The sequence below is a fragment of the Chionomys nivalis genome, chromosome 17, assembly GCF_950005125.1.
Source record: "Chionomys nivalis chromosome 17, mChiNiv1.1, whole genome shotgun sequence".
NCBI classification, from domain to species: Eukaryota; Metazoa; Chordata; class Mammalia; order Rodentia; family Cricetidae; genus Chionomys; species Chionomys nivalis.
Window position 1 is genome coordinate 18,428,445 of NC_080102.1, and position 143,178 is coordinate 18,571,622.

At 44.8% G+C, this 143,178-nt stretch overlaps 4 protein-coding genes and 2 non-coding genes across 13 annotated transcripts in view; 2 read left to right on the plus strand and 4 right to left on the minus strand.

Annotated features, from left to right (window-relative positions):
- The first annotated feature begins 445 nt into the window (after nt 1–445).
- On the plus strand, nt 446–47,632 carry Tbc1d31 (TBC1 domain family member 31). Of its 3 annotated transcripts, none has more exons than XM_057791645.1 (22): nt 446–578; nt 5,638–5,784; nt 7,725–7,840; nt 11,715–11,893; nt 17,310–17,461; nt 18,038–18,197; nt 19,769–19,969; nt 23,489–23,665; nt 25,876–25,955; nt 26,040–26,186; nt 28,182–28,315; nt 29,997–30,130; nt 30,673–30,852; nt 31,741–31,973; nt 32,458–32,610; nt 34,426–34,561; nt 37,490–37,582; nt 39,842–39,979; nt 41,125–41,319; nt 43,035–43,173; nt 45,968–46,066; nt 47,318–47,632. In XM_057791645.1, the coding sequence occupies exons 1-22, from the start codon at nt 502–504 to the stop codon at nt 47,449–47,451; spliced, it is 3,204 nt and encodes a 1,067-aa protein (XP_057647628.1). In that variant the 5' UTR covers nt 446–501; the 3' UTR covers nt 47,452–47,632. The 3 variants fall into 3 exon arrangements, with proteins under 3 accessions (XP_057647628.1, XP_057647629.1, XP_057647630.1); XM_057791646.1 differs by having other exon boundaries at nt 45,971–46,066; XM_057791647.1 differs by lacking the exons at nt 5,638–5,784; nt 7,725–7,840 and having other exon boundaries at nt 497–578.
- A 3,445-nt stretch (nt 47,633–51,077) lies between these two features.
- Trnam-cau (transfer RNA methionine (anticodon CAU)) lies at nt 51,078–51,150 on the minus strand. The gene has a single exon. It is a non-coding gene; the product is annotated as a tRNA-Met (tRNA).
- A 13,552-nt stretch (nt 51,151–64,702) lies between these two features.
- Nucleotides 64,703–87,054, plus strand: Fam83a (family with sequence similarity 83 member A). Its single transcript, XM_057792751.1, has 4 exons — nt 64,703–65,182; nt 71,897–72,064; nt 73,965–74,089; nt 86,517–87,054. The coding sequence occupies exons 1-4, from the start codon at nt 64,703–64,705 to the stop codon at nt 87,052–87,054; spliced, it is 1,311 nt and encodes a 436-aa protein (XP_057648734.1).
- A 12,785-nt stretch (nt 87,055–99,839) lies between these two features.
- C17H8orf76 (chromosome 17 C8orf76 homolog) lies at nt 99,840–112,517 on the minus strand. 2 transcript variants are annotated; one of them, XM_057791517.1, is made up of 7 exons: nt 112,280–112,517; nt 110,421–110,516; nt 109,474–109,617; nt 106,894–107,080; nt 106,632–106,794; nt 104,027–104,159; nt 99,840–100,140 (listed from the first exon to the last, which is right to left on the minus strand). In XM_057791517.1, the coding sequence occupies exons 1-7, from the start codon at nt 112,394–112,396 to the stop codon at nt 99,943–99,945; spliced, it is 1,038 nt and encodes a 345-aa protein (XP_057647500.1). In that variant the 5' UTR covers nt 112,397–112,517; the 3' UTR covers nt 99,840–99,942. The 2 variants fall into 2 exon arrangements, with proteins under 2 accessions (XP_057647500.1, XP_057647499.1); XM_057791516.1 differs by having other exon boundaries at nt 106,632–107,080.
- Nucleotides 112,518–128,506: 15,989 nt separating this feature from the next.
- Zhx1 (zinc fingers and homeoboxes 1) overlaps nt 128,507–143,178 on the minus strand; it is a 22,845-nt gene continuing 8,173 nt past the window's right edge. For 3 of the 5 annotated variants that reach the window (XM_057791512.1, XM_057791511.1, XM_057791515.1), the window contains 3 exons: nt 140,480–140,518; nt 133,324–136,200; nt 128,507–130,010 (listed from right to left, as the gene is read on the minus strand). In XM_057791512.1, the coding sequence (XP_057647495.1) occupies nt 133,327–135,981 (2,655 nt within the window). In that variant the 5' untranslated portion in view covers nt 135,982–136,200; nt 140,480–140,518 and the 3' untranslated portion in view covers nt 128,507–130,010; nt 133,324–133,326. The remainder of the gene's footprint in view (nt 130,011–133,323; nt 136,201–140,479; nt 140,519–143,178) is intronic. The other 2 variants (XM_057791510.1, XM_057791514.1) reach the window with 1 other exon arrangement.
- LOC130889269 (small nucleolar RNA SNORA40) lies at nt 130,405–130,531 on the minus strand. Its single transcript, XR_009058536.1, has one exon. It is a non-coding gene; the product is annotated as a small nucleolar RNA SNORA40 (small nucleolar RNA).

The following is a 143,178-nucleotide window of genomic DNA, read 5'->3' on the forward strand; positions in this document are numbered from 1 at the left end:
GGAACTCTGTAAATTCTCAACATACTTGTCTTTTTGCTTCTGCATTAGTTGTTTCTATAAATCCCTTCTTCTCTAAACGCGATTTAGAACCGAATGAAGAAGGCAGGCGCTCTCACGAGAAAAACACTTCCGTCGTCTATTTGAGCCTAGAGACAGCCAGAGAGCAGGTTACAAGTTTCGTCTTCAGAAAACTACGACTCCCAGAAGCCTTTGGGTCGAAGGCTTGGAAGACGCCTCAGAAAAGGGGTGGAGTCCAGGGAAGAAGTCGTTGGCCCATCCCATTGTCCTGAGTGGAGGGACCACCGGGACGGATGTGGACGATGTGCATTCTGATTGGCTGTAACTAGGAAGGGTGTCCGCCGTGGGGTTGGTACTGTCCTCGTGGGGCGGAGACCTCACGGCGGCCGCTCGAATTTCCCGGGTTGGGCGCGCGGAGCCTGCCGGGAAGCTCTCGGGACGGTTACCCACCCGGCCAGCAGTGGTCCCGAGTGGGGTTTCGACATGCAGAGCACTGACCTGGGCAACAAGGAGAGCGGCAAGATATGGCACCGCAAGCCTTCTCCGGCCACTCACGATGGGTGAGGCCGCGGGGCTGTGGGGACCGTCGAGGGGGCGGGTCTGCGGGAGGCTGAGTGGGGAAGCGTGGCGGTGGGGTGCCGGCCACGGGGTTCTGACTCTGGCCCAGCGCTGCATCCCTGGGTTGGGACCTCAGGAGGAGCAAGTAGCTCGGGAAGCCGTTTAGGTTGCAGACGCGTCCCAGGTTCTGGTCCTGGGTCCCAGGGAGCGGGAGGCAGGAGGAGGCTCTTCGATTTATGCAAAAAGAGTTTGCAGTTCTACTAAGTGCCAGACTCCGCCTGCTTTGGCTCATTAATGACTGTTCCATCAGGGAAGAGACTCCAAGAGGTGATGGGAGCAAAGAAGGCAACGCACACCTATCGCTCCTAAAGCCGAAGCTCGCCATCTCCAGTCATTGCACATATCTGTAATGTTGAGAGCCGAGTGTGGGCTGAGCACTGTGGGACGGTGCTGGAACAAACCTAAGTTCTGCAGTTTGCACGGAGAAGTGTGTATTGCTGGGGCTGTCAACTATGCGGGGGCCTTCTACAGCGCCTGCGCTTGTTTTCATTCTGTTTAGAGCTGTCCGCCGCGTTTGAGACCCGGCCTCCTGTGTGACGTCAGAGGGAGTCTTTGCCCCAGTTATTTGTTTGGTTTCCCATGGTGCACGTCTTAGTGTTTCTGACTCCCTAGGCTTGTACGGACTTCGTGGTATCACTTTGGGTTCAAGTCTCGAGGTTTGTTACTCCAGAGACTTTTCTGTTTATCTTTTAGTTGCTCCCCCAGAAATCAAAATATGTGTCTTTGTAGACTGAAAACGCAATTAAAAGTGTTGGGTCAGCCACTTACTTAACCACCTAGCCACTTTGGTTTCTGGTGGTTGTCCACCCTTTCTTTATCAATGCGATTGACCCACCAACCTATTGAATAAAAAATATGGTCAATAATGGAGATTCTTCAGCGTTCTCATTTCCAAACATCGAGTTTATTTAGTGGCACATTCTACCTCTGGCTTCTCTAAAATGGCTGAGAATTGTAGCCAACCTACCATTTCTTGCTGTTACAATCTAGATACAGTCTTGCTGTTGCATATCTAGGTAGGTATGTAAGATTGAAAAACAAAGAACAGGTTATTTATTAATGAAAATACAGCTTTCTTTTGACTCATTTAAGTTAGTGGTTCTCAACCTGTGAGTCAAATGGACCTTTTATGAGGGTCACCTAAGATTGTTGGAAAACACAGTAGATATTTACATTATGATTCATAAAAGTAGCAAATTTAGTTATGTAGTAGCAATGAAATAAATTTTATGGTTGCGGGGTCCCCTCAACTTGAGGAACTGTATTAAAGGGTCACAGCATTAGGAAGGTTGAGAACCACTGTTTTAAACCCATTGCTGGGCCAGGGAGATGGTTAGGTAGGTAAAGATGCTTGCTGCACACATCTGGCTGCCTAAATTTCACGTATCCCAGCTTCCCGCCTGCTGCTGTGTTAAAACACACCGACCAAAAGCAACTTAGAACAGGAAAGAGTTCATTTGGCTTACGTTTACAGGTCACAGGTCATCACTGAATGAAGTCAGAGCGGGAACCTGGAACAAAAGCTACGAAGGAGCACTGCTTGCTGGCCGGCTCTCTGGGTTAGGCTCAGGTAGCTTATTTGAAATACAGCTGAGGACTCCCTGCCCAGGGAATGGTGCTACCCAATCAAGTCAGTCCCCCGCAGACATGCCACAGACCAGTCTAATCAAACCCATCCTCAGCCGAGGCTTTGCTCTCAGATGACCTAGGCTTGTGTCAGATGGACAAGTAAAACTGGCAGGGGTGCACACAACTCTGCAGCGTTGTCCTCAACCTCCACGTGTGCTGCATGGCGCACACACCCTGCACGTTGGCAATAATTACATTTGTCAAATAAAAAATATTGCTGTGGGTTGAGAGAGACAAAGATGAGTCAGAAGACTTGTGAAGTAGCTCCAGGTTTGCCAGCCGTATCCTCAGAGCAGGAAATCGGCCCTAGCCACACTTAGTCACGCTCTGGTAGCCTGAGCACTGCCCGTGGTGACCTAGTTGCATTTGCTCTACCGTTATTTTGCACTTGTTTGGTTGGTTCTTTGTATTGGTTTCGTTTGTTTCATTACATTTATTTGCTTGTTGTATTGCTTGCCACAGTATAGTGTGGCAGAGGACAGCCTTGGGGGAGATTCTCACCTCACACCATGAATGAGGGTCCGGCAGCAAGCACCTTTACTGGCTGGGCCATCACAACAGCTTGGCTTTAGTTTTTTGAAACAAGGTCTCACTTTTAAGCCCAGGCTTTGCAGGAACTTGTGATTCTTCTGCCTTGGGCCTTCAGAGTGCTGCGATTTAAGGTCCTTACCATCATTCGTTTTTTTTTTTTTCTTTTCTTTTTTCTCTCTTAATTTTTATCTTATTTTGTGGGGGAGGTTACGAGGACTGAGGGCAGATATGAAGGGACAGGAAAATGAATGGAATGGAAATGCATAATTTGAAAGACACAAAGAATAAATAAAAAAGAAAGTTAAAAAATGAGCATTGTGGGGCTGGAGAGATGGCTCAGCCTTTAAAAGCACTGCCTGCTCTTCCCAAGGTCCTGAGTTCAATTCCCAGCAAGGCATGGTGGATCACAACCATTTGTAATGAGATCTGGCGCCCTCTTCTGGCCTTCAAGTGTACATGCAGATAGAACACTATACAAAATCTTTTTTTTTTAAAAAAGGAGCATTGTAAGAATTTTTCTATGTCCCCAGTCAATCTAAAAAGCTATATATTTAGATAAACATGCAGAAAAATAACTTTTTTTCACTGCTGAGTATTGAGCCTAGGGCCTTGTACGTATTAGGTAAGTGCTTCACCAACGAGCTACATAATACTCAGTCCTTGATGAAAATATGTAATACATATATCAGTTTATCACACTTCCATAAGGTCTTTTTTTTTAAATGAGATTTAATTTGTATTAAAACTCTTCTACAAGAGGCTGGAGAGATTGCTCAGGGCTTAAGTGCATTGGCTGCTTTTACGGAGATCCAGGTTTAATTCCAGGAATCCACTTGGTAGCTCACAACCATCTGTAACTCCAGTCCCAGGGGAATATAGCACCCTCTTCTGGCATCTGCAGGCATGCATGAGCAGGATGCTCAGACATAGATTCAGTCCAAAGACCCATACACATAAAACAATTTTTGTTTTTTGTTTTGTTTTTCAAGACAGGGTTTCTCTGTAGCTTTGGAACCTGTCCTGGCACTCACTCTATAGACCAGGCTGGCCTCGAACTCACAGAGATCCACCTGCCTCTGCCTCCCAAGTGCTAGAATTAAAGGCGTGCACCACCAATGCCCAGCTTAGTAAAACAGTTTCTAAGAGATTCAAAAGATAAAGTCTTGGGCTGGAGAGATGGCATAGCGGTTAGGAGCATTGCCTGCTCTTCCAAAGGTCCTGAGTTCAATTCCCAGCAACCACATGGTGGCTCACAACCATCTGTAATGAGATCTGGTGTCCTCTTCTGGCCTGCAGGCATACACACAGACAGAATATTGTATACATAATAAATATTTTTTAAAAAAGATAAAGTCTTCATGATAAATACTATTGTTGAAATAAAGAAGGGAGTGCTGGCCAGAGAGCACAGAAGATGAGGGAGTTTGCCACCAAGCTTGACCTCTTGAGTTTACAGGAGAGCACTGATTCTTACAAGCTGTCCTGTGACCTCTACATGCCAGGCATGTGCACACTCGCGCATGCTCATGGGCATGCACACACACACATTGTTTTAAACAGGAAGGGATTGTACTGGTTCAAGACCAGAATGAGTTGGCAAGCTTTGTTCTAGAGATAAGATCTCACTGTGTGGCCCAAGGTGCATTCAAGGCCTCTGCTTTCACCCCCACCCCAGTCCTGGGATTATAGGTGTGCACCACTGTGCAACCCTATATAATGAAGAATCATTTTGTGCTGCAAGCTTTTTTCTTATATATTTGGTGTGTGCGTGGCATGGCATATATGTGGAGGTCGGAGGGCAACTTGTAGATGTCATTTCTCTCTCTGTCGTGTGGGCCTGGGGATCAAACTCAGGTCACCAGGCATGTTGGCAAGTGACTCTGCCCGCTGAGCCATCCCTCTGGCCCAGTGCTGTAGGTTTTATAAACTGTTTTTCGGCAACTATGACACAAGAATCCTCAAAAAATAGTAAATTTAAACAAATATTGCTATACATCCTTCACAGAGTTTGCCCATGAAAGTAGTGTGATTGTTAACACCTGTACCAGATAGAAAAGTAGAGTAGGAGAAAGTGACCCATGTTCCTGTTCTCTGCACACACCTAGCAGTGTTTATATGTGTTTATCTTTTTCCCCATGTGTACACCTTTTCTTTTGCACTTTTATTTTAATTGTATGTTTGTGCTTGAATTTATATGTGAGCAATTTAAAGCCATGGTTAATATGTTTGAATTTTCACATAACTTTAACACATGCTATGTGTTCCTATGCAACAATATTGAAGAATGAGCTTCATTTCTTACCATTTGAGAAGTGTGATTCATGGGGATTATGAAGAAGCAACTCAAAGCACTCCACAAGCGTGGTGAGGTCAGGTGCCGGAATGCAGTGAGGAGCAGGTCATCCTCACAGCACACCAGCTAGGGGATTGTGTAGTCTCTTAGAGGCGGAAATACAGCTCACTCACATTTAACTCATTTTGGAGCATTTTATATTAGAGAGACAAACTCTTAGACCCTGCTGCCTGTTCATCGTAACACATACTGTTTGTGTGTTTATCTGTGAATGACGGGAGGCCAGGAACCTTGTCTATCAGTTATTCCTAGTGTCTGGTTTCTTCAGTTCTGACAGTGAGTCTAGAATAATTAATGAATGAATGAATGCTAGCTTTCATAATGAATGGCTTTCTGAACTGTTTAGAAGTCGTTATAAGACGGACTCTAGGGAAGAGAAGGAAGAATAACGGGAAGCATAGGCAGGCAGGAAGCCCTCAGTAGAACCCTATGTGTAAAAGCTGGTATGTGATGTAGAATGTAACATTTAGATTGATGTGTTTTGGCAGAATTATAGTGAACATCGTTCACAGCACTTCTGAATACCATCCGAAAGTTTTGCGGTTTTTGAATGTGGCTTTTGATGGCTCGGGCGATTCCTTTATTGCTGGGGACCACCAGGGAAACATCTATGCTTTTGACTTGCATGGAAACAGGTGAGCAGGTGCTTTTGGTATGGACCTTTCCGTTTAGGAAGTTACTGGCCATTGACTAGTTCGTTACCTACCACTGATTTACAGAGCACTGCTGAGTTCCTGGGAAGCTACTGTCAGCCCTGATGAAGGATGGAGGAGAGGAGAAATAAAGATTTTACAAAGTCTCATTATATCCCGGGTTGGCCTTGATTTGCAGCAGTCCTGCCTCACCTCCCCATCGTTGGCAGCCACCAGCTTGTTTTTTCCTTTCATTAAAAAGAAATTATATTGCATTTTATTTATTTTATGTGTGTCTGTATGAGCTTGCATGCACAGGTCAAAGGATAACTAGCACAAGTTGATTCTTGCCTTCCACCGTGTGGGTCCCAGGGACTGAAATTGGCCCGTTAGTCATTATGGCAAGCACCTTTACCCACTGAGGTATCTTGCCAGCTCTGCTTGCTTCTTTCTTTTATTTAAATTTTTCATTGCTGCTAATTTATTGTACTTCACTGGGCAATTTAGAAACTTGATTTCCCTTGAACAGTTTTGTTGTAGTGTATAGATCTAAGAACCACAAAGAATTAACACCGTCCTCTTTGCTCTTCCATTTAGTGCAGAAGCGACTAAGTAGGCTCGGTCTCTAAATACCCATGCCACGAGGCAAGGTGGGAAGAGAATCGCTGCAACAGTCTTCTTATTGTCCAACACAATGGTCTCTGCAGCTTCCTGTATATAAAGACTAAATACTTCCCTCCCCTCCTCTCCTAGGCTTCAAATTAGAGCTCTGCTGTTTTACCCATTTCCCTGATCCTTTTATCCCCGTCTTCTGGACTCAGCCAGTGCCTACCCTGTACTTTGTGTTGCTCAGGCACCTGCCCTGGGATTGTCCTTCTGTGCTCTTTTTAATAATCTCATCCCCAGCAGAGCCTTGAGTGTTTACATGACCAGATATCATGTACATGCTATAGACTCAGATTATACTTCTAGAAATTACTCAGTGCTTCGCTTTCTGATAACCACTAGCTGCCTGCAGCTCTTGAGCCTTCGGAAAGTGACTAGAAAGATTCTGAGTGTAATGCTGGCATACACATTGGAATTTGAAGGCTTAGTGTAAAAAAGAAAATTTGATTATTCAGGTTTTGGATATTAAAATTAATTGTATCTTTTTCTTTGCTGTGACATAGCTCCTAGAAAATTTTGCATTACACATATGGCCCATGTACATTTTTTTTTTTTTTTTTTTTGGACAGCACGGCTCTAAATGTTGTCCAGGGCCCTGTATTCAGCATCTTTAAGATAAGATTTAAGATTCCCTATCCTCAGGCTCATGCCCTTTTCCCTTTGCTCAGAAGCTTAATATTTTATAAATGAAATTCTAATTGTGTGCCAAGCTCTTGTAAGAACTCACTGTGTATTATTTCATTTGATCACAACAAACTCTTAGGATTCCTATTCTTGTCTTTCTTTTACACTTGAGAAACTCTGATTCCTTCTCTTCCCCCATGGTTAATGCATCCCAGGTCGCTTTTGGCTTGACGTAGCCACTCTGTGTCCCTTCCACTGTGTGCTTGTGCCTCTGGCTGATGTCTTCTCTTGTAGCTCTCACAATGACCTTTCTTCTCAGTCCCTGTCTGTCAATTGCCATTGCTTCTGTAAACATCTTCTCAAAGACATGGCCGACCGTAATTCTGCTATGCTGAATTAACAGAAGCTTAACAATGGCTTCCCAATTTTGGCAGTAGACTCCAGTCTCCTTAGCATGATTCCTGAGAGGGAGTCCTAGCCCCGGCATTTTCACACGATAGGAATGCCTTCTTTGTTCACAGTGGGTCTCTTAGCCCTTCCTGGTTTTGGCCCACTATTTCCTAGGTCTCACTTTCTGCTCCAAAGACTCCACCATTGTAAAGTTTATGATCACCGGTGGAATTTCTGATTCTAATGCAGCTATTTCTTAATAGGTTTGCTCTTGTTCAGCGAACATCACAAGCCTGCACAGCTCTGGCCTTTGATCTCCGCAGGAAGTCTGAGTTCCTTGTGGCATTAGCTGACTATTCCATTAAATGTTTTGATACAGGTAAGAAGTTTGTCTTTTGAAGCGGAATAAAATGTAGGCTAACAGACTGCGAGACCCTTTCCCGTCTGTGTAGTCTCAGGAACAGTCTAATCAAGAACGCTCTCACTTCAGATAGCCACAGTCTGGGGTCCAAGGGCCATTCCTGCTTCAGGTTAGCTGTTTTCAGAGTCAGGGTTTCTAATAACCTTCTAGAAAACTCAGGGGAACTTAGGAAAGCGTTGTACATGTGGCTGACTGCAGTCTCATGTACATTAGAGCCAGCCAGTGGAAGAGATGCATAGGGTAGGATCTGGGAGGCTTCTAAAAGGATGTGTCTGTCGTCTTCAGTGATGAGTTCCTAGCATCAGCATGCCTTGACTTTGCCAGTTCTCACTGAGGCAGGCAGTTCTCTTGAGCTTTGTTGTCAAGAATTTTCATTGAGGCTCCGTCACACAGACTTAACTGACTGAATTAGTGCGCATGTGTGAATGTGAGGGCCGTCTGACGGTGACATCTCTCACCCCATTATTGCCTGTGTGGATGAATTCCTTTTCCAGTTCTCCTGCCTTCCTGATGCTCAGTCTGCTAATGTTGCTGGTCTTTGTGGTGAGATCAGCCCCAACTCTGAGTCCGGAAGCCATTTATTTGTAACTGAAGGACGACTGAGTAATGAAGATATTCCTATCAAGTGGGAAACCCCAAGAGTTCAAAGATTACTTCCCATGAATATGGACAAAAATGAGACCTCTCTTTTGAGGCCAAATTTCTTACTATACAGTTATCCCCAAAAACCATGAACAAACAAGTACACAAAAACAATCCCATAAATCTCATACCACATAACATTTATTTTTTAAGTTGACATTCTGGAGTATTGTAGACCAAACCCTTTATTCTTCAATCGTAAGTGAAAAGAAAACAGTTTTAATTGTATTTTTGTTACTAATAACTAAATAACTGATGGTATCTAATATTTAGAAGGATATTTATATGACTGTTAATAGTAGTGACAGTGAAGATTTTATTGTATTCTTTCCAAGGACTATTTTCTGAATTTACATGTTCTACTTTATTTTCATTCTAATAACTCGCTGAGATGGATATCGTTATCCCATTCTAATAACTCGCTGAGATGGATATCGTTATCACCATTTTCTTCTGTCTTAGCTCCATCTTTTTATAGCCTAGTCTCTCTCATTGAACCTGACGCCCCATTTAAGTTCCTTACTTCCTAGTCACCTTTTCTTTGTGCCAAATCCTGCTTCCTCACAGAATCCATTAACAGATGATGACTCTTGTGCCTCCTACCCCACGATAACCAGACTCTGGTCTCCAAGGTCCTCAAGCCCCCACCTGCTGTCCTACTTCTCAGTAGCATGTAGAACTTGGGGTTGAAGCTGGAGAGATGGCTCAGGTGGTGAAGTGCCTGTTTTGAGGCATGAGGACCTGAGTTGAGTTCCCATAATCCGTATTTTAAAAATCCCAGCATTCGGGAGACAGAGGCAGGCAGATCTATTCCAGGCCAGCCTGGTCTACAAAGTGAATTCCAGGACAGCCAGGGCACAGAGAACCCTGTCTCTAAAAACCAAACAACCAAACAAACCAACCTTGGGATTGACCAGGAAGTCTGCTGTGAGAGCAAGTGTCCTAGAAATGACAGGGAAGCTACTACACCCACGAAACCTCAGCAATATGGCTGCCTGGAGACCTGAGCAATGACAACAGGAGACGGCTGTCCTGAAAGGGATGTATCACGGGCTCCACCCTAGAGATAAAGAACTGAGCATAGTTGGCCAGCTTCTAGATTTCTACTCAACATCAGGAAAGAAGAATTGCACTTCATATACGAGGGGAAACTTCCCCACCGTAGGCAGAAAGGGGAGAGGGGAGATACTGAATCGGAAGCAGTGTTTAAGTGGACCTTATGGGAAGCTCCCAATGTGGTCGTCCCTTCTTCATTTCACTGCGGAGCCACAGGAAGGAGTGAGATCAACCTCAGTTGGCTGCTGTTTCCCTCAGGAGCTGTTGCTCTGTCTTCAGTTCTGACCTGCTTTGTTTCCTAGATTTATATCTCTGCCATGGACCGGCTCAGGGGAGCCACTCAGGCCGTGGGAGAAGCAGGGTCCTGGTAACAGGAAGGCACAAGTTCGGCGAATGACAGACAGACACAACACACAAGAGAGTGGTTGGAATCTGCTGCGATTTTACTGAATTCATGTTTTCATTATATAGTATTCAAACAAAGAACAAATCAAAAGGTCATGTGTCATTGGTTGGCACAGTATGAAAGCTTCTTTTAGTCACATCAGCGATATTTAAGAAAAGCATATTATTAGGAACAGGTGTTAGACATAAAGCATCCTTACAAGAGGAAATCTTGTCCTTGGGAATGTAAACCTCAGGCAAGTGGTTTCATCTAAAGAATAGAAAGTTTCTGTCTCATTATCACTATCATGGTCCTTCCTCTTCCTAACCCTTTATTTCATCTAGTGACCAAATATGCCTAATCAGTTCTCTGCACCTGTTGAAATATACTTTTTAGTACCTTCTTATGCAGCAGACACTATGGGAGTTGGGATCTAGCAAGCCTATCTATAAAGTTCAAAGTATAATATAACAGTCTTTGTCCACCAACGTTAACCCATCTATTCCCTTGCTTATCATACATCCCGTGTATGACAAGGGTTCTGCTGTAGTCTTATACATTCCCATACTGTGATTCCCTATCCCAGAGCTGTTCCTGAAGAGAATGATCCTTGTCTTGTAGATATAAAGACTATCATTATTATAAAAGAGATTGTGCAAAGCTCATATCCCATATAGCCAGCTACTCGAGAAACCTGTCTGTGCCCCAAGGGCAGCCAATACCAGGCTGTCTGCCATTGACCTCCAGGAAGCCTAGTCCCATAGGACACGTAGCTCCCGTCTGGCATAATGACATACGTCATGTCACACAGACGACACTGGAGTTGGTGTGGCATATCTCGCTTTCTTTCTCTCTTCACTTTCATTTTTCTAGGAGGAAGAATTTGGATCACAAAAATAATATGATATTGATGATTTAGAAACATTCAAACAAGTGTGAGAATAAAATAAAACTCATATTTAGTTACTCACTGGTAATTATCATGACAAGTTTTGCTGTTTTCTCTACCAGACTGTATTCTCTGTACACACACACACAAGACAACCTCAAAGACAAAGCTCTTTTTTATTTATTTGTTTGTTTATTTGTCTATAGTGCTGGAGTTTTGCTGTACAGCCCCCACTGACCTGGAAGTCACGGTGTAGCCCAGGCTTCAAGCTCAGAGCTCTTCTGCTTTAGCCTGCCATGTGCTGAGATTATGGCCACAACACGTGTGGCCCAAATTCATCTTAGTTTTTATTTTCTATGTGGCTTGACTCACTTATTTCTTTTGAAATAGGATCTCTCAGTGTGGTCAGAAATGGCTTCATAGTCACCATGTTGTCCAAGCTGACTTCAGGCTTACAGTCATCCCCCGACTCACTCTTCCAGGTGCTCCCAGGTGACAGATGTGTGTCACTGTGCCTAGCAAAATTAATGATTTAAATCAATTTTTAAAATCTAAGCATGTTCTTTGTGCCTCAGACTATTTGTAAACTGCAACATACGGTGTCACAGTACCCAAGCTCTAGTGTCCTGGCGAGTTTACTCTTAAGCCCTCAGTAGATATCATGAAATTTCCATGATTATACGTTGCTAACACTCCTGTGGTAAATGTTAGCCGCAGGCTGCCAACTTTGCCAGTGTTAAAGGAGATGCCTTTATGTCCCCTGTCCATTAGTTGAATCAGTCCTTGCATGGTGTTTATGTGTAGTGTTTTAGTAATCCATGAGTGACGCTTTACGAGTAACAATTTCACTGTCCCCACAGTCACCAAGGAGCTGGTTAGCTGGATGAGAGGGCATGAATCGTCAGTTAGTTCCATCTCTGTGCACGCAGCCGGGAGATACGCCATCACTACTTCCTCAGACACTGCTCAGCTCTGGGACTTGGACACTTTCCAGAGGAAAAGAAAGCTGAACATCCGCCAGTCTGTGGGGATACAGAAGGTCAGCAATGGTGGCTTGTGCCCTCCCACTGGATGTTGGTCACAGGATTCAGAGGGGACGGAGAGTAATGATTCATTGTATCTTCAGCCCAGGCAGAGGAGTCGGGTTTAACTGTTGCTTACGGTTATGATCAGAGCACTGAAATTTTTCTTCTAAATATTTCTTTATTATAGCCATGAAACTTCCACGTTTAAGTGGAAGATTTAAAGATGTTTTAGTTTAACCATTTTCCAGTTTTGCTATGAACAGCTCTAAACATGCAGCAGATTTATAAAATTTCCTAGTGAACATGGGTACCTGTCATCTAGAGTCCTTCATTAACATGCATTCTACTGTGCAGCTTGTTACACGTTAGTGTATGATTGATCATCTGGTCACTGATTGTTGTTTATGTGTTTTAAAGTAAATTTAAATTTAAATGTGAACATCATTGTACTTAAGTACTTAAGCCTACACATGTTTACATATGAAATGTCTACACACTTGGTGAGGGTGACAGATGCGAATGCGTGTGACCTGTGGGGTGATCCTTACTGTTGCCTGGGGAATTTTCATCATACCCTCTTTTTTCTTTATTTTCTTCCACAAAGAAGATGAAATGTTCTTTTTATTGAGGATTCTGTTTTTGTTCTTGTTTTTTGAGACAGGATTTCCCAGTAGCTATGGAGCCAGTCCTGGAACTCGCTCTGTAGATCAGACTGCTGGCCTTGAACTCACAGAGATCCACCTGCCTCTGCCACGAGTGTTGGTATTAAAGGTGTGCCACCACCACCCCTCTCTCTCTTTACATGTCAAACATATTAAATTGAGTCTATACCTAATTGAGTCTTCCATGATGGAAGCCCATACAATGGGAATGACCAAGCTGTCCATGCCACACTGTGTTCATTTAATTAATCTAGGTGATTTCCACTAATATTTGGGTTCAGAACTAGCTAATCTTAACCAAACAGTTAGTCTTAGCTGTCTTATGATTTTTGCTGGTAGCAATGGCCACTTGCTTCTTAAATTTATAGGAAAAAAATAACATGAGAATAAAATCCCTGCATAGTGGACCCAAATTTTTTAAGGAGTAAGCTGACCAAAAAATATAATTTACATTCTATTAGACATCCAAAGGGAAAACCAAAATAAAGCAGGGCAATCAGCCATCAAGGTCCATCAAGTCATTAGCATATTAATTCCCAGAGTGACTAGTAGCCCATGAACTGGGGGTTGGGTAGAGGAGGATGGCATGCTCAGAACAAGCCAGTATTGAGTATTGCATACACAGGCACTAACTTGAAAGTTCATTTGGATATGGCCAACAATCACATGTATTGAATTCTTTTTATGTTATTACACTTCTTTATGTTCTTTTCTCAGTTGATAATTATATAAACATGTAGTAGGCTACTTTGCAGGGTGCGTTGTCTCCTGCCCTCACTACTCAGTCGTCATATCTGCTCATGCATAGTTCCGATATCTTTTTACTGTGGTTTGCTTTGTCTATTATAAAACTCATATAAACTGAACTATTTGGTATTGACTTTTATAAGGCCTGTTTTATGTATTTTATTCCTTTTATTCACTAACTAGTGTCCCATGTATAAATATACTACCTTTAAAAAGATTCATTTATTTTGCTTTCCATGTTTAATATTTTTTCTCTGATTAGCTCAATTGTTTTTAGTAGTATCTGTGTCTCCTGTGAGATTAATTGCTTTATTTAGGCTATGTTGTAATGTGCTGCTGCCTTTATTCTCTTCGTTATTAACATGAGCAGCTAATAGTGCACATCAACCAAAAATTTGTCATGCGGTCTCCATGGAAATCCCAGAGTTCTTTAGTGTGCTTTTAATAATTAAAAAGAAGATAGAAGTTGTAGGCAGCGTGTTCATTAGGGACGGGAGCCAAATGTCTTAGTATGTCTTTCCCTCTTTAATTGCTTTAGCACTTAAATTGAATTTTAAATCCCAAAGCATAAAGAGGAGTGGGAGTTGAACCCTCAGTGGAGATGGCTGTGGAACATGACAGTAGCCTCCTGCTCTTAGCATGGGTGCCGACATGAACGGTGCTGGTCATCTAGGCATTTAGTTAAAATGTCTCTGGATTTTAGTAAGTATGAGAATTCAGTTAGAGAGGGAGAAAGAGAGAGACAGTGTGTGTTTGTGTGTGCTGTGATGCGTACGTGTAAGTATATAGTAAAATAATAGAGCACTGTGGTCTGTAAGTTACTAGCAAACTCCTTCCAAGAGAGATAGTTGGGCAAACAAGATGGCTCAGCAAGAAAGACCCTTATCACCAAGCTTGATGACCTGAGTTTGATCCCTAGGACCCACAGGATGGAAAAAGAGAACTGACTTCCGCAAAATGTCTTCTCACCACCAAGTGTGTTCTATCACATATATGCATATACAAACACATGTGCATGAAAATAAATATAATACAAAAGCGAAGTTATATAGCCCTTTAAATTGGAACATTCAAAAATATAAAATAACCAGGTATGCAGTCTATGCCTGTAATCTCAGCCTTCAGGAGTCCACAGGATTGCCGCAAGTTCAAGACCTTAGAGTGGTGGATCTCAATCTGTGGGTCGCAGCCCCTTTGGGAGTTGAATGACACTTTCATAGGGTTTGCATATTAGATATCCTGCCTGCAAGGTATTTACATTATAGTTCATAACTGTAGGAAAGTTACAGCTATGAAACAGCAATGAAAATAATGGTCAGGGGTCACCACAACGCAAGGAACTGTATTAGAGGGCCGCAGCGTTAGGAAGGTGAAATGGATTAAATATTCTTGAGAACTCTGAGAGAAAGAGGGAAAGCAGAAAGGAAGGGTGATGGAGTTAGAGAGAAAGCTAGGAAGCCGTGCCGCCGAGCCCTCTGGCTTCCTGCATATCTGCATGGTCACTCCCTCTGCAGGCCTGCCACCGTGGTGCTGCATGATGATGTAGCCAGAGACCCACCAGATCCCAGCAGGAGCAGGACTGTGCTCCGCCCTCCAGAACCGTGAGCTAAATACCTAGCCAACAGTACCTTGTCATGGCAATAGAAAATGACAAATACAGAAAGCTTAGAGTTTTCATACGCCACAAGGAAGCAAGTCTCACCCCCCCCGAGCTCAATTGTCCCCCTCCCGTGCATTTTGTTAATTTTTTTGAAGTTGTTTTTTTTTTCTAAGTACTTAATGTTGTCAGGAGATGACATTATCTAAATAATAATGACATGTTTCATTAGGAACAATTTTATAATCATTAAAATCTAGCAATTAAAATCACAAATCTGGTAATGAATAATCATGCAGGCAATAATCTTATCACAGCTATTCACCTAAAATAGAAGTTGATGCTCATTAACTTTTAAGCCTTTGCTTCTCCCAGTAGGAATAAACTTTATTACTTTTCTACAAAAAAATGACTGCTAATTAAAATAAGAATTTTCCGAAGTCACTTTTTGACACCAGTTTTGAAAGTGTCTTAATGTGTTCATTATGGATTATAATATATTCATTGCCAATTCTTGCTCTAAGATCACGTTATAAGTCTTCTCACATAGTAAGTCTGTATCAGAAGGTCCAGGGATGGCCTGTGGCAGTGTGCGCTCAGCACAAGTGAGGAGCAGGGCCCTTCCGATTGGGCTCTTTGGGCATCTTAAGTACTTTGGTTAGGCTTTTATGTGTCTTATTGACAATGACCTTGACTTTTATGTTTCATAGTGCTTTATATACATGTTTATGTGTGACATATATGTGTGTGTGTGTGTATGTGTGTGTTTGTGCGTTTTATGCAGATAAGTCCAGAGGGTTATATTGAGACTGTCAGTGATCAATTTCAGTATTTTGGGTTTTGTTTTGGGGTGCCAGGGATGGAATTCAGGTGCCTCTGGCATGCTAGACAATCACTCTATTGTTGAGCCACAACCACACCCCTAGCCCTAGCAAAAACCTTTATATCCAAAAAGAGACATTGGTTAAAGCTTATGTAACAGAAAACGTGAGAAATCGAATAAAAGGTGCCGTCTCCATCGAGTGGTGCACGCCTTTATCCCAGCAGAGGCGGGCGGTTATATAAGTTCAAGGCCAGCCTGGACTGTCACACAGAGAAACCCTGTCTTGAAAAAACAAATAAACAAATAATAAACATTTCCAGCTCTGCTTCCATCCTCAGTTCTCCATCAAATCAGTGACGTGTCTAATAAAGTGTGGTTGTGTATACACTTTGATTTCACGGGAACGCGTAGTATTTACATTGATCGCCACTTTTCCAGTGGCCCCCAGAGGACTTCCTCTTATAGAGTAGTTGACTGGTTCAGGAGGGATGCTATTAAGGCCTTTGAGGCATGTGGGACTCTTTTGTCCAGAGAGACCGTGACGGAGCCTTTCTAGGCTTCCACCAACATGCAGTATTCTTTAGCGTGGTTAATGTTTCTAATGTGTTTGTATGGATACAAAGTCGGAATCCCTGAACCATGTGGGTGTTCTGAGAAAGGCATTGTTGAGCAGTTTTGTTGTGTGAACATGGCCGCATGCTCACACAATCCAGATGGTACAGGTCAATGGCTCTGGATGTAGCCATGAAGCATGTGAGCAAGAGGTGTCTGAGGTTGCTGCCAGTGTGAAGCAGCATGCTCAGAAAAAGTGGGAGGATTATCCGAAGTGGTGATTAAAAGTGGAGTAGATGTGTGAACTGGAAACAGTATGCTTATTATTACCGTGTTAGGCCCTGTACACTATTGTGTATTTACACTGAATGCAACTGGCATTGCAGGTTTGTTTACACCAACATCATCATAGACTGTTTTTGTTTGTTTGTTTGTTTGTTTTTGAGACAGGGTTTCTGTAACTTTGGAGCCTGCCCTGGAACTAGCTCTTGTAGACCAGGCTGGCCTTGAACTCACAGAGGTCCACCTGCTTCTGCCTCCCGAGTGCTGGGATTAAAGGCGTGCGCCACTACCACCTGGCATCATAGACGTTTGAATCGTGAGCTGTGCTACAGCTTTATAACATGCTGCTAGGTTCTGTAGATTTTCATCTTCATTGCACGTATGGGACAATAGGCAGATGACTATAGTTCGTAAATACGTGTGTAATTATATATGTATATAAGTATGTTCATTAGTATAAAACATTTGATTCAGCGGTATCTAATTTTCATCAGATATCTAATTATTAAATATAAGCTGACAAATTTTAAATTGTTATTTAGAATTTTATGTATTTCATCATTGTAGTCAACTTTTTAGTTGAAAGGGTTTGCCATTTATTTTTATTTATTATAGCTTATAAAATACTGGTATTATTCTATCATATATTAAGATGTATTTTCTCAGTGTTAGAAGAGATCAACTTAAAAGAAGAAAATAACTGTGGAGTTTTAAATTTAAGAGGACTGTGTGGACCCAGGGTGAAAGGTGACCTTCTCTGTCTCTAGGTTTTCTTTCTCCCGTTCAGTAACACAATCCTCAGCTGCTTCAAAGACAACTCCATCTTCGCCTGGGAATGTGATACTCTGTTTTGCAAGTACCAATTGCCAGCTCCACCTGAAGGCTCTAGCATCGTATACAAAGTATTTGCTGTGACCAGGTAATGAGCATTTTTAAGAAATTTAGTTTCTATTTAAAAATTCTAAATTTCCATTCAGGATCTTGGGGAAAAATCCTTCAGCTTTAGATGTAATCTACAGACCTTTGACTATACTTTATCATGCAAACTTTGGTTTTTCAGGACAGGGTCTCTCTGTGTAGCCCTGGTTTTCCTAGAATTAGCTCTATAGACCACACTGCCTTGCCTCTGCTTCCCAAGTGCTAGGATTAAAGGTTTGCATCACTACTAGCTATTGTGCCGACTTTTGATTATATATAAAAATGGAGAAACTTGTGGACTCATCAGCTGGACAGTTGTCAGCCAGTTCTGGTCCTATTTCTGTCTCTGACCATTTCTCTATTGTCTTGTTTAGGAACAAAGCTTACATGAATCATTTTGTTGGTAAACATTTCAGTGTATATTTCTACTTTTGGGGAACATAACCATACTGTTGACTGAGGTTTCTGTCCTGCCCGGCATGACCAGTTGACCTCACAGCAGACTGCAGGCGAGCACTGCTGCACACGCTGCTCAGTTGCTCTTGGTCCCTCACCGAGTTTGTATTTTCAAATGTAGAGATGGCCGAATCTTGGCTGCTGGAGGCAAATCCAACCACCTGCACTTGTGGTGTTTAGAGACCACACAGCTCTTCAGAATCATCCAGATGCCTACTAAGGTCCGAGCTGTTCGCCATCTGGAATTCCTTCCTGACAGCTTTGATGCCGGTTCCAATCAGGTTAGTAACAGAAAGAGCCAGCTCCGCTTCCAGACCCATGCTGGCTCTGTTGTTCAGGTATTTCTCTTTTTAAATAATCCCTATTCTTTGAAAGTTTCCACATTTATACAAAGTATGCTAGCCGTGTCCACCCACACTACCTCCCTCCAGCTCCCCATAATGCCCCCACCCCACCCGCATCCCAGCTTCATCTTCATCAGCTCCTATGCCACCTATAGCATGATTGACACAATTCTAAAATTTTATGTATTTTTGTGTGTGTGTGTGAGTTGAAGGAAGAATTCAAAAACTTGTGTTCTTTAGTACTACTGATAAATAATTGCTTTAACTTTAAACTGAGAGTCACAGTCATGAATTTTAAAATTAAATTCATATGTGTTTCATGTAGTTATACACACACACACGTATATGTAAGCACATGGGTATCTTACTTGTTTTACTTAAGATTTCTAAATCGCTCATTCATGTGGTTTGAATTATAAGGCTTACAGGTAGGTATTGGAGGTAAGCCCCATCCTGTCTCCTGTTTGTGTAGTCATTCCCTCCTCCCCTGCAACTGCTGTTATATATAAACATGTTTTCTCTCTGCACAGCCTTATACCTTTTTTCTTCATTTGGGAATTATTCTATATTAGTACAAAATGTCTTTCATGGCTTCATAATACTTCATATTTTTCTTTATCTGTGTTTAAATAATTTCTCTGTTATTGGGCACCTAATATATTCTTAGGCCTTTTTGTTATAAATGTTGCCTCACCAGATAAATTTTCACAAGTCATTTTTCATATCCTATTTGTAGGATAAAAATCCAAGAGTTGAAGTCATTTCACGGAATTATCTGTGACTAGGACAGGGTCTTTCCAAATTGCTCTCAAGAGCAGCCTGCATCTGCTGCACACATGGAGCGCTGTGCCCTGCCAGCGAGCCAGTGGAAGAGCTTTTCCTGTTCTCACTGTGCAGCGACACGACACTGGAATGGCAGAGTCGTGTGGTTATAGCTTGTAGCCATGGCCACAGGCCACAGGTGCAAGAGGCTTTACACAGATAATGCTTTCAAATCATATGACTTAAATTTACATTATTTTCCCATTGAAGACTAGCTTCCTACTACTATACTAAAACCTATAATCTCAGTCTGTTCTCCAAATATCAGTTAGAGCGGCTGAAGATTGGCAGGGAGTGGGGAGCCTTCACCAAGAACACATGTGCTTCGTTCCTCCCTCTGACAGCCAGTGTGCAGATGAGGGTCAGTGTCTGATCCTGTGTCTCAGTGGAGGTGGCCTTCCTGGGGGAGCCAGAGCCTTCCATGGTTTCCAGCGGAGTACTCCATACCATGTCAGAGTCAGACACATCCACACGAGCCCTCATTAGTGGTTTCAGAATGCATAATGGCTCACTGAAGGTTGAACTGCCCTCTTAGAAATTATATAAAATGAATACATTACTTTTAAAATATGTTTGCATGACACACATATAAATGTACACACATGTAGCTAGTCTCTCTTTATGTATGTGAACTTCCAGGCATTGGGCTCTGAAATGTTACAGTTCCGTCATTTCTGTCTACTCAGGTTCTTGGTGTGCTGAGTCAAGATGGGATTATGAGATTTGTCAACATACAGACTTGTAAACTTCTCTTTGAAATTGGGAGCGTCGAAGAAGGAATTAGCTCATCAGTAATTAGCCCACATGGTCGGTACATAGCATCTATTATGGAAAATGGAAGTCTGAACATATATTCTGTTCAGGCTTTAACACAAGAAATAAATAAGGTATGTCCTCCAGTAACTGACTCTGCTCTCTGCACTTCAATATTGTATCACCAAGGAGGAAATATTTCCTCTGTGCTGTTTTCTAACTTCTTTAGGACACATCTGTCTTTCTGGACATATTCCCTGGCTCTGAAGAGCTGCATCTCCAGCTCTGATTTCTCACCAGGCTCCTTCTCAGCTTGTGCTCACCTCATCACTGTCACCCGTGATCTCTTTTCCAAAGGAGGCCTTTAATCCTGGCGTCTTTGTTTCCATCCCGCTCTTTCTTCTCACCTTGTAGGTTACAACCCTTGGAGCACTGTGGCCGTTTCTGCTTCTTTCCTAATCCAGTCTCTGCTAAGTCATAAGATTTCTTAAGTTTGAGCTATGTCTCTAGCCACCATCTATCATCTAATCTATCACCTGGCTGTCAATTACCTATCGTGCATCTATCCATCGACTCTGTTGTGCTCTATCATCTTACCTGTCGAGCATCTTACTATCTGTCTGTCATCTTTCTGTTAATCTGTCGAGCATCTTGTCATCTGTCTGTCATCTGTCTGTTAATCTGTCGAGCATCTTGTCATCTCTCTGTTAATCTGTCGAGCATCTTGTCATCTGTCTGTCATCTGTCTGTTAATCTGCCAGTTGTCTGTCTTTGCTACCTGCTCTCTATCTTGGTCTTTAGTAACTAATTCTGAGTTACAGTAATTTAAACAAATTTCCTAAAATCAGTCTTCAGTGGCTATTCCGCCTATCAATCCATCTTCTACATGATGTTTTTATAAAACAATGTTTTCTTCATCATTTTTTATAATAAATGTAATTTTTTTTATTTTGTGCATATTGGTATTTTGCCTGTGCTTATATGTCTGTGTCATGGTGTCCAATCCCTTGCAACTGGAGTTACAGGCTGTTGTGAGCTGTCATAAATGCTGGAAATTGAACCCAGGTCCTCTGGAAGAGCACTCGGTGCTCTCATCCGCTGAGCTGTCTCTCCAGTCCCTCGTCTTTTGTGATTTAAAGTGTCTAGTGTGTGTGTAGGCACATGTGTGCCATGGCGCATGTATGAAGGTCAGAGGACAACTCTCAGGCGGTGTTCTCTCTAGCCGCTACATGATGGGATCCAGGGCTAGAACTCAGGCCACCAGACCTGTGTACAGTTGTCTCTCTCCTCTGAGCCACTCTTCTGTCTTATGATTTCTTAATATGATCTTGATGCATTCATTCCACGCTCGTTTAATACCCTTGGCCCCACTACAGTTGAGTAGGACAAGGCCTTTACTGCTTTATCTCTCATGCTACAATCAAAGTGTCTTTCTGAGTCTGCACAGAATCATGAGTTTTGCATTTTACATTTTGGGTCTTTTTGTTGTGATTTTACTGTTTTACTGACCCTCAAGAATAGTGCTCAAGCTCAGTCTGGTTTTTCTTTTTTTTTTTTTTTTAATATTTATTTATTATGTATACAATATCCTGTCTGTGTGTATGCCTACAGGCCAGAAGAGGGCACCAGACCCCATTACAGATGGTTGTGAGCCGCCATGCCGTTGCTGGGAATTGAACTCAGGACCTTTGGAAGAGCAGGCAGTGCTCTTAACCTCTGAGCCATCTCTCCAGCCCCAGTCTGGTTTTTCTTAAGCACAAGAAAGCTGTGTTGTGCCTTAAGGGAAAATATATATCCAAAACTCGTTTGGGCATGAGTTCTAGTGCTATTAGCTGAGAAGTCAGTAAGGTATTTCTTTTTTTTCCTTTTTTTCTTTTTCTTTTTCTTTTTTTTCTTTTTTGGTTTTTGGAGACAGGGTTTCCCTGAAGCTTTGGAGCCTGTCCTGGAACTAGCTCTTATAGACCAGGCTGGCCTCGAACTCCCAGAGATCCGCCTGCCTCTGCCTCCTGAGTGCTGGGATTAAAGGCGTGCGCCACCACTGCCTGGCCAGTAATGTATTTCAAATAAGGTATCTTTAAGCAGAAACACATATCAAAGCAAGGTTATGTGTTACAAGTCAGTTGATGATATGTAAATGAGGCTCCCTAACTTTTTCCTGGAATCAGTGGTTCTGTTTCTACTAATTCAGTACTTGGGATAATTCTATATAATTATGTACTTGAAATGACAAGACTCATCTAATAGATGTATTCATGCATGTGTGTATTTGTGAGTATGTATTTTCTATCATATGGAATTATAATCTGTTTCTTATATATAATCTATATTACATAAAATATGCAATTTTAGATGCCATAGCTCTGCTTTTTTTGTTGGAACATTTAATGTATGTTATTTTTTTTAAATCACCAGTATATTAAGTGCTCTCACTGAGCGTCTTTAGCCTGTTCATTTGATTTTCCACTACCAACTAAAGGAGGTGGAAAGAGACTGAGTCACCTCCTGTTGCTGCTGTGTGCCCAGCCCACTGAGAGCACAGCGAAGGAAAGCTTGCTCCAAAGTGGAATTGTCTTTTACTTTTTGGGCACATTGCCCAGAGTCTCTGTGGCTGTTGCAGCTGCATGAATGTCTAGCCACTTTTCCTGTTCAAACCTTGACTTATCTGTGCCTCTTTCTCCCAAGTTTTGCTTCATTTTACCGTCATTAGAGAATTTCTAATGTGATTCTAATGAAGTCAGTGAATTCTTATGTATTTATTACAGAGAGGAGTCGAATTCAGTCCCATGTCCAGCTCTAGCCTTGGGGAGATTGTGCTTAGAGCCAAGGAAGAGGCCCCAGCAGGGGACATAATTTCAGAATAGAGGCTTAATAAAAACTTAGAATGAACTGAAACTAAAGAAAGAACAGTTCAGCAATATTAAAGATGACCATAATTTGGTCAATCATTTTGATGCCACCCCGAGATGAAGAATTACATCATGGAAGGGGCACTTTAGAATTTGGCCTGTGTGACCTTTTTGCTCATTTCCTTTGAATTTAAAAGGAGTGTCTGATTTTAAAAGGAGTGCCATTTATGAAGAAAATGTTCTAGTGAGTCATTTCAGTTTGAGTAAGTTGATTGTAAGATTTTCCCACTTGAGAGCCCCCGAAAAAATGAGCCCTTGGGTTCTGAGTGGTCTTGCCTAGCTGCCCTCTTAAGCAGTTGATGCATTAAGGGACTGACAGCCATCGCTCTGCAGACCACAGTCTTTGACCTCATGCAGTGCAGGGGACCCAGTGCTCCCTCAGGATTTGCACATGAGCCCCGAGCCTGTTAGGATGCTCCCCTCTGCATCCTCCCAGGTCATGTGTCTAACCCTGCCTTCTCTGTGTCATCGTCATGTGCCGGTTCTATCGTGCAAGTAGAAAGTGGTTTGGCATCATGCTGTTTCAAGACACCTTTTTAAAATAAATTCTACTTATTGGTGTTAATCATGTATATTTATTTATTCTTTAAAGGAATTTGACAGACATATGCCATATACAAATTAAAGCATGCTATTCAAGTAAAGTTGATGAACTATATATTAATAGGCCTGCTTTCCAAGGATACCCACTGTGGCAGATACGTATAAGTGCATAAATACATGAAGCCTTTTTTTCCTCCTCTTCAGCCACCTCCTCCCTTAGTCAAAGTGATTGAAGATTTGCCTAATAATACACTGAGTTCCAGTAATCTTAAGATGAAAATGGTGTCAGGAAGAGTACAGCGGCCAGCAAGATCTAAAGAGAGCAGAATTCAATCGAGAATACTCAAGCAAGACCTGGAGGGTAACGTAGAAAACAAAGAGGTAAGAATTCATTATAATTCGACTCCAGCTTACTGTGACCCTGCTGTGGGCTCAGCTCGTGATTTCAGGGCTGGTGTGTGGCTGGTGATATTGGAGGTGTGGTAATCTGAGTGAAGATGTGCTATAGCAGCCTACCACGGTGCACACACCTGCAATTCCAGCACTTACAAGGTAGAGGCAGGTCCTGAGTTACATAGTGAGATGCTATCTCAAAACAAAACACAACAAACCCTAACTAACAACTGGGTTCCATCTTTGGAACCCGCACAGTAGAAAGAGAAAACCACTCTGGCAATCGGCCTTTGATCTACACCTGTGTTGTGGAGTGCACTCACATATTCACATATGATCTTCACCTGTGTTGTGGAGTGCACTCACATATTCACCTGTGTTGTGGAGTGCACTCACATATTCACCTGTGTTGTGGAGTGCACTCACATATTCACCTGTGTTGTGGAGTGCACTCACATATTCACCTGTGTTGTGGAGTACACTCACATATTCACCTGTGTTGTGGAGTGCACTCACATATTCACATATGCATGTGCTAAGTAAATACATGGTTCTAAAAGATGCTTTAGGTGTAAAACACATGCAGTAAGAAAGTAGGAAAGCCTAGAATGTAAAATATCTTGTGAATTGACTTTATATTGATTATGTGTTAAAGTGGGTTATGTTGGGTTAAATAAGTTACATTATGAAATTGATTTTTTCCTGTTTCTCTCTACTTTTATTAATGCTCTTGTTAGAAAATTTTAGATGCTATTTGTGACTCGTGTTGTGTTCCTGTTAGTGCTGCTATAGAAGGTTCTAACAGGAAAAACAGGAAGCATGCTTTTTACAGGCCCTCTAGAGTCTGTCACTGCACAGCCAGTAGTAGGATCACTCTGGGAGAAAGTTCAAAACGTTTTGTTTTTAAAATTAAGTGTATGTATGTGCGCATGAATGTGAGCATGTGCATGAGTGCATGCATGCGTGTGCGTGCGCATGAATGTGAACCCGTTGAGATCAGGACAACTTTCAAGTCAGTTCTTCCCTTCCACTGTGAGTTTCAAGGGTCAGACTCAGGTCACCAAGCTCGTGCAGCAAGCACTTTTGCCAAAACACTAAGCCATCTTATTGCCCCATGTTCTTTTCTCAAATGGTTTTTCTGTTCTTTTTTAAATGTTTTTTTTTTCTGCAAAGCATATATATTATTTTGAAATAGAAAATATAAATCTTCATAGAAATGTTTAACATTATCTTCAAGGAACTTTTTTATTGACAGTAAAATGCACATGCAAAGTACACAGTAAATTTTCAGCAACTGAATACACCCTGGCTACCAGTACCCACATTAAAGTATGGAATGGAATGTTACCACTCCCTTCTAGACTTTGTCCTTTGCCTCAGTAATAATACTCTCCTTGCAGGAGAGAGTGAGTATTGGAGAGATCTTTGTATTACACATATGTACTAAGTATGTGTTCTGCCTCATGCCTTAGCTTCTTGATATACCATAAGTTTGTTTAGTAAATACTGCCAGTTTTCCTAAGCCGTTGAAGTAATTCATTTTCCTAACACAGTAGAGAGAGAGTTCTAGTTATCCCATCTCTTCAGCAACACTTGGTATTTTTCACATTAATTTAAATAATTTTTATAAGCATTTCAATTATAAAACTTAGATGTATGAAAGAATGTATAAAGCAGATTCTAGGTGTGTTGGTTGGTGTCTTCCTTCTTGGTGCTTTGTTAGAGGGGCAATATGAGTAACTGTCATATGCTATGTTTGGCTATACTTGGGAGGTAGGAGAGAGGAAGCGTGGATGGAAGGTCTAGGGACATGAATATTTCTGTATATTTCATAATACTGTATATTATGTTTAATTCTGTTGGGTTGTTTGAAAGAGGAGCTTCCCTGTAGCTCAGGCTGGCTTCAAACTCATGACCCTGCAGCCCACTCTTGAGTGCTAAGTTGCCAGCATTGCCCCCTGCCTGTCCTGTGCCTGTGTTCTGAAGCCTGGCGGTCACTGTGGACTAGACCGCCATGTTGTGTTCTGAAGCTGGCGCTGGCGGTCACTGTGGACTAGACCGCCATGTTGTGTTCTGAAGCTGGCGGTCACTGTGGACTAGACCGCCATGTTGTGTTCTGCAGCCTGGCGGTCACTGTGGACTAGACCGCCGTGTTGTCAGTTTCACAGCTGTAACTTACCGATGCAATCTTTTTGTAGAATGAATTGTCCGAAGGATTAAATAAAAAACGTTTGCAAATCTTATTGAAAGGCTATGGGGAATATCCAACAAAATACAGGTAAAACTCAGATTCTTTCATTCTAAGTCAATTTTATTCAAAGCAGGGTTTTTTTATTCATTTAAAATTAAATTTTTGTTTCAGAATGTTTATTTGGCGTTCTTTACTACAACTGCCTGAAAATCATACTGCATTTAGTAGCTTGGTGAATAAGGGGACTCATGTGGCTTATCTCAACCTTCAGAAGAAATACCCCATCAAAAGTAGAAAGCTCCTGAGAGTATTGCAGAGGTACGCTCGGCACACTGCAGCCATGCATGGGGATGGGTCCCAGGAACTGCACGTTTTCCAAATTCCCTTCTTATAAAGTATCGCTTGACCCTTGTCTGGTATGTAGGACTGTTTTAAAAACAAAACATACACACATCATGTATGGATGTTAGTTTGTGCTATGTACCAGAAAATCATATTCTTTCCGGTAATCTAAAGGAACAGTGCAAAGTAGTGGAAAGAGCTTGAGACAGAAGACCTAGAGTGGAGTCTTTATTCCATCATTTAATAACTGATAAAGGATATGTCTTTCCTCCCATATCCTTACATTTTTGGCAGGAAATGGAATGGGAGCTAATCACTCCAACACTGAGATTATTGAGGTGTTTGAAGAGCGTGTCACTTGGGATGTTTACAGCAGCGTCTGATTCGTAGTAGACACGTGGTAAATGCTAGTTGTAAGCCCTTACGTCCAGCTGCAGCCCACCCCTGCATGGGGCGGAGCACAAAGCTGTGAGCTTACGTTTGCCCTATTTCTCTTTATCCATGATGTACTCGCCACTGATCATGCATGAAAGGTCCTGACAAGAGGTAGGACATTGCCAGGCTGTGGTGGTGCACGCCTTTAATCCCAGCACTCTTCAGTTCCAGGACAGGCTCCAAAGCTACAGAGAAACCCTGTCTTGAAGGGGGGAGGGGAGAGAAAATTGGGGTATTAATTTTCTCCAGTTGGGTTTACTGGGAGACATCACAGGTGGTTTGTGTGCTTCTGGCAGGAGACTTACAGTCCCCGGCCGTCTCTCTTGAAGGTGGCACTGGGCATTGGTGAGGTTAGCAAAACACTCACTATCTAGCTCTGTCATTCCTTCTCTTTTATTTTGTGGGAAATTTCTATAAAGAAAAATTTCCAGGGGTTGGGGAAATGGCTCAGTTCATAAAGCACTTACCCAAGGATCTGAGTTCAGTCACCAGAACCCCCACGAGGCTGGATTCTTAGCTGATCTTCAGTATGCGCCAGAGTCTTCAAGGCTGCAATGCCTGTGAAAGAACGGGTTTGCCAGCGAGAGTGAAGGCAAGCAGACAAAGAGAACGCACTTCCTTCTTCCTTGTCCTTTATATACACTGCTGCCAAAGGTGCGGCCCAGGTCAAAGGTGGGTCTGCCCACCTCAGAGATTAAAAGAGTGGGTTGTCCCACTTCAGATCAATTAAGAAAAATTCCTCACAGGTGCGCCCAGCCTCTCCCGTTCTAGTTATTTCCAGATATAGCCAAGTTGACAACCAAGAATATTCATCACACAATGTTGCCAAGACTGTGAGGAGCCTTGAAAAAACAGAGATCCCTTCACGGTGTCAGCGGCAGAGTACACAGACATGCCCTGGAGGGTTGTGTGGCGATGGCTACTGAAATTACAGCTGTGCATATCTTCTGTGCTTACCCGCCTGTTTTCCCTCTTGAAGAAGGAGGCATCTGTAATGGTACTCAGTGCAGCATTGTTTAGAAAAGCAGAAAGACCCTAAGGCCCAATGACAGGAACCTTATTTAAATAAATGAGATTCCTCAGCACAAAGCTCTCATAGGCACCAAGAAAACATCATGAAGATATTTATGCTACACATACTGATGTAAATGTTTCAAGTATTAACTGAAAACTTCAGGCACAGAACACATATTTGTGTAATACCACCATTTGTATGGGGTTACGTTCTTTTGTTGGTGATAAGGGCAGATTGGGTTCTGGGTTTTGGTTTGGTTTTGATGCGGTTTCAGCTTGTATCCCTGGCTGGCCTGGACTTGACAGTGTAGACCAGGCTGGCTTTGAATTCCCAGAGATCTGCCTGCTTCTGCCTCTCAATTGCTGGAATCAAGGTGTGTGCCGCCACCACCCAGTGCTTCTGAAGAGGGGAACTGTCTAATGGGGATAAGAGAGAAAGTCTCCACCAAATCCAATCAGTTACTCGGACATTTTTAATAATGCTATCCCCTTCTAGTTTTTATTTCCTTTTCTCATTTCCAGAACCCTCTCTGCATTAGCTCACTGGTCTGCGATCTTCAGTGACACACCGTATCTTCCACTCTTGGCTTTTCCATTTGTAAAATTATTCCAGAACAATCAGCTCATCTGTTTTGAAGTCGTTGCTACTCTCATAAGTAAGTACTTCATGACTGCAGAACCAAACCTTCCTGGTGTCTTGGCACCTTTGCCACCTTTAGGGAACCTAGAACTCTTTATTTTTGAGTCAAGAAGTAAGAAATAGTCAAGTTTAGAGCAGAAGTACACACATCAGTCACTTATACGTGGAGAGTTAGAGTTTTTAGACACTTTTGTTGTGGGCTGGACTCGGTTAGAAAGAAACAGGTCTGGCACTAGGTGGGGATTGGTTGTTTTCAGAGAATCGCTGTTCGCTGGAGCCCTTTGCACCCAGGGCCTGCTGGTTAGTGTCCAGGTGCTGGCTGCTGCCCTCGCCCCACATCTGAGGCTCCTATCGTCGATCAGTTTGTATGACGCGTTGCTCTCGGTGTTGGACTTTTGTTTGCTCATTTTCCCCTCGTAGCCACCCTGTGCAGTGGCTAGGTATCCCCTTTCTAGAGATGAGACCGAGGCACAGAGGACCCACGTTCTCAGGCTGGTCGGGGCAGTCTGCTCCAGTAATTCACTGCGTGTGTCATTCCCACAGCAGCAGTTAAAGAGGTGGAAACCTTGGCAAGATCTTGTTTCTGGCTCAATTATTAGCTCAGATTTCAATGTATGGCAATAAATGAAGTAATAGAATTCTAGAATTAGAAAGTCCTCATAGACAGTATAGTGCTCTGCTATTGAAACCTCTGCTGTTGGTTTGAGATGGGTGGTCATAATATCAAGGAACACAGCTTAAATTCCTGATGGCTCATGGTCCATCGTGGGAGGGGAGTCACGGCAGCAGAGTCCACAGGCTGCAGCAGGAAGTACCCACTGGTGCCAGTGCATCACACGCTCTCCCCTGTGCCTCCTGGGGCCCCATCATGGAGCAGAGCCACGGCACTGATGGTGGCTCTCCTCGTCTCATCGAGACCTCTCTGGAGATGTCCTCACAGACATGCCCAGAAGTTTGTCTCGTGAGTGATTTTAAGTCCTGTCAAGTTGACAATAAGGGTAAACCAAAACACATAGCCCTTTGTTAATCAAAGACAGAAAATACAAGAGTCAGCAGGAAACAGAAGGCCCAACATGTTGGATTAGGAATGGTTTGGAAGTGTGTGTGTGTGTGTGTGTGTGTGTGTGTCTACACGTGTTTTTATTGACACATTTTCAATGACTGCTCTGAAGAAATTGGCAAATTCTCTTTATGCCTAAGTTACTATATTAACACCATGGAGTTTCATGTTCTAGAAACTAAAAGGATATTATCTCTTCTTTATTCATGAGCATATTGAAGAGCAAAATTTTAAAAAATTATTTCATTGGGGCTGGTGGAACAGGGCTGCGATCCAGAGGCTGGGGCAGGTGGACCACAAGTGCAAGGCCTGCCTTAGAACCTATAACTAACTAACTAACTGAATGAGTGAATAGCCTGGGGTACGGCTTATGGTAGCTTTGCCTAGCATGTATAAGGCCCCTGTATCCAACCCACAGAACTAGAGATAGAAAGTTCCAGTGCCGATGCCTGTAATCCCAACATTAGGTTGGCTGAGACAGGAGCATCAGAAGTTTGAGACTAACCTGGGAATATGAATGCATACACGCATACATATATAGATACACACACACACACACAGACTGTCTCAAAAAATTCTTTTATAATATATAACAGTATTTAAAGACAAAATTTCTGATTATTTTTTTCCTTTGTAGTCAATTGGTGTCAACATTGGTTTGAGTACTTTCCTAACCCTCCCATCAATATTCTTAGCATGATAGAAAATGTTTTGGCATTTCATGACAAGGAACTGCTGCAGCACTTTGTAGAGCGAGATGTAACTTCCCAGGTAAGAAACAGAAGGACTTTAGAATGACATCTTTATTGCGAGAGCCAGAATTGACTTTGCTATGGATAAAGCAGTATTTCCCCCAATGAATAATGAAAGATATATTCTACTTTGTAATTTTAATTTTAGATTAATTAACTAACTAATTAATTTATGTGTGTGTGCACATCTGTGAGCGTGTGCGCAGGACTTACATTCGGGTCGTCTAACTTGATGGCAACAACTGTGCCTGCTGAGCTGTCCGGCCGCAGTCCGTATTTCTAACAATTCGCCATTCTTCTTTATTAAGTCGCCTTCCTGAAAGCCTATGAAGAGAGTCCAGATAGCTGCTGAGGGTGCAGTTCAGTGGTTGAGCACTTGCCTTGTGTGCACAAGGCCCTGGGTTGATCTCTGGCCTGGGGTAAAGCAGACCTGTTGCTCAGATTCACAAAGTTCTTAAGTTCTTTTCATAATTAAACACTGAATATATTTACTGCATAGTTTAAATTTCCATTGGCTCTTAGATTATCAGTGTAATATCCACCGTTTCTTGTTTGCTTTAGCTGTACGCCTGGCCTCTCCTTGAAACTGTGTTCTCAGAAGTGCTGACAAGAGAGGAGTGGCTCCGCTTGTTCGATAATGTCTTCTCCAATCACCCTTCCTTCCTCCTGATGGCTGTGGTGGCCTACAATACCTGCTCTAGAGCACCTTTGCTCAACTCTACTCTTAAGGATGATATTGAGGTAAATACCCGTCCATGGAGAAGGTTCTCTAGGCTGGAAATATGGTCAATGGTGGAGTGCTTGCCTAGCACACCCAAGGCCCTGGGTTCCGTCCCATCACCCACCGAGTCAACAACAAACCCCAAACAAGAAGTTCTCAAATCTCCTTTGTTTATGCTAAGAAGTACATTTCTTTAGTGAGAGCCTACAGGGTGAAGCATTGATGTTAGGTGGTGGAAATATAGTAGATAAAATGCTGGACCACATCCCTGACCTCATGATTATTGACAAGCAGGTTATAACTGTGCTGTTTTCTCCTTTGTAAAGAGCATTTAACACTTGATTGTGGCTTGTTCTTTGAATGATCTCATGTGTGGCTCCTTTGGTCTGTATTTGTCTGGAAATGTGTATAGGTAGAACTTGAGAGTTTTACTGTGCACAGCCAGTTTCGGATTATTGAGACAATGGCTTGTTATGTAGCCCAGGCTGGCTCAAACTCAGTCTGTAGCACAGGCTAGCCTGGGACTCACAGCAGTCCTCAGCCTTTGCCTCCTAGTGCTGGAATTATAGGCCTGAGACCTGTGACAGCCACACTAAGAGGCTGAGGCAGGAGGGTCACAAGTTTGAGGCTAGCTTGGACTTTGTAACAAATTCTGCACTAGCCTAAACTGTTACACAGTGACAGAGAGCCTCCCTTTCCCCCTCTCTGTGCTCCCAGAACTCTGGCTTCAAAGCTCAGGCCTTACCCAGCTAGTGTTTCCCCCAGTCTTCTTAAGGTCAATTGCTCTGTTTCTCTTGCCCCTTAGAATGTGTGTCTCTTCATCTCATGGTGTCCTCATTTTTACTACTTCTGAGTGGTAGTTAGCTTTACTGCGTAAACTCTGATTCAAGCATCAAGTTTTCTTACAGTATTTTTTTCACCATCGGAATAACCTGGACATAAATGTTGTAATCAGAGAAGTTTATCGTCTCATGGAGACTACACCTGCTGATATTCATCCAAGAAGCATGCTGGATGCTTTTGTTGCATTGACCAAAGGGCAATATCCCATATTTAATCAATATCCAAAGTTTATTGTGGACTATCAGACACAGGAACGAGAAAGGATCAGGAATGATGAATTGGATTTCTTGAGAGAGAGGTAATCATGTCATTATTCTTGATATAAACCAAACATTGTAAATAAGAAAGGCGTTTTTCTTCAGGTTATTTTTATTTATGTGTATGTATGTGTCCCTGCATGGGTTTGTGGGCACTGTGTGTGGGGGGGTGCCCATTGAGACCAGAGGATGGCAGGTCCCCTGGAGTTACAGGTGGTTGTGGGTGCTAGAAATCAAACCTGGTTCTCTGCAAGAGCAGCACACAATCTCAACCTCTGAGCCTTTTCTCCAACCCCAAGTAAAAGCTTTTAATGAGAAGTCAGTTTGAATTCTAAAGTATGTGCATAAAATCCAAATTCAAAGGCTAGAGGCGTCTTCAAAGATGCCCAATTCCTCCTGTATCTGAAAATAAAACCACATAGTGGACTTTCAGCAAGTCCTACATTTTATATCTTGGTTGTTTTGAATTAAATTACTTCACTTTCTTGTTTGTGTTTTTATAATAATAAATATTGTCTACTTCAGGCAGACAGTTGAAAATATGCAAGCTGAAGTCGATGAACAGAGAGCTGAGGATGAGGCTTGGTACCAGAAGCAGGAGCTGCTTCGTAGAGCTGAGGAGACGAGAAGAGAGATGCTTCTGCAGGAGGAAGAAAAAATGGTCCAGCAGAGACACAGGTGCAGTCCTCGTGACCCAGGATACAGATGCAGTCCTCGTGACCCTGCAGGGACACAGGTGCAGTCCTCGTGACCCAGCAGGGACACAGGTGCAGTCCTCATGACCCATCAGGGACACAGGTGCAGTCCTCGTGACCCAGGACACAGGTGCAGTCCTCATGACCCAGGACACGGGTGCATCCACATGATCCAGGACATGGGTATAATCCACTGCTATGGGAAACTGAGGACAGGAGTCAGATAAGTTCTGTTACCTTGCCTTTCTTGCATAGAACAGTGTTTGTAAAGTTACCCAGTGTAATTTCCATTAAGCAAATATGTAAGGTAATAAAAAGTGCACATGCCACCTAAACTTTATGTAGTAAAATTAATTCTAAAGCAGTGTTGAATCTGGCCCTGCATGAATTTTTAGATGTAATATAAGCTCTAATGTATTTTGAAAATCTTACTTAGCAGTGTTCACTCTAAGCCAGGCATGATTCTTCCTGTTATCCCAACACCCGGGAGGCTGAGGCAGGAGGATCGCCAGTTTAAGGTTAGTCTGGACTTCATAGTGAAGTTCTAGACCCGCTGGGCTACAGAGTGAGACTTTTCTCTGTTTTGTTCTTTTTTTAAAAAAGAAAAAATCATTCTATGTTAGGCAGAAATGCTTTGTAATAGAGTATTAGAAAATCACTTTTGGTGCAACCTAATTTTTGGAGTTTTGTTGTTTGTTTTTTGAGACAGGGTAGACCAGGCTGACCTCGAAGTCACAGAGATCCGCCTGCATCTGCCTCACAAGTGCTTGGATTAAAGGTTTGTGTCACTACCACACAGCACAATGTAATTTTTAAAATTATGTTTAACCATAACTATATGATCCAAACAAATTGAAACATAAATCGCTTCTCTCCTTATGCATTTAGAACCTTGGCAATGCCAAGTGTGGTGGTGCATATTTTTAATACCACCATTTATGAGGCAGAGGCACGTGGATCTCTTGAGTTCAAGGATAGCCGGGACAACCAAGGTTGCGCAGTGAGACCCTGTCTCAAAGCCAGCAAACAAATGAGATCTTTGACAAGAAGCTGGAGAGATGACTCAGTGGTTAAGAGTATTTGCTGCTCTTATAGAGAACCTGGGTTTGGTTCCCAGCACCCATAAGGCATTCACAACCACCTGTAACTTCAGCTCCTAAGAGTCCAGTGCTTCTTATGACTTCTGCAGGCTCCAGGCGTGCATGTGGTGCACATACATGATGCAGGCAAACACTCGTATACATAAAATAAGGTTTGAAACTTTTACACTTTGGCAAAGGTGGAAATCTCTTGCCCAGGTTTCCCTAGTACTGGGGAAACAGGTGTGTACCTCACACACACTTCTCCCCGTGTTTGTTGAGTCTTATTTCTCCGGGTGATTTAGAGCAATTGCAGAACTGATGACCCCCACTAAAACTACAAAGGATGTGGGTACCCTGCTTGACGCCATTGTAGTGGTTTTGCAGTCATCCTCTAGTTGAAGAGAATCACTTGTACTGAAATGATGTGATAACATTTGGCTGCAGCTTGCTGTTAGAACACTGGCCTTGCATGTAAGAGGGCCCTGGATTCCATCAGGGCACTGGGAAAGTAGCTCACAGGTAGACTGTTGGAAGGTAAAGTTGAAAGGATGGCCAGTTGCCCTCACCATGACCCTCTTGAGTACTGGCTTTATTTCTTGTAAGCACAGTTGTGTTATAGTGGACAAAATGTATCCAAATAGCACAAGCAACTCAGTGGTTAAAAAAAAAAAATCAAAGGTGTGTTGGAGAGTGCTTTGATACAGTTTGTCTTTCAGGCTGGCTGCTGCGAAAAGAGAGCTGAAGATAAAGGAAATGCGCTTACAGGATGCTGCTAGGAGACGCTTTCTCAAGCTTCAACAGGATCAGCGTGAGATGGAGCTGCGCCGGCTGGAGGACGAAATTGAGAGAAAGGTTCATCAGCTTTAATCTTACTCAAGATCTCCCTGTAGCCTCGTGGAACGAGCACCTTCAAATTACGTAATGGTGCTCAAGTCCATGACAGTACTAAAACAGTCCCTCCAGTTCTATTTCCTTTTACGTGCAGCTATCCTTTGGGGGTGGTCCTCAAGACAAGGCTTCTCTGTGTAACGGTCCTGGCTGTCCTGCAACTCTGGAAGTCGCTTTGTAGACCAGGCTGGCCTCGAACTCACAGAGATCCACCTGCCTCTGCTTCCCAGGTGCTGGAATTAAAGATACACACCACCACTGCCTGGCTAAGCTATCATTATACCAAGAAATTAGTCAATTTAATGACTGTTTGTTTAGAAGTAAAAGCCTGGTTGCTGGAGAGATGGCTCAGTGGTTAAGAGCAGTAACTGCTCTTCCAGAGAACCCGGGTTCAATTCCCAGCATCCATATGATGGCTCACAGGGATCTGACACCTTCACACCAATGCACGTTAAATAAACCATAAAAAATTTAAAAAAAAAAGAAGAAGAAGAAGTAAAAGCCTGCCAGGTGTTGATTGTGACCTGGGGGTGATATTCTTCTCTATTATAAAAATTCACATGTGATCAATACAGAAAGAATTCCAGTCCAGAACATCTGGAGCTAGAGAGCTGACTTCCTGTGCTTCCTCATCTCTACAGCTGAGCTGTCTGGGGTGTGGGTGTGTTACGTGTGTGAAAGTGATTCACCATGGCGAACTCACCAGTGAATACAGCCACAGTGAAGAGAGCTGATACGTAAAGACAACATGGAAAGACGTTAAACAGTCTTTAAAAACATGGCACAAAAATAGAAGGCAAATGAAATTTATATAAACATAAGAAAATATAACTACTCCTCCACCTTTAGAAACACAGGAAAAGACTGTAATTAACCATTTTCTAAAAACAAACCCAGATTAGTCTCTGCAGATGAAATGTCTCCCGATTAACCGTGACATTTCTAACCACATAGGCGGCAGCCTGCGTTCAGCTTGTGTTTTGCACAACAGTCTCACATAGCTGTGTATGCCCTGCAGTGTATGGCTGGGCTATAGCCCTTCTCTGTTGTAAGTATCTTCAGCTGGCTTTTACCCTTGCCTCTTAAAAATGTTAATAGTGTCATTTGTTTTTAATAGTATCTTAATTTTAAAATTATTCGCAAAGTGGGTAGTTGTATCAAAAACCTTGTGACACTCAAAGCCTAAAATATTTACCCTCTGTTACTTTGTAGAAAAAAGGCTTGCAGGTGTATCTGAACATTGACTGTCAGGAGTGAGTTAGGGACCTAGACAGCACTGTGCCATGCTGCGTGCTGGGTAACATTGTTACTCATAGGCTTGCCTGTCTCCTCAGTCTTCACTTGCTTTGTGTCTGTCCAGCAGCACACTGAGTGACAGCAGCTGTGACTCTTTAGCCTGGCCTTGTCCTCACTCCTTATTCTTCTGAAATACTTACATTCCAAACGGAGAATCCCATCTTTCTGAGTCCTTTCTCCCTTTGACTGAAATTCTTCTCATTAGGATTGTATTCAATTTATGCATTAATCTTGGAAACTTAAAACCTAGTTTCAATAAAATATGTCTTGTAAAACATTTAATTTAATACTTCTTGTTTTGTTTAGGGCTAATTAATTTTAGTTGGCTTTTACACTCTGCAGTTCTTTTAAATTACTTCATCCAGTGAATCAAATTAATAGCTTTGTATTCTTAATAAAAAGCATATATTCTTTCCCAAAAGTGGTCCATGTTCAGAACTCTAATGTCTTTATCCCAAATACTCTTGACATACAGTGAGGTGTCCTGATTCTTCTAAGCAGCAGTGGGGAGACCCTGCATGCCCTTTCCTGTGCTCTGACTCTGCCCCAGCTCCAGCAGGGGCTGTGGGCGTGGCTGTGGACATCTACACACAGGCTCGTGTGATCTTCTTGTAGAGCTGTTTGTATCTCTGAAAATTCATAATCGATGACTGGGAGTGGTGCTCTCCTTCCACACACTTCTTCCCCTCGGCTGCCAGGACCCGGCTTCATGCTCAGACCTCCCCTTAGCTAGTGCTTTTCCCGTAACTTCCTCGAGGTCAGTTGCACACTTGTTTATTTTACTCCTTGAGTGTGTGTCTCTGCATCCCACGATGTCCTTATTTTTACTGCTTCTTCTCTTGAGTATTTAGTAGCATGCGCTTTAGTCAGCAGGCACTTGGTAGTGACCAAGACCGCAGCCATACAGTTCTTACATGTTTGCTGAATGAATGGATGGGGATTGCAGTTAGATAGCTGATTGGTTGTGGTTTTGTTGTTCTGTTTTCCAAATACACATCGCTTATTCTCTTCTCTCCCTTAAAAATAACTGGGTCTGTAGGCAGCCAAATACTTAGGAAGATGCTGTAGAGAGTCCCTTACCCAACTCCTGTCTTACACAACTGAGAGCCCCAAGTAATCAGACTTGGGGACAGTGAGCTCCAGTAAGCACAGGCCATGCAGAGTACAGAGCAGTCAGACAAGTCACAAGAAATCTGGACTTACCAGTTGTCAAGTCAATTAAAGTTTTTTACAATTGAATACACTATTTTTATAAGAGTAAGCATTGTTTCTCTCTACCCTAACTTGCAGTTGCTGATTTTCCATAACTGGGAGCTAGTTGCTGTAATGGGGAAGAGCTGCCACCTGCTAGTCAGTCTGTCTACGTGGGCATACGGCAGCTGTGCGTGCTTCTTAAAAACACAAGCTTAACCCAGATTAGCCCTCGATTCCGAGAGTGCGACTGTGTTACCAGCTACTCTGTTTTAAACCCAGTTCCTGGTGGTTGCTGTTTTTGGAGTGCTGTTAATGGAGTACCCGAATTACAATATTATTAAATCTATGAAAAATTGTGCTGTGAGTTCGTAGGGACCTTGACAATTTGTGATTTGTCCATAGGTACAAATGAGAGATGAAGAAATTGCTGCCACGGCCAAAGACCTGGAAATGAGACAGCTGGAGCTTGAATCACAGAAGCGACATTATGAGAAGGTAGAGGCCAGCAGGCTGTGGGAGGAGCGCTGTCCTTCAGCCTCTGCAGACTGCTCGTCTGTGGTTTATATTGTGCATTTTATTTACTCTTGAAGCAGAATATCATGTCACCCAGGATTGTGAATTAGCGGATGTCGGAATGCGCATGTGCAGTCTTAGATTCGCAGCTCTCCGGCAGTGCAGTCGCACGCAGGTCTGCGGCACCAGCTGGAGCCCACCTTTGGCCTCACGACGGCTTCCCGCTTGCTAAGCTCCCCAACAGGCCTTTATGTAGCAGGGACTGAAATCCCTTATCTGAGGACCCGAGTGAACTTTTCCACCCTGCGCGGTGCACAGTGATCAGAACCCAGGACCCTCCCAAATCTGAGCGGCTGCATGTTGAGCATTTAGATAAGGGAGAGTCTCTCTGAACCTTCAGTAGGAACATGAAGCAAGAAATATAAATCTGAATATCTGAATTGCATGTGGTTAGGGTATATATTTCAGTTTTTATCATTGAAAAGAATTGTTAATGCAAGTTTTTATTTGAGAAAAACATTTTGTTACTCATTCAGTATTAATTAGGACGATATGATGCAAGCCTCTTTCTGAGTGGCTATAGAGCTTCATAGTTATCCTCTGTAGCGGCTGCTGTTGAGACATACATTATTTAAACTTAAATGTTTGGGCCAGAGAGACAGCTCGGTGGGCAAGAGCCCTGACTGTTCTTCCCGAGGACCCAGGTTCAATTACCCGTACGTACACAGCAGCCAAAAACCATCTGTAACTCCAGTTCCAGGGTACAGTGGCGTGATCCACTGCCCTCTATGGCACTCTGTGCACATGGTGCACTTAAATGCATGCAGGCACAACACCCATACACATAAAATAAAAATAATAAATCTTAAACTTAAATGCTTAAATTGCCTACAATTTTTAGTAATAAACATCTTTATACATGTACCTTTTCTGTATGTAATTGAAAAATATTTTTATCTTTAGGTAATTGTGAAGGTAATCAAGCTGCTTGTAGATCATTAGAAAAATAAAAGAAAAATCTCTGAATGAAGAAATAACTCCTAGGTCTTGAGCAGTGGCACACTAGTAACTCCAGCACCAGGGGCTCCAACTTGTGGCCTCTGTGAACATTGCACACGCACGGTACACATAGATTCGTGCAAGCAGAACATCCATGCACATTGAATAATTTTTTTCCTTTAAGAAAGAATCCCTGGGGACTGGAATTTCATCTTATAGTTTTAACACTGAGTAAGCTCAGTGATTAAGAGCATGTACTGCTCTTGAGAGGACCAGAGTTTAGTTCCCAGCACCCATATCAAGTGCTCACAACCACCAGTAACTTCAATTCCAGGACCTCTGAGGACACCTGTACCAAACACACAGACACAATTAATTAATTAAAAATAAATCTTAAGATAGAACACACAGGCCCTGTGTTTAATCCTAATACTGTGAGAAGAAAACTCATGTCCTTAGCAGTGGTTAGTGAGGCCACTGGCACGTGCAGTTTGTGCTCTGCCTTTCTAACTTAGACCGTCACAGAGGTTGTTGGCGTCCCTCGTGCCCCAGCCACCGTTAGCGCCACCTTTCATGTCCCCAACTAGTCATCTAGTTCCATCTCTACAGATTTATCTAGCCTGGTATTCCATTTCCAGCAACATATAGACCACGCCTTCTGTGACTGGCTTCTTTCATTTAGCGTAGTGTTTTCAAGGTTTATCTATGAAGTAAAATTTGGTGCCTTATTCCTTTCCATAGCTGTGTGCAACAAAGGCTTCTGTCTCTGTTGAGGAGCCCAGGGGAGCTATTGTGCACACCCTCAGCACTCAGCCATGCAGCTTGCAATCCCAGCTTTGCTTTACTCTCTGATGTGTGAAACTACAGTGGTACCCAGAGTGAGAGCACGGGACCCTCCCAGGTCTGTGCACACAGCCCTTGACTTGTGATTCACATGTGGTCTCCAGGAACAGCCACCCATGGCTGCTGTGTTTCAAAGGCTGATGCAGAGCCAGGGGTGGGCTGGGCATGGATCCCTTCTTCCTGAGCCATGTTCCCCAGCATGTCACACACCTGTTAGCTGCTAGAATTCAGAAGTTGGTTCTGAGCATGCTTGCCAGTCTCAGTGCGTTTATGGAGAAGTTTTTCCGGGTCCCTGCAATTGTCAGTGAAGTCACCACTGTTTCCATTTTACTCTGATAATGAGACAGTTACAGATATCCTTGGGGCCTGAACAAAGCAAAGTCCCTTTGTGCTCAGCAGGATCTTACTAGAAGTCAAGATGCTGTTGCAAAGGAAATTCGAGATGGTGTGGATGCCCATCGGCGGAAAGTGGCTCTTGAAGAACACATGTTCCGGAATCTACTAGAAACCACCCAGCTGGGGAACAGGACTCAGAGGGTGAGAGCCTACTCAACTTGGGGTTCACAGCGGGAGCTGAGAGCTGGCCTTCTGAGAGCTCGCATTTGGAAGTTTTTGAAGTTGCATAATCCATTTGTTTGTTTTGTTTGCCTCGGTCCTAAGAAGCCCCAGGGCTTTGTATTTATGGGTTGTTGACTGCATCAGTCGCATGCGGCTGACATGCCCTTTGAAAGAACGTTAAGGCACATGAGGACGCACAGGAGAACTAATAACTTGCACATTGTTCTGTCCTGCTGTGTTCCTCTCAGGAATTGCCCCCAAGAGCACAAGGTCGCAGAGCCTCAGGCCTCTGCATGGTATACAAGCCAGGCTTTCCACAGCGTCCTCTGGAAAATGCGCATCCAGTAACATGGGATGGCCAAGTCGGGATTGGAAACACTGGTTTCCAATGAAATGAAATGAGGGCTTGAGCCAGGTTTGATTCACAATATCTTGGTGAAGCCTTAAAGAAAAATTTCCAATTATTTTATAACATTTCTTACGAAGTGCCCTTTCAGAAATGCTAGTTTAAGTGGACTGAGATTCTACGGGAGATGTTCAGAAAGAACTTTCTCTGAGGTTGATTTAACATAATGCTGTGTGTGTGTGTGTGTGTGTGTGTGTGTGTGTCCCAGGCTGGCCCTGTTCTGAAAATCAGGGATGGTAGAGGCTAAGAGGAACCTTCGGCACCAGTCTCTTAGGGGATTCATCTGAAGTACTGTACTGTTTTGTTTCTCTTACAGGTTTTTTGTTTTTGTGCATCTGAAAAGGGACTTTTTCTAACTGCTTTTCAGGGTGTTAAAAGCAGAAGTTGTTGAATCTTACCTTTTGTCTAACCTGGGAGTTCCCAGTTTTGGCAGGAATCAGAGTCACTTAAGGAATTAGGGTTGTTTTGAGAGAGGGTCTTACTACCTCACCTTGAGCTGGCCTTGAACTCACAATCCCATCCCACTCCCTATCCATGGCCTCTCTAGAAGCTGTTAAACTACCTCAGCTGACCTGGTGATGAATTTAATTGGTTTATGGTGGGGCCTTGAAGTCAGTTTGGTTAAACACATCGCGCAGCCTAGCAGACTGGGAGACAGCGAGTGGACGTCCATGTCTTACATGTTCTCACCTTGTTTCTGACATTTTCTTTTTCCTAGGTAGTTGAGGACAATTTGGCTAAAGCTGAGCAAGCCTGCCTCAATGCTGACTGGCAGATTCAGGCTTTACACAAACAGAAGTGTGATGACCAGCAGCGCAGCGAGGGCTACCAGGAAGTCGCCACTCTCCTGAGGAAGAACAGGAGGAGGGAGATAGAAGTCTTAAATGCCATGATGAAGGAGGAAGCGAAGAAGGTAAGGGAAACTTACAAGTGTCTTATTAGTATGCTAAGCTAATCTCTTCCCTGGTCTTTACTAATACAAGGCAGGCACTCTACCACTGATTACTCCCCCTCTCCTGTTAAATAATCACGATATAATGGGCTATACAGCAGTACCACTGTTGGGTATGTACCCAAAGGGTGCTCAATCATACCACACGGACATGTGCTCAACTATGTTCATAGCAGCATTGTGTGTCATAGCCAGAACCTGGAAACAATCTATATGCCCCTCGACCAAAGAATGGCTAAGGAAAATGTGGTTCATTTACACAATGGAGTACTACACAGCAGAAAAAAAAATGACAACTTGAAATTTGAGGGCAAATGGATGGATCTAGAAAACATCATATTGAGTGAGGTTACTCAGACCCAGAAAGACAATTATCACATGTACTCACTCATAAGTGGCTTTTAGACATAAAGCAAAGAAAAAACAGCCTACAGTTCACAACCCTAGAGAACAAAGAGGACCCTAAGAGACATACATGGATCAAATCTACATGGGACATATTTAAATGATAGGCACTGTAGCCAGTAGTAGCAGTACCCAAGGCAGCAGAACTGTAAGGAGGACGGAAGTAATTTTCTTTTTCAGGGCAGACTGAAATCAGTACCATGACTACTGTCCTCAGGCCCTCATCTTCCTACCTGCAGATGTGGGAGGCTCGGGCTTTGGGTGGCCATTTGAGTAGCTAGTATCTGTCTTCCTGTCTGCTGATACACTGTAATAGCCTCTTCCCTGCCCTGTCCCACAGTCTCTTCCCTCCTACCTCACCCTAGTGAGGGGAGAGCCTGCCTTATAGCCCTGTCACTCAAGGACAGAAAGAAGGTTGAGATATGGGGCGGTGACCAGAACACTGCAATCATTGGCTATAGGCACATGGTGGTGGGAGCCCTCTCTGTCCGAGGCAAGGATTGCTGGCACCGTCTCAGCAGACAGTGCAGTTTGAGGTAAAACAATGCATTTGAGAGTAGACCATGAGTCCTTGTGCAGGCATCTGCTGCACAGTCCTTGCATCCAGCATCCTGGCCTTAAAGTCACCTCTACTGTAGTGTGGTCTTCGGAAAGCTGGCTGACTTTGCTCTGACCAGTAAGGGGAAGTGATCTCCGCTACCTTTCTGGGCTCAGAGTTTGAGAGTCTTTAAGTTTGTATTTAATGAATTGGTATTTTAATCACAAAATTTGTATGTGTGCTTCCATGTAAAGGCTGTAGCATTTTGGGGTGTTTTAAATTCACTATTTAGTTCTCCTCTGAACTCATTTTAAGATGAATTTTCTCATTTTATAGGGGAAAGAGCTGGGATGGTAGAAATCACTAGACTTCTATGATCAATGTGTGTTCCAGAGCCAAGCAGATAATTAATTCTCTGAATTTTGTAGTCTCTGTAGCGTGGGCATAGCATTTATGTTAAAGGAGACCAATTCCCATTGTCAGGAAGCTAGCTTCGTCTGCTAAGGCCTGGAACCCGCACAAAAGAGTTGCTGCTTCACTGCTAGCAAGACCTGCCTCTTCTCTCGCGGGTTCTTACATAGCCGCGGGCCACCACAGACACCCCAATTCCCACAGTACCACACAGGTCCTGTGTTTCTCAAGTACGAGAAGAGTAGTAGAGGAAACGGGGCTCACTCCGCGCACGTGGTCTGTTTGCACTGTCTGATGGTCTTTTTGCCCCACTCGTGTGCAGTGGAAGGAAGCCGAAGAAAAGGAATTGCACTTGGAATCAGAAAAGAGAGCCTCTGCCCTGTCGGATGCCTCTAGAAAGTGGTTCTTAAAGCAGGAGACAAGTGCAGCTCTGGAACATGGTGGAGATCTGCTGTGCGAAGGTGAGTGTCCGTGGGTCTGCTACCAGGAATGCATCTACAGGCCATCTTTGTTTCTTTCATTCAAATTGTGCTTGACTAAAAGGGACTAGTAACCTTTTTGAGAAGAGGAGAGTAGGCTGGGGTAGAACAGCATGCCTCTCGAGAAAACAGCCTGAGCAGGGGTTAGAGGCTGGCAGTGGAGGGCTTGCCCTCAGCTCAGTCCCAGCACAGAACTTGTCACACAGAAGACAAGGGAAAGTCTCCATGCCCTGTAGAGCTGCTTTACTCCAGACAGCTGTGCTCTCTGGAATCCTCTTAGTCTTCTGGAATCTGGTGTGTCCCCAGAGAACTATTTCTAAGTTTAGTAAGGAACAATTAGCTCCAGGGCAACAGGGTGTCAAAGTACCACAGGGATCTTCTAGGGCCTAACTGTTAGTTTTTAGGATAAGGCTTGCAACCCCATCAACTGAGAAATCAAAATCCTATTGGGCTACTGAGATGAATGAGTGACGCAGACCCTGGGTGCCGCCCCTGACAGCCTGAGCTGGATTCCCAGCATCCTTATGATGGAAGAAGAGAACGCATTCCTCTGTTGTCCTCTGACCTCCACCGTGCACTGTGGCACAAATGTATACACATGTGCACAAAATAAATAAATGAGCAAATAAGTGTAATTTTAGATGAAAATTATAATGTCACATTCTAAGTAGAGTCCAGATAGGAGTTTTCTTTTACTGCATTTTCTACTGTCATTTCTTTTGTATATGACTTTTACCTTTTAAAGCAACAGCTTCAGGCTAAAGAGATGACTCAGAACTTAAGGGCACTGACTGTTCTTCCAGAGGCCCTGAGTTCAATTCCTAGCAACCACATGGTGGCTCACAACCATCTATGATGAGATCTGGTGCCCCCTGCAGGCCTACAAGGATATATGCAGACAACAGTATATATAATAATAAATCTGAGGGAAAAAAAAGAAAGAAAACAACATTGCCTTAAAAAAAAAAACAACAACTTCACTTGAAGGTTTATATATACTGTATAAATATACAGTTTGCCTGTTTACAGTATATAGTCGAGCATGTGTTCAAACTTGCTGCTGTGATGTCCAAGCGCCCAGGAAGATGAAGCTGTCGTGAGTTTCAGGTCTGTCTGAGCGACACAGTGAGATTTGAGGAGAGAGAGAACAAATTTATTCATACAGTGAAATATGTATGAATAATAGATTCTACTAGAAAAAGGAATGTTCCATGCTTCAGAATAGTTGACCCTGAAGACCGTGTCTAGTTAAAGAAGCCAGACATGAAAGGCTGCCGCACACTGAGAGCACATCCATATGATGTCGTCAGGAAGGGGCAGCTCCACAGAGGGGAGCAGGCTGGTGCCGGGCCGTGGTGGGGAGAGGACTGGAAAGATCTGGGGGTTCTCTGATTAATGATGAGGATTACAATCATTTTGAATGTATTAATTATACCAAACTATTCAAAAAGATGAACTGCCCAAGTGTGGTTGCACATTATGATGCTCCCAGCATTTGGGAGGTAGAGGCAGAAGGATCAGAAGTTCAAGGCCAACCTGCACTACTTATGTCTGTCTCAAATAAATGGAAGCATATGATATATAAATTATATACATAAAAAGAAAAGGCATTGGGAGTCAACAAGACATTGTTTTTCCGTACAAGCCCGATGTGCAGGCAGTGGAAGGAGAGGAGCCGTGTGTGCTGCCCCACACTCGGCATGTGTGCGCACTCTCCACCACAGTCACAGTGAATGATCAGATAGCATGGGGCGTGCTGTGCCAGATAGGACCTCTGGACCAGGTTTCAAAATACAAGATGTTGAAGGTAGAACAGGAAGGGCTTAGAAGAAAGGAGGTGACACGTGGGACAGGTGAGCCTGCAGGGGATTAAGTGCAGGACAGGTGCCCTGGGACCCTGGCCTGAGATCGTGGGGCTGAGTATAACCACTGAGCGCCATGCCTTCGGTTTTCTAGTCTCCAGTCTCCTGTTTGTAAAGGGGAAGATGGTGTCTGGGAGTCTTGGATTTTGCTACAGTTCTAACATTATTTTATACCGTCCTCCAACCACCTGTTTCTGGAACTGCTGGATAAATGTGCACACAAACATATTCTGACATTTTCTCTAAGAATTTTTGTGCTGGGTACGTAGTATTTTGTGCTGGGTACCTGTGTATGGCTGTGAGGGTTCTCTCCTTCCACTGTGTTGTTTGGGATGGACTCTGGTTTTGGGTTTGGCAGCAATGCCTTGACCTGCCCAGTCTGCCAGCCCTGTCAGAGGAGAGCAGTCACTGCACAGCCGTGCTCCCGGGGCTTTGCCGCTGCTCTCGCTACTCTGGTCAGGCTTGCTGCTTCTGATTTGCTGTCTGGACTACAGTAGCCTACCGGGCTAGCCACCCCGCTGCCACCGATGCTCACAGTGGTTCTCAGGGACCATTTGCTAACACATTCCGTAATCTCTATTAATATTTGGGATCACCACCCTGGCATCTTTTACAAGGAAGGGAATCTGGAGCCTTGTGTGTGTTGATCAGGTGCTCTACCACCAAGCCGTGCTTTTAGCCCCTGGTGCCCACTTCTTAGCTCTCTGTTGGCCTTTTAGTTGATGTTCGTAAAAGCCATTAGCAGAGCTTCAGTGCAGCTGCGCCCTCCTGACGCTGCACTTGCGCTGTGTGCCGAATGCAGCAATGTTCTTCCCAGAGCAAGAAAGGAGGGAAGCGAGTTTACCACACGTGGTCTGTCCTCAATAAATGGCTTCTGCTTGCTCTCACACCTTTCTTCTCTCTGCCGTTTCTAGCAGAAGTGCCCTGGTTGCAGAGGGAACACATGGCCTCAAACTATTTGTCCCAAACCTCACAATTAAATGGCGTTTCTGAAATGGATTCCTCCACACAGAGTAAGTTGGTAAATAAGGAAGACTGTGGTTTTACTTTTCACGGTATTTAAGCAGCGTGCATGCTAAAGGAGCCGGGAGAGCACAATGGTTGCTTTCCTGGGGCACTGGTAGGAAGCAGCCCAGAACGGGGACAGACAGGAGGGGAAGCAGCCCTAGACAGAGGTCACGTCACTCCGTTTCTTAAGCCCGCCACTGCTGCCCCAAAACAGCCAGGCCAGCACTGACCAGACTGTAACATGGACCCAGCACCCCCACCCTGAGTCTATCAGACTTTTACCTGGCTCTCCAACAAAGCTGTTGTATAGATCAAGGCAAAATTTGATTTTTTTTAAGGTCCTTGAGCTCTCTTAAAAGACAAGTTTTATCAGAACTGTTACTAATGCCAAGTCTTGAAGTTCTCTTAGCATGTGAAGTATTTTTGCTGAGTCCTGTTGTGTAGATCTGTAAATTCTATGTCAGAGTAAGAATTAAGCCAAGGATCTCTGACTTCAGTGTTTTGTTTGGGGAAAATGAGGTTCAAGGTCTTCCCCAAGCAGCTGGAGCAGCCCCAGCACTCCAGCTGCAGAGTGTGTGTGTGTGTGTGTGTGTGTGTGTGTGTGTCACACACTGGAGTGGATGCATAGGCCGGATAGTCTCTCTGCACTTCAGAACAACCAGGAGGAGCCAACTGAGCTTGGTTATTTGGATGCAAAATGAAAGCACTAAAGCTGCCTTCCTTTGGGGTTTGAAAATCATTTTCAGAAGCTGAAGCTATTTAAATATGTAAAGGGTGCTCCCGCAATTCTGGTTCCAGTGTTCCCAGCCCCGCGATGGGGATGAAGCTCTATAAACTTGAGCAGGGTGTTACTCTAGTCTTGATCTCCCCTGCCGTTAGCTACTGCCAGAACATCCCATCCCGTATTGGGGAGGTTGCTGTGGTGCGCCTTGCAGCTCCTTCCCATTGAGCATCATGGTGGGATGTGTGCTGTCCTGAAGAGCTCAGCCCCCCAGCCCAGCTGTGTATCTAATTCATCCGTGACTGTGAGTTCTCTGCTGTCATTCAGTCAGTTCAACAACAGCAACAAAAAAGCCGCTTGGGTGGGAAATGAAGCCACATCGAGCAGGGTGATATGGCTGGCTGTTAGTTCAAGAAATGTTTTTAGGATATTGGTTTTTGTTATTGATTTTTATAACATAATTCCACTGAAGGGAAGTACTATATTAGTACATCAGGAAACTCAGCTGTTAATAACTGTAAATTTCGTATTCAAGCTTTTTCAAGTAGGAAGACAACAGAATGGAACCACACGGAACGTGATCTTCTCCAGAAAGTACGGGATCTTCGCCAGAGACTCACAGCCCAGGCTCGGGACAGGTGTCAGCCCCCTCATCTTTTGGTGACATAGAAGGCGTTTCACCATGAAACAACTCAAGAGATATCTTTTAAATCAATGGCACTGATTTTTCAATTATTTATTCTAAATTTTTAGAAAGGTCAGACTTTTGTATAGAGAAATATGTCTATAAAATTATGTTTTCTATTGAATTCTAATGCTTTGGGCTTGTAAAGGGCGTCTGCAGTATTTCGCAATAAATACATTTGGAAACTTTTAAGCCAGCTTGTCTTCTTTCTTAGAAAGAGCAGCACAGACTTGAGAGTGTTTAGCTGATGAGATGGGGTGTGTTTTAAAGATAAAGAATAAATAAAGAGCAAGACTTCGTGGTCAGGGAGGCTGCGGAGTGAGTGCAGGCGCATGCCCCAAATCTGATGGCCTGAGTTCAAACCCTTGGCCTCACAAGGTTTCAGAAGGAGAAAACCCCAGTTGTCCTCTGACTGCCACACACTTGGGTGCCCGTCATGAGTAACAACAAAACTGGGTTTGCTCCAGCAACAAGCAGGATGGGGTTAGAACCCTGCAGTTGTGGGGTTGGCTGGATGGCAGCCTCCTGCACTGCACTTCTGGACTGTGAGGTCTCTTTGTGTGACCCCACCCATCACAGCACCATCTGTGCCTCAGCTTCTCCTGCCCTCTGCTGACAGCAGGCAGGACTGCACGGCTCCACTGCAGCGAGCCTCCCTTTCATCCCTGTAGGACCTGTGAGAATCAGTCAGCAGGTGTCTGCCGTGGAGCACACCGGCCGTGAAGCTGCTGTTATGAAACCACAGCTGCTACCGCTGAATCAGTTAAGACCTCTTAAACTGCCGCATGCCGCCAGCACACAGCAAGAAACGGTGTTAAACCCTGTATTTTTGTTTCTAGAATTCCTTTTTAAGCTTTCTCGGGTTTTATGTGGACTTAGATAGCCACGTTGGCGCCAATTTGTCAGGCCCTCCTCCTACACTTAACTTTTTTGGACTTTTTAAAATAGTGTAGATTCACAGCAGCAACGCTCAGGCTGGAAGACGCTCTACAACTTTCTTGGTTGGTTGACAAAGTTGACTCAATATTGGCCTCTGTTTGGTGAGTCTGAGATGCCAACATTTGTCTGGCTTGGTACAGAGCCTAGGTCCGTAAGCTGTAGGTCACGGCGCCATATGGAATCCTGTCACTGAATGGGGGTCAGGAACCTTCGATGCCAGCAGCCAAAGACGAGTCCGGCGTCAAGCGCACCGTGGTTCTGGGGCTTCTCCGCGTTGCATTGCGTAGCATCACTGCTGCCTCCGCTCTGAACACACGCGTGCACCTTACACTGTGCATTACGTCACGCCATGAAATACCAAAGACCACCGCTTAAGACATCTGGGCTCTGATTCAAGATTTTCACTGTATGCTATAGATTCCAAGGCTTTTACTGTGCATGCTGAGTTTTTTTGTTCTTCTGGAAAAATAATGGCTTAATTCCGGAAACAGACCTTTAATATATTCCTACTGCCATTCCTCAGAACGCAAGCATCAAATTAGTGTATTTTAAGATTGTATCACAGTTAAAATAATTGGTTTAAAATACTGCTGCAGCTATGGCTCAATGGTAGAGTGTTTGGAATCTTCCCAGGAATGTCAAAATTACTGTTTGAGTTAAAAAAAAAATCACTAAGCAAATTTTGGCTAGGGATTAAGTCAGAATTTCCAACAGTTTCTGAAATGGCCCACAACATACTTTGGCCACTGTGTTCTACATATTTATGCAAAGCCAGGTTCTCAACATTAGCAATTATAAAATAGAAATATCATCAACTTTGTGAGGTGGACGGTTCGTGCTCCTGCTTTCTTGAGGCAGAACTTGATAGCCCAGGCTTGCCTCACACTTGCTGGGTAGCTGAGAATGACTTTGAGTTAATCTTCGTGCCCCCACCTGCCAAGCAATGCGGCGACAGGCTCGCACTACCATACCCAACAAAACCCCAGTCAGCTCTGAAGAAGGCTGCACGTTACAGTATCACGTTCTCAGCCAAGACTTCATTCGCTGTATAAAATTCAGTGCTTCCATCTTACTTGCATGCCAGTTTGCTTTTATCTTTAATAAATAGTTTAGTTATATGTATACTCAGAATTGCTGTTAAAAACTAGTAAAATGAAAATTGCTCCCTAGGACTGCCGGGAAGATGGCGGACAATCAGAGCATTCTTACCATGATCTTTCAACAAACCCCCCATGCCCAAAACACAATCAAGTTATTTTTCAACTAAAAAAAAAAAAACTAAAATAAAATTGTGCCTTCTTCTGAGTAGTTATTCATGAATTTATTTATATACTTATAAACCTGGGTCATGTAAAATTTTCTCAGGCCAAAAGGGGAAATGAGTGGAAAATCTTAGAAACCCCCGGTGTAGACAATGCTCTTCAAAGCTTAGGAAGCTAGGAACGGAATCGTGGGTTTATGACATGACCCCACACACCTCCCAACTCCAGGCTCTGAGCCGAAAAGAAGGCCTTCAGTCAGGCATCCAATGTGAAATCATCTGCCAACCTGAGAAACTCCGTGGTGGCTCTGCTGGCCAAAAGCGATGGTAAGAAACACCACCACCCGTAATTGTAGTCTGTGGTAGCAGGGACCCAGTGGGCTTTGCAATTCCCCAAGTCAGCAATGAGCAGCAAGGTGCAGCAAGACAGTAACAGTCGGGGTTCTTTGGCTGTTGTGTTGTCTCTAAGAACGAAGGAGACAGATTGCTAAAATGTAGCTTGGTGTATGCAGTAAAAAGACTCCAGACCCAACGGCCCAGATCCCAACCTGAGTCACACGGTCGACCTGAGACTCGGTTTCCACTTAACGTAATTCCCGTATCCCAGCCCCGCATCCTCTTGGCTGAAGGGGAGGGAGGCTTAAGAAAGGACCTGCTGTAGGCCCGCGTCGTTAGCCTTCCCCAAGGACTCTTTATTGAATGAAAAGAAGGAAAAGAAAACCCCAGACCTGGCAGGGATTTCTAGGCGACGATCCGACTAACTGCGGACACTACAGTTGGGGCTCGGGGCGATCCAGGGAGTCTTCGGGGGAAGTTTGAATCCCAGGGAGTGGAGGGAGTCAGGAAACTAACCCGTGCCTATCCTCCCAGTACCCGAATCGGCCACTGAGTTAAACACACCCCAGAAAATGACAGACTCCCCACGCTACCCCCCCCCCCCCCCCCGCAGACCCACTGAAGAAGGGCTGTCACTCTGGGAAGAATCCTCTCTGCCGCAGTTATCCCGGGCAGGGGTGCAGCGGGTTATAGTTGAAATACCCCCCACGTAACTTGCTATTTGATCCGTGGTGGCCCGGTAGCCGCCTGCAGGAGTGGCGAGGCCCCTGCAGTCCTCGAGCCTAGGCGGGTCCCCACCGCTCTCCGCCCAGTTCCGGGCCCCTCGCACCGCACGGCTCGCAGCACCCAGCAAAACTGTACACCTTCCCAGCCCGGGGCTGTCCTCGTCCCCAGCGATCAAAATTATTGCCAGCTCAAGAGCAGGGTAAGGATCAACAGGGCCAGGGTCACCTAGGACGTGCCAGGCAAGGAAAGACAATCTCCGCGCGGGGGCTGCTTCGTGTAACTTTCAAACCCGGACAAGAATACATTTCTGCCAAAAGTATTTTAGGTCTGAAAAGATCAAAATTATTGTGCCCCGTGTGAGGATCGAACTCACGACCTTCAGATTATGAGACTGACGCGCTACCTACTGCGCTAACGAGGCACCTAGTGGCTGCTTTCGGCCTGATTATGAAGACTCTGCTGGAAAAGCGCAGTGCGCATGCTCAGATCTTTGAGTTTCCTTTAGTTCTGTTCCCATTTCAGAATCCCAGACGTCCCTGCCCATTTCAGACCTGCAGACCTTTGCTCGTGTCGTCTTTATTCTCGCCTGTCCCTCAGTCCATTAACAAACACAGTGGGTTGCTAGCTAACGTTGTCCTGGTAAGGGGGAGCATGGAAGAGAGAGGCCGTTATGAGCTCAGTTTTGTACAGAGTTTACACACTCGTCATCTTACGAAACATTTATTAGGCACCTACTGCGTTCCCGGCCTCATTCCAGCTGCTGGGTTCTCAGGGACACTCATCCTGCAGCAACCGAGCGGGAGGAGCCTGCGGTAATAATTAGCAAGCGTGCGCGTGCAAGTGCACACTGTTCTGCGCCCCACTCCTATCCCCAGCCCCCAACCTCCGGTGCAACTTCCACGTGTCTTTCTCCCGAGATCGCCAGGAGCTCTGGGTGACCCAGCTCCGGAAAAGCTGGCACCTGTCACTCTCCAACTCCCCCTCCCCCTCCACCCCACCTAAGCCCTCCCCCGGCTCTTTCCAGACGCCCTTTTAAATTCTCAATTCTTTGAAAAGAAACTTCACGTTACTGGGAAACGGTTGGGATTCTTGTTCACACTGCCGTTATCACCAACACACAACTACAAAAGGAAAAAGAAAACCAGCCAGACGAAGGCCAGGGATTTGCAAATTTCGCCATTATTTTGTTGGTGTTTGGTGGGTGAGTGGACTGGCTGCTTGAGTGTGTGCGGTTATTTGAGACAGGGTTTCCTATATCCCAGGTTGGCCCGGAACAGGCTATGTGGCTGTGGACGGCCTTGAATTCTGGGTTTCTGCCTCCACCTTCCAAGTATTGGGAGGTGTGTCGGGAGTAGGAAGTGATCCTTCGTCCTGGACGCGAGAGCTGAATAAGTTCAAAGAATGACAGACAGGACTAAGGTGGAGGGATGGATCCCAGCCCCAGTGAGTGGCAGAGGCCTTCATGGGACCTCTGAGGAGCTTGAGGACGGGTCACTGCCCAGTTCTGTTATGGGCACCCAGACTAGGAGAGTGCAGGCCGGGATGTGGAGGGGACACCAGACTATAAAAAGGCGCAGGCTTTCCATGGGACTGCAGACACTAGAGCTGGTGGGAAGCGGAATCTCACAAATTTAGGGGCGGAGCCCCCACGATGCGTGGGGGGTATGGATGGTCAGGTACTTACTACAACCGAGGGAGTGAGCCAGGAACAGCACGGAAAAGAGTTAGTTGTCCAGACTTAACCACTAACGCCCCAGGCCTAGGAAACCTCACGCCCACAGATCATGGTGGGAAGCCCTCACACTAGACCAACCTCGAGAATCCCGTGGGGATTCTGCTCAGGTTAGGTCTCTGTTGTAAACCTGGCTGTGGACTCCAGATCCCAGGCAAGAGGAAGTGTGCGTTGCATGCCAGCAAACTGACCTGCTCACGGGCCTGGAAGAACAGGGACAGAAAACCATCGCTGGTTCTGCTTGCAGCCCCAGTGTCCTCCAAAGGGTAAAGACATCAGCCGGCAACAGGAACAAGTATTCATCAGTCTAGGCTGTGAGGGACAGCCAGGGAAGATGGTAAATACAGAGCTGAGTATGGGCCGCCTCCTTTGTAAAAAGAAAAAAAGAAAAACGGGGAATAAAAGGAGGGGGGTGGCTATTTACATGTGTTAATGTTTGCTCACTAAATTTCAAAACCAAACCTAAAATGCTAAACTGAGTGACGGATCGTGGAGGGGTGGAAATACATAATTCAGGGTAGTTTGAATGAGAACGCCCCCATAGGCTCACATTTTGAATGTCTGTTCCCCATTGAACTGTTTAGGAAAAACTGGAAGGCATGGGATTGTTGGAGGAGGTATCCATACCTGGCCCAATCTTGAAATCTCCATCTTGCAGGTAAGATGTAAGCTCTCAGCTCCAGCAACCATGCCTGCCTGCTCCCCACCATGATGGTCATGGATTAATCTTCTGAAACTGTAACCCCCAGCGTTCACACCTGGCTGAATCTGAGACGCATTCCCCACCAGGCAACCACACCCACCACAGTCTCCTAAGAACCAGAGAGAGCGACAGAAACCAGTGAACAGAAAACCCATCCAACAAAGATGGGACCTGATATCAGCACCTAGAATTACAATAATCTGAAACCCAGATGCCCAGATGCTCAGATGCCAGTGTAAAGACACAATCAGTAACAGCCAGGACAATATGTCTCCACTAGAATCCAATACAACACCACAGCAGGCCCTGAGAAATGCAAAATAGCAGAAGCACAAGACAAGGACTTTATTAATATATTAGAAATCCTTAAAGAAAAATAGTGTTCTGTCTGCATGTTTGCCTTCAGGCCAGAAGAGGGCACCAGATCTCATTATATGATGGCTGTGAGCCACAATGTGGTTGTTGGAAATTGGACTCCGGACCTTTAGAAAAACAACCAATGCTCTTACCACTGAGCCATCTCTCCAGTCCTTAAAAAGGCCCTTAAAGAGGAACTTCATACATCCGTTAAGAAATCTACGAAAAAAATCTAACACCCCCTTCATATAAGTCCTGGAGAGAGTATGAACACAAGGAACACACATAAACATAATATAGGCGATTTACATCAAGGCCATAGCCAACAATAACTTAAATGGAGAGAAACTCAAAAGGATTTCCTCCAAAATTGGGAACAAGACAAGGCTGCCCACTCACTCCATAACCATTTAAGACAATTCTTGAAGTCTTAGCAATAAGACAGCTGAAGGAGATCAAGAGAACACAATTGGGAAGGAGGAAATATCTTTATTTGCAGATGATGTGATAGTATACATAAGTGACCCTAAAAAGTCCAGTGGACAATCTTTGCAGCTGATAAACACTTCAGCAAAGTAGCTGGATACAAAATCAGCTCACAAAAATCAGTAGTCCTCCTACATACAAATGATAAATGGACTGTGAAAGGAACCAGGGAAACACCACCTTCACAACATCCTCAAAAAATATAAAATATCTTGGAGTAGCTGTAACTAAGCAAGTGAAAAGGCTTATATGATAAGAACTAAAGAAGATATCAGAAGATGGAAAGGTCTCCCACGGCCATGGATTGGTAGGATAATATAGTAAAAATTATCATCCTTCCAAAAGTAATATATAGATTCAGTGCAATCCCTACCAAAATTCCAATACAATTGCTCACAGATTTGAAAGAACGACCTTCAGGTTCATATGGAAACACACACAATCAAAAACAAAGAAGAAAACAAAACAAACAAAAACAAAACCGGCTAGGGGCTGGAGAGATGACTCAGCACAAGAGTACTGACTGCTCTTCCAGAGGACCAGGGTTCAATTCCCAGCACCCACATGGCAGCTCACAACTGTCCCTAACTCTAGTTCCAGAGGATCCGACATCAGCTCACATAGACATACACAAAGGCAAAACACCATATATAAAATAAAAATAAATAAAGTTAAGAAAAACCAGGCTAGCTAAGATAATACCAAAGAATAAAAAACTGCTGGAGGTACCATCATCACTGGCCTCAAATTGTACTACAGAGCTATAGTAATAAAAACTACATGGTATTGGCACAAAACCCATAAATGTTGATAAATGGAGTCAAATTGAAGACCCAGACATAAATCCACACACCTATGGATACCTGATTTTTTATAAATAAGCCAGAAATACACACTGGGGAAAAGGCAGCATCTTTAACCAATGGTGCTGGTCAAACTGGACAGCTGCGTGAAGAAGAATTCAAATAGATCTATGCTTACCACCCTGCACAAACTCAACTTCAGTGGATCAAAGATCTCAACATATGCTGGACAGATACACTGAATCTGAAGAGAGAGGAAGTGGGGAATAGTCTTGAACCCATTGGCACCAATGAGACTTTCTAAACAGAGCATCAATAGCCCAGACGCCAAAAACAATAAGTGGACCTCATGTAACTGAAAAGCAAAGAACACAATTGATTGTTCAGACAAAGCAGCAGGTCACAGGCTACACACAGAAAAAGATTTTTACCAACTGCATATCAATAGAGGGCTAATATACAAAATATGTATTAAAAAAGCTCAGAGTGGGCCTTGTTTTAGGAGTAGTTGGTCAACATATAAAGGACTTCATATTTTTATATGCTTTTATTTGGCTACAGTTTGGTGGATTTTTATTTCTTTTTGGGTGGTGTTTTATTTTGTTTTCTTGGTTTTGTTAGGTTTTGCTCTTCTATTGGGTTTTGTCTGCTCTTTGAGAAAGAACTTAAAGTCGTGTAGGTAAAAAAGGGGGAGAGATCGTGAAAGGACTTGAGGACGGAGGAATATAATCAAAGAATATTTACATTTAAAAATTGTTCTAAATAATTAAAATGTAATAGTAAAAGAGAACACATTCTCAAAGAGTAGGAGGAGCCCAAGAGATCATAGCACGCTAGGTAATCTCACAGAAAACCTGTGCTCTTAGCTTGTACAGTAAAATTCCAACGGTCTAGTGGGGCCTGGTGAAACAGGCATCTAAGTCTCAGTTACCAGCTGACTGAAGAAGGAAGGTCACAAGTTCAATGCCTTTCTGGGCTACAAAGTGAATTCAAGGTCATCTTGGGCAACTTAGTGAGTCCTGTCTCAAAAATAAAAGGTATAAGGAACTGAGAACTGAAGAACAATGGCAATGGGTTCTTGATCCTATTGCACATAAAGGCTTTGTGGGAGCCTAGGTAGTTTGGATGCTCACCTTAATAGACCTGGATGGAGGTGGGTGGTCCTTCGACTTCCCACAGGGCAGGGAATCCTGCTTGCTCTTTGGGCTGAGGAGGGAGGAAGACTTGATTGGGGGAGGGGGGGAATGGGAGGTGGTGGCGGGGAAGAGGCAGAAATCTTTAATAATTAAATAAATTAATTAATTAATTAAAAAATGGTATAAGGAGTGCTGGGTAGCCGGGCGGTGGTGGCGCACGCCTTTAATCCCAGCACTCGGGAGGCAGAGGCAGGCGGATCTCTGGGAGTTCGAGGCCAGCCTGGTCTACAAGAGCTAGTTCCGGGACGGGCACCAAAGCTACAGAGAAACCCTGTCTCGAAAAACCAAAAAAAAAAAAGAGTGCTGGGTAAATAGCTCAGTTTTAGAGCACCTGTCTACTTAACACAAATGAGGTCCTGGGTTCAAGCAAATCATATGACCAAGTTCGAAGTCACTGAACCCGAGAGAGAGAATTACATTCAACGAGAGAGAAAGAGAGAGAGAGAGGCAGAGAGTGGAGGCTCCATCCTCCCATGCCCTTTATATAGGCTGTCAGAAGCCAAAGGTATGGCCCACATGAAAAGTCTATTTCCCCACCTTGAAAGATCTGGATTAAAGGTGTGTCTCCTATTTCAAATGGTTTGCTTAAGAAAACGATACCACAGGTGCGCCCAGCTGCTCGGGTTTTAGTTAACTCCAGATATAGTCAAGTTGACTACCAAGACTAGCCATAACACCTGGTGACCCATTCAGCTCTCGCTTGGTCTTTGTAGCTGCCTGGAGTGTCTAAGAGAGATCAGCAGGACCTGGGAACACACAGAGAAAGGGCCCTATGAGGGTGCAGGAGGAAGATGGCCATCTATCCACATCCAGTAAGAGGGACCCAGGAGGGAAGAAACAAGTCCTGGAGTCTCTTCAATCTGTTCTGGGTCATTCAGCCATCAACACAGCGACAGAATCAGCTTCCTTTGTTCATGCTACCCACTCTGGGGACAGGAAAGTCTCCTAATTCCAGACATTCTAATTTTCATTAGCAACAAACACAGCAGAAATATGAATGGTCTCACGCAAATGTGTTTGCTGTGTGGGATCGTGGAAGACAGAAGAACTTGTGGGCGGATTGAAATAAAGACAAGTTCATTCCTGTCCTCTCACCCCTAGGTGAACTTTTCCTCTATCCAAAGGCCAAGCCCAGGAGCTCAGATGGTCTGAGCCATCAAGGTGTTTAGCCCCTCACCTCTCTCTGCACTTTTGTCCAACCCACAGGTCACTGTCGCCGTCTATTTGGCAGGGATTGTGAGTGGCTTAAGAGCCACTCTAGCCTGGTCTTATTTTCCTCCTACAGTTTGACTGCTGGGTTAGAGCAAGGACAGAAGAGCTGGCTCCAAACATCTGTGCATCAGGACCTCCACCTCTTTCCAGCAGCCTCTGCTTCAACTAAGACTGAGCGGAGCAGGGCTGAGAATGGAGGAAGTGGGGGGAGGGGGGACATTATCGAGAAGGCCCTCGGGGCTGGAATTGTGCTGCCGTCCTCTGGGATACATAAAAGTCTCCAGGTCTCCTACAACTCGGGTTTACAACCTGCCAGGCTGGCCTTGGGTAGACGCCTAGGAACCTCATCTTATTGTTTTGGCTATAACAAAACTGAGGGAAGGGAGGAGGGCAGCTATGTATGCAAGTAGAAGGAGCAGAGGTGTGGATACAAGGTGTGAGAAAGCTCAGAAACAGGCAGCAGTTCCTCTACCAGGTGTCCAGGGCTTCAGAAGGTCACAGTCCTCCCAGGCTGGGTTCAACTTGATGAATGAACAGCCAGGCAGGAGGCAGCAAGCTATTATTGGCAGTGTCTAACAGTCATCACCCTGACAGCAGAAGAGGAGGCAGCCTCACCCCTGCTGTTGGCCAGATGTCCCCAAGGAGCTCCATGGCACCACGTGACTAGACTAGCCATCACTAATGTTATATTGACATTGACTTGTGTCCTCCCGGACACCTCAAGGCTTCACCGCCCATGGGAGGAACCGTATCCTCACGTACCTTCAGGTCTGACCTGTATGGTTCATTTCACCTCACCCTCGCCCCACAGCCAGACATCCTTCCTTGTCCCCACTGGCCACTCCTGAGGCTTCTGCCCTGGAGCTAGGTGGAGTTCCTCTGCGCTGTGCTCTCAGAATTCCTGAGTCATTCACCGTAGTTCAGGGACATGGTTGCTTTGTTTCCAAGAACCATGTTTGGTTTCATGGTTTCTTTTCTTTCCTTTCTTTTATATTTATTGTGTGTGTGTGGTATATGTGCATGTGTATACACAGTACAGTTTTGGGGAGTCATATCTCTCTTTCCACCTTGAGAATCCAGGGGATGAACTAAGGTCCAGCTTTTACTATCTGGCTCGTCCATCTTGCTGCCTGACTTCATGATTTCTTTTGTTTGTTTGGTTGGTTTTGTTATTTGTTTTCCTCAAGACAGGATTTCTCTGTGTGGCCCTGGCTGTCCTGGAACTTGTTTTATAGACCAGGCTGGCTTTAAACTCACAGAGCTCCACCTGCCTCTGCCTCCACAGTGCTGGGATTAAAGGCATGCGCCACCACTGCTGGGCACTTCACAGTTTCTAAACTGCTGCCTTTGCTGGCGGCGGGGCGTATTGTGCCTCTGTGGGGACTGGGAGACCTTGAGCGTTTGAGGGTTGATTACAAGAGATGTTTCCCTGCTTCAGATGGATCTTCCCTTGAAGAGAAGACAGGTTCACTTCTGTGCCTCCAGTCTCGCGTGACTGAAGATACACGGGGTTGCACAGTGGGACTCTTTTCTCCAAATGGACTTTCCCACTATTTAACTGTGTAGTCTCCATGTACAGATGGGCAGAACAGCAAGAACCCCTAGCTGGAGAAGAAAGGGTTACATGCTCACCCGACAGCACCCTCCCACTCCACACCTACTGCCAGGTGGGACAGGTGGCCGTGGGTGTGGGCTGTGGGTGCAGCAGCCCTGGGGCCCAAAGTTGAGCCTGCTCCTTCCAAATTCAGACCCAGAACAGGGCAGGTGTTCTATTCCAGTTCCAACCCGTACAGCAGCAGTTGCAGGGGGCAGTGTCTCCGGTTACCACAGGCAATGCTGGATGCACAGAGCCATGGGGCCCCCGGTTCACAGAGGGGGTGTGGCTTTGACATGCCAGCTCACAGGGCCGGACTGCCCAAGCACCGTTCCTTTCCATTTCTATCAGTGGAATCGGCTCCCAGACCTTCCCTCAAACATGATACTGTGCTGAGTTGCACAACTCCCCTTGACAGAGTTGCCTCATCTGCCTTAGTGGCCTTCCATTAACTCACTCAACAGTCAGAGAGAAAGTCTAATTACGAAGTGCCTCTTCTTAGAAGGTCAGGGGCCCAGTAGGCATTCATTCTTGCTCAGCTTTCCCAGAACCACAGCACGCCAGCCTCTCCATGTCTACGGCAGGCGTTCGTGGAGTGGCTGAGATAACGCTTGCAACCCTGTAAGTCCTACTTCCCTACTCCGTGTCTAGATCTTCATCTCTACTCAGCACACACAGGTAAACACACCACACAACACAGCGAAACATCAAAGAGCACGTTTAAGAAGCAAAATAAACAACCCATGAGAAAAGTCAAGAGAAAGTCCCCAGAAGAATGACAAAGGCCTCTAGCTCGATACCGTCTATGGGGTTTCTTTCCTTCTGTTTTGCACAAGGGAATCCATGTTTGTATTTTGTTGTTGTGTATGCAAATTGTGTAACCGTGGCCACCAGCAACACATGGATTTGTTCCTTAAAATTTACACACTGGGACAGAGGAGGTGATTCACCGGGTAAAATGCTTCCTGTGCAAGCACGAGGACCCGAGTTCAGACCCCCAGAAGTCACATAAAGTCAAGCGTGGTGGCTTGCATCTATAGCCCCTGCCCTGGAGGTGGGGAGGAGGGCAGATCCCAGGGGCTCCATGGCCAGCCAGGATGGCTGAATCGGAGCTGAATCGGGGAGGGCAGATCCCAGGGGCTCCATGGCCAACCAGGATAGCTGAATCGGAGCTGAATCGGGGAGGGCAGATCCCAGGGGCTCCATGGCCAGCCAGGATGGCTGAATCGGGGAGGGCAGATCCCAGGGGCTCCATGGCCAGCCAGGATGGCTGAATCGGGGAGGGCAGATCCCAGGGGCTCCATGGCCAGCCAGGATGGCTGAATCGGGGAGGGCAGATCCCAGGGGCTCCATGGCCAGCCAGGATGGCTGAATCGGAGAATCCAAGCTCAAAGAGACCTTGAAGAAAAGATGGAGAAGAAACTGAGGAAAATATCCTGCCATTAACTTCTGGCCTCCACACACTCAGCGGGTGTGCACAGACTAGAATATCTAGATATATATACACGCGCACATGAATGCACGCACACGCACGCGCGCACACACATACACACGTTTATGCATGAGCAATGTGGAGCAACCAAAGTTTCATTCGTTGCTGATGGGCATACAGATTAGTTCAGACTTTACAAGACAGAGCAGCAGTTTCTTACAAAGCTGTAAGAACATCTACCATGATACTTAGAAGTATTGTCCTAGACAATTTTCTGATTTATATAAAACTTTGTTTACATTAAATTCTGCATATGATTATTTATAGCGGTTTTATTTATAAACACTTCGTGTGAGAAATAACCCAATGTCCTTTTTCTGGGAAGTGGATAAACAAACAATTAAATACTATACAACAATAAAAATTAGCTGGCTACCGATGCCCAGGATGGGTGAATCACAGTGCATAGCTAATCAAAAGAAGACAGAAGCCAGATTCAGAAGTCTAACCCTGTGTGCCTCTATTAATGAGACATTCAAGAAGAAGCATAATGTTTTAGGGACAGATACCTGAGGGAGGAGAAGCTACGATGTTAGAAGGACACAGAGGTTTTAGCGGTGATGGGAGTGTTGTTTGGTTATGGTGGTGGCGACACAGCTGTGGGTCTTAGAGCTCAGAGTAGCACATTCAGAAGGATGAATTTTAGCACAAGTAAGTAGTAACAATTTTTTAAAAGCCCCTTGGTGTTTACTAAGGGAAACTAGGAACTTTTGTGGTCTTTGTCCATGTCAGAAATCTCAAGGAACTGATCTGGAGTCAAAGGTGGGAAACAAAAGACCCACTGAGTCACAGTGGGGGATTCTGGGACTGGCTCTGGGATTTTGTCAGGTGCTAAAGATGGGTCCAGTGAGGCCAACTTGGAAGGTGGCCTCCCTGAAAATCAAATAGAGAAGGTTCTGTGGATAAGTGGGGCTTGGAGCACCTGGCTGTACCCCCGCCCCAACACTTCTCTTCCCCACCCATTGCCTTGGCCTCCAGCAGATATGACTTGGAGAACACCTCACCCTGCCCTGCCTTCGCTGGTCTGATTTTATGCAGAAGGAATTAAAATTGATTGGTGTTGACAGGGAATGATCTGCCTGTCTAATTAATATGCCATCTAATTTTCAATTTAATTGCTCATCTCGGATCACCGGGTAACAAGACTCTCTCACTGCTACAGGCCTTGATGGGAAGTGGCAGGGGTGGCGCCGTTCTCCCAGGGCTCAGTCACAGCCTCTAGATCTTCTCAAGTAGTAAACAACCAAACCCTGGACCCTGTGAGACCCTATCCACACCAGCCACCTTCTCAGTCGGGGCCTCTTAACCATCTACTGTTTGGATAGACATTGACTCAATAGCTGCTTTGTGCCGATCCCTAGCTAGGGTAGACATTTGGGATGCCAAGAAGCCAAGACATACCTTGCCTGCCCCTACTGCCACCACAAATTTCTCAGTCTCCCAGAGAGGATTCTTGCATTGGTAATTACAAAACAGGTGTGGTTAAGACTGTGCCTGTAATCTCAGCACTCGGCCAGCTGGCGCAGGAGGGTCACTGTGGGTTTAAACCAGCATGAACTAGATTCTGAGTTCCAGGCCATCCTAGACTAGAGTGAGACCCCGTCTCAAACACACATACAAAGTCTAGCAATTACTGAATCTGGTTGCAGGGAGGGACAAGAGCTTTATAGAGAAATGCAGTCCAGACTCTACTATGGAGTGCTTGAGGAATTTAATTAATCTCCCCGTGCCTCAGTTTCTCAGCTTCTTTCTCTAAAAGACATCTCTGCTACTGTCCTGTTGGCCCAGTTGTCATGTAGATTATCTCATATTCTGGGCATCTGTCTTGATGTCTGCAGATGAATTCTCTGGTCCCCTATAAGCTATACTGGGAAATTAGTTCCCTGCTCAATTAGAGCTCTGTGATCAACTAGTAATGTCTGTCAAGGGTAAGGAATTGGGGGCGGGTAGCAATATTCATGTTTGCTGACTCTTCTAAAGGATTTCACTGGAAGATCAGGAGCTGGAGACAAGAGAAGGGCTCTGAAGAGGTTAAGTCACACTCAACAAGGCTTCTCATCATTTTTTAAAGGAGCTGCTTTGTGGGGAAACAGGGAAAAAATGGTGCCTATAGGCCACAAAAATCTACTGCTCTCTCAAGGGAGGCATTCAACCATTTATCAAGCTAACACAGAGTTGAGTCCAGGGGAGAGGACACACACATATTTCTTTCTTTCTGCCCATCTCAACCTCTGGGACTGAGAATCTGCGGAGCTTGAAGAGTAGAAAGGGAAACAGAAAGAAAGGGACCTGCAGAGGAAGAATGGGAGCCTTTGGATCCCAGTGCCTGGGCTTTGTCACCTCATAGCTGCATGATCTAGGGCCAACTACTCAGTCTTTCTGGTCATTAGTTTCCTCTTCTGTGTTTTGAGGGCCAGCAACTCATCTTGCCCTCAATATTAGAGAGTCAGATTGCCTAAGTGTCCCATGATTGCCAAGTATGGGAGAGATCACAGGGGTCGTTTTAGACAGTCTTGAGTTGAAGGGGTGCACATACTACCCCTAGGCATGAATAGCAAATCCCATGGGTGTACACCCTCTATCCTGGGTCTGTCTTACTTGAAGGGGGACTGGACTTAGGTAATGCAGGAAATCGGATAACCTCGGGAGGGGACATGAGTGGGACCCAGGAGTCAGAAAGAGGGAGAAGGCTATGGGAAAGAGAAACAAGTCCACTTCCAGGAGCAAGAAGGGAGAGGGCGGAAAGCCAAGGAGGGATTAGTGGGTTTGTCTTCAGGGGACAGGGACAGAGGGAAGAGAGAAGCCGAAACAAAGGGAGGCGTGTCTGAACTGTGAATTGGACTCTTTCGTTGTCTGTCCTAAGAGGAAAAAAATTCCTTTTAAAATTGCTTTTCTTGTCTCTGAATTGAACTTTGATTTAAACGTGTGGCTGTCCTGCTGGACCAAGCCACCTGGGCCACTATTCTACAGTCCTAGAAGCCTAGGTCTGTCTTCCTCCAAAGAGAAGCAATGCCCCTGGGGCACCGGCTCTTCCTATGTTCCAACTCCTCAACACACATACACACACACACACACACACACACACACGATTGGAGTTCCCTGGCACAGGTCCTTAGCGGGTATTGCCGGAGCCTGGCACTGTCCTCCAGTGTCACCACTCCCACAGTTACATCTTCCTGTCACAATATGCCACTTCGTCACCACAGGGTTGCACTTAGTGGACTCTCAGGCAGACCAGGTGCCGGGGTAAACCCGGGCGTGAGAGACCCTCCATCACTGATAGACGACAGGCTGGCCAGTAAAACACTTCAGACCCCTCAGCCTCTAGGTAGGAAAGCTGAGATGTGACCCTATCTTAGCACACAGAGAACCGAGCCCTAGGTGTGTTCTATCATGTCCAGGAACCCCAGATGGCCACTACAGTGACCTACAAGTCAACCTGCCCAAGACAAGTGTCCTTCCCTTCTGTTAAATTCCCATCCCTCTCAACATCGGCCCTCTGGAGTTCCCTTCCAAGCAAGACACCTGTGCCCAAGCCTTCCTCTTAGCCCTGTAGAACCCAATCCAAGAAAGGCAGGCTTCCAGCTGTTCCTTCCATCCCTCCACTGGCCTGGATCTGGTCTGGAGAGAAAACACAGGTTACTTCTGCAGAGGTCACAGAGTTCATTCACAAATGAATCCCTGCCTCCAGTCACAGGTTCCCAGGCCAGGAAGTAGTAGCTTGAGCAGCAACCATACTTCCCAAAGGTCAGCTTGAGCCCCGGACTGGGAAACTCTTTGCAGCCTGAGAAAACAGGATAATGGCAAATACTAGACAAAGAGACATCGAGGAGGGAATACACACGGGAAGGAGGGGGTTTTGTTGACCTTATATGAACCCATCAGAGTTTGAGCCGAGGAGCCCACGGGGAACCAGAGCACAGTGGTCCTCGCTCCTGTCTATCCCTTTGGCTGGTGGCGCTGGGGGTCTGGGGTGAGCGAGGAGCAGCTCCTCGCTGTAACAAGGGCCCGAGGGACTCCAGGCTCTCAGAGTTGTGCAACTAAGTGGGAAAGCCTGCTCAGCCTGCGGCTGAAGCAGAGGAAATATCCCGTGGTTGACTGTGCCAAGGCGGCGACTGATCCAGCCCCTAGCCTGCGGGCAGGGCGGTGACCCTCCCAGATAAACCAATCCCTGGGCTGCAGGTGAGGAGCCTTGCGAAGCCTTATTGGGGCAGTGGGAATCAGTTCTCCAAATAGGCGAGAGGTGAGCAAGGGATTCCGCAGGCCAGTATGGGAAGGAAGCCCGGAGCTGCCTAGAAATACCTAGAGTCCGGTCCCTCCCTGGTATTGTCTGCATTCTCCCTACATCTGGAAGAGCTCCAGGGCTGGCCTCCCCCCACGACTGAGGGGCACAGCAGCATGAGCCGATCAAGGCATGTGGGCAAGATCCGGAAACGTCTGGAAGATGTCAAGAACCAGTGGATCCGGCCAGCCAGAGCTGACTTCAGCGACAACGAGAGTGCCCGGCTGGCCACAGACGCCCTTTTGGATGGGGGTCCTGAGGCTTACTGGCACACTCTCAACCAGGAAGGAGAGGTAGACTTCCTGTCCTCGGCGGAGGCCCAGTACATCCAGGCCCAGGCCAAGGAGCCCCCCAGTGGCCCAGATCCAGCAGGAGGGGCTGAGGCGGGTTCCAAGGGACTCGACTCCTGCTCTGTACAGTCAGGAACCTACTTCCCCGTGGCTTCGGAAGGCAGCGAACCGGCTCTACTGCACAACTGGACCTTGGCTGAGAAGCCCTACCTGAAGGAAAAGTCGAGCGCCACCGTGTACTTCCAAACGGACAAGCACAACAACATCAGAGATTTGGTCCGCCGCTGCATCTCCCGGGCCAGCCAGGTACCCACGCTGAGCTGGTGTCTGCTTGGCCATGGGCGGGGAACAGGGCTGGTAGAACAGGGCGGAGGGGCTGCATCCGGTTCTCACAGGTTTGCCCTGGAGCCCCTGATCCCTGTTACAGCCTGGATCCTACCTAGGCCATTGACGCCCATCCCTGCCACTACAATCTCCTGTGTGGGAAGAGTAAGCTTCTTTGCCTGCTCTCTAGCTCTGGTCTCACCGCCTGTCGCTCAACCCTGAGTCCAGTCCGCTGCAGATTCTGCTGTCTCGGGGCTCTATACACTCTACCTGGCCCCTTGCCCTCCCTGCTTTTCATTTGGTTCATGCTACTCTTAGTTCTGGGCTTCCAAATGAAGGGTAGAGGTACTTCATCAGGTATACCCTCGTCCTTTAGTGTGTCGTGTCCGTGCCCCCCCACCTCTGTTTAGACCTGGCTGCCCACAAGTGATGTGCAGCCCTTGTTTTTGTTTGTTTTGCTTTGCTTTGTTTTTTTCAAGACAGGATTTCTCTATGGCCCCGTGGCCCCTGTACCAGGCAGCTCTAAGGAAAAAAAAAAGGAAAAGAAAAGATGTGTGGAGAGGGTCAGAGAAACTTTCCCTTTTGCCAGAGGGTCATTGTTTTAATAAGACAGTGAGGTAGACTCAGAAAATTCCTTCAGAACAAGGATCCAGCTGATAGGACCTCAGGCATCAGTGGCAGATGGGGCAGGAGGTACACGCCTCCAGTGGCCGCCCCTGCCGGCTGGGGGCTGGGTAGAGGAGCTCACTTTCTGTATCTTTTCTTTCCCACCGGGTTGTGGGTGCCCACCCCCCTCCTTCCTGAAACTGCAGGGCAGAAAAATCTGTCATCCAGGGTTGGGGGTGTGGCTCTGAGTTAGAGTGCTTGTTTAGCATATACGAGGTCCTGAGTTCAATGGATCCCATGTCACTGGTGGGGGAGGGAGTCATCAGATTGTTTTGTTGTTCTGTTTTGTTTTCCAAAGTTTCTCAGTGTAGCCTTGGTTGCCTGAAACTTGTTCTGTAGACCTCTCTCTCCTCTCTCTCTCTCTCTCTCTCTCTCTCTCTCTCTCTCTCTCTCTCCCTCTCCCTCTCCCTCTCCCTCTCTCCCTTCCTACTCTTGCCCCCACTGTATTAGTCTCTGTCTCATAAAGCACACACTGATATTTGTGCTCACTTGTGGCTGTGGTCCTGGGCTCATGCCAGGATCCCCTCCCAGGCTCAACACTGTGAAATCTTAAAGTCCTGGGGAGAGTCACCAAGGCTGAGGCCTGGAGGGTTGTGAGGGAACAGAGTTCTGGAAAATTAATTGTCAGTGGGTGGAGTCACTGTGTGGCAGAGCTGCTTGGAGACTGTATTTCATGACATGGTGGCATAGGCAGTTGACAGATGGGTGCTGGAAGCCTGGGAAGCCTAGGGCAGCCCTGTGATACCTCAGACAAGTGCCTCGACCTCTTGGGGCTCAGCTGCCATGCTGAACTGAGATCGCTTTGGCCTGTCGCTGAGTGTGCTGCCTCTAGTCTCTTGGGTGACTGCTGGCGCTCTCCTAAGGGAGGGACTTGTGTGCAGGGAATCCTCAGCCTCAGCACCGGCTTCAGGGCCAGTGCAGCACCCTGGAAAGAAACCACAGCTCGCTGGGAAACCCAGCTCTCTATCTCGCTACTGCCTTCCTTCCTTCTCCCCATCCAGCAGAATCTCTCTGCTTCTGAGACCCAAGCCCCACTAATGTTCTTTGTATGACACAGTGTGTTATGGATCTTAGGAAACTTGATTATCATCCAAAAGTGTGAACTTCCAGGTCCACTTAACTGGTCGAAGGGCCTGGATCCTCTGGAGTGAGTGACGGTGACCTCTTTGGCTGGGTTCTCCTAAATGTCCCTGTTGGCCTGCGCCTCCCTGGGCTTTGCTCACACTTATTGCCTTCCTGTGGCTGATTTTGTGATATCCTTCACACATGCAAAGCTCACGTGAGCACACAAGCACACATTCCAACACACACACACACAGACACACACACACACACGGAGGCTCAGGAGTAGCCTGTTCCCTCAGAGATGATGGCAGAGATGGCTAGATCTCTCTCTCTCACACAGAGAGAGAGAGAGAGAGAGAGAGAGAGGAGGAGGAGGAGGAGGAGGAGGAGGAGGAGGAGGAGGAGGAGGAGGAGGAGAAGAAGGCAGTTGCTCAGGGATGGCCTGTTCCCACAGAGGTGATGGCGAACTTGGATAGATGATGGACAGACTATCATAGAAGCAGAATAAGAACAGGGAAGAAAACTGGGCTTGGGCTCTGCCATCTCCTGTAACTGCAGCCCCTGAGAGGAAAAGGAGACAGGCTGAGGCACATCCCACTCTAGAGCATTCTCCATCCTAAGAAGCAGGACCTGCCCTCCTTCCTTCCCTTTCTGCTGAATTCCTTCACTCTACCCAGCCCCGTGCAGCAAAGCAAAGCTGAGAGCTCCTCACCTTGAGGAAGTCCCCATCAGCTGCCTCCCGCTGTGGGAGTGAACTGGAGTAAGCCAGGGGTCAAGCAGCAGGTGGGGCTCAGCATCTGGGAGACAGTGACTAAGGCAGGGTGCTGAGAAGAGGTGGCCTCTGAGCGTCAAAGGCTGAGTAACAGTTTTCCAGGAGAGAAGGAAGGGAGAATTCCAGGCAGAGAGAAGTTAGGTGCAAAGATCAGGAGGGTCAGAGGGGGTGTGTGTGTGTCCTGGAGGTGGGGAGATACCACCATCCACCCTGTGGGACCTCAAGGAGTTGGAAAGGGACAAGGATGGGGGCTGCAAGGCCAGCAACTGTGTTGTGCCTTGTTGGGTGGAAGAGTGAGAATAGCAATTCCCAGGCTCGGTCACAAGTCCCTGAGGGTCCCTGGGGACGTTGCAGTGGTTCTGTGATGCTCTGTCCTAAGTACTTACCTGTGTGAAAAAACAGGATTTATTTTATTCCCTGCTGTAGAATCTCTCGTAGCTTCTGATGGTCCTGTTTCTACCCTGCAAGCACCAGGATGACAGGCGGGTACCAGCACACCCAGTTCATGCACTGCTAGGAATCGAACACGGATTATATATATATATATATATGTGTGTGTGTGTGTGTGTGTGTGTGTGTGTGTGTATATGCTAAGCAATCACTCTATCAATGGAGTTACACCTTAATCCCACCCCTGAAAGATTATTTTCCATGCTTCCACTCACAGGGCTGTGCAGCAGGCTGAGGCAGGGGATTGGAGAAGCTACGGAGCTCTGGGGAGGCATTCATAGATTAGCAAAAAAATGTAGAGCATCAGGGCTGGGGGCTGCTTAGCGCATGTGAGGTCCTCATGTTGGCCCCCAGCAATGCACACAAACATACAGTATGTGAGGAGCAAGATCATACTGCCCTCCAAAGCGCTTGAAAATAGTTATTTCCTGAAACCTATTGTTTAATTTTTATTTTATTTATTTATTTATTTTGGTTTTTCGAGACAGGGTTTCTCTGTAGCTTTGGAGCCTCTCCTGGAACTAGCTCTTGTAGACCAGGCTGGTCTCGAACTCACAGATATCTGCCTGCCTCTGCCTCCCGAGTGCTGGGGTTAAAGGCGTGCGCCACCGCCGCCCAGCGACAAAAGTTCTTGACAATTACAGATAGTTGGTAACATGCAAGAAGACACTCTGTGTAAGTTCAGGACCAGCAGGTAAACTGAGGCAGAGATAAAATAGGGTTGTGTTCCTGACAGGAAAACAGAACTGGAATGTTTCTTTTCTTTTTCTTTCTTTTTTTTTTTTTTTTTTTTTTTTTTTTTTTTTTTTTTGGTTTTTCGAGACAGGGTTTCTCTGTGGTTTTGGAGCCTGTCCTGGAACTAGCTCTTGTAGACCAGGCTGGTCTCGAACTCACAGAGATCCGCCTGCCTCTGCCTCCCAAGTGCTGGGATTAAATGTTTCTTTTAATTCTAGAATATTCCCTCCTTATCCCTCCGTCCCTCAGGTTATCACTGATGTACACAGACAGACAGTTGGACAAAAGGAGAATCATGGAGCAGGATGAGGACACGGGTTTCCAGGATGGGGTGTGGGTAGTTCTGATCACATCCCAGCCCTGTGGCTGTGAAAAGCTGTCTGCACCCCTGGCTCCTCCCCAGGAAGCTGGGGAACTGGTCAAGTTGAGGAAGTCACATGAGACAAGCCTGTGGCTAATAGTAGAGGCTCAGCAAACCTTTGCTGTTGTTAATGGTCTGCCAAAGGCAAGCTCCCCAAAAGAGCCCAGGAAAGTCAGAGCACAGAGTGATGCTGAGGGTCCCCGGTGCCTATCTGCAACCAGCTCTGACCCCACCAGCATCACCTCCCACCCCCACCCTTCCACAGGTGAAGGATTTCCAGCCTGAGAACTTCCCAGAGCCAGGAACTGGGGTCCACACTGGTTGGAGCAGGCACTGCCCCATCTGACTTGTATACATACCTTCCATGTCTTCAACGATGCAGGTTTCTGGAGCCAACCTGCAAGGCTTTGCTTGCAACACATCCTCCTCCTTTAGCACGGGGCTGCACAAGGGGGCTTCCTTCTCTTTTCTGCTAACCTCATGGAGCCATAATAATCCATCTCCGTTGCCCCGTCCCTGGCACAGATACCCACATCAGCTAAGTAGTCATCCCCACACACGGCCCAGTCACCTTCTTGGCTCACTAATGAGACGACGTGTTCTCTTTCTCTGCTACCTCCCAGTTGTAGATGCTTTCAAAACAAGCAACAGAAAACCCATCGTCACAGGGCATTCTGACACAGGCTTGTAATCCCAGCCCTTGGAGGCTGACGTGGAAAGACTGCAGGTCAGTGCTTGCTTTGGCTGCACAATGGGGCTCAAAGCAAGATAAAATAAAGAACACACACACACTCATACAATGTATATGCGTATTGTGGGTAAGACGATGGAACAACATTGTTATGTCTATGTTAGTTACTTGTCTCAACGCTCTGACAAAATACCTAATAGAAACAAGTCCTAAACATTCTACGACTTCCCCAAACTCACCTCAACCTGGCATGTGAGCCTGTGGGGGCAATTCCCTGGCAAACAGCAACACCTAATGTTGAAGAAGAAGCTCTCCATACCCCTGTTGTCATGACTACCAGTTTGGATTAATCTGTCTGTGACGTTCATCTGACAGTCACAGTGGACGATGAGGATTAGGTTACTTTGCTTTTGCTCTTCTTTTTTACTTTGTTCATTGCTAACACATTTGTTGACCACTTATTATTCAGCCGGCCTTACTTCAGACCACACAGGTGCCACTGTGCCTTGCAGTTTTAACACCATCATCAGGATTATCTTTTTAAATGGCTTCCTAATAATTGAATTGCCACTACACCGCAACTTAGGTATTAAGAAGGGAATGAAGAAGTCCAACAAAGGAGAAGATCTGTTGACATCCTTTGTGTAACCCCAACCTCAAAGGGCTGAGACAGGAGGACGGATTTGGCTTCAGGTATGGCTGGAAGCAGGTGTTTGGGTGCTACCGAGGATCCATGCCCACTGCCTGGGCTTGCTTTCTCCTGGCTGGCTTCATTTTCATGCATGCTTCCCACAAGAGGCCGTACACTGGATACCAGAGTCTGTAGTGTACCAGCTCTGAGTTAAAGCAAGTAAGCGGGGGAGGAAACAAACAAATAAATCCCTCCTTTTCTCAAGGGCTCCAACAAATGACCTAGACCAGCGTTCATTAAAACAGTGGATGGGGTGACCATCTCTGGACTGCCCTCTGTGGTCAGGAAGGGATGTGGTCCTCTCATTGCTCTGGCCTTGGTCTCAGGTTCTGCCCATGACCAGTGATTACCAGTAGCTCCGTTCAAATTGCATTGGTAGAGAGGGAAGGTGATCCCTTCATGTCTAATTGGGGTGCTGTTGACAGAAGGAGGAGGAACAGGAATTTGGCAGGCAGGAACCCTTCCATCATGTCCTTTGTGGGATGTTTCAGCAAAGTTCTAAAGAGACTGATGATGCAGAGACTTCTGGGAGACCAGGATTCCTCCATCCCATTGGGGCATCTCTCTCTGATCTAGTTTAAATATGGTTCTTCCACACGGGATTTTGTTGTATATGAAGTGAGAACTCTGGGGGAGAGGAACACTTAGGGGACAGTGAGATTGTTCAGCAGGTAAAAGGGGTTGCTGCCAAGCCAAGGAATTGGGAACCACATAATAGATGGAGAGAATCAACTTAACAAGTTGTCTACATATACAAAGTGGCACACTTGCGTACACACACAGCAAGTGAGAGAGCAAGCGAGAGAGCAATCGAGAGAGAGAGAGAAGGAAGGAGAAACAGAAATAATGGAAATCATAAAGAGATTAAGAACATTTGAAAAGCAGTGGTCATATGTGCCGTCTACCTCCAAATGGTTGAGACTACCCAATGTTCTTCTTTCTCTCCTCTAAGCCTGTTAAGTTGCTGGTTTGTTTTTCTTTCACCTCTCTCCTCCCCCCCCCCCCCCAGCTTTTCCCCTCAGCACTTCTCGCTCCGACATAAGCACAGAGACATGTGCCTGGGTCAGTATGGTGGAGCCAAGATGGGGCGGGACCTCCACTTAGGCTCGCCCTTCCCGTTCCTCTGATCCTGCCAATCAGACCCTCCCCTATTCTATCCTGCCCCTCCAGCTCCCTGAGACCCACCGGGATTTAGGAGGTTTGACTGAGCCCTGATAGTGCTGGCCTGACTTCTCTAGTAATGGAGTCCTCTCTCCCTGGCCCAGGTCCTGGCCATCCTGATGGATGTGTTCACAGACGTGGAGATTTTCTGTGACATCCTAGAGGCAGCCAACAAGCGAGGGGTTTTCGTCTGTGTGCTGCTGGACCAGGGAGGAGTGAGGCTCTTCCAGGAGATGTGTGACAAAGTCCAGATCTCTGATACTCATCTCAAGGTAGGGGCCCAGTGACAGTTCTAATGGATGCCCTGTGTTCATCAGATAGGACGGTGGCAGCTCATGCCCCATCTCCATATCTCAAGAAGGCTTACTTCTTGCTCAAGTTTCTGTATAGGCCGTCTAGTCCTCTTCGGTCTTATACTCTACTCTAAGGTGTATGGGGTTGAGAAAGAGGACCGGAGAATTCTGAAGGATATTATTAGGCCTTGACCTGGATGAGGTGTTCATCATTTCTGTCTATAATCCTTTGACCTGGAAGGAATGGATGTATAGGGCCTGAGGTGTTTCAGGGCACCATGACTAGCCAGTAAAGAGGCTACATTTCTCTCTCTTCCTCTCAAGCTTCAGAAACAAAGTTTATATGCCTCATAGCACAGGGCAACCCCGAGGACCAGGAGGATGTGTCTTGAACTCTCTGAACCCACCAGAAAGTTGATGCTCTTAGTTTAACTAGATCATCCCTTAGATACGCACATACGTACTTCTCTCTCCTGGCAGGAGAAACAGAGAGATAAGAATTTAATTAGCCATGCAAATTTGGGAGTATTGAATCAAAGTCAAAAGGAAAACCAGCCACAACTTTCATGAGTAGGTCTGGCTGAACAGCTGAAGGATGATCCTCTGGGTTTCTTTTATATCCACCTCTCAACTCAGACACATCAGCCTCCAAAATACCGCCCCCACCATACACACACTGCCTAGGAGGCAACTTAGTTCAGGGATTCCTCCTGATACCACTCTCTACATCCAGGGTTTGCCTGACCTTCCCGGGGTCTCTACTCCTTAACAAAAGGCCATTATAATAGATTGAGAGTTCATGCAGGCCTTGCCTTCATGGATCACACCTGCAGGGCCGTGGCTATGTCCTCTTGCCACTAAGATGCTGGGAGGAGCTTCTAGAGGCACCAGAGTGCCCTTCCTGGAGATTGGAGGCCAAGGACAGGCATTGATGGGGTCCTGGCAGTATTCCACAACCCTTGGCCATAACCCTAAAGGAAATCCCCACGCTTTCCCTGCTTTGACGTTTATAAAGTCTTCCATGGGATCCAGCTGAGGCATGGACACTAGATGCTGCCAGAGAGACAAGATACAGAGTTAAGATGTGGTCATGAACACGCCTTTTCTCCAAATGGTCCAGGGTCCACGGTGGCCTTCACAGCACTGTCTCCTCTTGCTTTACTGGGCCAGCTCTCTGGCCAGCTTAGTAAGGAACTCATGCCACTAAAGCCACCTATGGACTTGTTCCTTGATAATTCAAACCCTTTGTGGTCCGTGAAGGCCTAGACTAGGGCTCCTTGGTCATCAAACCTCATCTTTCTTTTATTTGCTTTCTTCTTTTTTGTTGGAATTCCACCATTTTTCCCCCATTTACCATCTATTGTCAGAGCAATGGGGAGGGGACTTAGAAAACTAGGCCAACAAAAAATGTAAATAATACAAAATCTCTCCAAGCTTAGATAAAATCTTGGTGAACATCCTTCCAGTTTCCTATGCAAATTGTCTCGGCGTGTTTGGGTTGTTATAGCAGACTGTCGTAGACTGGGTGGCCTAGAAACAACTGAGATTTATTTCTCACCGTTCTGGAGGCAGAGAAATCTAAGATCAAGATGTCTACAAATTCAGTGTTTGGTGAGGCTCTCTGCCTTGTTTGTAAATGCCTGTCTTGTTGTGTCTTCTTCATATGGTGTACAGAATGGGGAACTCTCCAGTCTGTTACAGCGGGCACTAGTCCCTTCACGAGGCTCCATCTTTGGAGCCAATTACCTCCCAAAGGCCATGGAACCACTGCATTGGAGATTAGGTTTCAACATAGATGGAGGACATGTTCCGTCATAGCCCACATGTTTATCAATAAACACACAGCTAATAAATGTCACCTTCGCTTTGCCTCCCACAGAACATTTCCATCCGGAGTGTGGAAGGGGAGGTGTATTGTGCCAAGTCAGGCAGGAAATTTGCCGGCCAAATCCAAGAGAAATTCATCATTTCAGACTGGAGAATTGTCTTATCTGGATCATACAGGTGAGTACTGGTTTCAGCGGCTATCACGGCTTCCTGGCAGTGAAGGGCTGAGTGGTATCAGCTGAACCCCATCTGCTCCCAGGGTATATATCTTCTCCCTGTCCCAGAGTTCATCAAATAAATGAAGTGAGAGGCCAGAAATGGGGCCCCTTCCTGGTCCTGAAACCAGACACAGAATTATCTTTTTATCTCTCAAGTCTCTTAGGAATTGTTATAAAGCCATGGATTTGTTGTGTGTTGTACGACATGATCCGTTTTGCTTTTATTTTTATTTTATGTTGTATATGCGAGTGCACACGCATGTGTATCGTGTGGGGGACTATTTATAGAGTTCAGAGGTTGCTTTGTCTTCTTCCTGGCTCTCCCCCTGATCTTCTGAGACAGGGTTTCTCACCACGGTTACACTGACCTGGCCCACCAGGGAGTTCCAGGGAGCTTCCTGACTTTGCCTTCCCTGAGTTGGTTTACTGACATGTGGGACCATACCTGGCTTTTCCACATGGTGCTAAGGACCCTAAATGAGGCTCTCATTGTTTACACAGTAGGCTGTTCACTAACTGAACTATCTCCCTATCCTCTAACCTTTTATGATTTCAGGGCAACCAATGTATTGAGATTTATTGATTCACACACAGTTCACCTACTTAAATGTGCAGTTTGGTTCTCCTTAGCTTATTTATAGTGTTGCTTAACCATTGTCACCACAGTCAGTTACCGTCACAAGATGCCCATTCCTATTGGCAGTCGCTGCCTTGTTCCTTCAGCACTGTTAGTAGCTGGTTCTCTAGGCAACCACAGATCTACTTCCTGTTTCAGCGACTTGGTCTCACCTAGACTTTTTGTAATAAAAAAATATATGTGGCCTCCTGTGACGGGTTTCTTTCACTCAGCACAGTGGTTTTTTGTTTGTTTGTTTGTTCATTTGTTTTCTTTTTTTTTTTCGAGACAGGGTTTCTCTGTAGCTTTGGTGCCTGTCCTGGAACTAACTCTTATAGACAAGGCTGGCCTCGAACTCACAGAGATCTGCCTGCTTCTGCCTCCTGAGTGCTGGGATTAAAGGCGTGCACCACCACTGCCAGGCTCAAATTGTACTTTTTTATGGCATTGATGTCATCAATATTTGCATAGCATCTCAATCTACTTGTGTAGTTATAACAAAAATGCCATAGGCTGGGTAGCATATGAATACTATAAACTTAGTCCTGAAGGCTGGGAAGTCCAGGGTAAAACTGGTAACCAATGTAGTACCCAGCAAAGGCCTATTTCCTGGCTCTTAGACATTGTCTTCTTATAAGTAGTCCTTGATACTTGTCATCTAGAGAAAACCTCAAAAGATCAGAAACTAATTCTTTACTGAGAAGACCTTGGATTATCACCCCAAAGATCTGTCTTCCATCTCATCTTCAGCCAGCCGATTGTAGACCAAATCCGTCACTCACAGTCTTGCCCATCTGTCAGAGGGTCTGCCCCTCTGCTCAAGTGGTCCACCTTGTCTCTGAGATTCTGCCTCTTCTCACCAGGATCTCTCTATAGAGTGGGAGGGAAGGCTCCCAGATATCAAGGCCACTGAGACTTTTATTCCGCTTGGGCCTGGTGTTTAGTACTTAGATTGAAGGTTAACTCAAGAACAAAATATTAGCAGAGTATGAGTGCTAAGCTACAGGTAGATTCCTTCCTACACAGCAAAGTATAAATGTGCTTTTATAATACATACTAGGAAATGCCCATAGCAATTTTACTAAGAAAAACTGTTCACACACACCCCGCCACACACACACACAGCAAAAGGGATGAGGGAGCTCTCTGGAGTCTTTTTGTAAAGGCTCACCTCTATTGGTTACTGAGCGAGCTCCCTGTAGTCATTTTTGTAGGGACACACCTCTGTTGCTTACTGAGCGAGCTCCCTGTAGTCATTTTTGTAGGGACACACCTCTGTTGGTTACTGAGCAAGCTCTATGTAGTTTGTGTTTGTTTTCTTCTTTGTTTACTTTGCTTTGGTAAGGGCACACCTCTATTGGTTACTGAGTAAGCTCTCTGTAGTCATTGCTGTAAGGACATTCCGCCATTGGTTACTTTCCTTGTCTGTATGCGTAACAGCTGGTGGGTAGGTTCACCAACTCTCTTGCTGCTGGGACCCAAACCGAAGAAGTTTAAGTTCTGGCTCATAGTCAAGGGAAGCCACAGCTGCAGGGGCTTGAGGCACCTGGTCACAGTGCATGCACAACCCAGAAGCAGGGAGTTATGAATGCTGACAGCTGGCCTTCTCCTTTTTCTGTAGCCCAGGAACATAAAGGCACCACCACAGTTAAGGTGGACCATCCCGCCTTCATTAACCTCGTTCAGCTAACACCTCACAGGCTTGACCACGGTCTTGCGTCTTGTGGGATTCACCGTCCTGTCAAGCTAACATTAGCCTTCATGGGATCGGGAAGGAGATAGATGCTCACGTTAAATGCAGGGCAGGGATGCAATCCCTTAATGGCTGAGCCCTCCCCCCAGCAACTGCCTTTCTATCTTGGCCCCAATTTCTAAAGGCTCCACAACCTCCCAAAATAATGCCATCATCTGGGGACCAGAATTCCAATGGAGGAGGCCCTGGAAGGCATTTCAGATTCAAACCATGACAGGCACTTAATCTCTTGAACTGACACACACTCCCCCAGTCTCATTAAGGGTTGGGGTTTTTAACTTGTGAATTTGGGAGAGATGTCAACACCGAGTTCTAACGCAAACCTCCCTTTTCCCAGAGGCTTTGTATTAGCCAGCATTCTTACAGTGAACTATCAGAGGCTACTGTAAAACCAGTCAGGAGCCACGTTGTGTTGTTAAGGGGCCACACTGTTAGATGCTGTTATTAAATCGATATCTCTTATAAGAATAAGTTTCTGTTTCCTAAGCCTAATGTATCCTGCAAACAATGTGACCCCATGACGTATGGCCACCCCTTGTGAAAAACTCCTGCACCTGTGAGATATGATTGCCCTTTCGCCTAACGAAAATGTGTCTACCCAGAAACCTTCCTGAGGCCCCTCCCATGTCATGTGGTCTTGCTCCTAGCTACTCCATGGGCAGTCGCCCCGGAGTCCTGCATTCCCCGCTCCCACCCCCACCCTCCAGCACTATTCTGTCCAGGTGCTAACAGCCACTTCTTCCCCGCAGCTGTTCTCTATCAACGCTAACCCTTCCCCGTGAAAGGGACTTCAAAACCCAGCAAGGGGCTGCCCTCTGAAAGCCTGGCTTTGGGAGAGGCGGCTGGCTGGCCAGTTCTAAATACAGCTTGCTTGCTTTCCTCAGACAATCAAGGAATTGGTTTTGTTTTGTTTTTTGTTTTTTCCAGGTCTAACCCAACTAACTTTATACAGAGAAAAGTTGTATTTGGTTCACAGTTTGGGTAGATTAGCGTGGCCTCTGGTGGAAGGAGGTACAGGGTAACGAGTATGAGGGGAAGCCAGCACTCACGTCAGAAACCTGGGCGAGAACCAGAGGAAAGGCAGAGTCATGCTGCTTGTTGGTCACTATTTTATTCGTGTAGAAGGTTGTTTTGCTTGTGTGCATGTCTGTGTACCACGTGGTGTCTGGAGCCTCGAGAGGCCAGAAAGGGCATCAGATCCCCTGAACTGGAGTTAAAGTTGGCTGTGAGCCACCATGTGGTCCTCTGGGAAAGCGTCCAGCTTGCCCACAATAGCTCCCAGTTACCTAAGGTTCTCTCCTTAAGCCCCACCTCCTGTAATTTGTTCCCTGCTATACTATCAGTCTGAGGAGCAAGCAGTCCTTAACACATGCATCTTTGGCAGACATATCCAAACTATAGCACCATTATGTTCAAACTTTCTGTTATATTTAGACAGTTGCCCTTGATACAAAAATATGCCTAAAGTGAGGAAGGCATCTGTAGTTGGGCTCGTTATTCCTATTATTATTATTATTATTACATTAAAATTCACATAACGTGAAATTAATCATTCCAAAATGTTTAATTCAATGGCATTTATTAGAGTCACAACCCTGCACAATCATCACCATTTAGTTATGAAATTTTTTCATCACCCCCCAACAAAACTCCATTACCCGTTAAGAAGTCACTCTCATTTCCCTTCCTCCCCACCCCTAGCAGCCACTAGGCTGTGCTTTGTATGAATTTACTTTTCTAGGCATTATATAGATGAGCCAGGCACTCCATGGTATTTTGTGACTGGTTCTTTTTATTTAGCACAGTGTTTGGGGATTCTACCAGTTCTGACATGCCTCGGTGTGTTACCCCTCTTAGAGCTGAGCAGCGTTCCACCGTGTGGATGTACAACAGCTTGCTTGACCATTCGCCCTCTCACAGGGATGTCCCTGTCCCCAGCATCTAATGGCAGAAGGTCTGGAAGTCTCACCCAGGTCCTTTCCTTTTTCAGCCGGGGCTCTGCTTCCGTGGAAACAGAAGTGATTTAGCTAATGGCTGAAGAGTTGACAGTTACTCTAACCTGAAATAGAAATAAAATGTGCCTCTTAGAACCCATCAGCGGCTATCTTTCCGCATGACCAGTTATTGCAGGGATGATGAAGAAGATGGTCCCAAAAGCATTGTGTCCCACCAGGGGTCTCTCACTGGGGAAAAGGCAAGATGAAGCTATGGTACCAGAGAAGGGTCTCACCTCCCAGAAAGTTCTGATTATTTATCTTACTATTGAATCATCTGTGTAAGCAAGGGCACAGGGAAACCCCTGAAGTAGACCACTCTGTGGGTAGAAAGAACAGTTTATTGGGTCAAACTGTCAAGACTGTCTCTCCTTGCGTGTGTGTGTGTGTGTGTGTGTGTGTGTGTGTGTTCGCAGGTATTAGGGGAGTGGGGTACAGTCCAGCATAGCCTGGGAGGTGGCATGGGGACTTGGATCTGTTGCAGGCTGGCTTGAGTTCATTGCTGGAGGTCATTGTCGGTAGGGCACAGACAAGGGAAGTAATGACTTTTCCCAACAGACACCAGCTTCCCACGGTTTCTGAGGAATGCTGACTTTCGATTTTGTTGATCTGCTAGCGGTCCTCTGTTTACCCAGACAAAGTCCAGCCTAAGCTGAACTCAGACCATCAGGGGTTGCCCTTGTCACCAGCACTGTTCGGGGGCCCTCTTTGGACCTAACAATCTGCATACTTCCTGCATCTTTTCTATAAAATGTCACCACGACTAACAAAAAAGGTGAGAAGAAACTTAGAATTTTTTCTCACCCCAGTTCTAGCCAGAACTATAAGTAAATTCACCTCCCTGTTCTAATTCCTGTCTGCTGGTTTTCTTTCACTATTACTGCAAGGCACAGATCTCAGGTTCCAGACTCTGCTAGCCGGTTTGGGAGAACCGGTCAGGAGTGTGTATTCCTTGCTGGCCCGTCAACCCTGTTGGAGTCCTCGGGAATTCCAGCAGCTGCCGGGATCCTGGAATGTTCCCCTACTCAGTGTGATACTAGCCGTGTATACATGTGCCTCGTTGATAAACTGGTTAAGGGAAAGGCTCTTCTTTCTCTGACTTGCTCTTCATTTGGAAAAATTCTTTGGTTTTGTGGTTTGTAAACTCTCATGGTCTGTCCTTTCTCTGTGCGGTGGGCACTCATTTGTAAAGAGGTTCGAGAGGACCCAGGGACACCTGGAATGCTTATCATTTAGGGGCCTCTTCTGTTTCGTTTGAAAACTGTGGAGTAAAAATTGCACCCCTGGACCCTTGTAGCCATTTGGGTCTACGTGTGATCTATCTGTTGTTGTGGAATAAAGATTCCACATCTGGGGCTTAAGTAGCAGTGTGGACAATCTCCCTTGGATTGTAGGGTATTCATTTGAGCTATTTTCCATTTTGATTCTATAAACTTTGTATTAGTACCTGGCTGGGGCCGGATCTGAGCAGACAATGAGTTCTGGGTTGATTAAAAGATAGCCACTGACAAAAACTTGACCTGCCCTTCAGATTCCTGAGAGTCACTTAGTAACCTAAGGATACTTTCTTTTTTTATCAATTATTTTTTTTCATTTATTTTACATCCCAACCATAGTTTCCTCTCCCTCCTCTCCTCCTATTCCCTCCCCCTGCCTCCCCTCTGCTTCCCCATCCACTCCTCCTCTGTTCAGAAAGGGGCAGGCCTCCCATGGGTGTCAACAAAGCCTGGCATATCAAGTTGAGGTAGGACTAAACTCCTCCCTTTGTATTAAGGCTGAGGGAGGTGACCCAGTCTGAGGCATAGGTTCCTGAAAGCCAGCCAAAGCGTTAGGGGCAGCCCCGTCCCCACTGTTAGGAGTCCCACAAGCAGACCAAGCTGCAGAACTCTCACACACACGTAAGAGGGCCTAGGTCTGTCCCATGCAGGCTCCCCAGCTATTGGCCCAGAGTCTCTGAGCTTCTGTGAGTCCGGGTTGGTTGTTTCTGTGGGTTCCCTTGGGGGACCCTTTCTTTTTACGTGTCTTCTTTTGAGCTCATCCTTGGCATGCTGAATTTATGTGATTTGATGTGTTGGTCTGATATGCTTTTCTCTATGATGATTGAGAAATGCAAAGTTCTGGCGCCTTGGAAGCAGACCTGTTAGGAGGCAGAATTGGAAATGCTCTCTGCCTGCTCCGGGTGACTCCAGGTGACTGGAGCTGTGGCAGAGCCGTTGAATGTCTGGCCCCAGACAGAGTAGCCTCATGAGGAATCTCATCGGGCGAGCCTGTCTCAGTCCGGGATGGAAGGGGCTTCCATATCTTGTTGCACACAAGGGCCTGGTCACCCCAAGCTTTCAGCTACTCTACACCCTTGGGTGTAAGGATTTCGGGAGACACATAAAGGGGGCATTTAGCGTGTCGATGGCACTCTGGGAAGAAGTCCCCACCAAACAGCATAACTTATTGACCCAAAACACTTTCCTACCACTGACTTCTTCAGCCATCCTGAGACCCTAACCAAACGGAGCTCAAGACAGTGAAATTTAATCTAATGCCATATTTGCAGAAAATATTAAATAGCCTCCTGCAGATGCTGTGTTTCTTTAGTCTTAATCTTACTAAGTTGCTATTCTTTTTTATTTATTTGAATTTTTTCTAAACAATCTTTTTTATTTAACATACTAATCCCAGTTCCCCCTCCCTCCCCTTCTCCTACCCCTACTACCTCACACTTCATCCACTCCTCAGAGAGGGTAAGGCTTCCCACGGGGAGACAAATCCTGTCACATCATGTTGAAGCAAGACCAAGGCCTTCCCCTGTATCTAGGCTAAGCAAGGTATCCCTTCATAGGAAATGGGTTCCAAAAAGCCAGTTCAGGCACCAGGGATAAATCCTGGACCCATTGCCACTGGCCCCTCAAACTGCCCAAGTCACACATAAAGTTGCTATTCCTGGTATATCCTAATTAAAATGTTTTTGCATCTATGTGTAGGCATATTTGCATAATTTTTAGACTGTCGTTGGGATGTTCAATAATTTTACAAGCTTCTCCCTCAGAATGTCTGTCTTCCTGTTTCCGTTTCTTCTGCCATCTCTTCTAAACGCCAGTTATTCAGGGCCTCTTAGATCTACCACAAGCTTGAGAGAGGATCTAGGAACATTTGTCCTTAGGAAATGTGGGTGACGAGATCAAAAATAAAACCAAACAAAAATAGATGCTGCTGCTAAAGGGGCTGAGAGACTCTTAACCAAAGGAGATCAGACTGGGCCTGTGCCGTCCTGTGCCGTGCTGGGCCACCGCCTTTAGTGTCAAGGGAAACACAATCTCCACTGATCTTTAGCTTCTCAAATTGTGGACCGTTTCATCCTCTAATCCCCAAACTGGCACCGTGTTTCTTCTGAACTAAGTAGGCTTAATCTCCCGTGTCGTATCTTCCCTCAGAAGAATGAGCACTTACGCTTGCTGGCTCATGTTCCCGCTCCCCTCTCGACTGCTTCCTCAGCCACGCAAAACGGAACAAAGCTCCATTAGGTTGTTGGGAAGATCAAGCAAATGCCTGACAGGGGCTGCACAGAAAGATTTGTTGAAGACGTTGGTATTAGGGCAGTCATGCTGGCTCAGCAGGTAAAGACACGTTTCACATAAGCCTGAGGACCTCAGTTCCATTCCTGGAACTCTGAGAGTTGTCCCCTGACCTCTATACAGTGCTGTAACATGCAGAGGCACACACATACATCTCAGCATACACACACACACACACATGCACACACACACACACACTTTTTTATTTAAATGACTCTGATGTTAGATACAGTGGCTCATGCATGCTGTAATCCCAGCACCCAGAGTGCTGAGGCAGGAGAACTGCTATGAGTTCTGGGCAATGTGGGCTACAGAGTGAGACCCTGTCTCAAAACAAAAACAAACTGGCATGTGCATTCTCATGTTCTGTGCTGGCCTTAGCTCCAGGCAGGGTCTGTTGCAAAGTGAGCTTGTCTCCTCAGCCCAGCACACCTAGATCTACCATACGGAGTGATCTGACCTCTCTAATGGGTTCTGGTGAGTAAGAAAGAGGCTGCGATTATTATGTGCACACTAACTGAATGACTTGTACAGCATTATTCCTGGAGGCAAGGTCCCTTCTTGTGCCTCATCCCTTCTGTGGGGCTTACTGGAACAAAGTACCAGAGAGCACAGCCAGGTAACACCAGACATATGTCCACTGGACCTAACACTAAGAGCTCTTTCCTAGTGACAGTCTGGGGAAGGGCGAGTCAGGCTGTTTACTCTGAACCTGTTTGGGCTGTAGAGCAAAGGGCGGGATGAGAAGCAGGGCGAATGTGGAGGTCCCAGGGAGTCTCTGGGAACCAGGCTTACTGCTCTGCATTGGTTGGAGCTGTGGGCTTGATGGTGTGAGCAGGGTCAGATGAGAATCCAGGTAAGGTTGTTTCAGTTTGGGGCACTCGGGACTGAACCCAGGATGTCGTGTGTGCTAACCAAACGCTCTACTACTGAGCTATATCTGCAGCGCGCTTTTTACCTTTTATTTATTTTTTTATGTTTTTGGTTTTTCGAGACAGGGCTTCTCTGTAGCTTTGGAGCCTGTCCTGGAGCTAGCTCTTGTAGACCCAGCTGGCCTCAAATTCACAGAGATCCACCAGCCTTTGCCCCTCAAGTGCAGGAATTAAAGGCGTGCGCCACCGCCGCCCGGCTTTACTTTTTATTTTGATACGAGGTCAAAATTAACTGCCCAGTCTGACCTTGAACAGTCTTCCTTCCTTCCTCGGCCTCCCAAGGAACTGAGATGATAGGCCGTGAAACCAGGTAGGGTTTTAACAAACGCTGAAAACCGTGAACTACTTTTGATTTAGAGAATGGCTTTGGACAGTGTTTGGGATTTTCTTCTCAAGACGAACTTTGGCCACTTATCGCCCAACAGCCGTTCTCCTGGGTATATAGCAAGAGAAACTTGTTCCTATATATGTGGGAGACACACATGGGAAGGCTGACATAGTATTGTGGATGACAGGGCAACCCAGTGCCTACCTAATCGGCGAACCAGTCAAGGGGACAGTACGCAACAGTCAAAAAGGCCCAGCAAGACGCAACAGTGTGGACACGTCCTAGCAATGTAATTTTAAAAGAAAAATCCTAGAAGATTGCATATATGTTTAAAAAACAACGAAAACTAAAATATTTACTTTTAAGAATAAATAGATGTATATAGCATTATTCTAACTATGGACTAGGAAAGCAGGGTTTGGTGGTGTGGTTAGAATATAAAACAGGCTTCTGTTTCAACATTGATTCCCTACGGTATTGGCGCTGTTTGGGAGGGTTGTGGAAGCCGTAGGGGGTGGGGCCTAGGTGGTAGAACTGGGCTAACTGGGGTTCGCCTTTGAAGGCTCTGGCCTGGCCCTGGCCCCAGCTGGCTCTCTCTGCCTCCTAGTCCACCATTATATGAGCATCTCCGTCTCGAGTTCCAGCCTCCATGAACACTGCCGTGCCTTCCCTGTGACACACTAACATCCTTGACACCGTGAGCAAAACGAAAGCTTTATCCCTGGAGCTGTTTCTGACGGTTTTGGTCACAGCGATGAAACAGAAACTAACACGGATGCTGTACACAGGACACGTTCCACTGACCTTTTCCTAGCTCAGGACCCTATGACGAGGCTGCTGGGAGGAAAGGCCACTAAGTGTGGGTCATGAGCCAGAGCCTAGGCTGGTGAGATGGCTCAGTGGGTAAAGCCCTAATGACCCGAGTTCTGTCCCCAAAAACCAACCAGTGGAAAGACAGAACCAGCTCCCGAAAGTTGTCCTGTGATCGTCACATGTGTGCTGTGGCAGGTCCCCGCCTGCACTCAAACATGCATGCACAATAATAATAAATAAACAAGATTGTAAAGGCAGCGAGTGTTCGTTTCCACAGTGCTAATAACATTATGTAAAACAGGAGAAGAAATAGATGCATGGGGCTGGAGAGATGGCTCAGTGGTTAAGAGCATTGCCTGCTCTTCCAAAGGTCCTGAGTTCAATTCCCAGCAACCACATGGTGGCTCACAACCACCTGTAAAGAGGTCTGATGCACTCTTCTGGCCTTCAGGCATACACACAGACAGAACATTGTATACATAATAAATAAATAAATATTTTAAAAAAAGAGAAATAGATGCATGAATTAGATGGGCCCTTAATAGGCCAGGAAGGAGAATGGACTACCAGATAAAGATTAGGAAGCTTTGCCTTCAGGGCCGAGACTCAGCAAACAGTAAAGGCCATTCCTTCCCCTGGGCTTAGTGAGAGAAGTGTCTGACCCAGTGAACATGGAACAGTGTGTGCGGGGAAATACGGGGGATGGAAGGGCACGATGGGCCTAAGAGGGCGGTTCTCAACCTCTGGGTTGCGACCCTTTTGGGAGTTGGACCATCCTGCCACAGGGTCACATATCAGGCACTCTATATATCAGATATTTACATTCTGATTCACAACAGCAGCAAAATTATAGTTACAAAGTAGCAATGGAAATAATTTTATGGGGGGACAGGTGTCACCGCAGCGTGAGGAACTGTATTAAAGGGTCGCTGCATTAGGAAGGTTGAGAACCGCTGGCCTAAGAAATTCCTAGGGCGTCACTGGACTTGTTTTATGGAACGAGGTACACACCTATGTGTCTTGATCTTGTCTGATTCCAAACAACCCTGCAAGATTGGTTTCCCAGTCTAAGCCAAGCGTGATTGATCACCTCCTCCCCTGCCTCCTGGCTGGCCTGCCTGGGCTCACCCTCAGAAGCTTATATCTCCCGCTGTGGGTGCTTCTGGGTGGGAGGAGAGGTTTAAGCAAAGCATCCCGATTGTTCCAAAGATTATCCTGGCTTGTGTGAGCCTGTTCACAGTACAGGGAAACGCAGCTGGGGTCTGGGGCCAAGGCTGGGCAGCAAGGCAGGCACATTTTTCTCTGCTCCCCTTCCCTTCTTCTCCCCTCCCCTCCAACCCTCTCCCATGGCCCCACGCTCCCAATTTACTCAGGAGATCTTGTCTTTTTCTAGTTCCCATGTAGATTAGATTCATGTATGTCTCTCTTAGGGTCCTCACTGTTGTCTAGGTTCTCTGGGATTGTGATTTCTAGGCTGGTTTTCTTTGCTTTATGTTTAAAAACTACTTATGAGTGAGTACATACGATAATTGTCTTTCTAGGTCTGGGTTACCTTACTCAATATGATGTTTTCTAGCTCCATCCATTTGCCTGCAAATTTCAAGATGTCATTATTTTTTTCTGCTGTGTAGTACTCCATTGTGTAAATGTACCACATTTTCCTTATCCATTCTTCAGTCAAGGGGCATTTAAGTTGTTTCCAGGTTCTGGCTATGACAAACAAGGTTGCTATGAACATAGTTAAGCACATGTCCTTGTGGCACGATTGAGCATCCTTTGGATTTATACCCAAAAGTGGTATTGCTGGGTCTTTGAGGAAGGTTGTTTCCTGATTTTCTGAGAAATCGCCATACAGATATTCAAAGGGGCTGCACCAGCTTGCACTTTCACAGGCAATGGAGGAGTGTTCCCTTTACCCCACAACCTCTCCGGCATAAGTTGTCATCAGTGTTTTTGATCTTGGCCATTCTTACAGGTGTAAGATGGAATCTCAGAGTTGTTTTGATTTGCATTTCTCATTAAGTCATTTTCTAACCCTTGAGGGGTAGTGCTGTGTGTGTGTGTGTGTGCGCGCGCGCACACGCACGCACACATGCAGTAGGTAAATGGGATAGCTCGTTGGGTAGATGTGTTGGGGGCATTAGAAATCTTGAAGCCAAAGACTGATTCTGACACCTCAGTGACTCATTTGCAAGCATGTCCTGGTCTCTGGACCTCAGTGCTGCCATTTGCAAAAAAAGGGAGACAAAGCTATGCAGGGTTTATATTACCAATTTTCAGGGCTTCTGCTTGAATGAAATGTGCCTGCTCCAGCAGTGGCCGCGGTGAGCGGCTTGCGCAAATCCAACACTGATGCCGTGGTTTTGTCTTCTCCCCCCTTCCAGTTTCTCTTGGCTCTGTGGACACGTGCACAGGAGCATCCTCTCCAAGTTCACCGGCCAGGCTGTGGAGCTGTTTGATGAAGAGTTCCGACGACTCTACGCCTCCTCCAAGCCTGTGATGGGCCTGAAGTCCCCGAGGCTAGTGGCCCCGCTCCAGCCCAGCAAGGGTCTGGGAGCCTCCAATGGTCGCCTCAGTGGAAGCAGCGGCTCTGCCAGTGACCGCACCTCTTCCAACCCCTTCAGTAGCCTGTCGGCCGGCAGCAATCCCCTCAACCAGAGTCTGTCCATATCCTCAGGGCCGACCAGCCCCGTGGCCCCCATCCCACCTGTGGCTCCAAGGCTTCAACCCTATCACAGTCCCCGGAGAGCCATGGCCCCACAGGCCTTCTTGGTCCCCATGAGGCCCCATGAAGGAGCACCTGTTCCCTACAGCACCTTCATGGCCTATAGACCCACGCGGTTGCAGCTGCAGCAGCTCGGCCTGGTACCCAGGGCTACTCACCCCTGGGGGCCTTTTCTACAGGCCTTGCCTCATTTTTGAAGGGTCCTTTCCCCTCATTGCCTTCCTCGGGGGTGAAAATTCGGCACTGCTGAATTTTCTGATGCAAAGGCTGTGGCTTAGCCACCAATAGGATTGAGCCTGATCCCCTATGAGCTAAAAGCACTGGTTGGGGAGGGGGGGGGGATTATTGCCTACCTCTAAATATTCCCAGGACTGAGACCATCCACTTGATAAACTGTATCAGCTCCTCGGTTTTCTTCAGTAGGCCTAGGTAGCCAGCCCCATTCTAGAAGATGCCAGGGAGGCAGTAGAGAACCCTCAATGACAAAATGTGACTGAGAACCCGTGTCTTCCAGAGGTCATCCTGGACTTTGAATATTGATGTCGACATAAAGCAAACATGGGTAGATGTTTGATCAAAGGGCATCACTCCCCAAAGACCCAGAGAGGGAAGATGAGCAAGCATGAGAACATTCTGGATGTTTCTGGTAGGAAATGCCCCTCCCTGTTAAATGTCTTAAAACTGGAGTTCCCCGGACCTGATGGATTCGTAATGAGACCCCAGAAAGTGTCTGTGATTGTGAGGGACCCTCTGAAGCTGCAGCCAGCAGGGATGGGATGACCTGATTCCACAAGGCTTTTTAGCAGACTCTGATTCTTGCGTAAGAGAACCCTGGCCCGGAAGGCCTGGAAGCCTGGGCTGGCCGCAGGGACAGGAGTTGCCATGGCTACGTATGGCCTTCAGCAAGGCCCAGGGCAAGCGCCTGCCTCCAGCTCTGGGGATCTCTGCTTGTCCTGTTGATACCCTGAGAAATAAATGTGAACCCTCACAAGGTCACCATTAGTTTCTTCCTAAAGAATGTGACCAACACACCTCTATTGGGATAGCTGGGGGGAGGGAGGAGATGGGGTTACAAGATAAGCCCCAGGCTGAAGGCAAGTAGGTGCCTGGGACCTGGAACACACACACACACACACACACACACACACACAATCCTGCTAGCCATAACCCATCACAACAAAACCCTGGGCTTTACTGATGAGGGCTTAGCAGCCCTAGGAATAGAGCCCCTCTTTCCTCCTGTCTCCTATTCCTGGCAGCTATAGCACATTCATTTCTAACCCATCCATCCCTCTCCCCTTGTTTACCCAACACTCCTGCCAAAGGAGGGCCACTCTGGTTTCTGTTTGTTTCTTTTAAATTCTGTTTCCTTCCTTTGCTTTGTTTTCTCTTAGTTCTAACAATTAAAAAAAAAAACAAAACAAAACCTTGTATTTGAATTCTGATTTTTTTTTTCAAGACAGGGTTTCTCTGTGTAACAGTCCTTGCTGTCCTGGAACTCACTTTTTAGATCAAACTGACCTCAAACTCACAGAGATCTTCCTGCCTCTGTCTACCAAGTGCTGGGATTAAAGGCGTGTGACACCACCGCCTGGCAGATTCTGATTTTTTTTTAGTTATGTATGTAGTGTGTGCGTGTGTGACCAGAGGACATGTGTGGCGGTCAGGTCTCTTTTTCCACCATGTGGGGGCCCAGGGATCAAAGACAGGCCTTCAGCCTTGGTGGCAAGTTCCCTTACTCTCTGAACCATCTTGCCAGGCAGCCCCGCGGCTGCTGTTACCTTGCTGACACTCGGGTGAATGTAGAACTACCAGGCCTGACTGAGTTCTAAATTGAATTTCACAGTTGGCTAAGAAAGTTAAAAACAGAGAAAGCTCACGGGGTAACAAAAACTCCTGGAGTCTTCGTTCTAAGGCCTGCCAATGTACGCTGGAAAGAACTCATGCCTGGAAAAGGAAGAACCATCCAGCTCCTGGCCACTCCTAGCCAGAAGTTTCCCTGTGCTCTACCACAAAGTCAGGCTATTCAAAACATACAACTTCTACTCTGTTGAGCCCTCCTTGTTTGGTGACAACCTGCTGACTGGGAGGTAGGGGCAGCCTTGCTCTGATTAGCGGCATGTAAGGCTCACCTCCAGGCAGAGCCTGTGGTTTCAACCAGAAGGACTTGGCAGGTTGAAGCCCTCCTCTGTCAGCTACGCTTCTGCTGGCAACCACAATCCACAGAACCCCCCATTCCCATCGCGGCCTTGCAATGGAGAGATAACATCAAGGAACAAGCCTGGGAGGTGCAAAGTTTCTTTTGCATCACGGTCCAGTTTAACCTGACCGATAAGACCTCTGAGATCCCTGGCTTGATATGGAGACATCCACTGGGGGTGTCTTGAGCTCCCTTCTAGATACCTGACTCCCACCACTGACCAAGTTTTCAGCGCCTGGCAGCGGATGGTGGAAAATCAGATCCAGAATACTACATCTAAATTTCAAGTCTTGCCAAAAGTGGGTATACGAGAGCTGCGGCTCTTGGCCACAAGGAGCAGAGGGAGGAGCTGAATCCCCAGCTGAATTCTATTCAGAGAGCTTGGGGTCTGAGTCGGCGATGGGCTAAGAGCTGGGGAAACAGCAACACTGGCGTGCCACCTCCCACCAGCACGCTTGACAGGGAAGCAGAGACAAAGGCAGTCATTCAGGAAGTCAGTCTTGCCCCTCTGGACCATGTGGTCAGTCATATTTTATAAATATTTTTAGCTATTCTTTGACAATTTCAAACATGTAAACAATGCGACTTGAGCATACACGCTCTAGCCACCAGCTCCCAGGAACCACTGAGTCCGTATGGTGCTGTCTGCTGGTTGAAATGTTAGCTATTCTTGCTGGCTTGATCTTAGACAGCTCGTGTGCAAGTAATCATAGCTACAGTGAGTCTGTGGCTGAGATTGGTCATGCTGTGCCCAGAAGACGGCATTTCACAGCACTGTTCCCTATCCTCTGGCTCTGCTTCCTCTCCCATGACATTCCCTGAGCCTTGCAGAGTGTGTGTGTGTGTGTGTGTGTGTGTGTGTGTGTGTGTGTGTGTTGATGTCCCATTTAAGGACAAACAATCAACAGTAATTTATTCTCAGCACTCTGAAGAGTTACTGGTGACCACTGCAGAGAGGCAGAGAAAGGTTTCCCTGGCCAAGACTGAAGGCAGCCCTGATTTGTGAATACAAACACCAACACTCAGAATGCCGTTAGACAACAGCAAAACAAGAGTAGGCTCCCCTAAGGCCTATGGTCTCTCCAGTCATGGTCTCTCGACAAAGTTTACGGTACCAGGTATGAATTCTGTCCTATGGAGCAGCCTTCAAATCCTGATGGCTCAAAAGCTGTTGGTTACCCCCATAACCTTTGTGCTGCTATTGTACCAGTGGGCACATCTCTCCTGGCAGGCTGATAGAATAGGGCTAGGGGTTGTCCATAGGTGTAACATTAATGTCTTTCCTCCCCCAACCCTCACTCCCTGCAACCTTCACAACAGCAGCTCAATAATCCAGGAAGGAAGTCTTCAGGTCAGCTTAAGCTTGATTCCTCTGTATCGTAAAGCCAAAGTGTGTTGTGTCATAAGCAATAAGGTCTTACTATCTAGTCCTGGTAGGCAACCAAGAGCAACGGCAACAAACCTACACTTTTCGGGGAGTCTCTGGGGCCTCTCTGGACAACAACTTCTAGGGAGGCGTCCTACTCCTGGCACTGAGATTTTCTCAGACACATTTCTGAACCTTGTGCAGAGCCCTTCTCATGACCACCCTCGCGCTCTTTCTTTCTCCGAATGTCTGCACACAGGCGCCTCTCGGAACCCTGAGTGGAGCCAGTGTGTGCTGGTACAAATCCTCTAGAAGCTGAGGTAACTCAACATGCAGGTCACTGACAGTGTGCACATGCTAAGGTATTACTAATATGCACGTACAGCTTCCATACTATAATATGAAATACCAATATGGTTTTATAGCATGGACTACAAAGGCACACATACCCATCTGTCCCCTAATGCTTTTGTGCTATATTTAGTTCCACTTGGGGTTATAATCCCCTCTGGGTCTCCCTCCCTAGGGCCTGCTTGCTGGAACACTCCTTAACTAACGGTCTCTACTGCAGAGTGAAGTTCAACAATGGCACCTCGACATCCTTCGTGGGCACAGCTCTCTACCCTGAGGGCCCAGGACTAGTAGGAAGGACCTACGCATGAAGACCACCAGAAATCCCAGAAGAAAATGAAAGGAACGGCAGGTTTTGAGTTGTAGTGGGTCCCACGGAAGGCGGAGCATCCCCCATGAGAAGACCCTCACTGACTGGGCACATTGGCTGCTAATTTGACCACACGCTTCTAGAATCTCTCTCCTTGACAGTGTCTGTCGCAATCATTGGTCTTCATACAACGCTGACCTTGTATTGCTCCATCTACACTGTAAGAGCCCAGAGAGCAAGAGTGTCTCTGCAGGCCCCGACAGGGCAGCAGCAATGCCCTGTCTAGTCCACAGGTATATCAAGCTTCCTCAGTCGAGTGCTGGTGGGAAGGTTTCCTCCAGCAGGGCCACAGCGGCCCCAAGACTGCCTCAACGGGGCAGGAAGAAGGAGCTCCCACCACGGTGTGACTTCACAGCTTGCCCTGCTGTCCTGTGCTGAAGTGCCAAAGCAGCTTCTTCAAACGCTTCGTTTGCTGGACTGGATCCAAGAAGCTGTCGAACACAGAGGAACTGTCAGTCAGCTTCTCAGCTTCATCCTCGAGAGTGTCTGTGTGTCAGAAAAACTGTTATTCGGAATGTAAACACTGCAGACACATGCAGACGAGCGGAGATGCAAGCTCTCTTCGCTGTCATTGTTCAATGTGTCCTAAGGTAGATAGTGCTCCTCACAGCCCCAGGCCGTCCTCCCTCTGCAGAGCTGGGGAAGATGGCCTGGCAATGTTGGATAGTTACCAGACAGAAGTCCTACGTGGATGGCTATAGCACAGTAATTTCGTGTGTGCGCAGGGCTGAGGGCGGCCTCTTCACGTCTTCCCCCAAGATGGGAGAGAGAGTCTCTGTCTAGTGGCCTTGGCTTGGGGACAGATTTCTAGATGTTCCCACTGAAATAGGTCCTTGTGAAGACGCCCAGGCTCCCTGCAATCCAGTCTCCTGGCTCCCCTGAGCAGCGCTGTCCAAACCTCTTCATTGAGCGTAGAGAAAGAAGGCAAACTTTGGAAGCAAGGGAAGTGCTACACGCTGAGTCAAAAGGGCACGTGAGGAGCCCACGGGGATGATGACAATGTCCTCTCACGAGACTAGACACCTAGAGCCACTGTGACGTAAATACCGCTGACTGGGCAACCCCAGTTCTGAAGTCTGAGATCAAGTGCCACCTGAATCCGACCCCCAGTGGCCTCGCTCCTTTGCGGAAGGCTCCAGTCCTTCTGCAAACATCTGCGGCCATGGAGCTTGGTCCTCAACTGGAAAGACACCAAGGAGACTGGTAAAGGCCTCTGGGGATGTCTGTGAGGGCTTCATGGCTGGTTCCGTGAAGGCTGTGTTCAACCAGTGATCGAATCTACCGAAGAATCTGGACTTTGAGAAGAGTACTGAGAGGTGATGGAAGTTAGTCTTGCTGGACAAAGGAGGGGCACTGGGAACGTGGGGGGTATAAGGGTGGTACCCCTAATAGTCCCAGGAACTTGAATACTTGGTTCCCACTTGGTGGCACTGTTTGGGAGGCTTAGGAAGTGTGGCCTTGTTGGAGGAAGTTTGTCACCAGGAGTGGGCTTTGAGAGCTCAAAGGCCTTGCGCCATTCCCTGCATGCGCTCTGCTTCCTGCTTGCAGTCTAAGATGTGAGCCATCGGCTCTGTTTCAGATGACACAGCTGCCCTCCTTTCCCTCCACTGTCATGGATCCTCTCCCTCTGAAACCATAAACCCAAGCGAACTCTTTGTCCTCTAAGTTGCCTCGGCCATGGTGTTTCCCATGGGCTTAGAAAAGGAACTAGTGTGGGGGACATGTCTTTAAAAGAATACCTTGCCTGAGTCTCAGCCTCTCCCCCACCCCATTAAGGTGAGCAGTTCTGCTCCGTCTCCACCATGGTTCTGCCTCACAGAAACAACAGAACCAGCTTACTACAGGCTGTAACCTCTGAAACCCAAAATACGTTCTTGCTCCCTTAAGGCTTTTTTTTAAAAGGCTTTTTGTCATTCATAGCTACAAAAAGAGAGAGAGAGAGAGAGACCCACAAGATTACTTCAACATGCCTGTCCCTAAATGCCCTTCTAAGTCAAACTGGAAAGAGAGAGGAACGTGAGGAGTTGGGTGCCAAGATGATAAGGGGTGGGCTTAAAAAAGTTTATTTTATGTATTGACAATTACTAGGTCGTGGGATACACAGATGTTTGGTAAGACATTATTCTGGATGTTTCTGGGTTGGGATTAACTCCTAGACTTAGAAAAGTAGATTTCCCCCTCAATGTGGGTAGGCCTCATCTTGTCCGCTGAAGCCAAAAGCAATAAAAAGATCACCCTTGAGCAGCCAAGAGAGAACTCTGGTGGCCTTCAACCTAAAGCACTACTTTTTCTTTTTAACCTGACCTAAACCGTTCCTTGGCTTTGAGCCTGTGGCATACATCCAGAAGCTACACTGTTAGCTCTCACTAGCAGAAGGGTCCTGAAGGTCTTGGCACTCGCCAGTCTCCATGATCACATGACTTGGGACAACCCTAAACTAGCCCTGCCCCTGTCCAAAACCTCCCATAGCCACTGCCTCAGAATCAGGTCAGACTTAGCCCGGTGTTGACAATTTGCAGAGTGGAGCTGGCTTAACTGTCCCGACACCTCAGCACCCACCTTTCTTAACTGTCCCAACACCTCAGCACCCACCTTTCTCAACTGTCCCAACACCTCACCACCCACCTTTCTCAACTGTCCCAACACCTCAGCACCCATCTTTCTCAGCTGTCCCAACACCTTAGCACCCACCTTTCTCAACTGTCCCAACACCTCACCACCCACCTTTCTCAGCTGTCCCAACACCTCAGCACCCACCTTTCTCAACTGTCCCGACACATCAGCACCCACCTTTCCTTTCTGCCAATCTGGCTGGCTATCTCTCATTTTCCCCTGGCTTCTCCTCTTCCCACATCTCAACTGAGGGTTCCGATGCAGCTGTCTCTCATTACCCACTAAGCCTGCTGCATCCTTTCCCTTCTTCCAAAACCCAGCTCAGGCCTCCTCCTTCCAGAACCTTCGATGAAAGCTGCAGCTTCCTCTGTTTCTGCCATATTCAGACCCTTTACCCTCTCCTTCAGTCTTTCCGATTGGATGGATACTCATGAGGTTACCTGCGACCTCCTTAAAAGCAGGTGTTGCCTCTTCTCTTTGACACCTCCTGCAATGCTTAGTAAAGAGCCCATCACTGAATGAATGAGTGAAGGACTATTACGTAGAAAAGCAATAGCCTTCTGGGATGAAAAGCATCTTTCTAAAACCCAGAGGAAAAGATCCAAGTGGGCCGCCATAGAATTCCTGAGTTGGAAATAAAAGAAGCCAGCGGTCTTAACCTTGGGAGGGATTATGTCATGTATTCGCTTCTCCTTGCTGCTATAACAAACGACACAGTGGTAGTCACCTAATATGAATGGATCGCCTCCCCATTCTACGGTCCAGAAAACTGACTTTTAGATTGGGCTAAAACCCATGGTATCAACAAAGCTATGTTTCTGGAAATTCTAGGAATGAACCCCTTTGTGCGCCTTTTCTAGTTTCTGAAAATACAGGAATTTCTTGCCTGGTCACCTCTTACCCCTTCTTTAAAGGTAGATACACATCACCTCTCTGGCTCCGCCTCATTCCATGTGCCTCCACCTTCTGGTTTTAAAGACCCTGCTGGTTTCCATGGATCTGCCTGGATCCCCCCAGATAAACTTCCTGAACTCAACTGACTGGCAGCACTCCCTCCTCTTTGCCACATAACCTGGATATTAGAACACGGATACCTCGGGTTGGGGTGGAGGACATTCTTACCCTGCTGCCCCTCCGGGTTTCCATGGAGGCATGAGAAAGGCCCTAGAGCCCAGAGAGGGACTCAAATTATTCCTAGTAGCAGAACAGCCAACTCTTCTCTGTGCTTTGGGGCATCTTCTGTGTTTTCTCTCTACAGACATATTCTCGCTTTTTACTCTGAAGAGCATATTGCCTGCTTGGTTCAGAAGAATATTTTGTGTCCAAATCCTCAGTCAAGAATCTGACCCAGCACTCGGGAGGCAGAGGCAGGCGGATCTCTGTGAGTTCGAGACCAGCCTGGGCCTGGTCTACAAGAGCTAGTTCCAGGACAGGCTCCAAAACCACAGAGAAACCCTGTCTCGGAAAACCAAAAAGAATCTGACCCAGACCGAGCCAGACAACTCTCTGACTCCTCTAATAGTCTGAGTCCCTGGGCCAGAAGCCAGCACTTCAGGAGAGGCCAGCTTTCCCGGAAGGAAGAGAGGCAGCAGCACCAGTACTACCAAAGCTTCAAGAGATGAGGCCACCCGGTACCAAGGAGGAAGAAAGAATAAAGGAAATGCACGAGTATCTTCTACCCTCCCCACCCATCCACTTCACCTATCTTCCCATCCAACTGGGCCCCCAATTCCTACAAAAGTCTCCAAGTGACCACAATATGGGACGATGGGACTGAGGTGCCACTCACTGAACTATGAGATGCCAATCACTCAGGACATTCCTATTAGCTTTGCTAGGTCCGAAACTCTCACCTAGGTCTGATTTAGCCAGAAGACAGGATCAGGGAGGGAGAGAGCAGTCACATTCGTGCAAGGCTGCCCCTGATCTGGTGAGTGGGCAGTCCCACACCAGCAGAGGTTCCTGAGGTTTTGAGTCCTTGGTTTCTTTGCGAGTTTGCTTGCTTTCCTTTTGACCTCTAAGGCCCTGGAAAGCCACAGGACATAAATCAAAATACTTTTATGGATTAAATTTTTGGAGACGGCTCCTGTTTAAAACCATCTCTCTGTAAACACTAGCCTGTATTCATCTGCTGGAGGCATGCAGACCCACGGTTTTCCCAAAGCAAAGCGCATCTTTTACAAAATGTAAATTTTGTAATTTTACAAAATGTGTGTCGTACTTCACAAATGCTGGAAATGTCTTTGACACTGGTGGCCTGACTCTGCAGGGACTGGCTTCTGACTTTCAATCCCACCATACCTCATGTGGCCTTTTCCAGGGGCTGACTCTCTAGGAAGGCAGCAATGGGGAAGTGGGTTCCACCATAAAGGGCAAACGAAAGAGTGTTTTATTTACGGTTATGTAATTCCACAGTGCATTGTTAATTCTAGTTCCCACGGGCACTGGGAAAAGCACGGGGCACTGTAACATTGGGACATGGGCCTGGCAAATGTAGGGTTTGGGAACATGTTGAGATCCTTAGGAAGAAAACAAGGGCTGTGTGTAGGATCACAGGGGAGAATGTTCCCAGTAGAGGGAACTGGATGAACAGAGAGTTAGGAATTGGCGGGGGGGGGGGGGGGGGGACCGGACGGGTCTTAGAGATCCCAGGAATGCGAACAAGCGCCCCAGAGGTAGTACCAAGGGGAGCGGAGGGAGCTGGGGTGCAAGTAGGCCGGGAGGCCACTATGTAGGACTTCATGGCCTTCCTGACAACTTTGATCATGACTTTGGCAAAATGCTAGCTTCAGTTTGAAGCTTGTAGATGAATAGGAAGGTAAAAGTCGGAAGACATTTCCCAGCTCAAACAACCAGTGTCAGGGAGGTCAGCCCCTCAGACACCAAATTTCAGCACCAAGGAGATTTACTACCCAGAAAGGGGCAAGTAGGGGGTCGGGGGAGCCTACAAAGGCAGATGGCAGGCAGTAGCAGCAGCAGCAGCAAACAGGTGTTTTTGTTTGTTTTTTGCAGGAGTGGGTTTTTAAGGAGAAAACAGAAAAGCGTCTGTGTTAGGAAGAGTCAGTTGGTAAATCCTGACTGAACAAATTAGCTAAATAGTGAATTTTGCTTATTTACTTTTTTTAAGATTATTTTTGTGTATGTGCATTGATGTCTCGCCTGCACATGTGCCTGTGTGAGAGTGTCAGATCCCCTGGAACCGTAGTCACAAACAATTGTGAGCTGGAACGTGGGTGCTGGGAATTGAACCCTGGTCTTCTGGGAGAGCAGTAGTGCTCTTAGCTACTGAACCATCTCTCCAGCTCCAAACAGTGAATTTTGATTGTTGGACTTTGATATTTGTCTCAAGAATGAGTCAGTGGCCAAATAAGGGAATGGACCATGGGGACTGGCTTTAGGGACGTAATCTAATGGTTTTCAGTAAAGGACGAAGCATGTTTGCCATGCTCGGCCGACTAGCATCCTTCCACCAGTTCTGAGTCCCATCTGGGAGAACGGACTGAAGTGAGGATATCTAAGCATACCAGAGGTCAGTGACAGTTAATCCTCATTGTCAGCGTGACAGGATTTGGGATTACTGAGGCTACAAACCCCTGGGTGTGTCCGAGGGGGCTGGCTTTCCAAGAGAAGTTTAACCGAGGAGGGGAACTGGCGGTAACTGTGTTCTGCACCATCACGGGGTGGACAGAGATGGAGCTGAGCACACACATCCGTCTCTCTGCTTCCTGACATAGATCCAACGTGAGCGGCTGCCTCCCACTCCAGCCCCAGACCTCTACTGTCATGGTGGACTGTGTTCTCCAACTCAGAGCCCAAACGAACCTTTCCCACTTTCAAGGTGGGAAACAAGTAACCAATTCAATGTCCCGCCCTAGCTGGAGAGGAGTCAGGCACGCAGCAGCCACACACTGCCTTAAAGGGAGTCAGGCATTGGCAAGAGGGTGGAGGTGTGTGAACAGACAGCAGCGGGGCCTCTGCGGCTACAGCGTCATCGTATGACTCAGTACCTTCCCCATCCATGCTGGAAATGATCCGGGTAACTCGGGTGATGAAACCCAGGTACCCTGGCCTCCTCATGCCTCACCCACAGTTGAGGCTTTGGAGCTGGATGAGTCTGGTTCTCACATCAACACCCCACTGCCAGGAAGGTGAGGTGGGAGTAAGCTGTGCACCAGATGTCATGGAAACCACCAGGCCACCGGGTGGAGGTGGGAGGTCTGGGAGGGGAAGTCAAGGACTGAAGGCTTGAAGTATATACAGGTGAAGCTGACAGGGACCAAGGTGGGGTTGGAGCTAGGGTTGGAGAGAGCAGGAAGCATTTCCAGGAAACCGAGGCACACAGGGCAAAAGGATTCGGCTACAGAAAGAGAAATAGCTGGGTACAGGGATTGCTTCAGCCCTGTACCAGACCTAAGGCACATTATTAGCTTTACTGCAAACCCAAAGTATCAGCAATCTGTAAAAGTGAATTTATAGTAAAATGCCCGGTATTCTTCCCTGGGGACAGAAGTGTGAACTAGGAAGTCTCTCGCTTTACAAACTGTTGGTTCTATCACAGAAAACAGTCATGAAAATAACGAACAGTAAGGGACTGGCAAGGGAGGCCAAAAAAGAGGGGATCCTAGCATCATTTGGGGATCAGGAAGACTTCTAGGAAACCAAACCTGTGAATTGGCTACCTGCGGAAGATGGAGAGGGTTCCATCGGAAGGCTAAAGGGATTGAGGACAGGAGAGCATCAGAAGGCTAAAGGGATTGAGGACAGGAGAGCTCCAAGTGGCCACACCTACACTCGGAGGGGCATGGCAAACCGTGGCAGTTTATGTCCCAGACGGTGATCCACTGCTAGACCCCAAACTCCAGCCCGTGTCTCCCCAGAATCATACAGTGAGTGACACACAATAAGAGCTCAATAAGCGATGGTGGAATGGGTGCTCTGTTGTTGACGGTCGTCAGAACTGCGGTGCCTCTTAATTGTACGGTCTTTTGTTTCCCCATCGAGAAACTAAACTCTGACTTGCAGGTCACGCTGACCAATCCACCAAGAGTCCCTTGTCTGTCTGGGAAAGGAAGAGGGAAGGTGCGGCCAATCAGAAGGATGGGAGGGAAGCCTGGGGCCTGCACCTGGGGGCTGGAATCATAGCTCCACTGGATAATCCCTTGAGTGAGAAAATAACCCTTCGTAAATGCCAACAATTTTGGGGACTGTGGGACGTGTGACTGAAGGGTATGACAGAGATCCAAGCTGCTCACACATCCTAGCAACCTGGACTTCCTAAACCCAGGGTTCTCCTCCTGGAGGACAAGCCGGTTATGTGACTTACAGTAATGCACATACACAGTGTGACAGGAAGCATTCCTGTGTGCCCATAGCCTCTTTAGGACCTGGAGGCAAAAGTAGCTGACACAAATGTGCCCAGGCTCATCCTGCCTGCTGGGCCCTGAGTGATGGGATTCAGTCTGACTCAAGAACATCCTGTCTTCTGCCAGCATCCAGGAAGCCAGCAAGGAGGATAAAAGCCTGAGCTTTCACAGCTCTTGACACACCCTGTTTACTCTTCCATTTCAGTGTTCTGGGTCACTTCTAATGGATGCACCCGAGCTACAGATTCTCACAGTATATTAACAGACCAAGACACCTAAAGAGCCTCTTGCTAGGGCCCGAGTATGAAATCCCCGGAGTCACTGTTGAGGTCCTGGACCTCAGCTGGAAGGCTCTACAAGGAGGCAGTAGAAACTTGAAGGGTAGGTCCTGGCTGGAGGAAGTAAGCTCCTGTGGGCACATCTTTGAGGGCTGTGTTGTTCCTGGTCCTCCTCTGTCTCCCTCTGCTTCCTGGCCACCCTGACAGAGCCCTGTCCTCATTGTACTGGACAGAAACCTTTGAAGCCATCGGTCACACTCAACCCTCACTTAAAGCCTGATGTCAGCAGCAAGAAAAGCTAGCCCAACCCCGCATCACTTTCCCAAGAGCTGCCTACTAAGTTGGCAGAGACCAAGGCAGTACTTGAGGGTTTTAAAAACACGAAAATAAATAATAAAACTGAAAAGAGTTGCAATCACCTGGGAGAGAGGTTTTTATAAACAATATAAAATCGTCTTTATTTCAGCTTTCCATAATTACACAGACCTCCCTAAAGTAAACAGGGACAGTACGGCGCAAGATGTTTGGGTCCTGCCGTGCTTTTCTAAGCCGTGATCTGTAGCTCCACATGGCACTGATTTTCCAAGGGGCAGAAACGGTCTTTGATCTTTCCGAACCACTTGTCTTCAAATTCTTTGGAGGACGCAATCACCAAGGCGGCCAGGGCTGCAGGGCCAACACACTTCACCTCTGAATGAACTTCGTCTTTTAGTTTTTCTGGGACAATATCTTCCCCCATAGCCTGCAATAAGAGAAGAGGCGGTGAGATTAGCCCAGTTAAAGGGGCAGCAGACACAGACAAGAGATTATTTACCAGCTGTAAAGCCCCGCACACAAAACCCCTGAGGAAGGCACTCTACCACACCGAGAAGACCTGTTCCAAAGCTACCATCACAGGTGCCAACTGCTGTTCCCACTCTCACCCTCCCGAGTAATCAAATCCCTGCATCCTCCGGTGGCAGCTGCCCCACCTGGGCTCCTGGGAGCACTGAGTCAACCCTTTCATGTCAGACTGCTCTGTGCAGTGCACCTGTGGGCTTCCCTCTTCTGGCTGGGGCTGAGGCTAAAAAGGTAGGGGCAGAGCTTTGGGTGTGGTGTGAGTCTCGATCTGTCTCCTCCGTGTTCTCCCAGAGAAGTCAAAGACAGCAAAGAATCAAGCGACAAAACACTATGTACACCTCTCACGGACCTGGAGACCAAGCCTCCACAGCCAGGGCTCTCTAGGGCCTTAACACATCCCTGATAAAGACACACTACTGCTCCCTCCTGGTCACAACTGAACTGCAGGACACACACTCAAACCCTGGATTCCGACCTAGTGTCTCTTTGACGAGTGTCTAGAGTCTTCATGCACCCTTCTTTGGTGACGACGGTGATCAGAATGAAGTCCTGACAACTGCCACACTGTCCAGCATGAGCGTCTACACAGCCTCCAGCAGGGGTGCTCACCGTACCAGGAACTGGAGACACACTACCATAAGGCTCTGCCAACCTTGAGATCTCATGTGGCCATGAAAACCACAAGTGCAGCCAAAGAATGGCTCTTCGTAAACCACACGTTTGTGTGTGTGCACATGTGTGTGGTGTGTGCCTGAGTGTGCATGTGTGAGCATATGCACCCTTGCTTGTGCGTGCCAAATGCAAATAAAGAATTCTGCTGCCACTCTCGGCCTTCGCTCCCTGGAGGCAGCCTCTCACTGAACCTGGCCGTTCTGGCAAGGCTGGCTGGCCAGGAGGCACACAGAACCCTCTTCTCTGTTACCCAATGCTAGAGTTAATGCATTTGTAACCATGCTTGGTTTATGTGGGGATTCAAACTCAGGCCCTCCTGTTTGTGTTATAGCTCTTCTCTGCCAAGTCACCTCCCTAGCCCCAAATAACACATTTTGGAGGTGACTGCCAATGAGATACTGTGTTTATTTATTAAATTTATTTACTGAGAGTTTTTTATTACTTCAATGTCTCTGAAATCATGAGCTGATATATCACATTGTAAATGGCATAATCTTTCTCTTCCAGTGGCTTACCATAATGATGTCTCTCACAAGTAACATCTCTTGGATTTGATGAAAGTCAGTTTTTATTTATTTAGAGACAGGGTCTCTCTATTTCATCCTGGCTGACCTCAAACTCACTCTGTAGACCAGACTAGTCCTGAACTCACAGAGATCCACCTGTCTCTGCCTCCCATATGCTGGGATTAAAGGAATGTAAAACCAGGCCTAGTCTTAAAACCAATATTGTTAGCCAGGCGTGGAGGCGCACACCTTTAATCCCAGCACTTGGGAGGCAGAGACAAGTGAATCTGTGTGAGTTTGAGGCCAGCCTGGTCTAGAGTGAGTTCCAGGACAGTCATGTCTACACAGAGAAACTCTACGTCTCAAAAAACCAAAAGCAAGAGGAGAAGAAAAAAAAAGTCCAGCTTGAGTTCTTGTCCTGACTTCCTTTGATGATGGACAGCAATATGGAAGTGTAAATCAAATAAACCCTTTCCTCCCCAAGATGCTTTGGTCATGGTGTTTCCTCACAGCCAGTCACCCTAAGACACTCACTCTCTAAATCTTATTTTAATAACTATTTTCAAAAAGAACACAGGCGATCACATCCACTTAGGCTTCAATGACAGCGCTTTCATTAAATTTGAACTGAGGGTTACAGTTACCATCTACTATGGGAAGTGTATTGATTTCCTATCTATAGAAGCAAATTATAAAAGCCTCCATTTAAATGTGTGTGTTCACACGTGTACATGTGAAGAAGAGACGTCAACCTTGAGTGTCAGTCATCGGGCACCTCTGTCTGGGTTTTTAGACAAAGTCTCTCACTTGGCCTAGAAGCCACATCAGGGCATTCTAGTTGGCAAACTCCAAGGGTCCACCTGCCTCTGCCTCCCAGTGCGGGCACTACCACACCCACGTATTGGTTTTAATGTGTATTCTGGGAATGAGATAGGAAGAAGGAAAAGAGGGAAGGAAGAAAAGCCAGGCACACAGACATGCATCTCTAGATCTGACTGCTCCGGAGGCTGAGGCAGGAAGATCCCTGACCCCACAGTGTAGCCTGGACAGCACAGTTTGTCAAGTGACTTCACACAGCAACAAGAAGAGGAATAAGACCTGGCAACAACAACAAATACACAGTATTTCTTAAAGGAAGGATGTCAGATGCACACAAATGGGTCGCTCTCATGGGAGAAGCACTGGTGTTGAGCTGAGGGCCGTGCAGACGCTCTGGAGTGCGAACAGGCACCACAGTTAGCCATCTGTCTGGGTTTCTTTGGGACTTGACACTGTCGAGTCTGGTGTGTACGGAAAGGAAGCACAAGAGCATCCTGCATCGGTGTTCGCTACAGATCCAGCTTTAGGAAGGGCTGACAGAGGCTAAAACTGTAAACATCCAGGAAGTGACAGGGTGGACAGAGAGAGAAAACCTTTTTCACATCTGGCCACACAATCTGCCACTGACCTTTTAACCTCGGGGAGCCACAACCTCTCTAATCCTCAACTCCAAAAAGCAGGACTTTTTTTTTTCTCCTTTTGTTTTTGGTTTTTTGAGACATAGAGTTTCTCTGTGTAGACCTGACTGTCCTGGAACTCACTCTAGACCAGGCTGGCCTCAAATTCACAGAGATTCACTTGTCTCTGCCTCCCAAGTGCTAGAATTAAAGGTGTGCGCCTCCACGCCTGGCTAACAATATTGGTTTTAAGCCCTCTTGATTGGCTGTTAGGATGAGTGGAGGGAAGGCACAGAAAACTGCACAGCTATGGACACTGGCCCGCTAGTTAGAGTAGCTATGGACACCTGTCCGCTAGTTAGAGAAGCTATGGACACTGGTCCACTAGTTAGAGTAGCTATGGACACCTGTCCGCTAGTTAGAGAAGCTATGGACACTTGTCTGCTAAAGTTCAGTACCATATGTGGCTCAGTAGCTTAGTGATTGTGCAGCATGTACAAGGTCCTGGGTTCAATCTCCAAAAAATGAATTAATCAGTTATTTCCACACCGAAACAAATAAGACAACATGTCACTTAGGATGCTCAAGTGGGCAGGCACCAATGTGACGTGGGATGTCCTTCTGTATATGTGTTGCTTTTATTGGCTAATGAATAAAGCTTCTTTGGCCTACGGCAGGGCAGAATATAGCCAGAATAGAAGAGATATAGAGAAAGAGTAGGCAGAGTCAAAGAGACACCAGGCAGTTGCCAAAGGAGGCAGACGCATGTAGCTGCCCAAGAAACAAGAGATAACAAACCACAAGCCTCGTGGTAAAATATAATATAATAGAAATGGGTTAATTTAAGATGTAAGAGTTAGTTAATAAGAAGCCTGAGCTAATAGACCAAACCATGTTGTAATTAATATAGTTTCTGTGTGATTACCTGGGCCTGGGCAGCCAGGAAACAAGTGAGCAGTTCCCGTTTACACCAATGAATGCTGGCAAGAACAAGAAAAGATACACAGCAGGGGAATGATGATAAAGGGCCACTTGGATGACTCGGGCAATCCAAAGGCACACAATGAAGAGAAACAGAAGTCCTCCAGGAGGAGATGAGATCTGGTCCTGCTCTGGTGTGGGAACAGCACAAGTCAGCACAAGGCTCTGCTCTGCATAGACCTGGGATACACACCTCCTCCATCAACAGCAAAGCATCTGCTGGGAAGTTGAGCTTCTTCACTCTCTCTGCAATTTCCTGCTGAGTTCTCAGGTTCCTCTCCAAAGCAAATGACATTTGCTGAGACTGGGTGAGCTGAAGCAAGAGCCTGAAAAACCAGAAAGTCTCAGTGTGAGAGGCTCTGCCACAGGGCAGCAGGGAACACACGCTCCCTGTCAGGCCCTCAGCATCTGTGAGTCTGCGTGCTGCACTAGGACCTTCCCTGAGTCCCTAGACTTCAACTCTGAATAAGCTGCCTCCCTTTACATCTTATTCTAAAAGAAAGGACTAGAACTCAAGGGGCTGGGGCAAATCTCAAGTCTGAGGATAGCAGAGTCTACAGTGAGTCTTTGTCTCAAAAACAATAAGGAAAGCCGACAGGCAAGCAGGCAGCTGAAAGCAAAAACAACTGACTGAGAAAAGCTTTCTGTCCTGGGTCTGTTCCCAGATGCTGACATCTCTGACTCCACAGAAACTGAACCCCAAGGACTACTTAGCATCGCTGGCACACCTGAATACCAAAACAGGGCCCAATCTCTGACAACCACTTCACAACTGCCTTACCTGGTCCTAACCTGGTCTCTTCAGCCGTTCATCCCTTCTTCAGAGCTCAACTCCCCATTCTAATGCGGAGCTCAGGCTGGATGTCCCACGGGCACCCAGGTTTTAGAACATCAAGCTGAAGTCATTCTTCCTTGGACCCTTATCTGCCCTGCCTACCCTTTCGTATGCTCCATCCCAGCAAATAGTATCCAAGCCACCTCCGCACCCATGGCACTCTTCAGAGTCTCCGCCTCCTCACCCCCACACTTCCCATATAGTCGCTGGCTGCCAAGTCCCATCTGTTCTGCAGTGACCCTGGGTTCTACTGCTATATTACCGCTGCACTAGTCTAGGGCAGCTCCCATCACTGATGACCACTGCCTCTCCACTGCTATCCAAAGTCCCCACCCCCACCCCCACAAATCACAGCTCTGATCACATTCCAATTCAAACAGGATTAAATCTTGAAGACACCTAAGCCAGAGTGGCAGTACATGGCTATGGCCTTTGCATTGAAATGGCTGAAGATGAAGGCATCCAAGTTCCAGGACGACCTTGGCTACACAATGAGCAATGCCTCAAAATCAACCAAGGAGCCAAAAGGGTAAAGACTTAAGGTAATAAAAGACCAAACACAATGAAAATGCTTAATAGCTAGCATTCACCAATAGCTCACCAGTGCCCGTTTCTTCACTGACAAATCACAAACCTGGTCAAAGGCGTTCCTTCTTCCCTTTCTCTCAAACCCATATATTGTAAGGATCCAAAGTAGTTGGTGTCCCTAGAAGCTAGCACGGAAGGCTCTGTGGCATGAACTAAGCACTAAGTACTATGTACTGTGCACCAAGCACTGTGTGCTCATTATTAACACTGAATGCAAGAGCAGGCTTTCTTCAGATTTTTGCCAGACACAAACAAGAAAGCCCTTCTTTAGAAATGGCTTTCCCTCTTAAAAGTGTGCATTTTAATTGCTCATCACAGACTTTGTTTCCAGTCTTAACACTCTATCTGGAGTAACAACAAGGGCTGTATTTTATTTGCTTTTTGTTTCTTTCAGGACAGGGCACTGACCACTGGGCAGTGTCTGCCTCCTGCCTCCACCACCTCCCGACACTCCTGGGGTGGCATTGGCTGTTTTCCCTGCACTGACTCCCACAGAAGCCCGCCCCCTCCCCCGCTCCTTCTCACATCATATGGGACTGGGTTTTCCAATCTACAAGTGCAAGGGAAGGTTTCTTCAGTGACCGCTGCCTGAGTTCTTCAGAGGCCCAACCTGTCCTCCCTCATGCCCCCAACTATGAGACTTTGTCTTGTTCAGTTGAGTCAGGGTCTCACTGCATAGTTCAGGCTGGCTTTGAACTCATGATCCTCCTGGCTCAGGCTCCCAAGTGCTGGGATTCCAAGTCTATACCAATATTATTATGAAATGTTTTAACGTTTATTTGTGTTCTACTGTGGCTTAGTATTCATTTCCCCAATGGCTGAGCTTTCTTGTAACAACAGAACATTAGAAACCATCATGTCTACTTCTTAGTCACTGTAAACAGAGCAGTGCTTACCATGGATGCCCAAGTATCTTTGGGGCATGTTAGTTCAGAGTGCTTCAGATATATGCCACAGATAGGTCATATAGTAGCTCTATTTTTGGCTTTTGTTTTGGGGTAGATTTGTTTGTTTGTTTGAGAGAGGGTCTCTCTACGTAGCCCTAGCTGTCCTAAAACTCTCGATATAGACCAGGCTGTCCTCAAACTCACAGAGATCTATCTACCTGTTTCTGCCTCCCGAATGCCGGGATTAAAGCAAGCACACCAGGCTCCTGCTTGGTTTTATTATTTTATTTTTGGAACCCCCACACTGATTTCTAAGTGGCTGCACTGGTCTAAAGTCTCACCAGCCTTGTATGGGATTCCTCATTCCCTACATACCAAGGATGCTAACCTTAAAAATTAACTTAAATAAACAAGTCTTTCCTCCCTTCAAACAAAACCCAGCCTTTCTCCAATCACACCCTGTGTTCTGACGTGCTCTCTTGGCTTACCTGGTGCGAATCAGAGAGGCACAAGCTTTCACCCGAGCCTCCATCCATGCTGTCTCTCTCCGTTGTGCCAGACAGCTCTGCGTATTCTTTGGAGACTTTTCAGTCTTCTGGATAATACAGCCACTTGCTTCCATGGAAAACACTGCGCTCTCAGGCAAGGTTGCTGGGAAACACAAAAGACGGCCTGTTCCAGAGTGCACAGTGGAGAAACCGATGGCTTTGTTACTTGAGGGGACACTTGTCTGTCCCCAAGATGACGTACACAGGTCTGGTCCTGGACGCAGGTATGCCTCTGCCAATCTCCACCAGCCCCAAGGGTTCAGAGGATGCAGGGAAATCAGTTTTTGTAGGCACAGAATTGTCTTCTCCAAGCTCTGCAAACTGGAAAAAACAGCCAAGTGGAGATAGAGCACCGTGGTGAGATGGTCCGTGTTGGTTGCTTTATTTTCCTGAGGAGAAGAAGAGGAACAAAAACTCTTAACTACAAAATGTTTTCATATAAAAACAAATGCACCTAAAAGCCCAAGTAGCATATGTTATAAACCGGAAGTATTCTTAAGTGCTAAATGGGTCAAGTGAACTTAATACTTCCACAGACTTTGTGTTTCAAACCATAACCTAGGGCCAGTAAGAGGGCTCAGCAGATGAAGGCATTTGCAGCCAAATCTAATGAAATGAGCTTTATCCCTCAAACATACATGGTGGAAAAAGAAAACAGACTACACATGAAAGCCGTGGCTGGCTGGCACACGCACATATGTGCACATGTGCACACACAAATATGAAACCATAAACATAGAAAATGATTCAGCAAATGGTTCCCAGAAACTCCTAGGGTTTCTATTGCTGTGAAGGGACACCATGACCATGAAAACTCTTATAAAGGAAAATATTTAATTGGTGTTGGCTTACAGTTCAGAGGTTTAGTCCATTATCGTCATAGTGGGTGACAGAGCGGCGTGCAGGCAGACAGGTGCTGGAGAAGAAGCTGGAAGTTCTACATCTTGATCCGCAAACAGCAGAAGCAACTCTGTGTCATACTGAGCGTAGCTTAAGCAGAGGAGACCTCAAAGCCCACTCCCACAGTGACACACTTCCTCCAGTAGGGCCACACCCCTAATAGTGCCACTCCCTGTGGGGGCCATTTTCTTTCAAACCATCACAACACCCCAGTGCCATAATGCAGAACACACATGTAAGTGGCCTGACAACGTTCAACACCAAAAATATAAATGCCATGGATTGTTCAACTCTCACCATAGTCCTGCTCTGGTTATTTGGGGTCAGGCTGACGAGGGGTGAACTTGTGATGCTCAGTCACAGCACTCGGGGAGCATCTAAGGACAGTTCTAGACTGTACTACTTCAGTGGGGAAGACCTCATGAGCTGGCTTCCTATATGGAGAAATGGGAAAAGAGAACCTGCTAGCAACTCTGTCCCACATTGCTTGGCTGCCAGAAAAGGCTGCCGTCTCAGTGACACCCCCTCCATCATGTCACATTGCCTCACTGCAGCCCGAGACACAGAGCCCAGTGACCACGGAGAGTGGACTCTGAAACCATGCGCTAAGCACATTTCTCCTGCTGAGTTCTGTCTGTTACAGTGATGAGGTCTGACGTGGGCTTTCTTACTAGGTACTGGTCTAATGGTTTCATTTTAATACTTCAGGGTTTTTAAACCCCAAGGTAATTTCCTTGGGGACTTGAAGGAATCCCATCTGCATCTTTGACTTGGCTTGGGACTTCTTCCTCAGGACAACTCTGACGCTCTCAACTTGTTACTGAACCCTAATCCTTCCCTGCTGTCCCTGGCAGCAGGAGGTTGTCAACCCCTGGAAATCACATGGTGGAAGGACAGACTAACTCTCACCAGTTGTCAACCCCCATAATCCCAAAGGGAGTAGCACTATTAGGAAGTGCAGCCTTGCTGGAGGAAGCGTGTCATGCAGAGGCGGGCTTTGAGGTCTCTTTGGCTCAAGCTTTGCTCAGTGTGACCCTCGGACCACTTCCTGTTGCCTGTAAGATGGAGGACTCTCAGCTCCTTCTCCAGCACCATGTCCGCGTGCACGCTGCCATGCTCCCAGCCCAGCCATGATGACAATGGACTGAACCTCTGAACCGTAAACAAGCCACCCAATGAAATGTTTTCCTTCACAAGAGGAAAACATTTGTCATGGTCATGGTATCTCTTCAGAGCAATAGAAACCCTAACTAAGACAACTAACCTAATAAATAAGGATTTGATGGCATAGTAGGTATGTCCCTCTTTGGACGTTAAATTCCATCTGAATGTGTTTCAGGGATTAGAACTTGAACAATGGGAACTAGAGATGATTCAGTGGTTAAGAGCTCTTGTTGCTCTTGCAGAGGACCCAGGTTTGGTTCCCAGCACCCACACTGCGTAGCTTACAAGCAGCGGTACTCCAGCTCCAGGGGGATCCAGTGTCTCTAGGCTCCTCAGTACCTGCACTCCATGTCCATACCCCCACTTGAACCCCAACACATATATACACATAATTAAAATTTAAAATATATCTTTGAAAAAAATCTAAAAAACTCACACATAAATCCTACCACTCTGAGTATATATTCCTCATAAAAATAAAACTTTCTAAAAAGAAGATTTCTAAGCAATAATTCTCATCTTAGCACAGGATGAATATTCCAAGCACATCTATCATTGAAGCTCTGAGCTTCAGGTCCATAATGACACTGCTTATAGTTTCCTTCTGTAATCCCAGCCCTCGATTCTGCCTTTAGCAGGAAGTTTGTTTTTCAGGGAGTAAACGATGCTGATGTCCCTGGCACAGGAAAGTGTGAGAACAAGCGATGGAGCCACTCACCAAGTTTGCTGCAATCTCCAGTGCTTCCTGGTGTCTCCCCAGGTGAGCCAGACACCGAGCCTGACCTTCCTGGACATCCCTTTTCATGGCAAAATTGGTAGATGGCAACTGTTCAGAGATGCTGGAGTATTCCCGCAGTGCTTTCTGGCAATTATTAGAAGAAAGAAGGGAAGGTATAAAGAGGGTGGGGAAAGAATGTAGTGCAGAGATGGCCGTGCCCTGTGCAGAAAGTATTATAACCAGCCCCTCCAATGACCTACGGGAGACCTAAGTGTTTCCACCAGGACTGTTTTTCTAAAAGGCAGAGACAGAATGGTTGCGGGACATAATGTCTACAACTATGGCAAGTATCACAGTATTAGAGCTAAACTAGAGTATCTAGAGACAAACAGAATAGGTGTTGAGTCCTGGATTGACTGGTATGTGTGTGTGTGTGTGTGTGTTATATAGATTAATTAGTCTGACCGTGAACTCACAGGGATCCACCTGTCTCTGCCTCCACCTCCCCAGCATTGTGATTGAAGACATATGCCACAAGGTCCAGCTATATACCTTATTAATATTTGCACAAATATGAAATGGGATATATATGTAAAGCACTCTGGAATCCAATTGTTCATTCTTCCCTTTTTCTGCACATTTTGGGGTATTTTGTCCCTGAGACACATTGGAGAGTCACACATGTGAGTCCATATAAAGCCTGGGGAAACAGACCTATAGGAACTCCCAAAATATTCTTTGGTTGGAATTATAAAAAAACAGAACATAGTATGGACCCCATAGAAAAGACCAAGACTTAGGCTTCTAAGTTATATACAGGTATCACGGAAGACTAACTCCATCTCCACGGAGCACACCCCGACCTTGGCGCATGCTTGTTACATGCGCGATTTAGTAGAACAAGTGCCCATCGCAAGCATCGTAGTCTGACACGTGTTGACTCCCACCTCGTAGTCCTGCCGTCGGTAGGCCAGGTCCCCTCTAAATTTCTTGAGAGTGAGAACTTCGGAATCATCGCCACTTTCCAGCTCTCCATCAAACCACTAGAAATCAAGAAGATGGCGTTTATGAGGAAGAGCGAAGCTAGGCTTTTCCACTTGGCAATCAAAAGCAACTCCCATAATACAACTAGACAGATTGCTTTAGGATGAGACTCAAGAGAAGACAGTGGACACGGAGTGGCTATATTTTATTTGGTTCTTGGAACGGGGTCTCATGATCTGCACCCCAACTGCTGAGATTACAGACATGACCACACAGATCAAATGACAGGTAGTTGTATGTCCAGTGTATGTGTGTGCGCAGGTTTATGTACGCTGTGTCTGGGTGGTGGAAGGGCCAGAAATCAAATCACTTATCTTTCTCCATCAGTCTCCATCTTATTATTTCAAGACAGGGTCTCTCACTGAACCTGGAGCCTGCCATTTGGCTAGACTGGAAGCAGCAAGCCCTAGGATGCCTACTGTCTCCACTTTTCAGGACCGGTTGCCATACTCAGTTTGGGTGCTGGGGTCTGCAGGCTTCGTATCAAACACTACCCACTGAGCCCCGCCACCAGCCACCAATGACAATCTTAATGATGGCCTGACTTTTTAAAAACATTTTTTAATTTATTATATATGTGAAGTCAGATGAATGCCATGGTGCCCATGAGGAGGTCAGGACACTCTTTGCTGAAGGTGGTTCTCTCCTTCTACCGTGGGGGTTCTGGTGACAGAAGTTGGGAGGAAAGAAAAGAAAAAAAAGCACCACATTTTCAACCACATCCTGTATGGTGTCAAGGACTTTTAAAAGTGTTATCTGGGGCTGGAGAGATGGTTCAGCCGTTAAAGACTGGGCTCACAACCAAAAATATAAATGTGTTATCTGTTTTCTTTTAGAGTAACGAAATGAAAAGGAGCTGGCAATGCACAAGCCACACGAGACTGTGGTTATGACAACAGTACTGTGGTGAAAACGACACACTGGCACACAGAGGGTCTGGGCACCCCAGACAGACTCAGGAGAACCTCAAGACGGGCCTCTAAGAACGCTTCCCTCTTCTGGTTTAAACCCCCTGAATACAAAGTGAGACTGAGATTTAACTCCCAGGGAAAGAACACACACACACACACAAAAGGATGAAAAGCATTCTGTATGCTCAAAGAAGCGTCTCCTACTCCATTTTACAACTAAACCAGCTGAGGCTGAAGAAAGTCTGTCTCTAAATTCTGTTGACTCAAATGTAGCTAGCACATTCTGATGGCTTGGCTGTATTTCTAAAACACTTCACTAAGTACCAAGACTCATCACAAGCTTGCGAAATTAGTAGTAGCTCTCCTCCCGAGTCATCACGGTAGGGAAAACTTGGTTCTATTCTTCAAACACCGCATCACTCAAGACTAGATATCTGAGCCACAGTTAGCTTCGGCAATCAGAAGCTATCTAGTCACATACTAGCCAGTCCCAACCTCTTAACAATAATATATAAACCTCCATCCCATTTTCATTATCTTACTAGGAAACGATGGAACAAAGCCGGCTTTAAATTATTTTATTTTTCCAAGCGGCCAGCTGGCCTGCAAAAATGCGCAGTTGATCACTTGGGCGGGGCTGGGGGCAGTGGCCGGGGCAGGCCAGCGGGACGTAATGGCCAAGGAGGGGGGGAGGGGGTAAAGTGGGAAGGCGCAGAAACCACGAGGCTGGGAGAGTGAGAAGGCCGTGCTTACAAGCCCCGGCTCCAGGGCGACTAGACAGTGACGGTGGCTGGCCTCGCCGCAGACAGGCTCCGGTGCGGTGCGGGGCGGCAGGAGGCCAGCTGTCTCACCTGCGGCTCGCAGAGCTTGGCGCCGTAGGGCGCGGGGGGCTCGGGCCGCCGCTCCGGCCTCTGCTCGAACACTGAGTCCTCAAATTCGCCGCCGAGCACCCAGCACCCGGCCTCCATCGCGTGTGCACGCAGCCAGGCCCGGGAAGGAGGTGACACCTAAAAACGGCGCCCAGCCCCCAGCCTCCAAAACGCGCCACAGCAGCCAGACGAAGTGGCACCCAGAGCGGCGCTGGCGCGCAGCCCGCCCGGAAGCGGTGGACTGTCTGCCGGAGCGTAGAATTCTGGGAGTAGTAGTCTTCTAGCGGCCGCACATAAAGTTATTATCCCAAACTGGAGCAGAAATTATTACCGGACTCTCAGGCTTCTTGAAGCTCACAACAAAGGCTTTAACTTCTCCGTGTCAGGAGCTGGATAAAGTACTCTTTCCCTGCGTACCTCGAAAAGTCGGGGTCCCTAGGGAGCCGGTTAACTTCTTTTTTTTTTTTTTAAAGATTATTTATTTATTTATTATGTATACAACATTCCTTCCATGTACCGGTTAACTTCTTAAGGGCCAGTTTTAAACACTGGCAGTATTTTCATTGTGTTACCCGGCCACCCATTTTATTTTGCATTTTCTGTCTTCTCCCAATAACAATTACGAGAAAGGCAGTAATTCCTGCTTTGTAAACGAAAATATTAGGCTTGAAGAGATCATGTAAACTAGCTGAAAAAGCCCTGTGTCTCTAGAGATCAGAACTACTCACGTAAAAAATTAGACATCGAAATTTAGACTCACTCAGACTAGCAGAATTTTGAGACTTTCAAGAAATATCTTGAGTCTAAAAAGTGAAGGCTGTGAACAAAGCACTAATGCAGACTCAGTTATGAAGCTTTTTTTTTTCCTCGCTCTTGATCCTCTTCCACCATTTGTCTTGCAGGGTTCTTTCTCTAGGGCAACCTAAGACCTCCCTCAGTTTCGAAATCCATTTGCTCATAACACACAATGTGGAACTAGCTTCGTATTCAACAACCTCATGGGAAGACTCCACTTAGGCAGCCTCTAGGAGGTAGCTACTGATGGATTCATGCAGGGGAAGTCCATTTTTAACAGCTGGTGGGGGGAGGGGTGTTATTTTGTTTTCTCATCAGAAATGCAATACTCCATATTAAGAAAAATTTGGATTTGGATACTGTAGAAAAATAAAATAAAATAAATCCATAATACTATCACCAAAGGGGAAAAATGAGATCCTAAAGAGAGAGATTTGCCCTAATTCTGGTATGCATCTTGGAAGACAATACACAGTACTGAAGACTGCAAGAGCCTCGTGTGTCTGGAGACAAGATCCTTGTCTCACTAGCTGTTCAGCCCAGTATGTGAAATGGGTATTGATTAAAATAAGGCTCATAAAGCTTGTCAGGTGGCCAGAGAGTAACTTGTATTCATTCAAAAATCCCTGCTTCAGGAGAGCCTAAAAGCAGAGCAAAGGAGACAAGGGAATTTCTTCTAGTCTTTTCTTTATGAAAGCTGTTTGCTCTCAGAATTTCTTCCCTCCTGCTCTGAAGCCAGCTAGCTCTAGCCTCCTGACCAGCAACTAACTGAGCTAGAGCTTGTGCTGAGAAGGCAGCAGGTTGTGTTAGGGCTGCATGTGGGTGATAGTTGCTGTGGTATGGTCTATCCGGACACTGTGGATATATATTGTTCTCACTGGTTGATAAAGATGCTTCGGTGTATGGCAAGGCAGGATAGAGCCAGGAGGGAAATCCAAGCAGAGACACAGGAGAAGAAGGGCAGAGTCTGGGAGATGCCAGCCAGCCATGGAGGAAGCAAGACATGTAGAAAATGAGTTAAAGCCAGAGGCCATGGAGAGATACACAGATTAACAGAAATGGATTAATTTAAATGTTAGAGCCATTGGCCAAGCATTTATAATTACTATTAAGTCTCTGAGTGGTTATTTGGGAACTGGCAGGTGGGAGAGAAACCTCGAGTTACAAACAGCATCCTGTTTAAAGAGAGATTAAACCTGTGATTACAGATAGTTCTCTGCCCTTTGGACTCAAGATTCCTGGGCTCAGTAGTTTCCAACTTTTTGTCACAAAGCCTTCTTGGCTACTTAACTCCCACAGCCATGGCAGATTTGCATACAAAATAAAACTATGCTTATTGACTAATAATTGCTTCCCTTTCTTTTGAAAAACTGAACCCAAATTCTGCCTAACAGCCAGACCAAGCTTCTACCAAGCTTGAATCTACCAGCATTGCCTTGGTGTATGATAGAATTCCAGTTGAAAGTGAGAATGTAGTTGTTAGGACCCTGATAAGCCCGATAGACAGCAAACTAGTTAGAATTAGGAATTTTCTAATAATACAGTTTGAGTCCCCTATTGCAGTTTGTTGCGAGATATTTGATTACACTATGTAAAGATGTGTCACTGCGATTGGTTTAATAAAAAGCAAAATGATTGGTTAATAAAAAAGCTAGATGACCGGGGCTGGAGAGATGGCTCAGAGGTTGGAAGCATTGCCTGCTCTTCCGAAGGTCCTGAGTTCAATTCCCAGCAACCACATGGTGGCTCACAACCATCTGTAATGGGGTCTGGTGCCCTCTTCTGGCCTGCAGGCATAACACAGACAGAATATTGTATACATAATGAATAAATAAATATTTAAAAAAAAAAAGCTAGATGACCAATAAGAAGGCAGGTGCGACTTCTAGATAAAGAGAGCTCTGGGAGGAATAAAGGCGGAGTCACCAGCCAGACACAGAGGAAGCAGGACCTGTATAAGGAGAAAAGCAATGAGCCACGTAGCAGCACTTACATCCATAGAAATGGGTTGATTTAAGTTTTAAGAGCTAGTTAGAAACAAGTCTAAGCTAAGGCTGAGCTTTCGTAATTAGTAATAAGTCTCTATGTCATTATTTGGGAGCTGGCTGGTGGGACAGAGAAAGATTCACTACAGCAGTTGAGGAGACAGGGTCTGGGAATCTGAGTTGCAAAACACTGTCTCACGTGGTAAGCCCAGAATGGTAAACCACTAAAACAAGAGGGCACCAGACACTGTAACAGTTAAATCTATGTATGTCTCAAGCACAAAATTATTTTCAATCACACTTCATAACTGTAATCTTGCTACAGTTATGAATCATAATGTAAATATTTTTGGAGATACTGGATTGTCAAAGGGGTTCAGGCCCGCAGGTTGAGAATCACTAGGTTAGAAAGTAAACAGGTTGAGAATCACTAGGTTAGAGAGTAAACAGAATTTCTACAACTATCAAACTGAGTGGTTGTGATTTTAAAAAACTGTTCCTATAGCTTAATAGCTATAAAAATCTTATTTTTGATTGAGGTGCCTGTTTGAGTTGCAAATGACAAGGCAGCTACCCTATTTTCAGGCAACACTCTGCCCTGTTATCTCCCCCACTGTGGCATTCCATGCACTGCAGACAGTGGGAAGATTCTGTTGTAATAATAGCGGCGGGGTTGCGTCCCCGGCACCCAGCCGCCCGCATGGCTAGCTTATGCCCCGAAATAATTACACGGAAACTGTATTCTTTTAAACACTGCTTGGCCCATTAGTTTCAGCCTCTTATTGGCTAGCTCTTACATATTGATCTAACCCATTTTTAATATTTTGTGTAGTATCACGAGCTGGCTTACCAGGAAAGATCTTAACCTGCGTCTGTCTGGAGTGGGAGAATCATGGCGACTCCTTACTCGGCTTCTTTCTCCCAGCATCCTGTCTGTTTACTCCACCCACCTAAGGGCTGGCCTATAAATGGGCCTAGGCAGTTTCTTTATTATTTAACCAATGACCTTCCTCCATCATTTTCCCTTTTTTTGTTTAAACAAAAAAAGGCTTTCATTTTAACATAGTAAGATTACATATAGTAAAATAGTTATCAAGCAAGAATTACAGTTACAATATTTATATCTATTTTATCTTTTATCATAACTAAGGAAAACTATAACTATAATTAACCATTTTTTAACTCCATCAAAGACTCTAGAAGGATATAATATTACCTAAGTAAACAAGAAATAAGAAACTTTAAACTCTAGAAATGACAGAGACATCTTGCTGCCTGGACAGTCATCCAAAGTTTTTCTGTACCGTTGGGGCATCTGTCTTTAGCCTACAGGCCCATAGTATCCAGCAGACATTTTTATCAAGCAGGAAATTTTAAAGACAGTTTAGTCACTTTTTGCTGTGTCCTGTAGAATGTCTTGTAGACTCTTTCATGAGTCAGGAACCCCGAAAGACCATCTCACCTTTAGGCAAGTTTAGCAGTCCTCTCTCTGTGGGTTTTCTGTGTCCAGTTTATGCAACAGTTTAGGCAAGAGCAGTTTTTTGCCCAAATGGCTATCAAACTCCATAAGGAGCCTCTTTGATGTCCATCTTTCTCTTGAAGTAGATTGGTGCTGCCAGGAGCAGATGTGTCTCATTGTCATGAAAAGCCCTAAGTTATTAAAACATTTAAAATGTCATATTTTGTAGTCTTTGAAAGATATGAAGAATGTCTATCTAACTGAAATATATCTCTATATATCTAGAAAATCTAACTAACATGACTACAAGCTTGACTATTATTGATGATTGTCCATTAACAACCTATATTTTCTAATATACATTACATATTAAATGAACTATACAATCACAATACAGTAATCAAGATCAGAAATACATATACATATAACAAAATTGACCTTAAAATCCATACCAATGTAAATTATTTATATCTATATCATATCCCCCTTTAAATGTAAAAGAACATTTATAAACCATATTTGGGAACATGGGTGTAGTTTTTTTTTTTAAACTGTTTTTTGTTGAATGGGGGCGCTGTTATTTAGATCTTTTATGGTGTAACCTGTGTGTCAGGGTTATTTTAGTTGGCAGTTGAGTGAAGTAATTTTTTGAAGGTGTTTATAGTAACCTTTTAGGAGGGTGTGGTTTATCATACCATATTGGGATAGACGCAATCCACAGAGTCTCATCCTCTGTGAAAACAAAAGAAGACCCTCTTTAAAGTATTATATTTTTAGACCCATATTTTGAAATTATAATATCCTTATATCTATTTTGGTTTAGCTTGGCAGTCCATATAATGAAATGTTTTTTTGTATTTAGTTTTTTTATAGTTAAAAATTTTAAAGAAAACATAATAATATAAAAAATCCAGACTCTTTGTGAATTTTTTATTTTTATGTGGCTTATTTTTTTTTATTTTTTTTAATTTACAACTATTTGTATTTTGTCTTTTTAAAGACTTTATTTTTTTTTAAACCATTAATTTTATTTTTTATATATATTTTTTTTTAAGCCTACGTACAGGCATTAACACTGTGGTCTTTTATGTCTGAATCTGTTTTATTGTGAATTTGTAATTTTTTTATTATTTAGGAGCATTTTTTAAAATGTTAAGCATTTTTTAAAAACTTAAGTTGTACCATGTACAGGTAATACGGTACCGCCTGTGTCCTGTTCAGTCTAAACCTTAACTGTGTTGTTATTATGGTAATTACGGTAGTTTTTGCCTGAGACCAGCAGAGTTTTGCATGGCGGAGCTGAGCTGCTCCTGCATCAGAGCCATTTGGTGCCCCTGAGTCACACATAGTTTTAGGCACACAGCAGTTTACATTGCCATCAAGTAAGCCGTAGCACTTTATTTCAAATGTTTCATTTAAAAGCTCTGTCTCCTGCAGGAGCCAGATAGAGATCGTAATGGCGGCACAGCCCAGAAAGCTGGCATTTTAAAACAGTTAGTTTTTTTTTGTTGCTGAGTCAGGACAATTTTTTTGCCGCACGCAACCCATAAACAGCAAAAAACTGTCTTAAATTTTTTTTGTGTCCTTTTTAAGTCCTCTCAGGTTTTATATGGAGTTTATTAGCACGTTGGGTGCCACTCTGTTGTAATAAGAGCGGCGGGGTTGCGTCCCCGGCACCCAGCCGCCCGCATGGCTAGCTTATGCCCCGAAATAATTACACGAAACTATATTCTTTTAAACACTGCTTGGCCCATTAGTTTCAGCCTCTTATTGGCTAGCTCTTACATATTGATCTAACCCATTTTTAATATTTTGTGTAGTATCACGAGCTGGCTTACCAGGAAAGATCTTAACCTGCGTCTGTCTGGAGTGGGAGAATCATGGCGACTCCTTACTCGGCTTCTTTCTCCCAGCATTCTGTCTGTTTACTCCACCCACCTAAGGGCTGGCCTATAAATGGGCCTAGGCAGTTTCTTTATTATTTAACCAATGACCTTCCTCCATCAAGATTGGACACTGTTTCTTCACCCTTGGAAACCTAGCTCCCATACAGACCTTGGCCAGAGCAGTTTAATCAATGCCTGCTAAATGGATGGGTGACTGTAAAGGAGGAGCAGTAAGGAGGGCAGGAAAAGTCTTCTCCCTGGGATCTGGGGAGAAAAGAGCCAGTGTTTCCCTGTAAAAGTGTTCCCCAGTCTAGACCACAAGTCTACCCTGCCTGCACCCCATGACCTTAAGTGAACCCTTCTGTTCTCGATAGGCCTACCACAGTCAACCCTCAGTCTTTCCCTCCTCTTGCAACCCTCCTTGTCCTAACCGGGTACCAACTCACCATTTCCTTTATTAGGAAGCCACCCCATCCCCAGTGCCCTTTAGCTATCTGATTGGTTCCCAGAATCCTTTCCTGACCTCCCTTTTCTCAGCCTGACTCCCATAGCCATCCAGGTTCACACACCACCAAGTCCAGGGCACTTTGCATTTCCAAAGGTTGGGGTTGAGGCTTTTGTTTGTTGTTTTGTTTTGTTTTGTCTAATGCTCACTTGTCAGTCACCCACAGTAGACCATGAGCTCATTTAGGCCCCAACTAGGTCACTCACCTCTATGTAGCAGCATAGTCAAAAGGTATGTTACTTTGGAGAAGAGGTTTTGCTTTTGTTTCCACAGGAAATGAGAGACCGTGGATTCATTCTTGGTTAAGAAAAATAAGGTTCGATTGAAGAACCCCTGAAAAGTCTCCAGTAGGAGCAGGTGGCCCAGATGACCCAACATTTCAGAGCACCTCTGATGCAGTTTCCACTGAGTTCTACATCCAGAAGAGCCTCAAGACTGCAGGCTGAGATGATCCAGCCTCAAAAAATACTCCAGTCAGGACTTGACCATAATCCTAAATTTTCTTTAGGTACCCCTAAGATTATCAGCACCCCAAATCAGAAGAAAGTAAGTAGCCTAGAAAACTAAGCCCACATTCCCCAAAAAGTGGACTAGAGATATTTGTCTTTGTTTGTTTAGAGTATTGGTTACAAGTTATTGTTGATAATGCTCAGGGGAAAAAGCTAAACAAAGTAGATTAGATTCAGAGTTCTTGTTTTGAAAAGTAAAAAAGGGAAAGTGCTGTGGGACGATGATCTTGTACCCTATAAAGATTTGTCACTCATTTTGGTTTTTTTGGCTAGTAGTCAGGCAGGAAGTATAGGTGGGGTGACCAGACTAGGAGAATTCTGGGAAGAGGAAAGGCTCAGTCTGCAGTCACCAGCCAGATGGAGAGGAAGCAAGATGAGAATGTCACACTGAGTAAAAGTACCAAGCCACATGGCTAAATATAGATAAGAATTATGGATTAATTTAAGTTGTAAGAGCTAGTTAATAATAAGCCTGAGCTAACAGGCCAATAAGTTTATAATTAATATAAGCCTCTGTGTGTTTTGTTGGGAATGAATAGCTGTGGGACCAGGCAGAACAGAAACTTCCATCTACAAATGGCACCCAGTGTGGGATGATAGAAGTATCTTTCTTAATTTGCCAAATGTAAATGGACTAAATATAGTAACTATAATTTTTGCTTAATAACTGTTTTGTATATGTAATTTTATTAAGGTAAAGTTAAAGCCTTCCTTTTAAATTTGACAGAAAAGGGAAGAAGATGTAGGATGTCTTTCTGTATATGTGTTGCTTTTATTGGTTGATGAATAAAAATGTTTTGGCCAATGGCTTAGCAGAGTAAAGCCAGGTGGGAAATCATTATACACACACACACACACACACACGAGAGAGAGAGAGAGAGAGAGAGAGAGAGAGAGAGAGAGAGAGAGAGAGAGGGCAGAGTCAGGCAGAGTCAGACAAATGCTATGTAGTTGCCAAAGGAGAAGGATGCCAGAACCTTACCAGTAAGCCACAGCCCTCATGGCAATACACAGATTAATAGAAATGGTTTAATTTAAGATATAAGGGCTAGCTAGGAACATGCCTGAGCCATTGGCCAAACAGTGTTATAATAGTTTTTGTGTGATTATTCGGGTCTGGGTGACCAAGAAACAAACGTGCAGTCTCTGATTACATATATCACATATATGATCCTTGCTTCCATGTAAGTTCTATTTTAGGGAGAGACAAATAATAATTAGTCTGTGTTCTCAGTGTGTGCCCTACCTCCTAGATACAGAAAATGCAGAAAAACCCTCATTATAAATTATTAGATATGTCTATTCTAACTGCCAGGATTTATAAAAGATCCATTAATTTATATAACCTAGAATTTTGACTAAAAAGCAGTGGGTGTTGTTTGAAAGTGTTTTTTTTTTTTCAAACTACCAACTTTTAAAGTCTTGGGACAGACAAAATATCACAAAGGCTGAGAGGAAGGAATGGCATAGATTCTTTGTAAATTCAAAAGTTCTTGTGCATTTGGGAGATGTGGGAAAGCTCTGCATATGCCCCAGGCAAGATGTGTACAGAAAAGACACAGGAGGATACTAAGCTCTTCATCTGAATGATTCTAGCTTAGTCCAAGCCTGGATAAATGTCAGAGTGTTCCAGTATGCTCAAAGACTGAGATATTTTTGGCCTTTTATTTTCCCCTTCATTTCTTCTTTCATAATTTTAAAATAAATTTTATTTTAAGCATTATTATATAAAAACACATTGAGAGAAAAATTCCCTTTCTTTCTGTTTTTTTTTCCTCCTTTGTTTTTCTAAGTCAGTGTTTCTTTCCCTAATAGATGGGTGCCTGGAATTTGCTCTATGGTTCAATCTGACCTTATCCTCTTGCTTCTACCTCTAAGCATGCCCATAAACAGAACACCTCTCTGTTCCGTCTTTAAACGTAGTATTAGAGGTTACAGCAAAAGTAATTAGACAAGCAGAGTAACTAAGAGGCACTAAGCTGAAAAGAAGATCTAGTCACAGATGACAGAATCCTTTGTGTAGAAAAAAGTCCAATGAGCCCACAAGAAAGCTGGTAGATCTAATAAATAAACTGGGTAAGTTGCAACTTACCACATCAAACAAAAATGACTTGCATAATTCCAGGAGCTGGAAAGATAATGTACCATTGTAATAGTGTACTGCTCCAGCAGAGGATCCAAGCTCAATTACCAGCACCCTTGGTGGAGGGTTCAGTTGGCATCCAGACTCACATGTACATTTACACATACACATACACACACACACAATAATTAAACTAAAAGGGAAAGAAATCCCATTAATATCAAGATCTAACAGAATAAAATAATATATAGGAGTAAATCAAAAGTGAAAGACTTTCACACTGAAAACTATAAACATTCCTGAAAGAAATTTAGTAAGTCCAAATACATAGAATGGCAGATATCCTGTGTGCAGACAGGAAGCCCCAACATCATTAGCATGTTATTGCTACCCAAAGAAATCTACAGAATCAACATAATCTCTATCAACTGTTCAACCATCTGTTTTAAAATGGAGAAGCCAGATCTCAAATGTTCATGGAATTGCAAAGGGAGCTAAACAGAACCCCAATTCCCAAAGAAAAAAATTTAAATTTATTTATTAATCTTCTATGTGTGAGGGGTCATATATAAAGGTCCAAGAACAATTCAGTTCTCTCTTTCCACCATGTGGTTCTGGGGATCAAACTTAGGAAGTCAGGACTTGCAGCAAGTGCCTTTATCCATGAGCCATCCCCACCAGCCCACAAACAAAAATCACAGAAAAGACAGTTGCTAGACTCGTACTCTTGATTTCAAAACTTATTACAAATCTACAAAGATTTAAGTGGCTCAGGGCTAGTATAAGGCCAGAAATATATACCAACAGGATAGCGTTAAAAGTCCAGAAAAGAAGCCCTTCAAGAATATAACCAATTAATATTTGACAAGGGTGCAAAGTTCGTTCAATGGGGGAAAAATGGTCGTTTAACAGAGAGTTATGAGACAATTAGATTATCATTTGCAAAAGAAGTAAGTTAGAAATAGCAAAGCAAACTGGATCTCTACATGTACAAGAATTAGATTCATAACTCACTCTGCAGGCATGCACACACTCACAGACACAGACAGACACACACACAAATTCAAATGTATCAGACCTTAATTTGGAGACAGGAATGGCTCAGCTGGTAAAATGGTTTTGAAACATGAGTACCTAAGTTTGTCCTCCAGCACTAGGTTAAATAAATATTTTTATTTAATTTTTAAAAAGTAACCAGGTACAGTGACACTAACTTGATATCATAGCAAGTGATAACTGGGGAGGCAAAGGTTAGACGGGTTCCAGGGCCTTGCTGGCCAGCCAATCTAGACCAATTATCGAACTTGAGGTTCAGTAAGACCCCTCTCAAAAGATAAGCTGGAGGGCTGGCAAGAATGCATAGGTAACAGGCACTTGCTACCAAACCTGACCTGAGTTCGATCCCCAGGACCCACATGGTGGAAGGAGAGAATCAGTGCCCGCAATTGTCCTCTGACTTCCACGAGTGCGCTCAGCTTATGCATTCGTGAGCAGATTAAATAAGTAGGGAAAACTAAAATAAAAGTGTTTAATGTGGAGAGTGATTGAGGAAGACATCCCCACACGCAAACACACACATACACACACACACACACACACACACACACACCAGATCTAAAACTCTGAGACTGTAGAGAGACAACTTCAAGATAGACAAACAGGCACAAACTTTCTGGAAAGCACTCCAGTTTCAGCCAGGGATGGTGGTCCACACCTTTAATCCCAGCACTCAGGAGGCAGAGGCAAGTGGATCTCTGTAAGTTCAATGCCAGCCTGGTCTACAAAGTGAGTTAGGGCAACCAGGACTCTTACAGAGAAGCCCTGTCTCACCAAACAAACAAACAAACAAACAAAAGAACTCCGTTATTAAAGAATGTAAAGGATGTATAATCTCAAGAACTGATGGGCTTACATGGAGATCAAAAGCTGCGACAGGGCACAAAAAAAAACATCAGAACAAGAGACAGCCAACAGAATTGGAGAAAATCTTTGCAAAGCATATACCTGACAGAGAATTGATACCTAGAATCTATAGATTCCAAAAGCTAAACAAACAACATATTTAATCATCAGATAAGTAAATAAAAACATTGAGACTCCGTTTCATCTCTGCCAAAAAGGCTATTATCAATAAAACAACAGGGACTGGAGATGGGTCAGTGGCTAGGAGAACCTGGATCTGATTCCCAGCACTCAAACGACAGAAAACAACGGTCTGTAATTCCAGTTCCAGGCCATTGGCCACCAGGGGCAGCAGGCACTGGTGTGGTGCATTTACACAGATGCAGGCAAAATACACCTGTATTTATTTATTTATTTTGTTTTGCTTTTCATGACAGGGCTTCTCTGCATAGCCCTTTCTGTCCTGGAACTCGATTTATAGACCAGGCGGGCCTCCAACTCAGAAGAGATCTGCCTGCCTTTGTTCCTGAGTGCTGGGATTAAATGTGTGCGCCTCCAAGCCGAGTTCACCCACACATAAGAAGAAAAGTAGGAGGAGGAGGAGGAAGAGGAGGAAGAGGAGGAGGAGGAGAAAGAAGAAGAAGAAGGAGAAGAAGAGGAGGAGGAGGAAGAAGAAGGAGAAGAAGAGGAGGAGGAGGAAGAAGAAGAAGAATAATTAAGGAAGATGCCTGAAGTATACACACAATTGCTTGTGAGGTTATGGGGAAAGAGACCCTTTCTACACTGCTAGTGTGAATACAAATTGATGCTGTCAATATGGAAATCATTGGGGAAGTTCCTTACAAAGCCGAACTTCTATGGTCTGCTAGATGGCTCAGCGGGTAGAAGTGTGTGCTGTGCACAGGGGACTGACAACCCAAGGTTGTCCCTGATTCCACAAAGTGGCAGTGAAGAACAACTCCTAAGAGTTGTCCTCTTACCTCTACACATGCATGCCATGGCACACACACAGCTGCACTTACACACAGAGGGAGGGGAGACGGGGGGGGCGGTAAAAATATATTAACTGCTATAAACCATTCCTGAGTATACCAGAGAAATCTAAGTTAGCAGACCACAGAACACCATGTTTATTGCTGTTCCATTCACAAAAGCCAAGTTATGCAACCAGCCTGCATGGCCACTGACAGAAGAACCATTAAAAATGTGACATATACACTCAGCTGTAGAGAAGAATAAAATTCTGTCATTTTCAGAAAAATAGGTAGAACTGGAGATCTTCATGTTAGGCAAAACAAGCTAGACTCAAACTAATACTGCACATTTCTCTCATAAGCAGAATCTAGCTTTAAACACAAATACAGATATGGCATGAAAGTGGGAGGGGCCTCAAATGGGAAGGAGGAGATCTAAAAGGAGAGGAAAGAGAACAAGAGAGGCTAAGGAGGGAACACAAAATATCATAGATGGTCTCTGATGTGAAATAGAGATTTAAATATACACGTGACATGAAAAGAGAAAAGGGATTGTGTGTGGGGAGAGGTCCAGCAAGAAGTGGGGAAGAATATGAGTGGTGGACAAATACGAGCAAGGTATAATAATAGATGCATATGGAAATGTCACAATGGGGCTAGCAAGATGGTTCAACTGGAGGTGGTGCTTGCTGCCAAGTCTGATGACTGGAGTTCAACCCATGGGACCCACAGATCGGAAGGAAAGAACTGGTTCCTGAAAGGTGTCCTCTGACTGCTATTCATGCACCAATGTGTGCACTAGATAAACAAATAAACGAATAAGAGTGTCATAATTAAACCATTTTAAAAGAGAAAATAATGATTTAAAAAAATGGAGTTGGACACCTTATTCCATAACATATACAAAACTAACTAGGAATGGGTTAAGAACCTAAATACAAGACCTAAAATCATAAAACACTTAAGAAAAAATATATGAATTGATATTGGCTTTTAAACATGATGCTAAAAGCATAAACAATAATAAGAAATTGAAAACTGCAGAGCACCGCGCCCCCATGTCTGCGCTCTGTGCGCTGGCACCCAGTTCCCGAGCTTCGGGCAAGGGGCTGGAGGTTGAGAACACAGACGCAGAGATAGACTGACACACACAGCTCCAAAACGCTGGTTCAGAAAGCCCATCTTTATTAACACCATGTAGATTTAAATACACCGCAGTTAATGGTCAACACGTGATCCTCTGATCCTCTAACTAGGCACAGCTTCTAGTAACTTATATTAGAAGGTTCCAGGAGGGAGAAGCAACTGAAGGCCAGGACTCATTAATCCCAAAAGAAAATGAAACTCAAAAAAATTTTAAATCTGTGTATTACCAGTAAAATAAAAATACAACCCAATACAAAGGAAAAATTACAACCAATTCTCACTACTTCCAATGGTGAAGTTCCATAAAAGCACATTATAATTACTGAATAGGGGTTGGAGAGATGGCCCAGTAGTTAAGAGAATGTACTACTCTTTAGACAACCTGAGTTCAGTTCCCAGTACCCACAACTCCAGCTCCAGGAAATCTAATGTTCTGACCTCTTAGGGGACCTGCATGTGTGTGTACTCTGTGTACCAGCACAGAGACATACATATGCATAATAAAAAAATAATCAATCTTAAAAGAGAATACTGAACAAGAAGATGTGGTGATGCATGCCTTTAATCCTGAATTTGGGAAGTAGGGGCAAGGAGGATCAAGAATTTAAGTCATCCTTGGCTATGCAGTACATTGAAAGCCAGCCTGGGCTACATGAAATGCTGTTTCAAAATCAAACCAGAAAACAAAATACAAGCTTCTGACCCTTCCATATTTTCATCAGTCTCTAAACTTGTTGTATGTATTTCTGTTAAAGACACCTTAGTTAACACACACTACTGATTAATTAACACTGGAAGAATGGCTAGCAGCATGGCAGCTTCTGCTGGAATTAAGCTTAGCTAGCATGCACTCCTCCACATGGCACAAGGCAGACTTACTGCATTTACTAGGCAGCACTCCCACATTACATTCGGGAACTATTATTTTTTTTTATTTATTATGTATACAATATTCTGTCTGTATGTGTGCCTGCAGCCAGAAGAGGGCAGCAGACCTCATTACAGATGGTTGTGAGCCACCATGTGGTTGCTGGGAATTGAACTCAAGACCTTTGGAAAAGGAGTCAATACTCTTAACCGATGAGCCATCTCTCCAACCCCTCGGTAACTATTTTAAACAATGAAATTACCAGCAAAAGTACAAGCATACTAAACCTAACATGACACTGCAGAAAGGCTGTTTCTTTGCACTGAGAGAGTTGACACAGCTGACCTCAGCTGGGAATGTGCTCACAGACAACTTAGATGTTTTGCTACTCTGTGCACACAGAGGAATAACCACACACGTGCACTGAGTATTGAGTCAGGGTTTGCTAATAAATTTTAATGGGTAGGAGCATCTGCATATACGGCATCCACAAATAATGAGGACTGGCTCTATTTGCAAACTATAACGGCAGATTATACAAAGCATTTCTAGAACTCAACAACAAAAAGGTAACCCAATTAAAAAACTGGGCAAAGGACTTGAACAGACATTTACAAAAAAGGTATACAAGTGGTTGTCTCCACACGCAAAGATGATGTCACTATGGAAATGTCAATTAAAAGCACAATGCTATACTTCACATCCAAGGTGACTATCAGACTATCATTTTGTTCCCTACTTCATGTTGACTGTATAATACTTGTAATGGTTGAAGGTAAAAGGTCTTGGAAAAGATGTGAGAAAGATCCCTTCTACATGGCTGTTGATATGTAAAATGCTTAAGATGCTGGGGAAAACATTTTGGCACTGTGTAAGTGAGTCGGTGATTGCTCAGAAAGTTAAGCAGATATAATGCTAGGTATGGGGCCACAATCCTGTAATCCCAGCACACAAAATGAGGAAACAATAGAACTGAGGGTTCTAAGCCAGCCTGAGCAACGCAATGAGTTGGAGACCAATCTGGAATGGGCTTGGATTTTTTCTTAAAAAATTAAGCATAGGCTGGGCAGTGATGGCACATGCCTTTAATCCCAGCACTCGGAAGGCAGAGGTAGGCGGATCTCCATGAGTTTGAGGCCAGCATGGTCTACAAGAGCTAGTTCCAGGACAGGCATCAAAAACTCCAGAGAAACTCTGTCTTGAAAAAACAAAACAAAACAAAACAAAAAACAAAAAACTAAGCATTGAATTTATCATATAATTCAAAGTACTACTCCAAGATGTATATCTGAACAAACTGAAAACAGGACTCAAAGGTCAGAATTCATTGCAACATTATTCACAAAAACATGAAGGCAGAAACAACCCAAGCGTCCATCAACAGATGATAGCCAAAAGTTAGTGCCCAATTCAGCCATCAAAAGGAAATGTTATGATATATGCCACAACATAGATGACCTTAAAAACATTATGCCAAGGGAAATGAGGCAGACACAGAAGAAAACCCTGTGTATTTCCACACACTTGGAATATCAAGTGCAGGCAAATTCATAGAGCAGGAAGTAGAGCAGAGGTCATCAGGAGCTGAGGATGTGGAGTTATTGCTTAATGGTTACAAATCTCTGTATGGGGTGATGAAAAGGTTTTGGAAATAACACTCATGTTGTGTAACACTGTGAATATAATTTAGTGCCATTAAACTGTACACTTAAAATTATAACAGCAAATCTGTGCATATTTTACCACATTTTTTTAAAACGCTAGCTCAACAAAATTGAAAAAAATCACTCAAAACTGCTTATTATTGCTAACTTTTATTTTGTATTCAAGGACACAGTCAACCAAGAAAGAAAGGCTCTTTTGCGTTGTCAAATAAAGGTGTTTAAAAACTAGCAAACATCAGAGCAGACTTCCATCTAGCCTGCCAGAGAGATGGGAAATCACGGAGTTATTTGCAGCTATACAAAGTTAGCACAGCACAAAGGAAACATAATGTAAATATATTCAAATCCTTCATCTCCAATCCTTGACATTTTAAGGATTGGATCTTGAGAACATTGAAATTACTGTCAAATAAAACTCAGACCACATTAGCAATGGTTTTAAAAAGGGAGCAATTTAATCATTATAATACAGAGTATTTAAGAAGTTTTTAGATGTGTAAAAGAAAAACAGCTTAGTGCATTCAATTGTTACAGTCTTTACATCACTTCTTTTTAAAAAAGTTAACAGTAGTATGAAAAAAGCCACCCACAAAGCCAGCTGTCTGAGTGAAGAAATCAGCAAATTGCAGCATTTGGGAATTGCTAATAAAGCTATAGTTAAAAAATAAAAAGTTTATAAAAATGAAAGCAGCATGCATATTCAAGGCTTTTTCATAACAGTTTCATTAGCTGACAAACATTTAACCAAGAGCTTAGTATTTATTATTCATTAAATTAGAAAACAAACTGGCCAAACCTACCACATGTGATCATTCAAAAATATATTTTTTAAGTCCGATCTAATTGAACTGACTGTTCTGTGAGGAAAGCACATTTTGAAAGGTGGTCCTCTGATCACAGAAGAAAGGGGCCTTTTCCAACATGAATGGCAGCACCGTCTTAAATTACAAGTCAGTAGGAACAGAGTCCCCTGATACAGCAGGCACCGTGAACACCCCGATTCTTACAGGAAAAGCTAATTTTCAACTCATTAGGATCAGTTCAGAATTTTTTTCGTTGTTCACTGAAATCATTACACAAGGTAGAATGTCATGGAAAGATAATCTTGCAAAATCTGTTCTGCACCTGTCTGGCATTGCGGACCCACACACCCGGAAGACCGCGCTGCATGTACTTGACCGTGGACTGTTCCACATGTTTGGAACAGTATTTGGAGTTTCTCCCCATTAAGCCCTTTTCCCTTTGGGCTAGTATCTTCAGTCAGATACTGACAGAAAGCAGTCACACAATACTGCCAGTGGAAAGAGTGGTTTATCTCACGGTTTAGAGGAGGGTGCAGTCATGAAGGCCAGCAAGTCTTCCTATTCCAACATAATACTCCAGGCTGTTTTTACATTGCAAACTGGGAAAGCCCATGTACAACTTTTAATTTTGGTGTAGGACCTGATAAATAAGACACATAAGTAAACTAGGGTGTGGCTCCCCCTCCCATTTCTAAGAACTTTTACTCTGAAAATGTTTGGTCACTCAAAGCTGTGAGCTTAATCATGTGTCCAAGAAAACAGGCGACGCTGCCTACCTTCCATAGCTGTAAGCTGGACTACAAGTGAGGACAAGCTCTAGTGGTCATTAACCCCTTAGAAAGTCAAAGATTCACAAAGTCTCCGTCCTAGCAGAATAAAAACGGACTGTATTAAAATCTCACTTTTTACAAGTTGTTTTTAATTAGCGCTCTATTTACATTGCAGACCTTCCCCCGACTGCAGCAGTTTGACTTTGGCACGACATCAAGTTCCATTTCTTTTGGACATTGGATCCTGTTTTGAGAGTATGTATGCCCAAAGTACGCATTTTCAGTGTCATCAAGAACTGGGCCATTCACAGTAACTCAGACATCTGGAGCTGAAGAGCTTATTCTCCTTCGGAACTTTAAGTAGCTATAAAAGAAAAAAAACAACAACAAAGACAAAACCCTGAAACTTTAAATACAGCCATACTTTAATTTTTGCTTTTAGAATAAAAAATAAGCAGTTAGCCACAAATACATTCCGCATCCTCTTTAACAATGAAGTCACTTATCACACTCACCTCACAGTGCAGTGTGTGTAAACCATGTGTATGTTCTTAATGTACCACATTTGCTTTTACACATACGCCTTTCTGTGATCATTTATAAAATTATTAGTAAGAAAATACTTTGTTAGTATTTGTAATATGAAATCCAAAGATCTATAATATTCATTTCTACACAAGACTAGCATGTGAAAAAGATATATATGTATATGTATATACATATATATATATATTTCATGTTCTGCAGTATCTTTTTATCATATTCCTTTGTGTATTTATCAAAGTTCATATTGAGCAATGAGTTCTGGGTTGTAAAAGGGGAATTATTTTTGTACCTGTCTTTTGTGGCTTTGCCCAGTTGCAATGACTATTTGGGGAAGGTTCAGGTAAGCATTTTTGTAAGTTGAACCACATTTAACTGAAACTTTTAAGAGGAAACCTATGCTGAATACGTTGGCAAGTGTTTTTTAAATGAATTATAGCATTCTGATTACTGTGTCTTATAATTTTATATTTCCAAGTATTTCTTAAATTGTGTATATGGGATGTACGCTGTGCACATGTTCATGTGAGGGGTGCATATGCCCCATGCACATGTGCCAGCTGTTGGTAGGTGTTGTGGTGGTTTTCCTCGGCTGCTTTTCACCTTAGTTTCGGAGACAGGCTCTCTTAGTAAAGCCAGCAGAGCTCTGATTCAGCTACCCTGGCTGGCCAGTGAACTCCAGGGACCCACATTTTTCCACCCTCTCTCCTAAGTGCTGGGGTTACAAGGGCCAGCTACTACACCCATAGATGGGTACTGGGAGTCTGAACTCAGGAAAACACTTTACCACTGATCCACTTTCCCAGCCCTGATATATATACTGATATATATATACACACACATATATATATAGATAGATAGATAGATAGATAGATAGATAGATAGATAGATAGATAGATAGATATATCAAAGGATACATATACCACATACAATATAAACTTTTGAAAAAAAAAGTTTCACGTGAGCTTTATGACCATAATTAGTATCCTTAATCATGTTACTGTATAATTGAAGGTCAGATCCAAGTAAACTGTATGGAAAAGCTCCACCTACTTTTAGACAATTACAACTCCCCAGAAAATGACTGCAAAGGCTGCAACAACAATTCACTGCAGCAACAAATTTGCTGATTTAATCTTGGCTGAGTACACATTCTTGTGTTTAACAATATAAAAAAAAGCCTGTTAAAAATATTTTATGCATCTGGGTCAGAACAAAGCCTGTCCAGAAGTCTTCTGACATGAGGAAGTGGATTACTGGGTTTCAGGGTAAAGCTACAAAACGCTTGAGCTTCTTATGACCTAAAATGATGACACAATGTTCTATGATCTGCAATGAGACTTAGACTGTGATGTAAATAAGTGGAGCTCAGTTCTTCTGCCCTTCTGTCTTAAGAGTGTTAGTGAGACAAAAGCTAGAGAGAAACTGTTAGCAACAGGACTAGTGTGTAGCCTTTATTAAGGCCTCTATAAATAATTACTAAAATAAACATATCAGGAAGATGCCACTTGGGAATCAAGAAAATACTATGTAGAATAAGAGAGCATGCAAGTAGGTTAGAGAGAAAATAAGAAACTATGCTCATATACAAAATTAAGTCTACATTTCCTTTCCTCCCTCAGTATTTGAGAATACTACAGTAATTTCTGACAAGACACTATTTGAGCTACAGAGAGACAAACACAAGCATTTCATGACAATTACATTGTTTTCAAAATAGTGTGCTTTTATTCTGGAATACTCCCAAAACAAAGAACAGAAAAAAATAAAACGATGTTCTTGAATTCCACAAGAATAAAGAATTGAAGTCCCTCGCTGAGAATGCATGAACAATCCCCCAGTTCAAACCCCACTATGGGAAACTTAAATAGAAAGAATTGAAGTCCTAACTTCAGGTAACTGCTTGCAAATAATACAGTACATTTTAAATTTAATCTTTAATCTATTAAGGAACATGCCACTTTTTCCAATTTAAACCGTATTTGTTTGCACTTTTAAGAAGATTACAGAGATTTTATATTGCTTTAAGAGAGGGCCTTGCTATGTAGCCCAGGCTAGCCTCAAACTTGAACTCCATTTCTTAATGTTAGGATTATGAAAATATGGAGCCACATCCAGCAGGAAATTTAATTTCTTTAAAACCAAACATAGTACTTATAAATATTTTGGGGGAGTGAGTTAATTTATATCAAATATCAAATCTGTTATCTGCCTTTTGATCTTTATGAAGAAGAATTTATATTGTGGCTGCTCAAAAACAGATGCCACTGAAGCACACAGGACCTAGAACAGGCAGGCTTTTGTCTTTTAACAGAAAGATCTTAAACTCCAGCTGAAAGGCTGTTAAAGTTTTGGGCAATGGAGAAAAAAAAGCACCTACTTTTATTTAGGTTTTCTAAAACCCATCTGTCCTTGTACTTGTGGTCGCTCCCTTCAGTATACTTGTCCTCTTTAGTTTTTTTTTTTAATTGTTCCCTTACACAGGCAAAAATGAAGCATTAGTAGAAAGAAGGTTACAAGAAATATCTTTATTATCTTTAGTGTTTGTTTCCCATTTCCCTTCTTACTTCCTTTTAAAACAAACTAAAATGTTTTGGATGAAAAATAAATAACTAAAGGGACATTAAGACATTGCAATCTGTATAATACAATTACCAAGCTACACATCATAACAGTACATGTCAGGACTAGTGGCACCTGATCCTCTCATTAGGGAAAAAAATTTAGGAAAAAAAAATTAGTAAAAGTGAAGATGATGGCTAGGGAGATGGCTCAGGTCACTAAAGTACTTTTATAAAGCGTAAGAATCTGAGTTCAGACCCAAGAACCCTCATAGGAGTCATGCACAGCAGTGCGCACCTGTATTCCTAGCTCAGATGAAGAGAGAGGTGGATTCTTAGAGCTCCCTGGCCACATAGTATTGCTAAATCAGTGAGCTCCAGGTTCAGAGAGGGATGCTGTCCAAAAATATGTGGTGGAAAATAGAGGAAGACTCTGGCCTACACACACACACACCTGCATGTACACACACATATGCACATATACCACACACACAAGTGAAGACGACTGAACCAATAAGGTGGCTGTTAAAATATGTGTATGACTGATGATGAATACAAAGTCTAAACACTTACATTTCAGTCATCTGATTTAGAAAGCTTCCGCTTCACATGTCGTGGGGGTTCCCAAGTGTCACTATCATCTGTTTCTTCTTCATCTTCTTCCTGATCATCAATAACTTCATCTTCCTCCTCATTTTCCTCAAATAATTCTATACCTAACTCAGATCTTCTCTGTCTTTCTGCAAACCACTCTCTGACCTGCTCATAGCCCATGTGTGATCTGTTGACAAGTTCATCAAGATCTTGCTCATTAAGAAATTTGTGCTTCAGGTAATAATCCTTAAGTATTGCTGTTCCAGTTTTAAACTTTATGAGTGTTGGTACCCTGTCCCAGGTGTTCATTCTTTTGCCTCCTCTAGGCCTCCCACGTGGTCTGCCTCTGCCCCGTCCTTTGGGTCTGCCTCTCCCTCTTTTCCTAAGGGAAGAAAGACCATTCAAACTACTTGAATTGGAGCTTTGATAGTAGTAGTACCATTTCAAGTTTCCATTCTTCCAAGCATAACGGGTGTCCCCAAACCAACTAACTATGTCTGTTCTGGCAAGCCCACTTTCCTCAGCCAACTTGTCATACTCTTCTGGTGATGGCCACTGTGTTCGGACAAATGCACTTTTAAGCATGTGCAGTTGCTCTGGTGTTTTCTTACATATCTTGCCTGTACCTCCCGACTTAGGTGCAACTGCTTCGTCTGCAGGAGAGTTTTCTCCAGGCTCCTCTTTGGAACTGCCTACATTACTTTCTCCAGGCTCTTCTTTGGAACTGCCTACATTACTTTCATCTACTTCTTTTTTCTCAGCCTTTAAAGCTTTTGTTTTCTTCTCTGTAAACCAAGCGTCAATTTCTCTTCTAGTAAGTTTGGTTTGCGCTCTTAACCTATTTAATTCTTCATCTGTAAGCACAGAACTGTTGAGAAAACTTGCTTGAAGGACACGAAGTTGCTCTGCAGTTTTTTCCTTAAACTTCTGGGGAGCAAAGTCAGGAAAGGGATTCCAGGATTGTTTCGGCTGTGTAGTAACTGCAGCTGGGGGTTCTGGGGTTTCATCACTGGAGTCTATAATGATAGTGGCAGAAGAGTCATTATTGAGATGTAAGCACTGATTACTCTTTGAATTTCTCTGGTTGTACCTTGTATCACTAAACCATTTTTTAATCTCGCCTTTAGTAAGGCCTGTTATTTTCATAAGCCTAACAATTTCTGAGTCATGGGGAAACTGGTTTTTAAGATAGCTAACTTTCAATTCTGCCAGCTGTTCTTTAGTCTTTTTGGCTCGAATACCAAATGAATCCGGGTTCACTAGTGCAGCTTCAGGTCTGACACTTGGCGATGCTGGAACTGCTGCTGTGGCCGCTTTTGTTTCTGTAGCAGGCTGAGCAGCAGGTACTTGACTCTTTTGTACATTTGTTTGATTTGGAACCCCTGCCACTGTCAGGGCGATAGGTGCTGTTACAGGCAAAGTGTTTGCTCCAGCTACTTGAGTAAGAACCAGACCTGGCTGACCAACTATTTGGCATGTCTGTAAAATAGACGGTAACCCATTGTTCCCTGTGGAAATGTGTGTAGGAATAACAGTTATGGTCTGAGGTACAGTATGTACTGTTCCATTGAATTGTTTCCTCCTTGCCTCCTCCACTTCTTCAGGAGTCCAACTAACACCATGCTTTAAACGTTGGGCTGAAAACCAGATCTTGATCTGTTCCTCTGTATATTTTGCTTGAGCAGAAAGAACTGTAATTTCTGACATTGTAGGGTAAGGGAATTTGTTGTAGGTATTGAGTAGAAGGGGATTGTTATCCAATGCAGCATTGTAGGTAGGAATGCTATTAACAGGGATTAAGACTTTAGGAACCAAGTTCGAATTCTGCTGAGCAGACACTGCAGTGATCACCTGTGCTAATCCAGGAAGAACAGCGGAGGGCGTCACTACTGTGCTAGCAGGATTGGGATGCACTCTGCTGATGGTAGAAGTACTTGTATTGGATTCTGGAGCTGAAGAAGTCGCACTTTCTACATTTTCTTCCCGGCTTACTTTTACTCCATTCTCTTTCTCGTCAGGAGTGTCCTCCGCGGAGTTATGATGGACTGTAATCCGTTTGTTTTCTACCTTATTTTTCATCATTTTCATGATGGGAGTTTTACTGATGGAGATTCCTGAAGAAGAAACATCTATGGATTCTCCATGCTCTGAATTCTCCTCTTTAACAAAACTACCATCAAAAGTCAGATCATTTATTGTTTGTTCAAAGATTGTCTGGTTATTACGCTTCACCATAGTCAGCTTAAAATTTTCTTCTCCTGGGTGGTATTTCAGATTATGCTCAGAAAGTGCATCATACCTTTTGGTAAGAAAATTGCATTCAACACAAACATAGGATGAATTCAGGACAACATTAGGATGCTCTGAATCTACATGGAAAGTAAACATATTTAGATCTGGAGTTTGAAAAGTACAATATTTACATTCATAGCCCCCTTCCACTTTTTTATTTTGCTGATTGTCAGAATCCACAGACTCATGAACTTCTTCATCACTGGAGACACTCCCTGCTCTAGCATTCTCTATGGGGGTAAGGACAGGAGGACCTTCATCCAAATCTGATATCAACTCAAGGTCTGGATCCTGCTCACTGGCAAGGACCATGCAAGGTGTTGTTGATTTTCGTCTGCTTGACATTTTGATTTTAGGGGGTAAATATCAGTGGTGATTTAAAAGCACTGAGGCTTAAAACTGGAATCCTTCATTTGAAAACAGTGGCTTCTGGCTCTTCAAGTCCACTTTTATGCTCCGCAAGTCTCATTAGTAGCATTTCCATGGTGCAATCAAGTAAAAAGCTTAGTTGGCAGATAAAACACTGCTGAGCTGTTGAAATGTGTGAAGCACAACTCCAACCACCTACATCGGAATAAATTTAAAATGAGTGACTATGATTTTAATAAAATTATGCTACTATATGTACTTAGGCTGTGGCATAAGCCAGCTATACAGAGCTACAATGTAAATCAGGGATCAGGAAAAAAAGGGCTCTAAGAATCTAAACAGATGTCTGTCTCCAAGCCAACACACTGAAGACCATGGGATACTTAGGGGTCAAACCCAAGTGTGTTTATTTGACTCCTTCAGTCTGCTAGATGGTAAAAAAACTAGAGAAGGAGGGGGCTGGAGAGATGGCTCAGAGGTTAAGAGCATTGCCTGCTCTTCCAAAGGTCCTGAATTCAATTCCCAGCAACCACATGGTGGCTCACAACCATCTGTAATGGGGTCTGGTGCCCTCTTCTGACCTGTAGGCATACACACAGACAGAATATTGTATACATAATAAATAAATATTTAAAAAAAAAAAAACTAGAGAAGGAGCCTGCTATGGAAGCACACCGTTACCAGTGTAAAGTGCCACCCCTAACAAGGAAGGAGCTGTACGGGTAGCTACAGTGGCATCTATATGAAATTCAAACCATCGGCTGGGTCTTCTTCCTACTCGCCTGTCTGGGCTCAATGCTGACAGAAGAGAGCTGAAGTTCCTTAAGGCATATGCAATTCCCTTCACTCTCTGGCCCCAACCTCACTTTTCTGCTTCATCTCTTGCCATATTCTTTCTTCCTTTTTCCCATGTCATTGGGAAATGATGGTCATTCCAGGAACACCTGATGTACTTTCATGATTTTACTCAGGCTGTTCTCAATTCCAGGACACTTGTTTGTAAACTTGGCATAATGTCTTCCTGCATTGTAAACCACCTCTTCTATTTATTTCCTAGTCTAATGCTAACTATATTGCACCAGACCCCTGCTACCATTTCTGTTCCACTCCCTGCCTATATTTGCATATCTGTCGTCTCCTTATTAGTGATACTGTGTCCTGTTCTTTTTTTTCTCCCCAGTAACAACTTTGTTATGATAAAGGTCTCCAAAACTCTATACAAAGCAAAAGACCTCAGTATCTTCAATCTAACACTTTCTCAGCTGAGCTGCTCTGGCTGACCTCTCATGTCATGTTTGATTGACAGTGCAAACAAGAAGTCAGTACTGAAGCAGGTCATCACAATCAATTAACCTGAATTGGTAGGAATAGGAAAGTAGTTCCAGAGAACCTAACTGGGTTAGAGCATCTAGTATAGACAATAACCGCTAAAACTCACAATACTGATGCTGTCATCAATATATACACTCTTGAAAATCACTGAATTTTATGTTGAAATAGGTGGAGCTCATAGTACGTGAATCATAGCTCAATGAACTTTTAAATGATTTATTTTATTTTATCTTATTTTATTTTTGTTTTTCAAGACAGGGTTTCTCTGGCTGTCCCGGAACTCGCTCTGTAGATCAGACTGGCCTTGAACTCAGAGATTTGCCTGCCTCTCCCTCCCAAGTACTGGGATTAAAGGTGTGTGCCATCACTGCATGTCTACAAATCTTTAAATTAAAAAAATATTCTAATAAACTTGCAATCAAAATATTTAAAGTAAAATTTTGAGGCTAAGTCAAGGTTTATGCGTTTCTGAAGTCTAAACCAAATTCAAATAAATACAATTAGTATACTTATTTGCCACCAGAATTTCAAGTGATTTTTATATATTAGCATCATCCTGTCATAGCTGAAGGAAAAGAAGTCAACTTCAAAGACCTTATAAGAAGGTATGCTGATAGTAACTTTTGGGAAACGAAGCTGTATGCCCTGATTTGAAGGTGCTAAGACTTCTTACATCTGATCATTTAGATACGAACTACATATTCATTGGACAGATACAAAGCAGCACACTAAAAATTTGTATTAAAGATCCCTAACAACGAGCATTAACTGAGTTATACATAGTATTAACAGTCCAAATTTCCACTCTTAAAAATTAAATCATGGGGGCTGGAGAGATGGCTCAGAGGTTAAGAGAACTGGCTGCTCTTCAAGAGGCACTGAATTCAATTCCCAGCAACCACATGGTGACTCACAACCATCCATGATCTGGTGCCCTCTTCTGACATGGAGGCATACATGCAGGCAGAACACTGTATACATAATAAAATAAATAAATAAATGTAAAAAAATTAAATCATGGGCTGGAGAGATGGCTCAATGGTTAAGAGTACTGACTGTTCTTCCAGAGGACCCAAGTTCAATACCCAGCATCCACTTGGTGGTTCAAGACCATCTGTAACTACAGTTCCAGAGAATCCAATGCTCTCTTCTGGCTTCTGTGGGCACTGCATGCATGTAGTGCACAGATATCCATGTAGGCAAAACAATATATATAAAATATAAATAAATCTGAAAAAATGGGAAAAATTGTAAGAAATTGTACAGGTATGGAGGTCATTATATTAAATAATGTAAAATAAGCTAGAGAAACTGCATATTTTCTCTCATATGTAGAACCAGGCTTTAAAGTGTTGTGAGTACATGTATGAATGTACACATATATGAAAACAGACCATATACATATATAGGACTATGTAGGGATGTTGGTGTGTCATGAAAGTGTAACGGGAACCATGAGCAGAAAGAAACAGTTCTTAAGGGAAAGGAGAAAAGAGGGGTGGTGGAATATGTGTAGCAGGAAAGCATTAGGGAAGACTGTCTGCAGGTAGGAGACCAACAAGAGGGGATTATGGGGAAAGCACAGTGAGAGCTGGATATGAATAAGAACAAACTATAATAACGTATGTATGAAAGTACCATTTAAAATGTGTTTTCTATAATAAAACTCTTTATTTGTAAGAGATTATAAAGAAATCTCTGAAATTCAAACTATTTAGCTCTTATAAACTAGTATCTCCTAACCAAATAGGAATCATCGGTATTTCAAGCTGTCAATCACACAGCTATTTGACAGCTGTTTATCATGAAAAATGGGATTCTCATGGTGAATGACAGCAATGAGACTCTGGGTTCGATCTCCAGGACCAGAAAAAAGAGAAGCAGCAGCAGTAGCCAAGTGGAAGAGTAATGCGTGAACATGAGGACACCGCAGAAGGGCAGGAAGTGAGCTACCTTGAGACTGACTGCATTCTCCTGTCGCAGAAAGAGGCTGGGATGAACTAACAGCTAGAAATCAAAGACAAAGAGGTTTACTTTCTGAAAGCAGTAGCTGTCAAAATTGAAGTTTTAAAGAAAGGAGCCCTTTCTTCAAACAAAATTACTCTGAGAAGCCAAAATGTAAGTCAAATTCTGTTTATTAATGTACACAACTAAAGATCATCATATAAAGTGAAATAATCAATCTCAGAAAGACAAATATTCCCATGTTTTATATTCTTTGTGGATGCTAAGTTTTAAACAGAAACATAAAATTTATTTAATTTATATAAGACATGGAATAGAAGCAAAACTAACTGGAAGAATGGATGGGAATAACAGGAGATGGGGCTGAGAAAGAACAGGAGGGATGAACATGGTCAAAGCACTTGGTAAACAAATATGAAAATGTCTTTTGAAATATACTGCCATATACAATGAGTATATGTCAATAAATACATTTCAGTCGGGCAGTGGTGGCGCATGCCTTTAATCCCAGCACTCAGGAGGCAGAGGCAGGTGGATCTCTGTGAGTTTGAGGCCAGCCTGGTCTACAAGAGCTAGTTCCAGAACAGACTCCAAAGCTACAGAGAAACCCTGTCTTGAAAAAAAAAAAAAACCACAAAAAAATACATTTTAAGGCAAGAAATAGAGTAGCTAGCTGATTGAAGGAGATAGAGGCTAAACTACTCCTGACAATAAACAGTCCAGAATCCCAGGATCCCACTTCTATCTCTGAAGGGTTCTATGAGGTATTTGAAAATCTATGTCTTACAAACTTGAAACACTTTCAAAACAATGTATCAATTTCATCCAAATCATCTCTTTATGCCACTACTGTGCATGTTATCAGAAGCCAATCTAGAGTGAATTCAGTGTGACTTTCAGTTAGCTCAAGAAGGCAGACCAGGCGGATCTCTGTGAGTTCGAGACCAGCCTGGTCTACAAGAGCTATTTCCAGGACAGGCTCCAAAACCACAGAGAAACCCTGTCTCGAAAAACCAAAAAAAAAAAAAAAAAAAAGGCAGACCAAAGGGAGGCTGACACTGGAAGGCCAAAAATTTAAGGCCAGCCTGAGCAATTCAGCAAAACTGATTAAAAATAAAGTGTCAACTAAACAAAGTGAGGGTAGGTAAGACTTGCTCTCAGTGGTACGAGCACTCACCTAGCCCACAGGAGAAGGAAGAAGCAGAACCCAGGGAACCTAGGGGTAGAGCAAAGCAGTAGTCAGAAGAGCCGCAGAGGAGAGCCTGAGTAGCCCAGGCCCCTTTACCTTTCTGACTCTTCAGAAAAAGATTCAACTTTTAGGGTTAATTTCTTATTTTTTTAAAGGTTTATTTATTTTCATGTTTCATTGGTGTTTTGCCTGCAAATATGTCTGTGTGAGGGTGTCGAATCCAGCTGCCATGTGGGTGCTGAGAATTGAACCCGAGTTCTCTGGAAGAACATCCAGAGCTCTTAACCACTGAGCCATCTTTCCAGCTCTTAATTTCTTATTTTTTTTAATCTTATATAACACATAATAAGAATATGCTATCAACTTTTTACTTTTACTTCTTTTTCTACCAGCTCACTAATTCAGATTGGTAAGTAAAAATTTAAGCAGATCTAAACAAATTTTACTTATCCTTACATTTAGAATACGTGTACTTGTAGACATCAGGAGACAATTTGCAGGAGTTGATGCTCTCCTCCCACTGTGTGGGATATAGGGACCCAATTCAGACCATTGGGCTTGGCAGCAAGCACTTTTACCCATGAGTCATCTTGCCAGTTCTAGATCTAAACAAATTTTATAAGCTTAAGTACTTTTATTAAAGTCATGAAAAATATGCTAGGTTATAATCTAGTCATCTATATCAAAGTTGTACTTTTGCCTCTGAAAATATTGACTTTAGAAACATAAATAATTTAGTTGGGCAGTGGTATCACATGCCTTTAATCCCAGCACTCAAGAGGCAGAGGCAGGTGGATCTCTGTGAGTTCAAGGCCAGCCTGGTCTACAGAACAAGTTTCAGGACAGGAGCCAAAGCTACAGAGAAAGCCTGTCTTGACAAACAAACAAACAAAAATCTACAGAATGAGTTCCAGGGCAGCCAGGACTGTTACACAGAGAAACCCTGTCTCAAACAAACAAACAAACAAACAAACAAACAAACAAACCATAATTTAATTCAAGTTACTGAAAAGAAAGGTTAAAAAGAGAGAGAGAAAGACTGAAGAGTTGGCTTAGTCATTAAGACTACTTGCTGCTCTTCCAAAGGACCCAAGTTTGGTTCCCAACACCCGTGTTAGGTGGCTCACAACAATCAGTAACTTCAACTCTTCGGTTCAGACTAAGAAGGTTGTGCTTGGGAATATGTGTTTCTCTATACATGTATACTTAGAAGCATGTGAAAACTGAATGAAATTTATGCCCAGGCAATGCTGAAGCATGCATGGGAAGCCCGTATATGGTGGCTCTGTTGAACTTGTCCATATTGGGTTTCATGGTCTAAGTTGATGAGGAGGACTGACCAGGTCTCTTCCTCAAAGAGGGCACCAGATCTCATTACAGATGGTTGTGAACCAACATGAGGTTCCTGGGAATTGAACTCAGGACCTTTGGAAGATCAGGCAGTGCTCTTAATGCTGAGCCATCTCTCCATGTAGAAACAATTAAAAGAAAGACCATGAAGTTGAAAGAAAGCAAAAAGGGACATATGGGAGGTTTTGGAGAGAGTTAAGCAAGGGGAGAAATGATGTAATTACATCATAAACTCAAAAATAAAAATGGGGGGGAAGCCAACACCGTTCCCAGTTTACATCTGTCTCATTACTGTGGGTCAGATCTAAGCTACTGTTCTAGAATAATGCATGCCTGCTTGCACCCACCCGCCCCCTGCCATGACGGTCATGGACTTTCACCTTCTGGAACTGAGTAACGATTCAGCTCTGCATGCTGGCACAAACTTATAAATTAAAAACTTGCTTTTAAGTGTATCTGGTGTTTGTACAGTTTTCATACTAATGATGGCATGATGGTCCCTGGAAGGTCATGAGGGACCTCCAGGGGAACATGTGCCTGACAAGAGTGTAGCAGGCTGTTTCATCTTGTCTTTTGTTGTTGCTGTTGTTCATGCTCTGTGATTCAAGAGTATCTGTCATGGTTATTCTTTGTTGTCAACTTTACTACTTCTGGAATTAACTAAAATACAAAAATGGAAGGCAAAAAAAAAAAAACCCAACAACTTGCTTTTATAAGTTGCTTTGGTCATGGTGTTTTATCCCAACAATACAAAAATAACTAAGACAGTTTTTTTTGTTTTTGTTTTTTGTTTTTTTTTTGGTTTTTCGAGACAGGGTTTCTCTGTGGTTTTGGAGCCTATCCTGGAACTAGCTCTTGTAGACCAGGCTGGTCTCGAACTCACAGAGATCCGCCTGCCTCTGCCTCCCAAGTGCTGGGATTAAAGGCGTGCGCCACCACCGCCCGGCTAAGACAGTTCTTAAGAAAATATGAGAATCCCCACTCCCCCCAAAGATTCAAGATTTGGTCAAATGGTTCAAATCTGCACCTGAATTTAACATAAAAATAGATCAAAAAACAAAAAGGTGGAGTGTGGAGATAGTTAAGTATTTGTTAAACAAGAACAGAGTTCAATCTCCAATTTGAACAACATCAACAACTCAGCCAGATATGGACATGGTAGGGCACTTTTAATTCTAGCACTGGGGAGACAGAGACAGAACCCTGGAGCTCCCTATCTAACCTAGTGTACTTGGCAAGTTAGATAGTGAGATCCTGCCTCAAATACCAAAGTGGACAGCATCTAAGAAATGACACCTGAGGTTATCCTCTGTTTTCCACCTGGACACACACACACA

Excerpts from the sequence above, each read along its gene's own strand:
- Tbc1d31 (XM_057791645.1), top strand. The coding sequence starts at position 502 with ATGCAGAGCACTGACCTGGGCAACAAGGAGAGCGGCAAGATATGGCAC. Across the intron at positions 19,970-23,488 it reads TAACACAAGAAATAAATAAG|CCACCTCCTCCCTTAGTCAA; the intron begins GTATGTCCTCCA and ends CCTCCTCTTCAG. Across the intron at positions 46,067-47,317 it reads AATGGATTCCTCCACACAGA|CTTTTTCAAGTAGGAAGACA; the intron begins GTAAGTTGGTAA and ends TTCGTATTCAAG.
- C17H8orf76 (XM_057791516.1), bottom strand. The coding sequence starts at position 112,396 with ATGGAGGCCGGGTGCTGGGTGCTCGGCGGCGAATTTGAGGACTCAGTG. Across the intron at positions 110,517-112,279 it reads CCAAGCTCTGCGAGCCGCAG|TGGTTTGATGGAGAGCTGGA; the intron begins GTGAGACAGCTG and ends CTTGATTTCTAG. Across the intron at positions 100,141-104,026 it reads CTTTGCTGTTGATGGAGGAG|GCTATGGGGGAAGATATTGT; the intron begins GTGTGTATCCCA and ends CTCTTATTGCAG.
- Fam83a (XM_057792751.1), top strand. The coding sequence starts at position 64,703 with ATGAGCCGATCAAGGCATGTGGGCAAGATCCGGAAACGTCTGGAAGAT. Across the intron at positions 65,183-71,896 it reads GCATCTCCCGGGCCAGCCAG|GTCCTGGCCATCCTGATGGA; the intron begins GTACCCACGCTG and ends TCCCTGGCCCAG. Across the intron at positions 72,065-73,964 it reads TCTCTGATACTCATCTCAAG|AACATTTCCATCCGGAGTGT; the intron begins GTAGGGGCCCAG and ends TGCCTCCCACAG.